The sequence below is a fragment of the Phyllobates terribilis genome, unplaced genomic scaffold, assembly GCF_046119375.1.
Source record: "Phyllobates terribilis strain yellow unplaced genomic scaffold, ASM4611937v1 Scaffold_3__8_contigs__length_932513732, whole genome shotgun sequence".
Classification (NCBI taxonomy): Eukaryota; Metazoa; Chordata; class Amphibia; order Anura; family Dendrobatidae; genus Phyllobates; species Phyllobates terribilis.
The window spans coordinates 671,203,882-671,348,060 of NW_027362763.1; the positions used below are offsets into that span (position 1 = coordinate 671,203,882).

The 144,179-nt window shown below is 49.5% G+C and overlaps 4 protein-coding genes and 5 non-coding genes across 10 annotated transcripts in view; 8 read left to right on the top strand and 1 right to left on the bottom strand.

Annotated features, from left to right (window-relative positions):
- The first annotated feature begins 25,324 nt into the window (after window positions 1–25,324).
- On the top strand, window positions 25,325–58,162 carry SPDYA (speedy/RINGO cell cycle regulator family member A). The gene is made up of 7 exons (XM_073671784.1): window positions 25,325–25,464; window positions 28,021–28,229; window positions 29,044–29,102; window positions 43,779–43,864; window positions 46,198–46,369; window positions 55,174–55,492; window positions 56,917–58,162. Exons 2-7 carry the CDS (start codon window positions 28,022–28,024, stop codon window positions 56,997–56,999), a joined length of 927 nt encoding a protein of 308 aa, XP_073527885.1. The 5' UTR covers window positions 25,325–25,464; window position 28,021; the 3' UTR covers window positions 57,000–58,162.
- Window positions 57,035–74,050, bottom strand: TRMT61B (tRNA methyltransferase 61B). The gene is made up of 7 exons (XM_073671783.1): window positions 72,656–74,050; window positions 64,348–64,450; window positions 63,875–64,065; window positions 63,704–63,795; window positions 61,941–62,155; window positions 58,676–58,756; window positions 57,035–57,235 (listed from the first exon to the last, which is right to left on the bottom strand). Exons 1-7 carry the CDS (start codon window positions 73,958–73,960, stop codon window positions 57,165–57,167), a joined length of 2,058 nt encoding a protein of 685 aa, XP_073527884.1. The 5' UTR covers window positions 73,961–74,050; the 3' UTR covers window positions 57,035–57,164.
- A 7,914-nt stretch (window positions 74,051–81,964) lies between these two features.
- Window positions 81,965–98,653, top strand: WDR43 (WD repeat domain 43). The gene is made up of 18 exons (XM_073671785.1): window positions 81,965–82,250; window positions 84,489–84,623; window positions 85,184–85,305; window positions 85,771–85,891; window positions 86,456–86,595; window positions 86,910–87,012; window positions 87,671–87,735; window positions 88,107–88,278; window positions 88,639–88,725; window positions 89,229–89,363; window positions 90,352–90,489; window positions 90,573–90,659; window positions 92,052–92,083; window positions 93,584–93,647; window positions 93,726–93,839; window positions 96,800–96,866; window positions 97,415–97,464; window positions 97,970–98,653. The coding sequence occupies exons 1-18, from the start codon at window positions 82,041–82,043 to the stop codon at window positions 98,108–98,110; spliced, it is 1,983 nt and encodes a 660-aa protein (XP_073527886.1). The 5' UTR covers window positions 81,965–82,040; the 3' UTR covers window positions 98,111–98,653.
- On the top strand, window positions 85,601–85,678 carry LOC141260653 (small nucleolar RNA SNORD53/SNORD92). Its single transcript, XR_012319380.1, has one exon. It is a non-coding gene; the product is annotated as a small nucleolar RNA SNORD53/SNORD92 (small nucleolar RNA).
- Window positions 87,930–88,012, top strand: LOC141260656 (small nucleolar RNA SNORD53/SNORD92). The gene has a single exon (XR_012319383.1). It is a non-coding gene; the product is annotated as a small nucleolar RNA SNORD53/SNORD92 (small nucleolar RNA).
- Window positions 88,960–89,039, top strand: LOC141260654 (small nucleolar RNA SNORD53/SNORD92). Its single transcript, XR_012319381.1, has one exon. It is a non-coding gene; the product is annotated as a small nucleolar RNA SNORD53/SNORD92 (small nucleolar RNA).
- Window positions 90,183–90,253, top strand: LOC141260655 (small nucleolar RNA SNORD53/SNORD92). The gene has a single exon (XR_012319382.1). It is a non-coding gene; the product is annotated as a small nucleolar RNA SNORD53/SNORD92 (small nucleolar RNA).
- On the top strand, window positions 94,554–94,631 carry LOC141260658 (small nucleolar RNA SNORD53/SNORD92). Its single transcript, XR_012319384.1, has one exon. It is a non-coding gene; the product is annotated as a small nucleolar RNA SNORD53/SNORD92 (small nucleolar RNA).
- Window positions 98,654–130,386: 31,733 nt separating the features above from the next.
- Window positions 130,387–144,179, top strand: part of TOGARAM2 (TOG array regulator of axonemal microtubules 2) — a 232,916-nt gene continuing 219,123 nt past the window's right edge. Inside the window, exon 1 of one of the 2 annotated variants that reach the window (XM_073671789.1) lies at window positions 130,387–131,184. The gene's annotated coding sequence lies outside the window, so the exon portion shown is untranslated. Of the gene's footprint in view, window positions 131,185–136,515; window positions 136,720–144,179 lie in introns of those variants that run through there. The other variant, XM_073671787.1, reaches the window with a different exon arrangement.

The following is a 144,179-nucleotide window of genomic DNA, read 5'->3' on the forward strand; positions in this document are numbered from 1 at the left end:
TGTATATATGAGGGTCTAGGGGAACAAAAACCCCAAGTACGTCACTTAGCAACTGCTCTACTTTTTCCCAATAGTCCAATATCCCGGGACATGACCAGAATATGTGGGAAAGGGAAGCCCCATTGGCACCACATCTCCAGCAACCATCTGGGATGGTATGATTCATTTTGTGAAGTAGTTCTGGGGTATGATACCAGTGCATCAGGATCTTTATCTGGTTTTCTTTATAAAGGGTGTTAACAGAGGACTTGTAGGCTCAGGACCAAATCATCTGCCATTGTTGGGTAGATGGCGTATGGCCTAGCCAGCTTTCCCATCTGGACATGTAGGAGTGTTGCACATTAGGGAATGGGATCGGAGTTTGCAAGATAATATATACTATCTGAAATTAGTCCTTTGGTTGAAGGGACGCCGGTGCACAGCTGCTCAAATCTAGATGGAGTGTGGGATTCAGGAGGGCCCAAATTTGATCTGAAATAATGAATTATCTGTTGGTATGAGTAAAATAAGGTATGTGGTAGATTATATTTATCAGTCAGATCAGTAAAAAGTTAAAATTTCTTGGTCAAAGGGTCCACCAGGTCTCTAAAGCAGAAAAAAACTGCATTTGCCCAAATGGTAACTATTCCTGCTGAGAAAAGATGTGATAGATGCGGATTATACAGGAATGGGGTCAGGAAGGATGTATAGGGCGCTAACTGGAATTTCATCTTCGAGGATCTCTAAATCTCCCTGGTGAATGCCATAGGACCTAAGAGTGCTTTTCGAGGTATGTCATTAGGAGGACCCCATATCAGGGATGCCGGGTGGTAAGGGGCTAACCACAGTTTCTCAATTTCCGTCCATTTATTGTACGCGAGAAGTTTTGACCAGGAGGGAATATGGCGCAAGTGGGCTGCGTAGTAGTATCTAACAATATCAGGGCAATTTAGTCCTCCTTGTGTTTTAGGGGCACATAATACCGATCTAGGAAACGGTGGCGGCCAGAGTGCCAAATGAATTTTAATAGCATAGATTGGATTGATTTAAGCGTATTCATCGGTATTTTAACTGGGATAGTTTCAAATAGGTATAGGAATCTGGGCAATATAGACATTTTAATTGAGTTTATCTTTCCCAAGAATGAAATCGGTAAAGAGGACCATTGTTTCAGGCGTCTCTCGGTATCTCTAATTAATGGGGGGAAGTTTGCCCTGAACATTTCTCCGTATTTAGGGGTAATGTGTATACCCAAGTATTTAATGGAGGACAAATTCCATGTAAATCTATACGATTGTTGTAGGTAAGTAAGTTTCTGTCCCGTGATGTTAAGCGGTAGAGCTTCAGTCTTTACCGAATTTACTTTATATCCCGGCAGTTTAGAGTAGACATCAAGTGTCTTTTGCAGGTTAGGGAGAGATATTAAGGGGTTCATCAAAAACAGCATAACGTCATCGGCGAAGAGAGTAACTTTAAAATCTTTACTCTCCACTCGGATCCCGGTGATGTCTGGGTTAGTACGGATCCGGGCAGCCAGGGGTTCAATGCTGAGCACATAGAGTAAAGGGGAGAGAGGACACCCCTGGCGAGTCCCGTTACGTATGGGAAGACGCCGGGAGTGGGCATGGGGCAAACGGATAGTTGCTTCAGGACAAGAGTAAAGAGCGTAAGAGCGGTAACAAAGGGCCCCGACAGGCCGAAATGGCGTAGAGTAAAAAACATAAACGTCCAATCCTGCCCATTAAAGGTCTTCTCCGCGTCAAGGCCTAGAAGAAGCACTTCATCACCTCTCCTATTCACAACTTCTATCAAATCCAGAATGCGTCTCGTGTTATCTCCTGCCTGACGAAAACGCACGAAACCCACCTGGTCTTTATGAATTAATTGCGGGAGCCAGGTATTCAACCTCTCCGCTAGGATTTTCGTAAAAATCTTAAGGTCAGAATTCAAAAGACTGATAGGTCGATAGCTTGAACACTCCACAGGGTCTTTACCTTCTTTGGGAATTACCGCGATATAAGAGTGGATCATGGTAGCGGGGATTGGACCTCCTTTTAAAAAACTATTAAATAAAGGAGTCATATGTTGTGAGAGTAGGGGCATGTAGGTTTTATAATACAAGTACGGGAGACCATCCGGCCCGGGAGTTTTAGAGGAAGGTAAATTTTTAATCGTTTCTTCGATCTCCTCAGTTGAAACTAATCTATTTAAGTCAGACAGTGCGTCAGGGGGAAGTTTAGGGAGACTGCATGAGATCAGAAAGTCTTCCAAGAAAGCGTCTGTAGAAGTGGAAGAAGAGGTTATAGTAGGAGGCAAGGAATAAAGGGTAGAGTAATAATCGTAGAAGGCACGGGCCATCCCGTCAGGGTTATAGTCTGAGTCCCTGAGAATTTCTGATGCCATATGGGGCATTTGTGTACGCTTTTTCCTTCAGTTGTCTCGCCAAAACAGTATGAATTTTGTTCCCATACTCATAGTATTTTTGACAGGAGAAGCGAAGGAGCTTTTCCACCTTTGTCAGGGACAGGTCTTTCCATTTAGTTCTGATGTCTATCACTTCCTTCAGATCTCTGAGGTTGGGTCGCGCAATGAGTTTAGCTTCAGCGGATTTGAGCTTTGCTTCATAGAGGGAGTGTTGCAGTTTAGCATCTTTTTTTCAGACGGGAGGATAACACTAAGCACTCCCCCCTGAAAACTGCTTTATGCGCTTCCCACAGAGAAGTGAGTGAAGGGGCCATAGGCGCATTTTCAGCAAAATAATGTAAAAGGGAAGTCTTCAGGATGTCACTCGTCGTGTTATTTGTCAGAAGGGATTCGTTAAGCCGCCAGTGTGTAAGTTTCGTCTGGGTGGGTGAGATCTCAAGATCCATCGTCAGGGGAGCGTGATCAGACCAAGAGATAGTCCCTATAGTCGCCTGATTCAGGAATCGTAGTGTCCTCACATTACCAAAAAAATAGTCTATTCGACCATGAGATTGATGAGGGTGAGAGTAAAATGTAAATTGCTTAGCAGTTGGGTTATCTATCCTCCACAGGTCATAGAGTCCGTGTTTACGTAATAATCTCCGGAATTGCAACGAGTCGTGTATTCCTTTCCGATGTGAGTCAGGGGTGGGACGTATGTGGAGTCTGTCAGAGTTGTCAGAAAAAGCAAGATTAAAATCCCCCCCCCCCCCCAATAATGTGCAGGTAATTCCGTTCAGGATTAAATTTGTTCAGGACAGAAGTGAGGAAGGGTATCTGACCGGTATTAGGGGGCGTATATATTGCATAAGAGAATCCGAACACCGTCAATATCTCTCATAAGTATTATGTATCGCCCTAATGGGTCTAGACAGGTAGAGTGGATCTGGAGTCTACAGTGTTGGGAAATCAGTACAGCTACCCCTGCCTTTTTCGATTGTGAGGACGCCGAGTAAGCTCGGGGAAACCAGTTTTGTGCAAATTGAAATGTACCTGTGTTAGTCAGATGGGTCTCTTGTAGAAATACAATCTCAGCGTTAGATTCTCTCATTTCTTTCAGGGCCAATCTCCGCTTAATAGGGGAGTTAAGACCCTTAACATTCAAAGTGAGTAATCTAACCATATTCAAAGTTAATATGGATTTGCGATAGAGGCCTACGCTTCAATCGGGGAGTTTCTTGAATTTTTACTAACGTATTTAGAGGAACTCTTGGTACAAAAATATATTGAACTCAGTTAAGACCTAGAGAAAAAAATAACATGTATAAAAATAACCAAATGTAGAAACATTGCAAATATAATTATTAAACAGGTCCAGACAACTTTGGACCGAGTACAAGAGCAGGACTGTTGAATAGGAGAATCTTAATTTATACAGATTACAAATAGTCTGCCAACCTCTATAAGGGGGTGTAAATGATTAGGGTCCGTACTCTTGTCGGGGGGTGGACAAGTCGCCACAGGGAGTGACAAGGGGGGAAGTATGTTCTAATAAATTCTACCGCCCCAGGAATGTTAACAAATGTGTGTCCACCATCATGGGGAGGTAAGGCGTAGCTCAGTAATAAAGACCCTTCTAAAAAGGAGGGGAAGAGAGGGATAGTGGGGTTAGAGGACGGGGGTAGAGAGGCGGGGGGGGGGAAGTAGGGGGGGTGGGGAGGGAAAACAGGGTAAGGGAGGGAGGGAGGAGGGGAAAGGGAAGGGGGGGGGAGAAAATAAAAGGAGGGGAGGAAATATAGGGGGAAATCTATGCAGCAAAGGTGACACCCTGAAAGACAATAAGTTAGGTGAATAAGACCATTACTGAAGTTCCAGGCGTTCCTGTTCACGTTTCCCGCTCGTCTTTTCCTCGAAGAGACTGACTGCCAAGTCGGTTGGAGGGGCGCGAAGATCGCTGGTGTGATCCAATCCGGTAGATCCGGTGGGTTAAGATTGAAGGTTTTACAGAAAGCAGACAGGTCTTCCGGATGTCTTAATATCGCACCCGTGGAACCTTGTCGTGCCGATAAGCTAAATGGAAAGCCCCATTTATAAGGTATGTCTTTGTCCCGTAATAGGTTAAGGAGGGGTTTCAATGCACGGCGACATTGAAGCGTGATCCAGGATAAGTCCTGAAAGAGATCAACCCTGGTCTCCTTGAAGGTAGGCTGTTTGGAGGCATATTCTTTGGCCATTATTTCCTCCTTCAGGCGAAAATCAGTAATATGACAAATAACATCTCTAGGGGGTCCTCTGGGATTTTTTGTTTTCAGTGCTCTATGGGCTCTGTCCATAGGTATAGGTTGATCCGTAGGGCGGCGGAGAATGGAGTTGAAAATTGTTTGGAGGGTACCCACTATATCCTCGTTTTCACGGACGTCAGGAATCCCTCTAAGCCTGATGCTATGTCTCCGGCCTCTATTATCAAGGTCATAAGCGGATTATAATGAGGGCAATCCGGGCGACCGCCCGGGGCCCCGATCCTGCAGGGGGCCCGCGGCTCCGGGCGGGGTGTCTAATGCCGGATTGCCCTCATTATATGCGCAGGCCGCCGCGGCACATACCGGTAGCAGTGGCGGGAGGGGGGGCCCCCGTACCGCTCCCCCAGCAGCGGCCGCCGCTACTTCTTCATCGGCCGGGCCAGCACTGCAGCAGTTAACTTCCCTGTGCTGGCCCGGCCGCGTCCCTGCTAGGAGACACGGCCCTGTGCGCGGCCGTGTCTCCTAGCTGTGACGTCAAGCAGTGCGTGCCCGGCCTGTACTGCTACTTACCACCGGAGAGGAGAGAGAGCAGGCAGGAGGAATGGAGCCGGGGGATGGTGAGTGTGTGTGTGTGTGTGTGTGGGCAAATGTCTGTGTGGGCAGGTGTGTGTGTGGGCAGGTGTGTGTGTGTGTCTGTGTGGGCAGGTGTGTGTGTGTGTGTGTCTGTGTGGGCAGGTGTGTGTGTGTGTGTCTGTGTGGGCAGGTGTGTGTGTGTCTGTGTGGGCAGGTGTGTGTGTGTCTGTGTGGGCAGGTGTGTGTGTGTGTGTGGGCAGGTGTGTGTGGGCAGGTGTGTGTGTGGGCAGATGTGTGTGTGTGTGGGCAGATGTGTGTGTGTGTGGGCAGGTGTGTGTGTGTGTGGGCAGGTGTGTGTGTGTGTGGGCAGGTGTGTCTGTGTGGGCAGGTGTGTGTGGGCAGGTGTGTGTGGGCAGGTGTGTGTGTGTGGGCAGGTGTGTGTGTGTGTGTGTGTCTGTGTGGGCAGGTGTGTGTGGGCAGGTGTGTGTGGGCAGGAGTGTGTGTGTGTGTGGGCAGGTGTGTGTGTGGGCAGATGTGTGTGTGTGTGTGGGCAGATGTGTGTGTGTGGGGGGGGGCAGATGTGTGTGTGTGTGTGGGGGCAGGTTAGAAAGTCTTGCCCTGTTGAACACTACACCTGACTTGAGGCCACCACCTCTTGGTTGTCCAATGTTCTTGCTTCTCTAGGGCTCTTCTCAGATATTCATTATACCAGCTCCCCAGAATACCAAAGCTAGGGTGGGTGACCGCGAGCCCTGGTGGTGGTCATAACTGCGGCCACCCAGGGGCAATACTCCATAACAACAATCCCCTGAGGTGGTGTAGGATGTAAGGACCTATTCATACTACATTCAGCGCTGCATTCAGGTCTTTACACAAGGCTTACAACTGAATCCCTGAAATTCAGGATTGTGCTGTCTGAAATTAGACATCTGAAAGCAGAGCAAATGGAGCCTAAAGATTCAGACTTTAGCCTCGGTTTGCCTTTGTTCAAATCAATGGCTATGTCAAGGCCCATCTGAATGCCATTTTTCAGGGATTTAGATAGAAGCCTGGAAAGAGGAGATGAATGCATTGCAAAATTCAGTGTGAATAGGCTCTTATATCTGGAGTCTTGATATTGATGCCACATGCATTTTACTTGTTTTTAACTTAAAAAAAAAATACACACACACACACACACACACACTATACATACACACATACATACACACACACCAAACACTATACATACACACACACAGATGTGTGTGGGCAGGTGTGTGTGTGTGTGTGTGTGTGATGTCTGTCTGTGTATGTGTGTGTGTTTGTGTGTGTGTGCAGGCAGATATCATTGTGTGATGTCTGTTTGTATGTATTTTTGTGTTTCAAATGTGTCTATGCATGTCTGTATATGTTTGTGTGTGTGTATGATTGCATGCGGCCTCCTGCTGAGTATAGTTGGCGCCGTGCGGCCTCCTGATGTCTCTGGGGGGGGCGCCGTGTTGCCCCCCGCTGTGTATAGATGGCTACGTGCGGCCCCCGCTGTGTATAGATGGCTACGTGCGGCCCCCCGCTGAGTATAGATGTCTCCGTGCGGCCTCATGCTGTGTATAGATGGCTACGTGCGGCCTCCCGCTGAGTATAGATGGTGCTGTGCGGCCTCCTGCTGTCTCTGGGGGGGGTGCCGTGCGGCCTCCCGCTGTGTATAGATGGCTACGTGCGGCCTCCCGCTGAGTATAGATGGCGCTGTGCGGCCTCCTGCTGTCTCTGGGGGGGGCGCTGTGCGGCATCTATAGTCAGCAGGAGGCCGCACGTAGCCATCTATACACGTATACTCAGCAGGAGACCGCACGTAGCCATCTATACGGTGCCATCTATACACAGCGGGAGGCCGCACGTAGCCATCTATACACAGCGGGAGGCCGCACGGCACCATCTATACACAGCGGGAGGCCGCACGGCGCCATCTATACACAGCGGGAGTCTCAGTGCTTTGCAACAGCAGTCAATAAATTCTGCTTGACTAATTCTGAGCACCATAAAGTCTGGTTCGCTTCTAACCTGCTGTCTTCATTTTCAGCTTGCTGAATTCTAACTCATTTACTGTCATTCGAGACGATGCCTTTGCTGGTCTCTTTCACCTTGAATACCTGTAAGTGCTCCACTTAATGTCATATTTTTGATTCTGTTCTTCTTCATCTTATGGCATGTGCAATTGTATGAGCAAGTATTCATATGAATTTATGACCTACTTAAACCTTGGAGGACCTTAAATTTTATTCAATCAAATTTTTTTCCAGTTTAAAACTATGGGACATATATGTGCCTTGGTCCTCAAAGGGTTTTTAAAGGGTCTGCAAACATAAATACGAAAAAAATAATTCAATTAGTGCTTTTTGTGTTCATTTAATTTTTATTTGAAGTCCATTTTTTTTATATACCTTGAAATTAAGCCCTACCCCATGGAATGAAGCCCTACCTACATGACATCTGAGAGCTACATGGATCCCGCTTGTGAGGTGCCTGTCCGTCACTACTATTCAGTTTTAGGGTCCACTCACTAAGCCATATATTCTCTCATGCAAGAGAATAGGGCCAATTATGCTAATGATACTGGGCTCAAACTCTGTCAGAGCTTCAACTGAGTGTGATCCGATTCTCTCGCAGCACAGATATGGAGAAGATGGAGAACTTAATTTCTCCATCTTCTCCATAGTCTCTGTGAATGTTCATCGGACTGCACTTGGATGACATCCGAGTGCAGTCCAATGTTTTACGTCCACCCATAGACTTGTATGGGTGCACATGGTCCGAATATCGAAAGAGATTATTTTCTCATGCCGATAATCGCAGATCTGCACTGTCCCATAGTATAACATAAGGCCGAGTCCTATCCGATAAAACATCACATAGCATTCGGCCGTGTTATACGACAGTGTGAGCGAGCCCTTAGAGTCAAGGAATATTTACATGCAGATGATGATATTACTCTCCAAGTGTATATTTTTTTAGGCAAGTTCATAGTAAATGCTTTGCCTTTTTGACATGTGATCAACTAAAGAACAAGAAAGATTTAGGACCTCCCCTATAGAGAAACGGAAAATAGTTTGGAGGACTTGCATGTCCTTTTTTATTTATTATGAGAAAATCATAAAAGATCCCATTTTTTAACCATGCTGTGACTTTCTGCTGAGGGAGAGGGAGAGAGCTGCCCTATTCAGAGTCTGTAATAAGACCTGCTGACAAAAGTGTTGAAGATACAGTCTAATGTGAATTAACAATGAAAAAAAGTTAATTTCACAAATGGCTTGTATTTTTTTAATACAAACTTTTTTGTGTTTACAGCTCCTTTAAAGGGAATCTGTCTTCAGGTTTTTGCCACCTAATCTGAGAGCAGCATAATGTAGGGTTAGAGGCACTGATTCCAGTAATGTGTCACTTACTGGGCTGCTTAGTGTTGTTTTGATAAAATCATTGATTTGTCAGAAGGTAATTATCACTAGATGACTAGTAAGTTCTGTAGGACCCCACCCCCATCACTGATCAGTAGATTTCTGTGTACACTGAGCATGGGCAGAAAGCTGCCAATCAGTGGTGTGGGTGGGGCTAAACAGAGCGCAGCATTCAGAGAGCTGCTAGATCTGCAGCAGATAAAACGGTGATTTTCTCAAAATGACAACAAGCAGCTGAAAAAGTGACACATCGCTGGAATCAGGGTATCTGCCCCAATATTGTGCTGCTCTCAGATAAGGCAGCACAATTAATATTATGCCAAATTAATTTCCCGTGAACTATCACATGATCTATCACAGGGGATCATGTGACATGTCACATGATAAATCAGGTGTGGGGGGGGGGGCCCGCGCCTTCTAAACTGCCCGGGGCCCTTGCTACTCTTAATCCACCCCTGATCAAGGTCTTCAACATGTCGCTGTAAGTCCTCAATAACTTTTACCTGTGAAGTCACCATAGATTTCAATTGGCCAATGACCTGTCTTGCAGCTGTATGATCTTCCTCTAATTAATTAAATCGATGCGACAATTCAGCTACCTCTTTGCGTACTGTTGCTACTTCAGTGCGACAGGCGTCTTTTACTTCCTGAACAAGATTTTGAAAGTCTTGTTTTGTGGGGAGATGCTGAACAAATGCCCACCAATCCCGAGGAGGTCCCATTGGGGTGGAGGGATTAGTGGCTTGAAGAGGGGGTGTAAAATCACAGATATGGATAGTGTCTAAAAGAGACTCATGCAGTGGGGTGGTAGCCTCTGCGCCAATCTCTCAGTCTCTGGAGGTATGCCAGCGTTGGGGGGTCAGTTTAGGGGCTTTAGGTCCTCTCTGTGGCCTGGGGGGTCCAGGGGAGCCTTCTCACGTTGATTTAGGGGATGGGGTTCCCCCAACAGACTGAGAGCAGGAGAGGAGGGCAATAACGGTCTGGGTACAGATGGTGAGGGATGGATAACAGCCGCATCATGGCCAGGGGGAGAGGGCACTTCTATCCTGGGGCTACTATTTGAAGTGTCTGATCCATAGACCCAGCAGGAGTCTCCCTCAGAGCCCTTGTCAGCTTCCCCAATAGATTTTGTGTCCGGGTGGAGATCAATTAGGCAGCAAGGGAGAGAAGGGGGTGGGGGGTCCTCTCTCACCTCCGATGTCTCCATCCGGTCGGTATGGAAGGAAGCAGTATCCGGATCTAATCCTCCGGAGCGCTGCAGCGGGCTCCATGTTTGCCAGTCTCCCTGCTCCTCCCCCGCCAGCTCAGTGCCACAGGCGGGAAATCCGAGGAAGGAGGAGGGCAGAGCTATGGCGTCCCGCGCCATCTTGGTGGACGATCGCGGCGGGAATTTACCCCGTTGTTCCCCGGACTCTGGATGACGACTTTCCTCCAGGCTGGTCCACAGGGCGCTCCTCTGGCTGCAATGAGGCTCACCGGTCCCCTGGTGAGTAACGGGCAGGTTGTGCTCAGGAACCGAGTGGTACGACGGCATGCCAGCGCTGCTGCGTAGCGGGGACGACGGAGAGGTGTCCCGGGTCCCTCGGCTAAAGAAGCCGTCCAAGGTCAACGATCCCGGTGCCTCTGGGCCTTTGGGGGTCTTGAGGGGTCGTTTTTTCCCCATGATGGGTGGAATGCTAGTGATAAAGGTGCGATTTTAAGTCCTGGGGGTAGAGAGCTCTCCTCACCCACGTCCTCTCATGTGGACTTCCGGACACGCCCCCCCCTGCACCAATTTTTACAATTTTGACCACTGTCACTTTATGAGGTAATTACTCTGGAACGCTTCAACAGATCCCACTGATTCTGAGATTATTTTTTCGTGACATATTGTACTTCATGGTATTCGTAAAATTTCTTCGATATCACTTGCGTTTATTTGTGAAAAAAATGGAAATTTGGCCAAAATGTTGAAAATTTCATAATTTTCAAAATTTGAATTGTTATGCCCTTAAATCAGAAAGATATGTTACACAAAACAGTTAATAAATAACATTTCCCGCATGTCTGCTTCAGCACAATTTTGGAACCAAATATTTTTTTTATGGAGCTATAAGGGTTAAATATTGACCAGTGCTTTCTCATTTTTACAATAAAATTTACAAAACCATTTTTTTAGGGACCACATCTTATTTGAAGTGACTTTGAGGGGCTTTTTTGACAGAAAATACCCAAAAGTGACACCATTCTAAAAACTGCACCCCTCAAGGTGCTCAAAACCACATTCAAGAAGTTTATTAACCCTTCAGGTGCTTCACAGGAATTTTTGGAATGGGGAAGAAAACAATGAACATTTAACTTTTTTCACAAAAATGTTACTTTAGACACAATTTTTTTAATTTTTGCACGGGTAACAGGAAAAAATGGATCCCAAAATTTGTTGTGCAATTTCCCCTGAGCACGCAGATACCCCATACGTGGGGAAAAAACACTGTTTTGGTGCACAGCAGGGCTCAGAAGGGAAGGAGCGCCATTAGACTTTTTGAATGTAAAATTTGCTTGAATAATTAGCAAACGCCATGTTGCGTTTGGGGAGCCCCTGATGTGCCCAAACAGTGGAAAACCCCACAAGTGACACCATTTTGGAAATGACACCCCTCAGGGAACTTATCTAGATGTGTGGTGAGCACCTTGCACCCCCAGGTGCTTCACAGAAGTTTATAACATGGAACATGAAAATAAAATTTTCACATTTTCCCACAAAAATGTTTTTCAGCCCCCAGTTTAGCATTTTTATAAGGGTAACAGGAGAAATTGCACCATGCAACTTGTTGTAAAGTTTCTCCTGAGTACGCCTATACCCCATATGTGGGAGAAAACCACTGCTTGGGCGCACGGCAGGGTTCAGAAGGGAAGGAGTGCCATTTGACTTTTTGAATGTAAAATTTGCTTGAATAATTAGCGGATGCGATGTTGCCTTTGGGGAGCCCCTGATGTGCCTAAACAGTGGAAACCACCCACAAGTGACACCATTTTGGAAACTAGACCTCCTCAGGGAACTTATCTAGATGTGTGGTGAGCACCCTGAACCCCCAGGTGCTTCACAAAAGTTTATAACACGGAGCCGTGAAAATAAAAAAAATCAAACTTTTTCCACAAAAATGATCTTTTAGCCCCAAATTTTTTATTTTCACAAGGGTAAGAGGAGAAATTGAAACCTAAAAACTGTTGTGCAATTTCTCCTGAGTACGCCAATACCCCATATGTGGGGAAAATACACTGTTTTGGGTGCACGTCAGGGTTCAGACGGGAAGGAGCACTGTGTGACTTTTGAACGCAAAATTGTCTGGAATCAAGAGCGGACGCCATGTTGCATTTTGGGAGTCCCTGATGCGCCTAAACAGTGGAAACCCCCAACAATTGACTCCATTTTGGAAACTAGACCCCTCAAGGATTTTATCAAGGGGTACAGTGTACATTTTGAACCAAGTGATAACACAGAATTTTATAACATTAGGTCATCATATTGAATAAGTTGTCATTAGTCTTGAGCGCAAGTGCTCTCTACTTGAGTTTGCATCGGGTACTCAGGTATGCACCAAGTATCGCGGGTGCTCGAGTGACATGCTCTAGTCCCCGCCCCGCATGTTTCACAGTCGTTAGACACCAAAAAAAAAACATGTGGGGATCGCTCGTGCATGGCAGGCAACCCCAGCAATGTTTTTTTTGTCCGCGAACCATATGGGGCGGAGACTCGAGCATGTCACTCGAACACCCGCGATACTCGGTGCATACCCGAGCACCCGGTGCAAACACAAGTAGTGAGCACTTGCGCTTAACACTAGTCGCCATATCGTCATCATTTTTTTTTCTTTAATCTTGAAAAAATCCCAACCCTAGCACAACCCCAACCCTAACCCTAGCCACACCCTAACTCAACCCTAACCCCAACTCTAACCCTAGCCCAACCCTAACCCCAGCACAACCTTAACCCTAGCCCAACCCTAATCCTAGCCCAACCCTAATCCTAGCCCAACCCTAACCCTAGCCCACCCCTAACCCTAGCCCAACCCTAACCCTATAGTTTATGTATTTACGCCGTTCTTCGTGTGGTATAAGTGATTAGACGCCTTTATTCTTTGGGTTGGTGCAATTACAGCGATACCAGATTCATATCGGGTTTTTATGATTGACAGTTGTCACACACTAAAAGACGCTTTTTTTGCAAAGACTAGTTTTTGCATCGCCATATTTTGAGAGCTATAATTTTTCCATATTTTGCCCGAGTCATGTGATGGCTTGTTTTTTTGCGGAACAAGTTGACATTTTTATTGGTACCATTTTCGGGCACGTGATATGTTTTGATCGTTTACCATTCTGATTTTTGGGAGGCAGAATAAACAAAAAACAGCAATTCCGGAATTGTTTTTTTTTTTTTTTTTATGCCATTCCGCTTGTGGTAAAATTGATAAGGCAGCTTTATTCTTCGGGTCAGTACATATACAGCGGTACCGCATTTATATAGTTTTGTTATGTTTTGGCGCTTTTTACACAATTAAACTATTTTTCTACAAAAAATATTTTTTTTGTATCGCTGAGAGCTATAGCTTTTTTATTTTTCGGCCGTTGGAGCTGTATGGTGGCTTGTTTTTTGCAGGACAAGATTACTTTTTCAGCGGTACCATTTTTATTTACATTTGTCTTTTTGATCGTGTGTTATTCCATTTTTTGATTAGCGATATTATGATAAAGCATTTTTTTGTTTCGTTTTTTTTTTTTTTTTTACCGTGTTCACTAAACTGGTTAACTAGTGGGACTGTTTGATAGGTCAGGTCATTCCAGAAGCGGCGATACCAAATATGTGTACTTTTATTGGTTTATTTTTATTTTTTTCATAATAAATAAATAAATATTATGGGTACAATATATTTTTTTCATTTTTTGGGGATTATTTTTTTCATTTTTTTTTATTTTATTTATTTATTTTTTTCAATTATTTTTTTTTTTATTTCACTTTCCTACACTTTTTTTTTTACTTTTACACTTTGTCCCACTATGGGACTTTCACTTTCTGCAGCCTTATCGGCTGTATAGCATAGAGAGCAGCAGCTCTCTACGCCATGCAGCCTGTCAGCGCTGCACACAGGGAGAAGTTACTTTGGTCACATGACCAAAGTAACTTCATGCCTACTGGTGACCCAGATGTTGTCATGACTTGTGTGCGGGCGCGATCGTCAGCGGTCAGGTGATGGTCGTGTGACCATTAGCTGATTAAATGACTGCCAGTACACCGTGGGATGCCAAGGAGAGAGGATCGTTGCCAGGAGGAGAACGGGGGCCGCCGGAAAGGTGAGTATGAATAATTTTTACATTTTTTTACTTTATAATTCTTTTTTAACTTGCGGGTACGATGGTACCCGGGTCGGATGAGAGTCTCCTCTTCTCCCGATCCGTGCATTGAACCGCATAACACCAGCATGTATGCATATATACATACGGATGTTATGCGGTTCAATGCAAGTCAATGGGCGCGATTTCCCTGCAAAATCGCATCCAAAATGGTTGTGCTGCGGATTTTTGCGCAATGATAATCTGCAGCGGAAATTTCCGCAGCATGCGCACAGCACATGCGGATTATCATTGGGGAACATGGCAGACATCTTAGCAAGCGATTTTAATGCGTTTCTGCTGCGGAAATGCCATAGCAGAAACGCAATAAATACGCATCGTGGGCGCTCAGCCTAAATCCGCATCGTGGGCGTTCGGCCTAAATCCGCATCGTGGGCGCTCGGCCTAAATCCGCATCGTGGGCGCTCGGCCTAAATCCGCATCGTGGGCGCTCAGCCTAAATCCGCATCGTGGGCGCTCAGGCTAAATCCGCATCGTGGGCGCTCAGGCTAAATCCGCATCGTGGGCGCTCAGGCTAAATCCGCATCGTGGGCGCTCAGGCTAAATCCGCATCGTGGGCGCTCAGGCTAAATCCGCATCGTGGGCGCTCAGCCTAAATCCGCATCGTGGGCGCTCAGCCTAAATCCGCGTCGTGGGCGCTCAGCCTAAATCCGCATCGTGGGCGCTCAGCCTAAGTCCGCATCGTGGGCGCTCAGCCTAAATCCGCATCGTGGGCGCTCAGCCTAAATCCGCATCGTGGGCGCTCAGCCTAAATCCGCATCGTGGGCGCTCAGCCTAAATCCGCATCGTGGGCGCTCAGGCTAAATCCGCATCGTGGGCGCTCAGGCTAAATCCGCATCGTGGGCGCTCAGGCTAAATCCGCATCGTGGGCGCTCAGCCTAAATCCGCATCGTGGGCGCTCAGCCTAAATCCGCATCGTGGGCGCTCAGCCTAAATCCGCATCGTGGGCGCTCAGCCTAAATCCGCATCGTGGGCGCTCAGGCTAAATCCGCATCGTGGGCGCTCAGGCTAAATCCGCATCGTGGGCGCTCAGGCTAAATCCGCATCGTGGGCGCTCAGGCTAAATCCGCATCGTGGGCGCTCAGGCTAAATCCGCATCGTGGGCGCTCAGCCTAAATCCGCATTGTGGGTGCTCAGCCTATCTGTTTCATGATTCTCCAACCCTGAAGAAGTTAAAAGAAGTAACTAAAGACTCAACATGTTATGCGAATGTGAATTGTGATGAAAAAAAAACATGCAAAAAAAAGGCCTAAGAGTCTTCTGGGCATTTTTTTTAAGTCTTCACATTGACCAGTGGAAAATGCCTGAAGAATGTACGTCACTTCTTTTAAACTCTTCGCGTTCTTTGAAATCATAAAGTTTACATAAAAGAAGCTCAAAAGCCTGAACATGTGAAGAGTAAAAAAAAAAAAATGGCGGAAAAAGACTAAGTGAAAAACATTCCATAGGCGCTATGCGGCTGCATGCAGTCCATATGCAGAACGAGAACCATACGGACAGCACCACGACCAGTGCAAGTCAATGTGGTAGATCACGTGAATCTTTTTACAAAGAGACTGATGGCCGGCGTGTAAAAAAAAAAAAAAAAATCCATATCTCAGATCAGACTTGGACATAAAAACTGGACACACTGATGGCAATAAGTATGTAAAAGAGGGTTTTTTTTTTTTCCAGGATGAAAATCTGACAATTTTGCAAATCCTCGTCTCAAGACTGGCCTCATTTGGAGAGTTTTTACTCCAAAAACAAAAAAATCCCAGTGAGCATTCCAGGCAGTTTTCAATGTGGATTTGGGAACAGAATCTGTTTCAAAATCTGTTCAAAATCCACATAAAAAAAAAGGATTTCACAGAAATTCTTCTAATTGGATTTTTTCTGGGTGAAACAAAAATCAATATATAAACTCCATATTGTGTTTTTTTGTGTGTGTGTTTTTCTGTGTTTTTTTTTTGTTGCTGTCTATTTTTTTCAGTAGACAAATTTGGAGAATTTTAGATGCCGAACTCCTATCATGGCTGTTAACCACTTAGATGCTGCTGTCGTTCTCGAACAGCGGTGTGTAAGTGGTGCGGTTGACCATGCTCGCACGCAATGGCTTCCATCACCCCCCCCTAGATGCTATCGCAAGGCCGCCGGGAACCCGCGGAAGGCTCTTATTGCTGCCATCTTGGTCCTCTATATGCTGAGCTTCATAGGAGTACTAAAAAATTTATGTAAATAAAATAAAATAAAAATAAATAAAATTAGAATCCCGCTCATTAATAATAATAATAATAAAAAAATATATATGGTATTGGCACATCCGTAAAAGACCAATCAATAAAACATTAACCCCTGCAGTAAGCGATGTAAAGAGAAAAATTATCAAAACAAAAGAATTGCGGGTTTTTTTTGTCACCACTCCTCCTTAACCCCTTCACGACCGATGGCGCATATTTACGCCATCGGCCGTATCCCTGCGCTTCATCCGGGCTCCAGAGCCGAGTCTGCATCTTTCCCCACACTTGATGGCTGATTTAATCAGCCATCAAATGCCTCTAAGAGCCACGGGAGGATCTCCGATCCACCCGCTGCTGTTAACCAGTTAATGCTGATCCACCCGCTGCTGTTAACCAGTTAATGCTGATCCACCCGCTGCTGTTAACCAGTTAATGCTGATCAACCCGCTGCTGTTAACCAGTTAATGCTGTCAGTCACTGACACGCGCCGGCCAGAAGCGCGTCATAAATCGAGGTCACATGATCGAGGTGCGCCAATGGGTTGTCATGGCAGCTGGGAAGTCTGTAGAAGACCCTTGTGCCTATCATTATGAGCCTCCTGTGAACGCTGGCCCCGTGGATCAGATGATCACAGTTTCAGGTCTCCTAAGAGGACTATTAAACACAGTAAAAAGTGTAAAAAAAAAAAAAAATTTAAAAAAATATTTACAATTTTTTAAAAAACACAAAAGTTCAAATCACTCCCCCCTTTTTGCCCCCATACAGAATTTTTTTTCACCACTTAAATAAAAAAAATAACCTATACATGTTTGGTATCTGCGAACTTGATCTGACCTAGAGAATGATATGGGCGGGTCAGTTTGACAATATTGTGAATATGGTAAATAAAAAACCCAAAAAAACAATAGTAGAATTGCACTTTTTTTTTTGCAATTTCACCGCACTTGGGATTTTTTTCCCCCCATTTTCCAGTACACTATATTGTGAAATCAATGGAGTCATTCAAAAGTACAACTCGTCTCGCAAAATACAAGCCCTCATATGGCTATATTGACGGGGGAAAAAAAAAAGTTATGGCTCTGGGAAGACAGGGAAATAAAAAATGAAAACGTAAAATCTCCCGGGGGTGAAGGGTGCGCGGCCTCACGGATGTGGCGGGCGCTGACGTGGGACCTTATGAGGTGTTTTCCTACGGACTTAGCCTATATTTCCCAAACTGAGGTAAATTTTTCATGATAGACTGAAATTAAATATTTTTTTCTTTGCGTCTCCACACGTAGTGTGTTTTATACCCAATATATGCACAGGACATTGATTTACTGCAGATATTCCTGTCAAAATCCCTTCTGAGGGACTAAACTAAGTAATTTTCTAAAATATCTACTTAAAATCTAGAAATAGATGTATAATCTCTGTAAAGTATAAGTAATGGCTGCCATGTTTATTTAGTGTTGTTAAACCCGTATTAAATGACAAAAATAACTGCGTCAATTCATTAAAACAATATGGCGGCTACAAAAAAAGACATTTGCGCCATCACTTTCCCGCCTCTTTTGCCCGGATCGTCACACAGCAACAGGATTTGAGAAGAAGGTGGGCGGGCAGTGAAGCCGCGCCTCTGATTGGCCAGCGTTTGTAGCTTGCCGTAGCTGGATTGGTTGCTTTGCCGCATCTGATTTCTGATTGGTGCATTCCGTTTCTAGGTCTTCCCGCCCGGCTCGTCGGCGCCGTTTTGTAGTCGGAATAGTCGGGAGTCTTCGAGTCCAGCGGCGACTTGTGTTGTCAGAGGTTGTATCGCTATAAGCAGTGATATAAGCTAATGGTAGAGGTCCTGTAGAGGTTCATTTACGTGTCCACACGGTGTAGGAGTTGTCTTATGCTTTGCTAGTTCTTCTGGAAAAGCTGTGTGAAAGCAAGATGGCCGCCCTCACAGGAGGTGTCACCTATCACCCAGCTTTCCCGACCCCCTGAGTACTGCAGGGAGGCTTCTCTGTGCCAATCAGGGGCCTGACTGACCACCCCTGAGGCTGCGCCTTGTCTGGGCTGCGGGTTGTCTGACGCCTTCCCCAGAATGGCCGCAATGGACTCGCAATATTCCAGAGAATGAGCAGAACAGATAATGGACCGGTCATTTATTTTGGAAGTTTGTGTGTAGTGTATGTGAGGCCTGTGGAGACCCATGGGCGCAATGTGAGGGGGTCCGCCATGCTTTATAACGGTTAATCCTGCAATTATGAGCCCACATAGTGCTACCCTAGTAATACCACCAACAGCGGCCTCAAAATACTGCCCAAATAGTACATCCATATAGTGCTACCCAGCTATTACCACCGTACCGCACCCATATAATAATGCCCAAATAGTACATCCATATAGTGCCCATGTATTACCACCGTACTGCACCCATATAATAATGCCCCAAATAGTACATCCATATAGTGCTACCTAACTATTACCACCGTACCGCACCCATATAATACTGCCCAAATAGTACATCCATATAGTGTCCGTGTATTACCACCGTACTGCACCCATATAATAATGCCCCAAATAGTACATCCATATAGTGTCCGTGTATTACCACCGTACTGCACCCATATAATAATGCCCCAAATAGTACATCCATATAGTGCCCATGTATTACCACCGTACTGCACCCATATAATAATGCCCCAAATAGTACATCCATATAGTGCCCATGTATTACCACCGTACTGCACCCATATAATAATGCCCCAAATAGTACATCCATATAGTGCCCATGTATTACCACCGTACTGCACCCATATAATAATGCCCCAAATAGTACATCCATATAGTGCCCATGTATTACCACCGTACCACACCCATATAATGCCCAAATAGTACATCCATATAGTGCCCATGTATTACCACCGTACCGCACCCATATAATGCCCAAATACTTCCATATAGTGCCAATGTATTACCGTACCACACCCATATAATGCCCAAATAATACTTCCATATAGTGCCCATGTATTACCACCGTACCACACCCATATAATGCCCAAATAATACTTCCATATAGTGCCCATGTATTACCACCGTACCACACCCATATAATGCCCAAATAATACTTCCATATAGTGCCCATGTATTACCGTACCACACCCATATAATGCCCAAATAATACTTCCATATAGTGCCCATGTATTACCACCGTACCACATCCATATAATGCCCAAATAATACTTCCATATAGTGCCCATGTATTACCACCGTACCACACCCATATAATGCCCAAATACTACATCCATATAGTGCCCATGTATTACCACTATACCACACCCATATAATGCCCAAATAATACTTCCGTATATTGCTCATGTATTACCGTACCACACCCATATAATGCCCAAATAATACTTCTGTATATTGCCCATGTATTACCAACGTACCACACCCATATAATGCCCAAATAATAGTTCCGTATAGTACCCATGCAATACCACCATACCGCACCCATATAATGCCCAAATAATACTGACATACATTCACAAATAATACCACCATACAGCAGCCTCAAACTATTACCCAAATAGTACATCCAGGTAGTGCCCATGTATTACCACTGTACCACACCCATATAATGCCCCAATAATACTCCCATATAGTACCCATGTATTAACACCGTACCACACCCACATAATGCCCAAATAATACTTCCGTATAGTGCCCATGTATCACCACTGTACCGCACACATACAATACCCAAATAATACTTCCGTATAGTGCCCATGTATTAACACCGTACCGCACCCATATAATGCCCAAATAATACTAACATAGTGCTCATGTAATACCACCATACCGCACCCATATAATGCCCAAATAATACTCCCATAAAGTGCCCATATAATACCATCATACCGCACCCATATAATAATGTCCAAATAGTACTCCCATATAGTGCCCATCTCATACCACGTACCGCACCCACATAATGCCCAAATAATACTTCCATATGGTGCTTATGTCTTATGTCCAAATACTGATATACATGCACAAATAATACCACCGTACAGCACCCATAAAATAATGCAAAAATAGTACTCCCATATAGCTCCCATGTAATATTACCGAAATAATGCCTCCATACAGTGACATCAAACAATTGCCCAATTGTACATCCATGCAGTGCCCATGTATCCAAATAATACTAATATGCATGCTCAAATAATATCTAAACAATACCACTGTACAGTGACCACAAACTCCTTCCCAAATAGTAGCCCAAATAGTGCACATGTAATATTACCCAAATAATACTGGTACACACGCACAATTAATACCACCATACCGCACCCAAAGAACAATGCCCAAGTAATACTGATATACAATGCACAAATAATGCCTAAATAATACCATAAAGTAATTTAAAACGAATGCCTAAATAATACACCCATATGGTGTTAATGTAATATTATACAAATAATACTGAAATATAATGCACAATTAATAGTACTGTACAGCATCCATGTAATAATAACCAAATACCACCACATAGTGCCCATGTAAAATTACCCAAATAACACTGACATAGTATGGACTCATTGGTTAGCAGTGTCCAGTGGCTCAGTGGTTAGCATTGCAGCGCTGGGGTCCTGGATTCAAATCCCACCAACGACAACATCTGCAAGGAGTTTGTATGTTCTCCCCATGTTTGCGTGGGTTTCCCCTGTGTTCTCCGGTTTCTTCCCACACTCCAAAGACTGATCGGGAAATTAGATGGTGAGCCCGAATGGGGGCAGCGATGATAATGTCTGTAAAATGCTGCGGAATATGATGGCGCCATATAAGTGAGTAAAAAAATGCACACAAATAGCGTAAATGCTATCATAAATGTACACTATAAATTGAATTATTTCACAATGTTCCTGAAAAGTGGTTGGAGCTTTGCTGTAGGAACAGGACACCACATGTCCACATGTAGCATCATTTTCTGCAGGAAGTCGCATACATTTTACAGCAGATATACACCAGCCACATCAGACTTTTTAGTGCATGCACATCAAATGCTGATCCATATTTATTAAAGGGGATCTATCACTCCTGGCACTTATCTGACCTCTAATATGAGCATACAGGTGATAGAAATGTGAATCTATACCTACCTGTATGCCTCATATTAGAGGTCTGGTTGCTGTGAAATGATTTTTTATTCCTACAAGTTTCTGATGCTGTGGAGCCGGGGCCTGGAAGAAATCCTGACTCCTGTGTGAATTACCATGTTTCTCCCCTCCCCTGCATGTCACAGTGCCCTGTGATAGGCAGTTGCAGCAGCCAAATCCAGGCACTATGACTTGCAGGGGAGGGGGAAGCATTGACACAGGAGGCAGGGATTTCTTCCAGTCCCCGGGACTGGAACACATCAGAATCTTGTAGGAATAAAAAGACATTTCACAGCAACAAGACCTCTAATATGAGGCATACAGGTAGGTATAGATTTACATTTCTATCACCTGCCCATATTAGAGGTCAGATAAGTCCCAGGGGGTGACCGATTCCCTTTAACTAGGCCACTCCAAAACATTCACACGTTTCCTCTTAAACCACTGGAGTGATGCTTTAGCAGTATACTTTGGGTCATTGTCTTGTTGTAAGGTGAACCTCAGCCCCAGTCTCAAATCACTGACAAATGGAAACAGGTTTTGCTCAAGAATATCCCTATATTTTGCACCATCCATCTTCCCCTTGACTTGGACCATTTTCCCTGTCCCTGCTGCCAAAAAACATACCCACAGCATAATGCTGCCACCACTATGTTTCACTGTGGGGATGGTGTTCTTGGGGTGATGAGCTGTATTGGTTTGGCGCCAGACATAGCGTTTACCTTGGTGGCCAAAAAGTCTAATTTTGGTTTCATCTGACCACAGCACCATCCTCCATACATTTGGGGAGTCTCCCACATGTCTTTTGGCAAACTCAAAACGAGCCTTACAATTTTTTTGTGTAAATAAAGGCTTTTTTTCTGCTCACTCTTCCATAAAGGCCACTTCTATGGAGTGTACGGCTTATTGTGGTCTTATGGACAAATACTCCAGTCTCTGCTTATGAAGTCTGCAGCTACTTCAGGGTTACCTTTGTCCTATGTGCTTTCTCTCTGATTAATGCCCCCCTTGCCCGGGCTGAGGGTTTTGGTGAGCGCCCTCTCTTGGCAGGTTTGTTGTGCCATGTTCTTTCCATTTGATGATAATGGATTTGATGGTGCTCCGGGAAATCATCAGAGATTGGGAGATTTTTTTTTATAACCCGACTCTGACTTGTACTTCTCTACAACTTTGTCCCCGACTTGTTTGGAGATCTCCTTGGTCTTCATGGTGGTGTTTGGAGATCTCCTTGGTCTTCATGGTGGTGGTTGGAGATCTCCTTGGCCTTCATGGTGTTGTTTGGTCAGTGATGCTTCTTGCTTAATGGTTTTCCAGCCTCTGTGGCCTTTCAGAAAAGGTAAAGTGTATATACTGACAGACATGTGCAGTGTCGGACTGGAGTACCTTGGGCCCACCAGAGAAAAAACATTTTTGAGGCCCACCATGCTGTTATGTAAAAATACCGCACACAGGATAGATCCTATATAATGACAGATCCTCTATATACTACACCACACGGGAGAGCTGACAGATCCTCTATATACTACACCACACAGGAGAGCTGACAGATCCTCTATATACTACACCACACAGGAGAACTGACAGATCCTCTATATACTACACCACACAGGAGAGCCGACAGATCCTCGATATACTACACCACACAGGAGAGCCGACACATCCTCTATATACTACACCACAAAGGAGAGCTGACAGATCCTCTATATACTACACCACACAGGAGAGCCGACACATCCTCTATATACTACACCACACAGGAGAGCTGACAGATCCTCGATATACTACACCACACAGGAGAGCCGACACATCCTCTATATACTACACCACACAGGAGAGCTGACAGATCCTCTATATACTACACCACACAGGAGAGCTGACAGATCCTCTATATACTACACCACACAGGAGAGCCGACAGATCCTCGATATACTACACCACACAGGAGAGCCGACACATCCTCTATATACTACACCACACAGGAGAGCCGACAGATCCTCGATATACTACACCACACAGGAGAGCCGACAGATCCTCGATATACTACACCACACAGGAGAGCCGACAGATCCTCGATATACTACACCACACAGGAGAGCCGACACATCCTCTATATACTACACCACACAGGAGCGCTGACAGATCCTCGATATACTACACCACACAGGAGAGCCGACAAATCCTCTATATACTACACCACACAGGAGAGCCGACAGATCCTCGATATACTACACCACACAGGAGAGCCGACAGATCCTCTATATACTACACCACACAGGAGAGCCGACAGATCCTCTATATACTACACCACACAGGAGAGCCGACAGATCCTCGATATACTACACCACACAGGAGATCCGACAGATCCTCGATATACTACACCACACAGGAGAGCCGACACATCCTCTATATACTACACCACACAGGAGCGCTGACAGATCCTCTACACTACACTGCATTTAACTGTATCCTCCCTGGTGCTAACGACGCCGTGCACCAGGGAGGAACCGAGCAGAGGGACCAGGTGCTACTCCAGGCCAGACCCCGGACACGGCTGTTGACCCACACCGGGGAATACAGGAACAGGCAGGCTAGGCTGGCACACAGATAGGTGGGTATTGGCAGGCACGGCTGGCATGCAGACAGGTGGGCACTGGCAGGCACGGCTGGAGTGCAGACAGGAGGATACTGGCAGGCATGGTTGGTATGCAGACAGGAGGGTACTGACAAGTACGGCTGGCGTGCAGACGGGGAGGTACTAGCAGGTTGGAGCACAGGCTGGATAGGGTCCAGTACAGACTGGGTTCAGGAACAGTACCGCAGATGTGGTAGACAAGCAGAGCAGAGAGGAACCGCTGGAGCGGTGGGCAAGGCGGAGCAGAGAGGTACCGCCGGAGCGGTGAGCAAGCAGAGCAGGGAGAAACCGTGGGAGCGGTGAGCAAGGCGCAGCAGGCAGGAACCGCCGGAGCGGTGAGCAAGGCAGACCAGAGAGGAACCGCCGGAGCTGTGAGCAAGGCAGAGCAGGAAGGAACCGCCGGAGCGGTGAGCAAGGCAGAGCAGGAAGGAACTGCCGGAGCGGTAAGCAAGGCAGAGCAGGAAGGAACCGCCGGAGCGGTGAGCAAGGCAGAGCAGGAAGGAACCGCCGGAGCGGTGAGCAAGGCAGAGCAGGAAGGAACCGCCGGAGCGGCGAGCAAGGCAGAGCAGGCAGGAACCGCCGGAGCGGCGAGCAAGGCAGAGCAGGCAGGAACCGCCGGAGCGGTGAGCAAGGCAGAGCGGGAAGGAACCGCCGGAGCGGTGAGCAAGGCAGAGCGGGCAGGAACCGCCGGAGCGGGGAGCAAGACAGAGCGGGCAGGAACCGCCGCAGCGGCGAGCAAGGCAGAGCGGGCAGGAACGCCGGAGCGGCGAGCAAGGCAGAGCGGGCAGGAACCACCAGAGAGGTGAGCAAGGCAGAGAGGACAGGGCTCTGTTCACACTGAACAGACTGGAAGAGAAAAGCAGAACCAGATACACACAAGGTACTTGCAATGAAGTAGCGAGTGGATTCTAAACTCACAAACGGAAGTACAGCTATAACGAGTAGGAGTTAGGTGCAGGTTCAGACTCTGCAGAAAAAGGGAAGGTACCGACATAGAGAAAAACAGGTAACAGGCTAGGAGAATGTTCAGACAGGAACTGACACTGCAGCGAGATACAGGAGCGAGTCTGGGTATGCGGCCCCCAGAAGGCGGGACGAACAGGCTAGGAGCGTGTTCAGACAGGCCTGGGATTACAGCCTCCAGGAAGGCGGACAGGCAGGAAAAACAGAACAGGACCTGGCACATCAGAGGCAAGAAGCCCTCTGAGGATAAGCGTTGCTCAGGCATCAGCTTCCAGGTGGAGCTGGTTTAAATATCCAGTGACAGACAGCAATAGGCTGAGGACGCATTAGGGGTGTGCCCACAACAGCTACAAAAAACAGGAAGTAACCGGGCCGCCGCCCTAAGCAGTCAGAGCAGAGACAAACAGACAGCATGAATAGAAGCCAGGTTAGCAGACTGGACTGAAGATCAAGTTTGCGATCTTGCATAGTGAGAGATGGTGCACCATGCAAGCCCGCCACCAGGTATGTTACAATAGGCGCGCCGATGAGCGAGAGAATAATGCACACTCATGTCGGCGTGTGTTAAATGCCACTGTACGAGATTGACATTGGCATTTAACATGCGCCATAGATGAAAGACGGATGTTGTAAAGGTGTTAAAACCTGAGGGTCCCCTTCCCCACTGTGTCACCTCTAATTTCCTGTTGGCCCCCTCACCCACTGCGTCACCTAATGTCTTGTGGGCTTGCTCAGAGGGGGTAAGGGGAACCACAGTAAAATAGAGGTGACTGACACAGTGGGGGAGTGGGCCCACAGGAAATTAGAGGTCAATGAGTGGGGGAGGGGGCCCACAGGAAATTAGAGGTGAATCAGTGGGGGAGGGGGTCCATAGGAAATTAGAGGTGAATCAGTGGGGGAGGGGGCCCACAGGAAATTAGAGGTGAATCAGTGGGGGAGGGGGCCCACAGGGCAGTCACGCACCATGCTGTTGGCCGGTGCTGGCTATTAGGGTCTTCATCACAAAAAGGGGTGAATACATATGCACATGCCAATTTTTACTTATTTGAGCCCATAAATTTAATTTATGGCGATATTTCTCTCTCTTCACTTCGCCAGCTTAGACTATTTAGTTCTGATGCATCACACACAAGTCGGATTAGAAGAACAGGTTGTATTGTAACATATCATACACATTAGATGGTCGGCTGATGCAAGTCTGTATTGCCACCATTAGGGCATTTGTAAACGTTGAGTATTTGCCGCAGGTTTTTTAGCAGAGGAAAAATGCTGTGTAAAATGTGCGCATTTTGTTTTTGCGTGCGTTTTTATGCTTTTTTACTTCCGTTTTTTTCCCATTCATTTGTATGGATAGAAAACGCTGCAAAACCGTTGAAAGAATTGATGCGCTGCAGATTTGAAAAAATACATTGATGGTTCAAATCTGCAAGGAAAAAAATAAGCACCGTGTGCATGAAATTTCATTCACTTTACTGGTACTGTAAAACACGGGGGAAAACTCAGCAAATATGCAACATGTGAACAATCCATGAGAAAGTCTATCACATTAGGCAACTGTCTGCTTGTCTAAATCACTTCACATCCTATTTGCAGCCATTTATTTGCTGCACTAAATTTTGCATCATTTTCCTTTCTGTGTCCTGGACGACCATTTAATTTAGTGAAATAGAAGAAAAGTCTCATAAAAAATAGTTCAATTGCGGCGCAGGGTCTTTGCTCCTATAACGTGTTCCCGAGATGGCCAATTTCCGTTTTTTCCTCCTCTTCTTCCCAGAGCCATAACTTTTTTATTTTTCTGTCCACATAGACATGCGAGGGCTTGTTTTTTTGCAGTACGATCTGTACTTTTGAATGACACCGTTCATTTTACCACACAGTGTACTGGAAAACGGGAACAAAATTTCAGTCGATGGATCTAGGCAAGGGCTTTTTTTTTGCAGGGCGATACGTCGTTTTCATTGATACCATTTTGGGATCGATATGACGTTTTGATCGCTTTGTACATCATTTTTGTGGTATTGCAGCAACCAAAAACTTAATTTTGGAGTTTTTAAAATTTTTCCCGTTTACGGTGTTTATGAATCATGTTAATTATGTTTATATTTTGATTGAACTGACTTTGTTGAACGCAGCGATACCACATGTGTATTTTTAATTTTTTTTTTTAATTATTTTTCTTTTCACTGGAGGAAAAAATGGGGTGATCTGGACTTTTATGTTATTTTTATTATTTTCATATTTTTTTAAAACATGTTTTTACTTTTCCCTGTATTTATTATTCCCCTTAGGAAACTTAAACCTCATCTGATAGCTTGTACTATATACAGCAATACATCAGTATTGCTGCATATAATAAAAATCACGGCCTCCTTTGATGCCTGGCCACAAGCCAGGCTTCATGGGAGCCCCATAGTGACCAGCACGGAGATCTTCAACCCTCCGCTGTCGTAGCAATCAATCGGCGATCCGTGATCATGTCACAGGTGCTCTGATGGGTGCATAGAATGATGCGCCCCCATGCAAGTGTGCTATAAATACCGCTGGAGACTATAGCGGGAGCTGGGGACTATAGCGGGAGCTGGGGACTATAGCGGGAGCTGGGGACTATAGCGGGAGCTGGAGACTATAGCAGGAGCTGGGGACTATAGCAGGAGATCAGACTAGTCCGGCGCTACTAATCACTCAAGACACAACCTCTCCCACTCAGCCACTCCACTCTTCCCAGCTGTACATGTGGTAATTGGAGCGGGAGAGGTTATATTTTGATTGGTGGCGCTGGACTAGTCTGATCTGCTATGGTCCCCAGATCTTCAAAGTATATTTTCTCTCAAACACCGGAGCGTATCAGAAAATAATATTGTGCAGCCAGGCCGCGATTTATGCTGCTGAGGTTTGGGCAGCATGAATCTCCTAACAGGTTCCCTTTAGGTCTTCTTTACAAAATGTTGCAGTATGCACTAAAATGCGATTGTAAATATGTTAAATGTTGGTCAGGCATTGCTTTTCTGAGTAAGATGATATTAATACCTGGTGATCTTTGCTCATTCATGATTTTTACAGTATGAGACACAATCAGGCTTATTGCCACACAACCAAGACCGTCTCTGCTCACATGAAGCCTGGTTCCAAATCTCTCCAACAAAACAAATTATGGCTAAAGCGTCCAGTTAATAAGGAAAATGAGTGTGACCACCGTGCATCAAAGCGGCTGAAGGGACCTTGTCTGATCATCAGACGACAAGAGATGACAGCTTTCTTCAAGTTATTTGGTAGGTCTCAGTGATCTGTCACCAGAATGTTACTATTGTTTGCTTGAGTTTATGTTCCCACGTTGTGAATACATTGTGGACTTTCCACTGTGGATTATAGCTGGTGATTCTGCAACACACTCTTGCTGCTGTATTATGGACGAGATTTTATCAAAATAGAAAAAACACGTAATATGGTTTTGCTGCCATGGATTTTGCCTTGGGGTTTCCATTAAGTTAATTAAGTAAGCTACTTGGTGTTTTTATACCGCTCTGGGATATATAATATATATTTATATATATTAGATCAATGGGGGTTTGACAGTGACACTACAAAACGACTCCTATGGAAAAGAATAATAGCTGTTCTGCAGCACTCAGCAGTGGCTGCTACACATTGAATGGAGCTGTGCTGTGCAGCTACGGTCCATTTTGTTATGTAGGATAGATCATCAGTATCAGAAGATGGTGTCCGATACTTGGAACCCCCACAAGTCACCTGTAAAAAGCTTTGGCGGAGACGAGATGTAAACACTGCAGATCACCGCTCCATTCGATGTGTAGCAGCTGCTGCTGAGTGCCGACAGAGTTTGAGCCAAGTGTCATTTGAATAATCGGCGCCGATTTTCTCGGCCTAATAGAGTGGATATAGGTAGGGAACGGTGCAAAATTTTTAACGAAACCCAATTGCAAAAATTAATTTTAGCCTTAATTTCATGCATTTAAGTAAGAAAAAAATAAACAACCTCTTTAAAACAGGAGATGACTATTTTCAATGAAGATACTGTATGCACATTTATCGTTCACCTTTCATTTAAAATTATTTTTATTCCAGATGACGACTTAATTCAAGACTTCCTGTGGATGGACTGTTGTTGTAAAATAGCAGATAAGGTAAAGTGTCTCCTGTATTACAGTTTGTTGTGTGAAAATAAAGATAGAAAGAGGTTTTCATGCAAGTAAATTAACATTTTAGAAGTACAAATATCAAACTGCCATGTGTAGTACTTAGTTTTGCAATTCTTTACGTCCGTGTACAAATCCCCCCCCACTTGTCTTTTGTTTCTATGGGAAAGTGTCAAATAAACGCTCACTGGTGATAATGTGTCATCTGTGATGTCGGGAAACAAACAATTGTGGTGACATACATTGCAGTATGATGTCACACACACCGCCACAAGAAATAAAAGGTGTCCTGCAGAAGAAAGCATGGCACTCAGAATGGCTCCATACCAACAATTTCTAAGTTGCAGAAATTTCTGTGACAAATCTGATGTGCGAAGTTCAGAAACATCAAATACGCTGCAGAGTTTCCATACGAATTTGTATACAGAAAATCTGCAGTGTATTACAGTGCCAGCACAGTGGATGAGATTTTACGAAATGTCATCCAGACGTAGTTGAAATTAACCCACCGTGCGGATAAAATCCACAGAATGTCAATTTCTGGTACAGACTTTGAGTGAATTTCACATTTTAATTGCAAAATTATAGTGCAGAACTTATACGTGTGAACACACCCTCGGGGCATGCGCACGAGATGTCTTTTACAGGCGGGTCCGTTCCGAAACCCACCTCAAAAAGCGCCCAGAAAACGCTCAGTAGAATGAACATGTGTATGTACGGGCAACAATGACTTGCTGTTCATATGTTCAGTCCTTTGTAACCTCTTCAGGTTTCCAAAGACACCAAGCGGTTAAAAAAAGCGAGCGGAACATTCTTCTGGTGTTTTCTGCTCTAAAGACTCCCCATACTTTACAATAGAAGTCATCGGTAAGGCTCAAAAAGACACCTTGGTGTGTTTTCTGAGTATTTTGTCTGCGTTCTTTCTTGCAAAACCGCTAGCAGTTTCTGCATTAAGAATGGAATTAAATACTAGTACAAAAAATGCAACAAAAACATAAAAAAGTGCTCAGGAAAGTAAACAAGAAATACTTAAAAATACATTTCAAGAAAAAAACTGCTACGTTTACTGAAGCATCTTCCTTCTTGAAAAACTTGGCGGGTTTGCCCGCCTGAAAAAGACATTGTGTGCACACACCCTTACGGCTCCTGCACAATTTGTTTCACAGCTCTGTTACATAGATCCATTATGAGGCAGTGATGTGCTCAAACCCTCCTCTGTACCTTCACGTACCTCTGGGTTTTTTAGGCTTTTGGTACATAAAGGTCCGGATTCATTAAAGTGTAAGGTTCGTTTTAATTTTTATTTCATAAATCAATAGTACAATTTTGTAATGTATCCTATCAGAGATATCTGCTTCTTTCCCCTCCTGGGATGATTTTTCATTCTCAATTCATGAGTAAAATCTGTCTTTAGTGAACATAGATTTTCAAATTACGGAGATAAGAGATGGCAGCTGGTGCTTTTAAAATTCTATGGAGGAGGGGGAGGAGCCAAAGACAGACAGTTACAGTTCTCCACAGAACTTTATGAGCACCAACTGTTAGCTCCTGTCTCAGTAATGGTAAATTCTGTATTTATTCAATACACATTTTACCTGTGAATTGAGAATTTTAAAAATGAATGATCAATCCAGGAGGAGAAAGAGGCGGATTTCTCTGATAAGATAATATCACAAAATGTCTTATTTTCATGTGTACTACTGATTTCTGAATTATTTTTTTTTAAATGACAGTTAATTTTTAAGACGACTATTTTGCACCCCAGTCTTCATGAAGGGACGCTGGAGTAATATTTGCCAAATTCATTTGCCAAACACATTGGACCTGATTTTCTCCCGGCTTTGCTCAGTACATGACTTTACTAACTCTCCCCTTCCACTCTCTGACCATAATCTTCTTTCATTCTCTGTCAAGAACTGTGACTCTACTCAAGACACTCCCACCGTCCACACTTATAGAAATTTACGCGCCATTAACACCCAGAAATTTATAAAAAGGTTGCAATCATCATTGGCCCCAATCTCCTCCCTCTCATGTCCCGAATCTGCATTGAAGCATTATAACAAAATAATGCTATGCGCCCTGGATGAAGCCGCACCTCCTACACAAAGAACAATTCGGCATAGACGGCGACAACCCTGGCACACGCCTCAAACACGTCTTCTCCAGAGGTACTCCAGGTGCGCTGAACGGCTGTGGAGAAAATCAAATCTGCCCGAAGATTTCCTCCACTATAAATTTATGCTCAAAACATATAACTCTGCCCTTCACCTCTCCAAACAAACCTACTTTAACAACCTCATCATCTCACTTTCCAATAATCCTAAACGACTCTTTGACACGTTTCATTCTCTCCTGAATCAAACAGCACAGGCCCCGACCACCGACCTCAGCGCTGACGATCTGGCTAACTATTTCAAAGAAAAAATTGACCATATCCGACAGGAAATTTTCTCCCAATCCCCAAATGTTATGCATGCTCCCCCCCGCCACATTGTATCTTGCTCATTTTCTGACTTCGAACCAGTCACGGAAGATGAAGTGATCAGGCTCCTTGCATCTTCTCGCCCTACCACCTGCACCAGCGACCCTATTCCCTCACATCTCCTTCAGTCCCTTGCTCCAGCTGTCACCTCTCACCTAACTAAAATTTTCAACCTTTCCCTCTCATCTGGTATCTTTCCCTCTTCTTTTAAACACGCCAGCATACAACCATTACTTAAAAAACCATCCCTCGACCAGAACTGCACGGCCAACTACAGACCTGTTTCCAATCTTCCCTTTATCTCTAAACTCCTGGAACGCCTGGTCCACTCCCGTCTAATCCGCTATCTCTCAGACAACTCTCTTCTTGACCCTTTACAATCTGGTTTCCGCTCTTTACATTCTACTGAAACTGCCCTCACTAAAGTCTCTAATGATCTACTAACAGCTAAATCTAATGGTCACTACTCCCTGCTGATTCTCCTGGATCTCTCTGCAGCATTTGACACTGTGGATCACCAGCTCCTCCTCACTATGCTCCGCACTATTGGCCTCAAGGACACGGTTCTCTCCTGGTTCTCCTCTTATCTCTCTGACCGCTCCTTCTCTGTGTCTTTCGCCGGCTCCTCCTCCTCCCTACTTCCTCTTACTGTCGGGGTTCCTCAAGGATCAGTCCTAGGCCCCCTTCTTTTCTCCTTATACACCGCTCCTATTGGACAAACAATCAGTAGATTCGGTTTTCAGTACCATCTCTATGCTGATGACACCCAATTATACACCTCTGCTCCGGACATCACCCCTGCATTACTACAAAAGACCAGTGATTGTCTTTCTGCTGTGTCTAACATTATGTCCTCCCTCTACCTAAAACTGAATCTGTCAAAAACTGAACTACTCGTCTTTCCTCCCTCCATTAATCTACCTGTGCCCGATATTGCCATCTCCGTTTGTGGCTCAACCATTACTCCCCAGCTACAAGCCCGCTGTCTTGGGGTCATTTTTGATTCAGATCTTTCTTTCACTCCTCACATCAAATCACTCGCTCGTTCATGTCATCTACACCTCAAAAACATCTCAAGAATCAGGACTTTTCTCACCTTTGACTCGGCAAAAACTCTTACTGTCGCTCTTATTCATTCTCGTCTTGACTATTGCAACGCTCTACTAATCGGTCTCCCTCTTACTAAACTCTCCCCTCTCCAATCCATCCTGAACGCAGCAGCCAGGATCATATTCCTCGCCAACCGCTACTCAGATGCCTCTTCCCTGTGCCAGTCATGGCATTGGTTGCCCATCCAATATAGAGTTCGTTTTAAACTTATCACGCTTACCCACAAAGCGCTCCATGCTTCAGTACCCCCCTACATCTCCTCCCTTGTCTCAGTCTACCACCCTACACGTGCCCTCCGTTCTGCAAATGACTTGAAACTAAAATCCTCCATAATCCGAACTTCCCACTCCCGTCTCCAAGATTTCTCGCGTGCTGCGCCAATTCTCTGGAATGCACTGCCCAGGACAGTTCGATTAATTCCCAATACCCACAGTTTCAAGCGAACCCTAAAAACACATTTCTTTAGACTGGCGTATCACCTAAACACACTCTGTCCATCCCAGCTTTCCCCCATATTAAAATCTTCTTCAACTTCGGGTTCAAACCAACCATGCACATAAAAGCCTCTGTCAGGACTGCACACATACTGGCAGGCGACCAGTCCATGTATTATTATTTATCCTATTCAGTATATCAAGGCTGCATTATACAATATATGTACTTTTTACCTTTTGTGTCTCCCCCACTTCCTCATAGACTGTAAGCTCGCGAGCAGGGCCCTCACTCCGTTCGATATGAGATATGCTTATTCTGTATTGTCTGTATAAGTCCCCCCTAAAATTTGTAAAGTGCTGCGGAATATGTTGGCGCTATAAAAATAAACTATTATTATTATATTATTAATTCATTAAGAGCCCTGCGCCTCCGCTAGACATGTTGCTGCAGGGAGAGTCTTGCGTACATTTCTAGTATAATTTATGACACATTGGAGGTGCAGATTAGGATGAATGTGTTGGGCCCTGTTCCACCTACCGTATTTTTCGGACTATAAGACGCACGTAGGTTTTAGAGGAGGAAAATAGAAAAAAAATGTACACAAAAAATGTGGTTATGATGCACTGTTCTGGGGGATGGGGTCTGCTGCTGACACTGATATAGGTGTAATGTCCCACAATTCTGTACTAATATCCCCCGTCCTGATATACATGGCTGAGATGAGCTGCTGGAAAAGTCACGGCTCTCCACGCCGGGACTATGGACGTAGAGAGTAGTGTCTATTCATTCTCCTTAATAGCGCGCACAGTGTCAGCCACGGGCTGGGCGATCACGTGTTCCCGCTATTAAAGAGCATGAATATTCACTACTCCCCCTACCCATGGGAGTGGGGAGTAGTGAATATTCATGCTCTTTAATAGCGGTCGCACATGATAGCTGAGCCGCAGCAGAAAGCCGGCGGCTCCTATTAAGGAGACAAGCTCATGGGCGTGGGGAGCACTGAATATTAATTTTCTTGAGCAGCGGGCACAGTGTTGGCTGCGGCTCCTGCCTCCAATGCCCGCTTCTTTGCTGCTCCCCCTCCATCCACAGCAACACCATTCGGACTGCACACATTCGGACTATAAGACGCACCCCTCCCCCCCACACTTTCCTCCAAAATTTTGGAGGAAAAAAGTGTGTCTTATAGTCCGAGAAATACGGTAAGTTCAACCCATTTTTTCAAAAAGTTGTCGGGGCCTGGTGAAAAAGCGCCAAAAGTTGCTAAATTGTGCGTCACTCCGAGGAGTTTTACACCCGAATTCTGGTAAAAACTTCTTGATGAAACGGGCCACAGAAAATTCTAATTTCCCTGGAAACATTACAAAAAAATCTAACACAGCTCCATGCACCTGGGTCTGAGTGACTGTGTGTCAGGGCAGATCTGTGGTCTATTCCTGCTAGACAGAGGGGTCCAGCATATGGGCACATCCTAATGACAGGAGTGAGGAAATGCTGAAATACAATTATCATGATACCGCTTGAATCAGGGGACACTTTTATGGTGATTGTAGGGGTATAATTTGACAAATGATGATGACTCTAATAACCTAAAGACTAGTGTTGAGCGAGCATGCTCGACACTGTTCAGTACTCGCCCGAGCATCACGCTACTCGGGATGTTCGGCGAGCACCGAGCATTTCCGGGTTACTCGGGCGGGAGCTCGGGTCTCCGCCCTGCATGTTTGGTGCTCTTTACAGAGCCAATGAACATGCAGGGATTGCCAGCCAGTCACTGTAATGCCGCAGCCATGTTGTTTGTGGGCATTACAGTGATTGGCTGGCCGCACAGCGTCACCTCGAGTATTTAAAACCGGGCGCCTCCGCCTTGGACACAGACGGCTGGGATCAGACAGTGTAGGGACAGCGCTGCTGAGTTAGGGAGAGATTTATACTGCGAAATAGTTAGTGTAGGGTCTGTAAAGGCTGCCAGATCAAACAAACAGTCCTTCTCAGGACTAATATCCATCCCAGATACCAGGCAGGCAGGCTGTATAAGAGATGCAGTGGTTATACCAGCAAACGCTGCATTACAGTCCTGTGTGCTCCTGTTGCCGAAATTGCTGGACTTAGCTCCAGGTCTCGGGGGCCAGGAAAAATCCTTTTTTTTTCATCTAAATCCTCTTTTTTTTTTTCTCCTTCACACTGTACAAATAACCGTCTTATTAACCTTTTGGTGCCCACCCCCCCAAAAAAAAAAAAAAAAAGTGTGTCTGTGACAGTTCAGACACAAATATACCTGTTGAAAATAGTCTGGTGTAGGCCAGAGAAATAGAAGTGTGGTTTTGCAGCTCCACGGTTCAAACCTCTGTATTATCCATTTTGGCCCATTTGTATCTAAAAAAACCCAGTTTGAGTGTGTCGCTCAATGTTCAGCTGCAAATATATATATTTTAAAAAGTCTGGTATACCCCAGTAAATTATAACTGTGGTTTTGCTGTTCCACGGTAAAAAATCTCTATTATCCTGCTTTGGGTATTTTTTGCCGTAAAGAAAAACTAATAGTGTCTCCCTGATTTTTCAGACACAAATATATCTGTTGAAAATAGTCTGGTGTAGGCCCGAGAAATAGAAGTGTGGTTTTCCTCTTCCAAGGTTCTAATCTACTTTTTATTACCCTTTTTCCATTGATAGTGCGAGTGTAAGCTATTTTACTTCATTTACAATGGGCAAGGCGCGTGGCAAGGGACTTGGAACTGGACGTTCTGGTGATGGTGCGTGCAGAGGACGGGGCCGTGGCCAAGGTGAAAATGTGCCACAACCAACAGCCACATCTTCTCGCTCCCACTTCTTGACCGAATTACTAGGGAAGCACAGAACAACACCAGTATTGAGAACTGATCAGTGTGAACAGGTTATTAATTGGATAGCAGATAATACTTCCAGTTACCTGGGCACCACCACCTCCGGTCTGTCTTCCACACGGTCAACTCTTAGTAGCCGTGAGTCTCGACCGCATACTCCTCCTCACCCTGATGCTCCTTCCTCCCACCATGCTGAGTGTCGTCAGACAGCAAGTGATCCCACACTTGGACACTCTGAATAGCTGTTCACTGGTCCATTTCCAGATTTGTGCCCCTCGCCTGCTCCGCTTGAAGTGGTGGAAGAGGAGATCCCATGTAGCGATGCCCAAATATTTGAACAGCCACGGCCACAGGAAGCCGACGCTGGCAATTTGTCACAAGAGGTGGACGATGACGAGACACAATTGCCAGGAAGTGAGGAGGAGGATCGTGGTGCGCAAGTGGAAGAGGAGAAGGTGGTGGATGATCTAGTAACTGACCCAACATGGAAGGAGGACATGCAGAGTGAGGCCAGCAGCACACAGGGGGAGGGAGGCAGAGCACCCCAACAGGCAGGAAGAAACAGTGTGGTGGCCGCACACAGAAGGCAGGCAACAGTTCCCCATAACACCAACACGAAGGACGTTGCCAGTACAACGTGTAGGTCTTCCAGAGTCTGGAATTTTTTTAAAGACTCTGCTGATAACCCCAAAAAGGCCATTTGTACCACCTGCCATGCCAGCATCAGCAGGGGTGGCAAAACGACCAGCCTGACCACCACCAGCATGATCAGGCACATGGCAGCAAAGCACCCGACTTTGTGGGGTGAACCCCAGGGTCCATGACCAGTGTCATCGGGTGTCACCACTGCTTCTTCCGCTGTTGTGCGTGCAATAGAACCCCCTGTTGTGTGTGCAAGGCAATCCCCTGTCCATACTGCATGTAAAGATGCCCCCTCCTCTCAGTCTTCACTTGTTCTGGCAGTTTCTCAAGAAACAGCATCAACGTCCACGTCCCACCGCAGCGTTCAATTGTCCATATCCCAGACCTTTGAACGAAAGCGGAAATTCACAGCCAACGCCCCACAGGCCACAGTCCTAAATTCGCACATTTCACGACTGCTTGCATTGGAAATGCTGCCTTTTAGGCTGGTGGAGACGGAATCCTTCCTCAATCTTGTGGCGGTGGCCGTCCCTCGGTACTCGGTCCCCAGCCAACACTATTTTGCCCGGTGTGCCATCCCCGCACTACACAAGCACGTGTCCCTAAACATCTGCCATGCCCTCAACAACGCAGTTATCGGGAGAGTCCACCTGACAACGGACACGTGGACAAGTGCTTGTGGCCAGGGACAGTACATCTCCCTGACGGCACACTGGGTAAACATAGTGGAAGCCGGGACCCAGTTGGACCTTGGGACGGAACACATCCTCCCCACACCGAGGATTGCGGGCCCTATGTCAGTCAGAGTTGCCCCCACATTGTACAGCTCCTGCGCATCATCCTCCTCCTCCTCATGTTCAGCCTCCATCTCAGATATCACCACATCAGTTACAAGCTGGAAGCACTGCAGTACTGCCTCCGCCAAGCGGCAACAGGCTGTGCTGAAACTCATAAGCTTTGGTGAGAAACCTCACACTGCTTGTGAGTTGTGGACAGCTGTGAAAGAGCAGGCAGATCTGTGGCTGAGACCGCTGAGCCTGCATCCAGGCATGGTCGTGTGTGACAATGTCCGTAACATGGTGGCAGCTCTGAGGCGAGATCACACACGTACCATGCCTGGCTCATGTGCTTAACCTCGTGGTTCAGCGGTTTCTTAAATCGTACCCTGAGTTGCCAGATTTGCTCGTCATAGTACGCCGCCTGTCAGCTCATTTTCGCAAGTCGGCTACAGCTTCCGCCGCCCTTGCTGTGTTGCAGCAGCGTTTGCAGCCTCCGTCACACCGACTGGTGTGTGATGTCCCCACACGTTGGAACTCTACCCTCCACATGTTGCAAAGGATTTGTGAGCAGAAGAGAGCAGTTGTGGAGTACCAGCTGCAACAAAGCCGTCGATATTCAGGTCAGACTCCACACATAAGACCTCAGGAGTGGACCTGGATGTCTGACATATGTACCATCTTGACAAACTTTGAGGAGGCCACCAAGATGGTGAGTGGCAATGACGCCATCATTAGCGTCAGCATTCCACTTGTCTGTCTTTTTCAACGCTCTCTGCAGAGAATTAAAGAGGAGGCATTGCAGCCAGAGTATGATGAGATGGATCAAGAAGCCATAGCGGTCGATTACACACAGCCCAGCCTCATCTCATCCCAACGTGCATTGGGGGACAATGAGGGAGAGGAGGAGGAGGAGAAGGAAGAACATGAGCTTGTATCATGCGCTGTAGACGGTAGTACCTGTACAACTGTCATACCGTCGGTTCAGCGTGGGTGGCCTGAGGACAGGGGGGAGGAGGAGGAGGAGGGGGAGGAGAAGGAGAGCATGGTCAGTCGTCATCTTGGTGAGGACACGGAAGTCTTGCCCGTTACCGGTCTGGCACGCATGGCTGACTTTGTGTTACGCTGCCTTAACCGTGACCCTTGCGTTGTCAAAATGTTGGGTGACAGTCATTACTGGTTGGTGACACTTCTAGACCCATACTACAAGGAGAACTTTATATATCCTATTCCTGAGGTGGACAGGTCTACAAAAATGGGCAGTACCAGAAGGCCCTTGCTGCAGAACTGTTAAAAAAAATTCCCATCTGAACACGCTAGCGGCAGAGGTCACAGTTTGTTGCCCAACCAAGGCGTACATGCGAGAGAGACACAACTGCAATCCAGCAGAGGCAGGTGAACACTGTCAACGTTCTGGGACAGTTTTCTCAGACCCTCCCTTCGGACAGACCCTGAGGCGCGGGGTACTCTCACAAGGAGTGGAAAGTTTCAAAAGATGGTGAGGGAGTACCTTGCCGACCGTACAAGCGTCCTCCATGATTCCTTTGTGCCTTTTAATTATTGGGTATCCAAGCTGGACACTTGGAATGAACTCGCTCTGTACGCCTTGGAGGTCCTGGCCTGCCCTGCCGCTAGTGTGTTATCGGAGCGTGTTTTTAGTGCCGCTGGGGGAATTATAACTGATAAGCGCACTCGCCTGTCAACTGACAATGCTGACAAGCTGACCCTTATCAAAATGAACAAGGGCTGGATTGGGCCAGACTTCTCATCACCACCAAATGACAGCACGGTAACATAAAGTCAAATCCACTGTGTTATTTCGGGAGGTGTATTCCCATGCACCGCTTCACACCCACACATGGGTATACGCTTCCTCATTTCGGCTGTTTTATGTTCTTCTCCTTATCCTCAGCCTCCACCACCACTATACCACCAGGGTGACCATGGTCCGTGTTGCCATTATTGAAAGTTCCTCCGTCCTTATTTTTGTCAGCTTTTGCTTGGAAGGCATAAGCAAAGACTGTGGGAGATCCACTCCCCAATAATGGGAATAATATTTTTAAGATGCTGTACTGTATGGCTCTTGTAAGGGGCATTAAAACCGACTTGTTAAGCTACTGTGACCTCCACCACTTTTCCAAGGGGCATTAAAACCATCTTGTTAAGCTACTGGGACCTCCACATCTCTTCCAAGGGGCATTCAAACCGTCTTGTTAAGCTACTGGGACCTCCACGTGTCTTCCAAGGGGCATTAAAACCGTCTTGTTAAGCTACTGCGACCTCCACCACTTTTCCAAGGGGCATTCAAACCGTCTTGTTAAGCTACTGGGACCTCCACGTCTCTTCCAAGGGGCATTCAAACCGTCTTGTTAAGCTACTGCGACCTCCACCACTTTTCCAAGGGACATTCAAACCGTCTTGTTAAGCTACTGGGACCTCCACGTCTCTTCCAAGGGGCATTCAAACCATCTTGTTAAGCTACTGGGACCTCCACGTCTCTTCCAAGGGGCATTCAAACGTCTTGTTAAACCACTCTGAACTCCACAGCTCTTCCAAGGGGCATTGAAATGTTGTTTTTAATTACCTTTAACCTCCACGACTCTTCCAACGGGCATTGCATTTCCTCCTAATTTTTGGCAGCTTTTTCTTGGAAGGCATAAGCAAAGACTATGGGAGACCCACTCTCCAATAATGGGAATAATGTTTGTAATATGCTGTACTGCATGGCTCTTGTAAGGGGCATTGCTACTTCCTCCGTCCTAATTTTTGGCAGCTTTTGCTTGGAAGGCATAAGCAAAGACTATGGGAGACCCACTCTCCAATAATGGGAATAATGTTTGTAATATGCTGTACTGCATGGCTCTTGTAAGGGGCATTGCTACTTCCTCCGTCCTAATTTTTGGCAGCTTTTGCTTGGAAGGCATAAGCAAAGACTGTGGGAGACCCACTCCCCAATAATGGGAATAATATTTTTAAGATGCTGTACTGTATGGCTCTTGTAAGGGGCATTAAAACCGTCTTGTTAAGCTACTGTGACCTCCACCACTTTTCCAAGGGGCATTAAAACCGTCTTGTTAAGCTACTGTGACCTCCACCACTTTTCCAAGGGGCATTAAAACCGTCTTGTTAAGCTACTGGGACCTCCACGTCTCTTCCGAGGGGCATTAAAAGCATCTTGTTAAACCATTCTGAACTCCACAGCTCTTCCAAGGGGCATTGAAATGTTATTTTTAATTACCTCTAACCTCCATGACTCTTCCAGCGGGCATTGCATTTCCTCCTAATTTTACACAGCTTTTGCTTTTCAATGCAAAGGCGAAAACTAAGGGAGACCCACTCCCCAATAATGGGTAGAAGGTTTTTAGTACGCTGTAATCCACGTCTGTTTCAAGGGGCATTGCAGTTCCTCATAATTTTTGGAAAGCCTTTCATTCACTGCTTAGGCCAACAGTGTACAGGAGACCCAGTTGCTATAAAAGGAAAAAACGGTTTAGTTAAGGCCCTCTGACCTCCATGTCATTTCCAAGGGGCATTGGAGTGCCTTGAAATTTTTGGTAGGCATTGCACTCACTGTATGCCCTATAACTGTGTAACCGAACCGCTCCTTTTGTTGCAGAAACATTTCCTACAAGACATATGTGGTTGACTGGCCTGATATTGATGTGAATGGTCCCTGTTACTCCTGCTCTTTCTCCTTTGCCACCACCTCATCCATCATTTATCACCTGAAGCTTTGTTTTAACGGGAGTCATAGAACTGGGATAGTAGCAGGAAAACATCCAGCAATCCTCGGAGGAGGTAGGATATGCGCCAAAACGCTGACCACCTCAGGCCTAGCCGCTACTACATACATGCGCTTGCATTCAAAGAAAACAAAGCAGATGCTAACTTCTATCATCATCATCATGCTCCTCACCTTGGCACTCTCAACTCCCCTGATGGAGAAGCCAGGGCCCACGGGAGGAGTCTGGTTCTCTGGTGGGCTCGTCCAATGCTGCCCTAAAGCAGGCCGGGCTAAGAAAAGTGTGTGGGGGGAAGTTGACAGGAGAAATAGGGGCGGCTGGGGACCGTGTGTGGACACCCAGCCGCGGGGCGGCTGGGGACCGAGTATGGACACCCGGCCGCCCCTTGGCAGCTGGAGACCGTGTGTGGACACCCGGCTGCGGGGCGGCTGGGGACTGAGTATGGATACCAGGCCGCCAACGCAGCCATGACATGGTGGCCAGATTCCGCCTCCACGTGCCTAAAAGGCCCAATTTCAAGTGCAAGCAAGCAGTATGGTATTGCAGCCTGGGGGTGGGTGGGTGGCAGGCTGCATACTTGCGCTTGCATTGCAAGGAATGGGAGAGGTACAATTGAACACTGCCCTGGGACAAGGACTTGAACGGGGATAGTTGTAAGTCTGCAACGACAGGTGCAGGGTGGGAGGCATCTTCGCATGTACCATGAACAGGGTGTTTGGCATGCACACACTACTGCTCAATAGGCTCTCCTTCCCACTAAATGCACTGGGGAGGGCACAGGTAATGTTTTGGTATGCGCTTAATCTTATGTATAAGGCACACCGGGACAAATAGGGGCGGCTGGGGACCGAGCGTGGACACCCGGCCGCCGGGCCGCTGGGGACTGAGTATGGATACCTCGCTGCCGAAGCAGCCATGAGGTAGTGGCCAGCTTCGGCCTCCTCCAAACTAAATGGCCCCATTTCAAGTGCAAGCTAGCAGTATGGTATTGCAGCCTGGGGGTGGGTGGGTGGCAGGCTGAACACTTACGCTTGCATTCCAAGAAAACAAAGCAGATGCTAACTTCTATCATCATCATCATGTTCCTCACCTTGGCACTCTCAACTCCCCTGATGGAGAAGCCAGGGCCCACCGGAGGAGTCTGGTTCTCTGGCGGGCTCGTCCAATGCTGCCCTAAAGCAGGCCGGGCTAAGATAAGTGTGTGGGGGGAAGTTGACAGGAGAAATAGGGGCGGCTGGGGACCGTGTGTGGACACCCGGCCGCAGGGCGGCTGGGGACCGAGTTCTGACACCCGGCCGCCCCCTGGCAGCTGGGGACCGAGTGTGGACACCCGGCCGCCGGGCAGCTGGGGACTGAGTATGCATACCAGGCCGCCAACGCAGCCATGACGTGGTGGCCAGATTCCGCCTCCACATGCCTAAAAGGCCCAATTTCAAGTGCAAGCAAGCAGTATGGTATTGCAGCCTGGGGGTGGGTGGGTGGTTGGCTGCACACTTGCGCTTGCATTGCAAGGAATGGGGGAGGCACAATTGAACACTGCTCTGGGACAAGGACTTGCACGGGGATAGTTGCAAGTCTGCATCTTCTGATGGGGCAAGGATGACTTCTGATGGGCACACTTTTAGGCAGTGACCTGGGTGTCAGAGATGCTTCCAGGGGTCTTCCCCATGCTGTTCCCATGTCTTTTCAGCACTGTATGAATGTTTCACACAGCACATGGCCAGATAAGGTTGTAAAATGTTAAAATGACATTTCCCCGTGAATGCATTTGTCACAGTTGAAAGCAATACAAAAGTGCAAAAACGCATAAAAAATGCTACTTGTGAACATAGCCCAAGGTGTGGAGGAGTATTTTTTTGGGGGGTTATTTATTTTACCTTATACACAAGTCTTTACCCTTGAAAGGAACTTCCTTAACAAATTTCACAGGAAAGCAGTTTCACTTTCGTTTTTGAACGTTTTATTGTGAGCCCTTAAAAGTGGCTTTAAACCTCTGACCACGTTGTTGACAGCAGTGACCTGGGGGTCAGAAATGCTTCCAGGTGCGATCCCCATGCTGTCCCCATGTCATTTGAGCACTGTCACTATCGTTTTGGGCACTTGTTAGGCTTTTAAAAGACTGCCGGGGTGCCGCCGCAAAAATGCTCGGGTCTCCCATAGACTAACATTGGGCTCTTTGCTCGGGTCGAGCACCTGAGTATCACGGCGAGCTCGGCCCGAGCTTCGAGCACCCGAGCATTTTAGTTCTTGCTCAACACTACTAAAGACCCATCACTAGATTCTGTGATAGTGCGCTGATCCAGGGAACTCGTCTGATTGCTGTATGTGGAGTCGGGAAGTGATTTTTCCCCTAATATTGGACAATTAGCATCTGTTCCATGGGGGTTTTTGCATTTCTCTGGACCAATATGTTAGGCTATAGGTTGAATATATTTTCGTTTTCAGGTAATGATTATTATGTATATTAATCTGAACATTCATAATAAGTGAACATGAAATGATATATACAGATTTTTAGAGTTTTGTAATTGATTTTCTCACAATAGGTATTAATGCCAGTAGTGATAAGTGTTGCATTGTACTGTGTCTTTGATTTGTAATCAGAGATGATTTGTCTTTTATTTGCACAGTATCTTTTAGCGATGACCTTTGTTTATTTCAAGAGAGCTGGATTCGGCATGGATGAGTACAACCGAGACAATTTCTTTGTTGCTTTGTGAGTAAATCTGATAAATCCTGTTCATATTAGATGTGGAATAAAGAGAAAAGTCAGTTTTCATATATGAGATCTTGTCTATTCTTTTTTCTGTGTAAAGCCTTAGTATGTATATTCTCCATATACTATACACCGCGTGCAGAATTATTAGGTAAATGCGTATTTTGATCACTTTGATACTTTTATATAAGGTGTGCTTAATTATTAGGCAACTTCCTTTCCTTTGGTAAAATGGGTCAGAAGAGAGATTTCACGGGCTCTGAAAAGTCCAAAATTGTGAGATGTCTTGCAGAGGGATGCAGCAGTCTTGAAATTTCCAAACTTTTGAAGCGTGATCACCGAACAATCAAGCGTTTCATGGCAAATAGCCAACAGGGTCGCAAGAAGCGTGTTGGCCAAAAAAGGCCCAAAATAACTGCCCATGAATTGAGGAAAATCAAGCGTGAAGCTGCCAAGATGCCATTCACCACCAGTTTTGCCATATTTCAGAGCTGCAACGTTACTGGAGTATCAAAAAGCACAAGGTGTGCGATACTCAGGGACATGGCCAAGGTAAGGAAGGCTGAAAAACGACCACCTCTGAACAAGAAACATAAGATAAAACGTCAAGAATGGGCCAAGAAATATCTTAAGACTGATTTTTCAAAGGTTTTATGGACTGATGAAATGAGAGTGACTCTTGATGGGCCTGATGGATGGGCCAGAGGCTGGATCAGTAAAGGGCAGAGAGCTCCACTCCGACTCAGACGCCAGCAAGGTGGAGGTGGGCTACTGGTATGGGCTGGTATCATCAAAGATGGACTTGTGGAACCTTTTCGGGTTGAGGATGGAGTGAAGCTCAACTCCCAGACCTACTGCCAGTTTCTGGAAGACAACTTCTTCAAGCAGTGGTACAGGAAGAAGTCGGTATCGTTCAAGAAAAACATGATTTTCATGCAGGACAATGCTCCATCACATGCATCCAACTACTCCACAGCGTGACTGGCCAGTAAAGGTCTAAAAGAAGAAAAAATAATGACATGGCCGCCTTGTTCACCTGATCTGAACCCCATAGAGAACCTGTGGTCCATCATAAAATGTGAGATCTACAGGGAGGGAAAACAGTACACCTCTGGGAACAGTGTCTGGGAGGCTGTGGTGAGATCTACAGGGAGGGAAAACAGTACACCTCTGAGAACAGTGTCTGGGAGGCTGTGGTGGCTGCTGCACGCAATGTTGATCGAAAACAGATCAAGCAACTGACAGAATCTATGGATGGAGGCTGCTGAGTGTCATCATAAAGAAAGGTGGCTTTATTGATCACTAATTTTTTTTGTTTTTGTTTTTGCATGTCAGAAATGTTTATTTCTAAATTTTGTGCACTAATATTGGTTTACCTGGTGAAAATAAACAAGTGAGATGGGATTATATTTGGTTTTTATTAAGTTGCCTAATAGTTCTGCACAGTAATAGTTACCTGCACAAACAGATATCCTCCTAAGATAGCCAAATCTAAAAAAAAACACTCCAACTTCCAAAAATATTAAGCTTGGATATATATGAGTCTTTTGGGTTGATTGAGAACATAGTTGTTGATCAATAATAAAAATAATCCTCTAAAATACAACTTGCCTAATAATTCTGCACACAGTGTATTGTGCTTCTATCATGGTAAGGGAATTTTTTTGTGATCATGGCATTGTGTATTTCATAATTAGGTGGCTCCTTAATTAGAGGTTGCCTCAATTTATTGACAGGTGGTTTGGGGTGTTATAGCTCTATTGTAAGCTATATGATGAGTTTGTATCACCTTTGGGTTTTTAAATGTTTTTAATTGCTGTTTTGCCCTGTCATGCATTAATAAAGTTATATGTATATTTTTTCATAAGGGATCCCCTTTGTGTTGCATATTCTTTCTCGTATATTAGTGACCTGACGCATAAAATGTGGTCGTCTCTTTTACTTTACAGATATAACAAAGCTGATTTTGCAGTGTGACATAAAATATCATATTAACTTTAATTCACACTTTGAAAAGGGAACAGTTCAGTTCAGAGCTTCTACTAAATCACTAGCGCCTTTATTGGGTCACGTTCACACATTCAGTATTTGGTCAGTATTTTACATCAGTATTTGTAAGCCAAAACCAGGAGTGGGTGAAACATGCGGAAGTTGTGGCGTGTTTCTATTATACTTTTCCTCTGATTGTTCTTCACCTAATTTTGGCTTACAAATACTGATGTAAAATACTGAACGTGTGAACGTAGCCTTACAGTTCAGCATCTTTATGTAGCTCGAAATGTGTGATTGAGTTTCTTATTGCCAGTATAGTTTACAGACTGTGTTCTTTACAGATATCTAGCAAACACAATGGAGGAGGATTACGAAGAAGCCAAATATGAAATATTCCCATGGGCTTTAGGAAAGAATTGGCGCACGCTCTTCAGAGACTTTCTGGCATCAAAAGATCATTTGTGGTCTAGAATAAACTACAGGGCTGCTGTGAGCAAACGCTGTTGTGATGAGGCCAGTGACTAATCTACTAAACTTTCCATAGGGCTATGACCACAGCACAAATGTGCACTATGTGTGACAAATCATGAAAATAAATATAATCTGTGTACACCGTGACTGCACCAGCAGAATAGTGAGTGCAGCTCTGGGGTATAATACAGGATGTAACTCAGGATCAGTAATGTAATGTATGTACACAGTGACTGCACCAGCAGAATAGTGAGTGCAGCTCTGGAGTATTGTATAGGATGTAACTCAGGATCAGAACAGGATCAGTAATGTTATGTATGTACTGTAAAAATGCTACTCATTTGGGAGCGATGTGAAGTATCACAGGAACCGTTTCTATTTAAAGTGCACCTGTCAGCAGGATTGTGCTCAGTAAACTACATACACTGTCAGGTGGGCGCCATTACACTGATTAAAATGATACTTGGGTTGATGAAATCCATCCTATGGTTCTTGTTTAATCTTACTTTCAGTTTGTAGATGATGATTTAGCCAGCCACCAATTGTGCAAGTTCTCCCACTTAAAAAGATGAGGTCGGCCTGTAATTGACATCATAGGTCGACCTCAACTATGAGAGACAAAATGAGAAAACAAATCCTGAGAATCACATTGTCTGATTTGGAAAGAAATTTTTTTCAATTTTGGTGGAAAATAAGTATTTGGTCAATTACAAACAAGAAAGATTTCTGGCTCTCCCAGACCTGTAACTTCTTCTTTAAGAGGCTCCTCTGTCCTCCACTCATTTACCTGTAGTACTGGCTCCTCTGTCCTCCACTCATTACCTGTAGTACTGGTTCCTCTGTCCTCCACTCATTACCTGTAGTACTGGCTCCTCTGTCCTCCACTCATTACCTGTAGTACTGGCTCCTCTGTCCTCCACTCATTACCTGTAGTACTGGCTCCTCTGTCCTCCACTCATTACCTGTAGTACTGGCTCCTCTGTCCTCCACTCATTACCTGTAGTACTGGCACCTGTTTGAACTTATCAGTATAAAAGACACCTTTCCGCATCCTCATACAGTCACACTTCAAACTCCACTATGGTGAAGACGAAATTGCTGTCGAAGGACACCAGAAACAAAATTGTAGCCCTGCACCAGGCTGGGAAGACTGAATCTGCAATAGGCAAGCAGCTTGGTGCGAAGAAATCAACTGTGGGAGCAATAATTAGAAAATGGAAGATATACAAGACCACTGATAATCTCCCTCAATCTGGGGCTCCACACAAGATCTCACCCCATGGGGTCAAAATGATCTCAAGAACGTTGAGCAAAAATCCCAGAACCACACGGGGGGACCTAGTGAATGACCTGTAGAGAGCTGGGACCAACGTTACACAGGCTACCATCAGTAACACACTACGCCGCCAGTGACTCAGATCCTGCAGTGCTAGACGTGTCCCCCTGCTTAAGCCATTACATGTCCGGGCCCATCTGAAGTTTGCTAGAGAGAATTTGGATGATCCAGAAGAGTATTGGGAGAATGTCATATGGTCAGATGAAACCAAAGTAGAACTGTTTGGTAGAAACACAACTTGGCGTGTTTGGAGGAGAAAGAATGCTGAGTTGCATCCAAAGAACATCATACCTACTGTGAAGCATGGGGGTGGCAACATCATGCTTTGGGGCTGTTTCTCTGCCAAGGGACCAGGACGACTGATCCGTGTACATGACAGAATGAATGGGGCCATGTATCATGAGATTTTGAGTGCAAATCTCCTTCCATCCTCAAGGGCATTGAAGATGAAACGTGGCTGGATCTTTCAACATGACAATGATCCCAAGCACACCGCCAGGGCAATGAAGGAGTGGCTTCGTAAGAAGCATTTCAAGGTCCTGGAGTGACCTAGCCAGTCTCCAGATCTAACCCCTATAGAAAACCTTTGGAGGGAGTTGAAAATCCATGTTGCCCAGCGACAGCCCCAAAGTATCACTGCTCTAGAGGAGATCTGCATGGAGGAATGGGCTAACAATACCAGCAACAGTGTGTGCCAACCTTGTGAAGACTTACAGATAATGTTTCACCTCTGTCATTGCCAACAAAGGATATATAACAAAGTATTGAGAAGAACTTTTGTAATTGACCAAATACTTATTTTCCACCAAAATTTGAAAAAAAAGTTCTTTCCAAATCAGACAATGTGATTTTCAGGATTTGTTTTCTCATTTTGTCTCTCATAGCTGAGGTCGACCTATGATGTCAATTACAGGCCTCGCTCATCTTTTTAAGTGGGAGAACTTGCACAATTGGTGGCTGACTAAATACTTTTTTTCCCCACTGTATATGCTCTTATGACAGGTCACTGTGCCTTCACTGACCTGCCTCCTATTTTACGTAATGCATGATGCATAGATGTATTATGTAAAATAGGAGGCAGGTCATTGAACGATCAGTGACCTGTCATAAGACCATATAGCTGAATATATAAGCAGAGCATCAGATAGAGCCCACCCCACAGGCCGCTCCAGAGCATGAACAACTGAAAGTAAAGATTACACAAGAACCACAGGACAGATTTCATCAACCAAGGTATCATTTTTATCAGTGTAATGGTGCCCACCAGACAGTGTATGTAGTTTACTGAGCACAATCTTGCTGACAGGTGCTCTTTAACCCCTTAAGGATCGGAGCATTTTCCGTTTTTGCGTTTTCGTTTTTTGCTCCCCTTGTTCCCAGAGCCATAGCATTTTTATTTTTTGGTCAATATGGCCATGTGAGGGCTTATTTTTTGCGGGACGAGTTGTACTTTTGAACGACATTACTAGTTTTACCATATCGTGTATGGGAAAACGGGAAAAAAATTCCAAGCGCCGTGAAATTGCAAAAAAAGTGCAATACCACAGATGTTTTCTTTAAAAAATTTTTTACCACGTTCACTGAATGCTAAAACTGACCTGCCATTATTATTCTCCAGGTCATTACGAGTTTGTAGACACCAAACATGTATAGGTTCTTTTTATTTAAGTGGTGAAAAATTCTAAAGTTTGGTAGAAAAAAAAAAAAAAAAAATGGTGCCATTTTCCGAGACCCGTAGCGTCTCCATTTTTTGGGATCTCGGGCCAGGTGAGGGCTTATTTTTTGCGCACCGAGCTGAAGTTTTTGGGGTAGATCTGATGTTTTGATCGCCCGTTATTGCATTTTATTGCAATTTTGTGGCGACCAAAAAACGTAATTCTGGCGTTTAGAGTTTTTTTCTCGCTACACCGTTTACCGATCGGATTAATTCTTTTTTTATATTGATAGATCGGGCAATTCTGAACACGGCGATACCAAATATATATATGTGGGGTTTTTTTTTAATTATTTTATTTTGAATGGGGCGAAAGGGGGGGTGATTTAAACTTTTATTTTTTTTTATATTTTTTAAAACATTTTTTTTTCACTTTTTGCTTGCTTCTATAGTCTCCATAGGAGACAAGAAGCAGCACTCATTTGATCGGCTCTGCTGTATACAGGGGACGAGCAGATCCCCTGCATGCAGCAGAAATGGTCCTGTGCTATGAGCGCCGACCACTAGGTGGCGCTCATAGCGACCAGATCATGACAACCACTGGTGTCTGCTGCAGACCCAGGGTTGTCAAGACCACCCATCGGCGACCCGCGATCATGTGACGGGGTCGCCGATGGGCGGGGTAAGTGACGCGCTTCCTGGAAGCGCGAGTTAAGTGCCGCTGTCGGAGATTGACAGCGGCATTTAACATGTTAACAGCCGCGGGTGGATCGCGATTCCACCCGCGGCTGTTGCGGGCACATGTCAGCTGTAATAATCAGCTGACGTGTGCTCGGTTCAGTGCGGGATCAGCACCGGAGCCCTCACTGAACTAGGGGTGATGACACAGGGCGACTTAGTACACCCTATGTCGTAAAGGGGTTAAATGCCCGGCTGGTTTATTTCATTCCTCATAAACGACATTACAGGAAAACGTAAATACAGCCCTTGTCCGGCCCAAAGTGAAACATAAAGTAAAAAGTCCATATAAAAGTCCATATAATAGTGTGGGTTCATCTGCTTGGGTTAGAGTCCAGCTTCTTAGTCCCTTAGCAAAGACACACAATCCTGGAGATCTGCACACCTCCACACACAGACCATGTGTGAGACAAACAGGTCCCATTTTACAATATAGACCACACCCACGGTTTGAGATATGGTGAGCAGCTGTCCTGCCTAATTTTTCACCTGCTCACAATAAACCGACTCTATCATAGCCAATTAACCCCTCTTAGTACAATGTGTTTTAGAGCATTACTGCAGATTTATATCACAGAGGACAACCACCACTGTGATACATATCTCCCATCCACTTTGTGTCTGGAAGCCAACTTACATACCTCCCCCCTCTGCCTAAAGCCATGGCGCTTGGCACCTTCTACCACAAGACACAGGACTCCTGAGAGGGTATCGGCATTACCATGAAACTTCCTTGGTCTATGATCCACATGGAAGCGGAAATCCTGCAGGGCTAGACACCAGCGGGTAACAAAAGCATTTTCCTCCCTCATCCACGTGAGTGGGGCATGGTCTGACACTAACTTAAATTTTCGCTCTAACAGATAGTATTGCAATGCGTCCACCGCCCACTTTATGGCTAAGCACTCCTTTTCTAATAATTTTTCTCACATGCCGACAGTTTCCTACTCGGGTAGAGAACAGAGTGCTCCTCTCCATGTATCTCCTGAGAAAAGACAGATCCTAATCCAACTTCTGAGCCGTCCATCTGGAGTACAAATTCTTTCTTAAAGTCGGGGGGCCACTAGAACCGGCTGCTTACACAGAGCCATTTTCAGTTCTTGGAAGGCCATCCCCGCCACCGAAGTCCATCTGGCCTTAATCGATTTTGTCCACTTAAGGAGGTCGGTCAGCGGTGTGGGCATCATGGCAACGTTTGGGGGAAACCTCCTTTAGTACCCTATGATTCCCAGAAAGGCCATAACTTGCTTCTTTGAGAGTGGTCTCGGGCAGTTCTGGATTGCGTCCACTTATCTGAGGTTTGATCTCGCCTCTACCGACCACATATCCTAGGTATTTGGACTCTTTTCCCATGGCACATTTATACAAAATCTCGCCTTTCTGAGAGCATCAAACACCGCCTGGAACTTTCCCAAATGACTTTGCCAATCCGGGCTGAAGATTACAATATCGTCCAGATATGCAGCTGTGTAATTCTTATGGGGTGCGAGGATCAGGTCCATTGCCCTCTGCAGTCCGAATGGCATCCGGACATATTGGAAGCATCAGTCGGGCGTAGAGAAAGCCGACTTCTCCTTGACTTTGTTAGATCCAAGGTGGTTATGTACTTTGCTGGACAAAGTCTCTCAATCAGCTCATTGACACGCGGCATCGGATATACATCAAACTTGGAGACTTAGTTCAGCTTCCGATAATCATTACAGAATCTCCATTCGCCATCTGGCTTTGGACAAGGACAATATGGCTAGACCACCCGCTCTTAGATTCCTCAATGACTCCCGAGATTCAGCATATGGTTCACTTCTTTGGAGATTAGTTCTTGCCGGGCTTCGGGATTCAAGTTCACCCGCACATGGGGTTTCGTCAGAACCTCGTGTTCAGTGTCATTTGTACACCCCGGCAAATCTGACCACAGGTCACGGTTCTGCTGCAGCGATTCACTACTTCTGTTTTGTGTCTTCGACAGTGTCTCGGCTACTGTGACACCTTCAATCACCCCTTCTGGCTTAACCAGCAAACATGGAGTTGCAACCTGTCTTGCCATGCCTTGATAAGATTGACGTGGTACGGCTTTCGTCTTACTGGTTGATGAACCTTGTAGATCACTTCACTCAGCTTCTCTACCACCTCATAAAGGCCTTGCTATTTGGCCAAAAATGTACTCTCTACCGTGGGAATAAGCGCGAGGACTCGGTCCCCGGGGCTGAACTGCCTCACCCTAGCTGACTGGTTGTAGACCCAGAATTGAGCCTCTTGTGCCTGGAGGAGGCATTACCTTCGCAACTCTCTCCTGCATCTGGGTGACGTGCTCAATGATGCTCCGATGGAGCGTGACTTCGGCTTCCCGGGTTTCCTTCGCTATATCAAAGAGGCCCCACGATGTTGGCCATACAGTAGTTTAAACAGAGAGAATCTGGTAGAAGCTTGTGGAACCTCCCTGATAGAGAATGATAGATATGATCATCCTTTTCTATGACCTTCTTAAGCATACTCTTTAAGGTTTTATTAAACCTTTCCACAAGTCCGTCTCTCTGTGGATGGTAAACTGATGTCTTCAGTTGTGTAATATGCAAAGCCTACACAGTTCCCTCATCACCAGATTCATAAAGGATGTTCCTTGGTCGGTTAGGATTTCCCTCGGCAGTCCTGTCCGGTCAAAGATGTGGACTAACTCACGGGCTATACTTTTTGCGGTGGAGTTTCTCGGGAACAGCTTCTGGGTACCGCGTAGCAGTCGAGAACAACCAATATATATTGATGTCCACGAGCAGGTGGGGCTGACCAGGTCCATGGCAATTCGCTCAAATGGCACCTCTATGATGAGTATCTGCACGAGAGGATTTCGGAAGTGAGCGGTGGGAGCGGTTAACTAACAGGTTGGTCAGGACTTGCAATACCTTAGGATTTTGCGGTAACTCCCGGGCCAATATTACCTCCGAGTGACCCGTGGGTTTTGTCCACACCGAGATGGCCACCTAGAACATGAGAATAGGCCATGTCCAATACCCTTTGCCTATAGGGTCCTGGTACCAATAATTGCACCACTATTTCCTCTCTAATCTTAGTAACCCGGTACAATAAGTCCGTACTCATAAAATATGGAAATCTGGTGTCAGCCGCTGACTCCTGCGCTATGCCGTTTAGAACAGTTACATTACTGAACGCGGCTATATGACCTGCGCCGTGACATTTCCAGGAAATTACATCCCCCGATGAGACCTTCGTCATGACCTCCGCAGTCCCCTTGGACTTTGGACACCCCCTCCCCTTTGAGCAGCTGCCCCCTGATGGAATCCCCAGTATGGAGTGGGTTGCCTTCCCAAGGAACCGTCAACCCCCTGATACCTTTCAACCAGGCCAAGTCATCAGCATTCCGGGAATTATCCTGGGCTGCAGGTTATTTGTCTCATGTTGTGCCAGGTGGTGTTGCTGCTGCTGGGCTTGCACCAGGTATTTAATCAGGTCCTTCATGCTGTCTGACGTTGCAGTACTTCTGTAGCACTCACATGTGTTGCCTGGGAACGATGCCTGCACTTCTAACACCAAATATAACAATGCTACTCACTTAGGAGCGATCTGAGGTATCATAGGAACAGTTTCTATTTTAAAGTCCGGCTGGTTTATTTCACTCTTCATAAACCACATCACAGGAAAGCTTAAATACAGCCCTTGTCCGGCATAAAGTGAAACATAATGTAAAAAGTCCATATAATAATGTGGGGGGTCGTCCACTAGAGTCCAGCTTCTTAGTCCCTTACAAAACATGATCACGGGTCACCGATGGGTGGGTATGACAACCCGGGATCTGCAACAGACCCCTGTGGTTGTCATGTTCTGATTGCTATGAGCGCCGCCCAGTGGTCGGCGCCCATAGCAAGTGAGCATTTCTGCTGCATACAGGTGATCTGCTCGTCGCCTATATGCAGCAGAGGCGATCAGGTAATTGCTGCTTCTAGTCTCCTATGGAGACTATTGAAGAAAGCATAAAAAAAGTTTTTAAAAATATAAAAAAAATATGAAAGTTTTAATCACCCCCCTTTCGCCCCATTCAAAGTAAAAAAAACAAACAAACACATACACATATTTGGTATCGCCGCGTTCAGAATCGCCCGATCTATCAATATAAAAAAATAATCAATACGATCGGTAAACGGCGTAACGAGAAAAAAATTCGAAACGCCAGAATTACGTTTTTTTGGTCGTCGCAACATTGCAGTAAAATGCAATAACGGGTGATCAAAACATCGTATCAGCACCAAAATGGTATCAATAAAACGTCAGCTTCACACGCAAAAAGTAAACCATCACCCGACCCCAGATCCCAAAAAATCGAGACGCTACGGAAAATGGCGTCATTTTTTTTTTTAGCAAACTTTGGATTTTTTTTTCACCACTTAAATAAAAAAGAACCTATACAAGTTTGGTGTCTACAAGCTCATAATGACCTGGAGAATCATAATGGCTGGTCAGTTTTAGCATTCAGTGAACATGGTAAAACAAAACCCCAAAAAACAACTGTGGAATTGCATTTTTTTTTTTTTTGCTATTTCAGCGCACTTGGAATTTTTTTCCAGTACACGATTTGGTAAAAACAGTGATGGCGTTTAAAAGTACAACTCGACCCTCAAAAAATAAGCCCTCACACGGCTATATTGACTGAAAAATAAAAAGGCTATGGCTCTGGGAAGAAGGGGAGCAAAAAACGAAAACTCAAAAAAGGAAAATGGCCCAGGGGTAAAGGGGTTAAAGCATAGGGTAAATTCTGTAATTAATCCACAGAACAATCCATAGCGCATGTAGCAAGTAAATTGCTTGGGCTTTATACTTTGCTGTGGAATTATTGCAGAACATATGTGGACTTAGACCTTATACCGAGGGCCATAATTCTGCTGTATTTCATCATCTGTATTAAGGCCTCAAATCCCAGCCTGATGGCAGGTGTAATGGTCTGCAGGTAACAGCAGCATATATCCTTATATATAACTATATATCCTTATGACGCTGTGAATTCAGATCATTACACTGGATCTGGTCCTGTAGAAATGATTCAGATGTTATCGTACGATTCACATTTCCAAACCATGTTGTATTGTAGCATAAACAGCGTTTTATGTGCAGGTGATGGCGATCGCACCGACACACAACATTTGGCAGCGTGAACGATCTGAAGATCACAGCGGGGCGCTGAGAAGTTACAGCAGTGACCAATTCAGAATCCCCCGTGGCCCCTGTGCCACACCCCATGAGTGTTCCTTCTGTGGTAAAAGAGGACAGCTCGTCGGTGTGGGACTGTATGACTCTTCATCGTCATCCTCTTCATCGTCTTTATCGGACACCACATTGTTAGTGGGCGAGCGCAGAGCACCACACGATATTCTGGACTCTCCAGGGGATAAAATGCTGATCGATCCTCCACAGGTTTATCATTACCACCAAGGTATGATTCTTTTTAACTTCTATATTTTATGATAGTGAATAGAAACGAGCGCAGTACCCAGTTCCAAGTTCTGGACTTGTCGTCTGTGGCAGCTGGACATCACTTCTGTGGCCCGTGTCCTCTGCCCGGCTGCTTTGTGCTTTTTTAGGCCACGAGCAACGTTATAACGTCATGACATCAAAGCGCCTAGGAAGCGACAAAAGAGCTCAGGTATATTGCGGGGAATAAAAAGCGACAGATGCCCAGGACATCGCACGGCTTAGACGACAGAGGAGCCCGTGGTGTTGCCCATGAGATGTCGGGCTCAAAAGTGAAGCCAGACAACTGGAGCACAGATTGGACCTGGGTACACAAATCTTTTTTTCTCATCTTTATTAGTGAGCCAACAAACAAGAAAACATCCTTTGCAGCTCCATACTTGTTGGACAGATTAGTTAACTAAATTAAACATGTTATCCAACCTCATGGAAGGTTCTAAACCTGCCGCTCCCGTGTGATCTCTTTCCTGGTCCCCCGGTGGGGTCTCATTACATGGCCCCAGCATTGTTGCTTTGCTATGACATGTGACCATTGGTGCTAATCACTAGAAGCAGCGATGACTGCAGACAGCGATTGGCAGCAGTGGTCACTTGTCAACACGCCATATGATACCTTATGACAGGTAAAGATCAGCAGGTACCAGGGAAGTGTCTGCACAGAAGCAGCAGCAAATTCATTGCTTTATACACTTGGAAGCGGCTTACAGAAAAAAAACGTATATGATCGGGCAAAGGGACGTTATGGCGTCAGCATTTGTAGCTCATTTGTTGTTTAGTTTTCCAATATACTTTACCAATTCCTGTCTGTTTTCACAATCTCTGCTGATTCATCAAGTCTGGTGTGTAGTATGTTAATCTTGATCCAGAGTAAAATGCGGCAAATTAATTGAGACGTGAACCTCATAATAAATTTGGCGTCAGCTTTAGAAGATTAGTACAGTGACGGACTGGTGTACATACATGCCTGAAGTTAATGGCACTTTTGTGGTGTAAATATAGTTGAGCCATGCTTGGTCGCTGCATCCTGCCAAGCTTTGCTTCTTTTCAAAAAAGTTGCCGAAACTTGCGTAAAATCATCATAAGTCACAAAATAGCATCTAGGAGTTTTGCAAAACTTTTCTGCCCTCTCAAAACAGTTTCATCCCAGATTTCTGGTGCAAACTGGTGAATGGACTTCTTCTCTTGGTTTCACGTAAGGCTCCACAACCGGTCATGATTTATTTTACATCTACAACTTTTTGAAATTTTCATGTCTGAATCTAATTGATTTAAAGCTGTAATCTGAGCGTCTGTATCTATGTAGTGAAAAATAAACCGATGTATGATTTTCACTCTAAATCTACATGTGAAACAATAAAATACTGTTTCTCCTCCTGCCTCCTTTAGAGAACCAAGCAAATGGCAAGACAAGACGAAGCCTCAATTTCCATGAGAGATTCACAGAGTTTTTTGAGAGCAGGAAGAATTAAATGTCACTCCATCTGAATGAAGAAGCAGGTGCATCAAACATTCACAAGAGGTTTATTCCAGAAAATCAAACATTGTAAAAAAAAAAAGAAAATGTTTTGCATAATTTACATCAATATGTGTAATGTTACATAAACATATAGATATTATCTGTTCGGTTGTTGGCATCAGGTGGTGCCCCCTGGTTCTGTCTGTTCTGCTACTGCTGCTTTAAATTTTCTCAGTTTCACAAGAAAGGCTAAAAAAAAAAAAAAAGCAAAATAAAAATATGATAAATTAGAATTTTACAGCAAGCCAGCACTGGAAAACATTGTATTCCTATTGATAAAAAAAGGTTGGAAAATAATTGCAGACTAATATTATCAAACTTTATTAGGAAATTGTATAAATGAGCACTGACCCTGAAGGTAGCCCCCCGTACCTGACATGACAGTCAGTGCTCCCGAGAAGGAGACAGTGATTTATATTATATACTATGGTATTGCTGTGTATAGTACAATAGATACTACTCCGTTAGGCGACTTGATAGTTAAAAAAATAAAAAAAATAAAATGTTTTAAAAAATATATAAAAATTAAAAAATAAACACGTGGCATATCCATGTCCGTAAAAATCTGTTTTATCAAAATGTTAAATTAATTAACCTGATCGGTAAAGGCTGATAGAAGGAAAAAAAAATAATAAAAAACTCCAGCATGTGTTTTTTGGGCAGCAGATATCAACTGACAGGTTCCCTGAAAATTGCCGAGATGACTTCAGACAACGGTCCTGCTACAAAAGGGAACGTGCAGCGATGAGTCTGATGCTCCATCCATCTGAGAGCAAAGTCGACCAAATCTGACAGCTGTGGGGGAATGACAAACTTTTCTTTGTTTATGGGGGGGTGACCCAACTGTCCACCAAAAGATATTGCCATCTCATCCCCATCTCTAATCCTCTTGCTTTCAGGGGAATAGCAGCTGCTGACAGAGATGTCCGGCAGCAGCTTTCTGTCCTCTGCCCACTGTAAACAAGCGCCAACTCGGCCAAAGCAAGAACTTGTGGGCACGGTGGCAAGAGAGGAGAACGTACTGGCCAAACAAGTGCTGAGCAGAAAGGGAAGTCAAGAGCAGATTCATGCTGCCTGAAGCATGGACACCGGCTGAGTCATTGTACCCGTGGGTGTATTACTCTGCGTGCTACTGCTCGGATGAGGAGTCCAGGAAGGTCCCCGGTGGCTTCTTCTCTCCCAGCTTGTCTAGATGGACAGGTCTGTACCTATATACATAGGATTAGGGTAACCTGCTGCTTGCACTCGTCATCAGTGACAGACATCATAAATCTGGTTCCCATACAGAAGGCCTGAGAAAAATATGGATCTTACTGCTAAAAAAAATAATTAGCGTGGAATAAGTAAGCATCCTAAATAAATATACATTGTCTGTCTGTGGCCTGAAACCTCTATTTATAACACCAAAACATGAGAACCCCCCTGGCAGCCCTCAAAACACAATTATCATCATTATTATTATTCTACAGGGATGCTTCTTTCTTTATCCCCCCCCATCCCTGTAGATTCCTGCCACTTCACTGGGGGTTTACCCACAACTTATAATGTTATGAATTGTGGATAAATTAGGGGTCGGTTCAGTAAACGGGATCCCTTGTAGGTGCAGGACACAGGAGGAAATCATGTTACCTGTATGTCCTATCTGCCAGGGCATCGGCCGTGCAATGTAAGGCACCTGTCCAAAAGGATGAGATCTGTTGACAAAATCATCTTAAAAAAAAAAAAAAAAAGAAATAGTCAGTGATCTGTTTACAATCAGGGGACGTGCACACGACGCCTTACTTCTGACAGTGGAGCCGCTGAGGTTTTTCAATGCGACGCCGCTTCAGGAGGAAACTACAGCTCTTTATCCTGAAGGGGCTTCGCTGGCAGTTTTGTGTGGTGGCTCCACTGCCGGCGTCTTTTCCCTATGCTTTAACTATAATGAGCGAGCAGCTTACAAAATAAGCCACCCGAAGAATGGGCACGTTACTTCCCTGAAGAGGTTACAAGAAGTGACTAAACACAAAGTGCACAGCAACGTCGGTTTTACATTACTGTGTAGTTTGTTCATCTTTTGCGGTGCTTTTTCTGGTGGATTCCATAGAGTCTGTTTACTTCTGTTATCAGGGGGCGGCCTGTGCCCAGTGCACAAGCTCCATACAGACATGGAGGGGGGAGAACATGAGCAGAACCTGTGACCTCTGTATATCTTGTACTTTATCTTTAGTAGTTGTCGTGTAGTTGTCGCGTGTCCCATCTCCGATTGTTTCAGAGTTTTAGCTACAAACATGAACTTGTCTGCACTTGTCTGCACTTATCAGTGGTGTCAGCATTGTCGTGATAGTGAAAGTGTTGAATGTTGGAAAATAGATATAAACACTGCTGAAAAAAATTAAGGGAACACAATGTAACTCCAAGTCAATAACACTTCTGTGAAATCTACCTGTCCAGTTATGAAGCGACACTGATTGTAAATCCATTTCTCCTGCTGTTGTGCAAATGGAACAGAAAACTGGTAGAAATGATCGGCAATTAGCAAGACCACAGACCATTTCTCTGTTCTCATCCTTTTTGGCTGTTGTTTTGGTCACTTTTCCATTGCTCTCACCCCTAGAGGTACCGTAGCATGAGGCGGTGTCTACAGTACAACCCACAGAAGTTGCTCAGGTAGTGCAGTTCATCCAGGATGGCGCATCAGTGCGAGCTGTGGCAGCACAGTGTTCAGAGCAAGGAGCAGATACCAGGAGATGTGGAGGGAGCCATAGGAGGTCAACAACCCAGCAGCAGGACCGCTACCTCCGCCTTTGTGCAAGGAGGAACAGGAGGAGCATTGCCAGAGCCCTGCAAAATGACCTCCAGCAGGCCACAAATGTGCATGTATCTGCACAAACGGTTAGAAACCGCCTCCATGAGGGTGGTATGAGGGCCCGACGTCCACAGATGGGGGTTGTGCTCACAGCCCAACACTGTGCAGGACGCTTGGCATTTGCTACAGAACACCAGGATTGGCAAAGTCGCCACTGGCGCCCTGTGCTCTTCACAGATGAAAGCAGGTTCACACTGAGCACATGTGACAGACGTGACAGAGTCTGGAGACGCCGTGGAGAGCGATCTGCTGCCTGCAACATCCTTCAGCATGACCGGTTTGGCAGTGGGTCAGTAATGGTGTGGGGTGGCATTTCTTTGGAGGGCCACACAGTCCTCCATGTGCTCTCCAGAGGTAGCCTGACTGCCATTAGGTACCGAGATGAGATCCTCAGACCCCTTGTGAGACCATATGTTGGTGCGGTTGGCCCTGGGTTCCTCCTAATGCAGGACAATGCCAGACCTCATGTGGCTGGAGTGTGTCAGCAGTTCCTGCAAGATGAAGGCATTGAAGCTATGGACTGGCCCGCCCGTTCCCCAGACCTGAATCCGATTGAGCACATCTGGGACATCATGTCTCGCTCCATCCACCAACATCACGTTGCACCACAGGCTGTCCAGGAGTTGGCGGATGCTTTAGTCCAGGTCTGGGAGGAGATCCCTCAGGAGACCATCCGCAACCTCATCAGGAGCATGCCCAGGCATTGTAGGGAGGTCATACAGGCACGTGGAGGCCACACACAATACTCAGCCTCATCAGGAGCATGCCCAGGCGTTGTAGGGAGGTCATACAGGCACGTGGAGGCCACACACAATACTCAGCCTCATCAGGAGCATGCCCAGGCGTTGTAGGGAGGTCATACAGGCACATGGAGGCCACACACAATACTCAGCCTCATCAGGAGCATACCCAGGCGTTGTAGGGAGGTCATACAGGCACGTGGAGGCCACACACAATACTCAGCCTCATCAGGAGCATGCCCAGGCGTTGTAGGGAGGTCATACAGGCACGTGGAGGCCACACACAATACTCAGCCTCATCAGGAGCATGCCCAGGCGTTGTAGGGAGGTCATACAGGCACGTGGAGGCCACACACAATACTGAGCCTCATCAGGAGCATGCCCAGGCGTTGTAGAGAGGTCATGCAGGCACGTGGAGGCCACACACAATACTCAGCCTCATCAGGAGCATGCCCAGGCGTTGTAGGGAGGTCATACAGGCATGTGGAGGCCACACACAATACTCAGCCTCATCAGGAGCATGACCAGGCGTTGTAGGGAGGTCATACAGGCACGTGGAGGCCACACACAATACTCATCCTCATCAGGAGCATGCCCAGGCGTTGTAGAGAGGTCATGCAGGCACGTGGAGGCCACACACAATACTCAGCCTCATCAGGAGCATGCCCAGGCGTTGTAGGGAGGTCATACAGACACGTGGAGGCCACACACAATACTCAGCCTCATCAGGAGCATGCCCAGGCGTTGTAGGGAGGTCATACAGGCACGTGGAGGCCACACACAATACTGAGACTCATTTTGACTTGTTTTAAGGACATTACATCAAAGTTGGATCAGCCTGTAGTGTGTTTTTCCACTTTAATTTTGGGGGTGACTCCAAATCCAGGCCTCCATTGGTTAATAAATGTGATTTCCATTGATGATTTTTGTGTGATTTTGTTGTCAGCACATTCAACTTTCTACAGAACAAAGTATTCAATGAGAAGATTTCATTCATTCAGATCTAGGATGGGGGATTTCACTGTTCCCTTTATTTTTTTGAGCAGTGTATTTATACTAGATACCGAGCCACATAATGCAATAAAACTACAAATCACAGATCTGTGGCTGTGTGACCTGATTGATAGGATGCAGATCGCTCGTTTGACAGAAGTTTTTAACCATAGCATTCTAGAATGATGAAAAAAAAAAATCTAATTTTCTACCGCCATCCGCCATCTGTCAAGCTGGTTCACGTCACGAATCGCCTGTCCAAAATTCTGGTACTAGTGTACGGCCTCCTACATGCAAACGTGAATCATCTTACCGTCTGTCTGACTGTCGTCTTCATCTCCTCGTTCTGGAGTTTGGGTTTCAGAAGTCCAGTTCCCCTGTGGATCCACTCTCTTGGAGACGCTGCCATCTTTACGTAGGGAGGGGGATACCAGCCAGTCGGTAATGCTGACCTCCATTACCTTTTCACACAATAGTGGAAGTTCACAAGACCGAATGCCCTCAAGAAGATCAATCACCTGCGTGATGCTACAGAAGGTAAAGAAGGGGCTTGTATTATCTACAGTCGGCAGAAGACAAGACACGATACATCAAGGCTCGGGGGTACCGGACCACGGTACAAACACGCTACACATGGTCTAGGATCAGGAATGATCTACAGACATCGTAATAGTATTCACATGCCGAAGGATCGCTCCCGTGTTATATCCGTCACCCTACTGGAGGTGGAAAAATACAACGTGGTTTTCAAGAGAAACCCATGTCAGAATCCATGGAATGGGACCCGAGTCATAGAGAGTTGTGATTACACATGGTCACGTCCCCCATGGTCCCCTACAAAATGCATTTTTAGGAAGAAAAAAACAAAAAAAACTACGGTACATATAATTGGTAGCGCCATATCGGTACAATCCAAACTATAAGATGTTATTCATCCTGGGGGAAAAAAAAACATAAAACACACTGGCAAGAATTGCTGCTGTTTTGGTCTTCCCACGCCTCAAAAATATATTTGGTTAAAAAGCCGTCTATAAAAAAAAAAACAATACTAATTAAAAAATACACATTTTTCTCACAGCTCTGTTGACGTAAAAATGCAAATCTTTTAGGTCCGCAAAAGCAGTAATGCAAAATAATAAAAAGAAACGACAAAGAGAATAAAAACACAACCCAAAAGAAGAAAAAGCGATATTACTGTTTTCTTTTTTCCATCTCCACAGCAAAAATTTAATAAAACTTAGATTCTATCATATGCAGCCCAGAATATAACCATCAACAAATACAACTCGTCCGGCAGGAAACAAGACCAAATACAGCCACACAGACAGAAAAATAAAAACGTTATGGCTGTGATGTCGCCGGTGTGCCGGGAGGATAGACTGCGCCGGGGAGGTTTGGGGTGGTCGACGAAAACTGCGCGCCGGGGAGGATGACTGTGCGTGGGAGTGGGGGGGGGGGACTGTGGAGGGATTCGACTGTGCGCCAGTGGGGGGGGGGGGGGGGAGACTGTGCACCGGGGGGAAGAGGAATGTGTGCCAGTGGGGGGAGGGAGGACTGTGCGCCAGGAGGGAGAGGAAGACTGTGCGCCAGGAGGACTGTGCGCCAGGAGGAGGACTGTGCGCCAGAAGGAGGACTGTGCGCCGGGAGGGGGAGGAGGACTGTGCGCCGGGAGGGGGAGGAGGACTGTGCGCCGGGAGGGGGAGGAGGGCTGTGCGTCGGGAGGGGGAGGAGGGCTGTGCGTCGGGAGGGGGAGGAGGGCTGTGCGCCGGGAGGGAGAGGAGGGCTGTGCGCCAGGAGAGGGAGGAGGGCTGTGCGCCGGGAGGGGGGGCAAGGCTGTGCGCCAGGAGGGGGGCAGGGCTGTGCACCAGGAGGGGGGGGCGACTGTGCACCGCATGGAAAGACTGTGTGCACGCGGCTCTACAATTTCATACCAGCAGCTATAACATGATGCCCCGGGAGACTTTTACTAAGTATTATATATGGCACATAACGATATATTCCTCAGCAAAACAAGTAGTATATCATGTGTTTTGGTGCGGTTTCCGGCATTCATTGCGGCAGCAGCAGCCGACTTACTTGGTGATGTACACGGCACATACGCCCCCCTGCTTCAGATTCCCGATTATCGCTGGCAACGCAACTTGTGGGCTCAACATGTCTAAGGCCACCTGGAAATGAGAGAGGCGATGAGTGAGTGTGACCGGACGATGGCCGCTTCTGCAGGAGACCTGTCCACCTGTTACTCACTGCATCGAATCCTACAGACCGGAGGTCAGACATGGCGTCCCGGATATCCTTGTTGATAAAATTCACGTTATCCGGCCAACTTCGTCCGCTCCGAATTTCCCACGCCATCTTCCACTTTGAGAAGTTTCTCTTGGATACTTGGTGATGGTCAGAACGTAATTCAATGCTATGGACACAACCCGCTGGTCCCACTGGAATGGAGAGAAGAAGTGTGACAACCTGTACAACGGATGTCATAAAGCATCTGTTCTCCTGCAGTCCGAGAGCCGAATTGTGAGTGCAGTTCTGGATGTTGTAACAGGGGTAGACACCCGAAGGAGTTTGTTCAGCAGTGGAGGACGTGATTTATGACCCCGCAATCATCTCCGAAATCTACAATATTTTCTGCAAATTCGTATGTGATTTTTTTTCTCCATCACAGCGGCTTATGCTCCGATCTCCTTCACATCTGAACAAACAAATGACAAACTCACCAGCACGAGACAAGAAGAGACTCAGAGCGCCAGAGCCTGACCCGGCTTCTAGTATCACATCTCCAGGATTAACGTCCATCATCATCAGTAAGGAGGCAACGTCCTGGAAGTGACAGGACAGTCAGTGTTCAAGAAAAAAAAAAAAATATATATATATATATTTCTGTAAATCACAGACCATTCATTGGGGTCCAGGACATGGAGCATCGTTCACATTGGTGTCACGTTTCTGTCACTATGCAAATTGTCTCTTCAGAGAGGAAGAGAATTCGAACTCTAGCGCCACCTATTGGAAGTAGCAATCCTACAAGTCATTATCGACTCTTTAACGAGCCTTGAAATATGACTTGGGATAAAAGCCAAATCAGAATCTCAATTTGTAGACAGTGTTTCAGGGTAATGCCCCTCATCAGTGCAGAGTATGAGATCTGATTTGGCTGGGTGAGAGGCTAGGGCTATGTTCACACATCTTGGTTTTTTTCAACGTTTTTTTATGCAAATTTGCAGCTTTGTTTTACAGTACCAGCAAAGTCTATGAGATTCCAGAAATCTCATGCACACAGCTTTGTTTTTGTGTCATCAGGATTTTGTGCTTTGCATGGTTTTTTTTGCAAAATAAAGCATGTCACTTCTTTCAGTGTTTTTCACCCATTGGAAGTAATGGGTAATGAAAAAATGCTGAAAAACGCCTAGTGTGAACATAGCTATCAGGTTTTGCTGCATTTTTTGTGAAAATAAGTACAACAGTATGTGAAGCACATTTATTTTTGTGATTTTACCATCTTGTCTTGGTCACTGAGATGGTAGTTTGTTTAAAGGAAAAGTGTAATTAAATTAGTGATGTGTACTGTGTAAACATTGGCTCAGCTAGTTTTGAGATTGAACAATACCACGGAGGTGTGAAATGTAACTGCCTGAGCAACTGAATGGCAGACAATAGTGTGAAAGTAAATAGTGTCCTACAAACTCAATGCACTGCCAGTGTCTTAGGTAAACTATTCCTGAACAATTCACCTTCCCCTTTGTTACATTTGTAATTCTGGTTAATATGGTTTCACATATGTCTTGCATTGGTGACCTGTGTTCATGCTTCTGTGGTCGAAGCAAAGCTGAACTTTGGGATCATGAAAAATGCACCAAAAACACACAAAAACCTGCATTTTTGATGCACCTTCTTTCCTGCCAAGAGATCAGGTTTTGCGGCAGAAAAAAAAAAAGGCTGAAAAAACACAATGTGTGAACATAGCCTAAGACTGGGATCTAAGTGGTAAGGATTTTACTTGTGGAGAGTGACATGTCAGGTCTGACCAGAGGAGCATACAAGGCTGACTTGTCACTATCCACAAGGAGAAACCTTACCCCTTAGATCCCAGTGTTCGCCTCTCACCTAGCCAAATCAGATCTCATACTTTGCACTGATGAGGGGCAATACCCCGAAACACTGTGTCTACAAATTGAGATGCTTTTATCCCAAGTCATATTACAAGGCTCGTTAAAAGGGTCGATAATGACTTATAGGATCGCTGCTTCCAATAGGTGGCACTAGAGCTCAAGTCCTCTTCCTCTCACAATTTGCATATTTTTCATTTCCCAGAGGAGCTTGCAAGATGTTTAAGTCTCCTCATACTGGCATGCCAGACCTGGCTTGTCACTCTCCACAAGGAGAAACCTTATCCCTTAGGTTTCTGTCACTGTGACAGGTACAATAAAAATAGAGCCAAGACCTATTAGAGGCCATTGGCTTCCTAGGACATCATCACATACCAGGACACTAACTAACAGCAGGAAAAGCCCCTGACCCACAGAATGAAAGGACTACAGTGTAACAGTGCCCAACCAAAAAAGTCCCCAATGGTGGACAACCCAGTCCATCCAAGCCCAGCCCAAATCTGTACGTGCAGCTATGCCCAACCCTAATCATTTCAATTGCTCTTCATTCTGCTTATTGATTGGGGTAAGACTCTCTGATCACTCACTTATTGCCTATCCCAGGGCTCCATCTTGTGCTGCCTGGTATGGTGAGGTGTCGGCCCATATCAGTCTCTCTCCATTTAACCCATTAGGAGTCCCAAACTGGCTTGCTCGGCAATTTTTGGACCTAGCATAGAAATAAACAGAGACTGCTGCACATCACTGGAGTTGCTGCGGGTCCGGCTTCTATATACACTACTCATAAAAAAGTTAGGGATTTTTAGCTTTCAGGTGAAAGTTCAGGATGATCCTACAATGCCCTCTAACCTTTTCAGGTGAACTTAATGTGACGTCTCTAAACTTTTGGCTACACACGTCCAACTATTCAAAGTCTCAGGACTTTTTGCACAACTTGCTGTTCTCTAACAAGGAGCTTAATGGCAAAATTCACAACAGGTGTTGGATCCATGAATCGCCCAATACAGGTCGGGGTTCAATTAGAATTGATATTAATCAGCCGTCCACATCACGCTGTTCACATTCTGACGTCATGAGACCAAGATGACACCTGACACTTGATGAACAGTGTCTTACCATTGCAAGGCTTCGAGCAGGACGTTCTCAGATGGAAGTGGCCACTGAGCTTGGGAGTGTCACAGAGTCATCAGCAGAGATACAGAGAGACTGGAAGAGTCACAGAAAGGCAGAAAAGTGGACGTCCTCTGCCACATCCCACATTGATGACCTCTTCATTGTGAACAATGCCCTTGGGAACCGGATGATGAATGCCACACAACTCCAGGCACGTGAGAGGCACCAAGTGTACCTGCCCGCACCACCAGGCACTGGCGTCATCTGCAAGGTACCCGCCCGCACCACCAGGCACCGGCGTCATCTGCAGGGTACCCGTCCGCTCCACCAGGCACCGGCGTCATCTGCAAGGTACCCGCCCGCACCACCAGGCACCGGCGCCTTCTGCAAGGTACCCGCCCGCACCACCAGGCACCGGCATCTTCTGCAAGGTACCCGCCCGCACCACCAGGCACCGGCGTCTTCTGCAAGGTACCCGCCCGCACCACCAGGCACCGGCGTCTTCTGCGAGGTACCCGCCCGCACCACCAGGCACCGGCGTCTTCTGCGAGGTACCCGCCCGCACCACCAGGCACCGGCGTCTTCTGCGAGGTACCCGCCCGCACCACCAGGCACCGGCGTTATCTGCAGGGTACCCGCCCGCACCACCAGGCACCGGCGTCATCTGCAAGGTACCCGCCTGCACCACCAGGCACCGGCGTCTTCTGCAAGGTACCCGCCCGCACCACCAGGCACCGGCATCATCTGCAAGGTACCCGCCCGCACCACCAGGCACCGGCATCATCTGCAAGGTACCCGCCCACACCACCAGGCATCGGCGTCTTCTGCAAGGTACCCGCCCGCACCACCAGGCACCGGCGTCATCTGCAAGGTACCCGCCCGCACCACCAGGCACCGGCATCTTCTGCAAGGTACCCGCCCGCACCACCAGGCACCGGCATCTTCTGCAAGGTACCTGCCCGCACCACCAGGCACCGGCATCATCTGCAAGGTACCCGCCCGCACCACCAGGCACCGGCATCTTCTGCAAGGTACCCGCCCGCACCACCAGGCACCGGCATCTTCTGCAAGGTACCTGCCCGCACCACCAGGCACCGGCATCATCTGCAAGGTACCCGCCCGCACCACCAGGCACCGGCATCATCTGCAAGGTACCTGCCCACACCACCAGGCACCGGCGTCTTCTGCAGGGTACCCGCCCGCACCACCAGGCACCGGCGTCATCTGCAAGGTACCCGCCCGCACCACCAGGCACCGGCGTCTTCTGCAAGGTACCCGCCCGCACCACCAGGCACCGGCATCTTCTGCAAGGTACCCGCCCGCACCACCAGGCACCGGCGTCATCTGCAAGGTACCCGCCCGCACCACCAGGCACCGGCGTCTTCTGCAAGGTACCCGCCCGCACCACCAGGCACCGGCGTCTTCTGCAAGGTACCCGCCCGCACCACCAGGCACCGGCATCTTCTGCAAGGTACCTGCCCGCACCACCAGGCACCGGCGTCATCTGCAAGGTACCCGCCCGCACCACCAGGCACCGGCGTCTTCTGCAAGGTACCCGCCCGCACCACCAGGCACCGGCATCTTCTGCAAGGTACCTGCCCGCACCACCAGGCAAATGTGTCATCATCTTCCATGGGAGCAGCTACGCTGGACGAGGGACCAGTGGGCCTCAGTGCTGTTCACTGATGAAAGTCCATTCACGCTGAGCAGAAATGATGGCTGCCAACGATATTGGAGACGTGATGGAGAGCACTATGCATCAACCACTGTTGTCACCAGACTAGCATTTGGTGGTGGCGGTGTTACAGTGTGGGCAGAGGTGTCTAGTCAATACAGAACTGCCCTACACTTTGAGACAAGCCCCTACTACTAGAATAACATCAGTAATCCAGTCATTGTGCCTCTGCATGAACAACACAGGCCTAATTTCATCTTCAGGATGACAATGCTCCAGCTCATCGAGGTCACATCATTAGGGAATGGCAGCTGGAGACTGGGAGACCTCACATGGAGTGACCTGCACTTTCTCCAGACCTGAGTCCCATAGAAAACCTATGGGATCAGCTGAGTCGCCGTGTAGATGTCACGCAAGGTGTGGGAAAGACTAAGTGCAACACAAAGGGAAGAGGGGAAGGGAGCCCAGACTCTAGGGAAAGGGGGAGTGGAGACCTCCTAGGCTGATCTGATATCACCCTGTCTCCCCTACCATCCCTATATTGGTTCTTCAATCGCCGCACATGAACCTACCCCTGTATTTCCCTAGCGCTTGGTCCTGGATAGGGAAGGGGGGCATGAGCACTAGTCAATCCTCACTAACAACTAAAGACAACAAGGTAGACAGACACCAGGGAAAAATAACTTAGCTTGAGCCGACTTCAGAGAGATAATACACATGTCCTCTTAGTACCAGAGAGGAAGTAAGAAGACTGCACTTGCTCCAAGCCTTCACATGCAAACATGTGTATATCACCGGCACCACCCTGCAGCAAAGTGAAACTATTTAAATACCCAGGCAAGGGTTTTAATTAGAGCAGGAGGGAGGCAACCGCTGGGTCCTAGAGTGAAACAGCTAAGAAGGTGTCTGTAATGCCAAACGAAGAGATCTTCTGCAACCAACTGCAGGGCCACTGTCTGTCACATCTGACACACCCGTGACAGTAGAGGCTTGTAACTATGTAGCCAAGAACCTCAATGACCTGAGGGCCGCCCTTGAAGGAGAGTGGGACGCCATGCCTCACCAGACAAGAAGAGTGGGACGCCATGCCTCAGCAGACAAGAGTGGGACGCCATGCTTCAGCAGACGAAGAGTGGGAGCCATGCTTCAGCAGACAAGAAGAGTGGGACGCCATGCCTCAGCAGACGAAGAGTGGGAGCCATGCCTCAGCAGACGAAGAGTGGGACGCCATGCCTCAGCAGATGAAGAGTGGGACGCCATGCCTCAGCAGATGAAGAGTGGGACGCCATGCCTCAGCAGACAAGAAGAGTGGGACGCCATGCCTCAGCAGACAAGAAGAGTGGGACGCCATGCCTCAGCAGACAAGAAGAGTGGGACGCCATGCCTCAGCAGACAAGAAGAGTGGGACGCCATGCCTCAGCAGACAAGAAGAGTGGGACGCCATGCCTCAGCAGATGAAGAGTGGGAGCCATGCCTCAGCAGACGAAGAGTGGGAGCCATGCCTCAGCAGACAAGAAGAGTGGGAGCCATGCCTCAGCAGACGAAGAGTAGGAGCCATGCCTCAGCAGACGAAGAGTGGGAGCCATGCCTCAGCAGACAAGAAGAGTGGGACGCCATGCCTCAGCAGACAAGAAGAGTGGGACGCCATGCCTCAGCAGACAAGAAGAGTGGGACGCCATGCCTCAGCAGATGAAGAGTGGGAGCCATGCCTCAGCAGACGAAGAGTGGGAGCCATGCCTCAGCAGACAAGAAGAGTGGATGCCATGCCTCAGCACAAGAAGAGTGGGACGCCATGCCTCAGCAGACTAGAAGAGTGGGACGCCATGCCTCAGCACAAGAAGAGTGGATGCCATGCCTCAGCAGACAAGAAGAGTGGATGCCATGCCTCAGCACAAGACTCTCAGCCCGCAGGCACCATAGACCCCGATCGTGGCCCGGTCCAGGAGCTGCTGACATCAGTGCTTTATTTCAGTGTATTGCCGCACAGAGACCGGCTCTCTGCACAGCAGTACCAATACCAGCCGTCGGCCTATCAGAGGCCAGCAGCTGACACCAGCGTGCCGCCACAGCGGCGTATGACGTCACTGCCATGTGCAGATGTCTCTGCCATGTGCAGATGTCTGCTGCTGGCCTCTGATAGGCCGACGGCTGGTATTGGTACTGCTGCGCAGAGAGCCGGTCTCTGCGCGGCAATACACAGAAGTAAAGCGCTGATGTCGGCAGCTCCTAGACCGGGCCGCGATTGTCAGGGGGTCTATGGTGCCTGCGGCCCACATGTGCAGAAAGGACGCCGAGGGAACGGAGGACAGGTGAGAAGAATTTTTTTTTTCTCTTATATATGTATGTGAAGAAACGGCACAGGGGACATTCCTCCAACATGGGGACCAGGATGGGGACATACCAACAATATGGGGACATTCCTCCAACATGGGGACCAGGATGGGGACATACCTACAATATAGGGACATTCCTCCAATATGGGGACCTGGATGGAGACATTCCTCCAATATGGGGACATTCCTCCAACATGAGGACCAGGCTGGGGACATACCTACAATATGGGGACATTCCTCCAACATGGGGACCAGGATAGAGACATACCTACAATATGGGGACATTCCTCCACCATGGGGACCTGGATGGGGACATACCTACAATATGGGGACATTCCTCCACCATGGGGACCTGGATGGGGACATACCTACAATATGGGGACATTCCTCCAATATGGGGACATTCCTACAATATGGGGACATTCCTCCACCATGGGGACCTGGATGGGGACCTACCTACAATATGGGGACATTCCTCCAACATGGGGACCAGGATAGAGACATACCTACAATATGGGGACATTCCTCCACCATGGGGACCTGGATGGGGACATACCTACAATATGGGGACATTCCTCCACCATGGGGACCTGGATGGGAACATACCTACAATATGGGGACATTCCTCCACCATGGGGATCTGGATGGGGACATACCTAAAATATGGGGACATTCCTCCACCATGGGGACCTGGATGGGGACATTCCTACAATATGGGGATATTCCTCCACCAAGGGGACCTGGATGGGGACATTTCTACAATATGGGGACATTCTTCCACCATGGGGACCTGGATGGGGACATTCCTCCAACATGGGGTCCTGGATGGGGACATTCCTCCAACAATGGGACATTCCTCCAATATGGGGACCTGGATGGGGCATTACTACAATATGGGGACATTCCTCCAACATGGGGACCTGGATGGGGCATTACTACAATATGGGGACATTCCACCAACATGGGGACATGGATGGGGCATTACTATAAGATGAGGACCTGGATAAGGACATATCTACAATATGGGGACCTGGATTGGGGACATTACTACAAGATAGGGACCAGTATGGAACATTACAACAAGATGAGGACCAGGATCGGTGACATTGAGACAGATGCGGACCAGGATGGGGGACTTAACTACATCATGTTGGCCAGAATTACTATCTGGTGCTGATTGTAAGACAAAATTACTGTGTGTGGCCAATTGAGGAAAGCAAAATTGTAAAAATTAAAAATAAAGCATGAAAAAATATTTTGCCACTAAAAATGCTGCTTTATATATAAACAAAAAAAGTGCACGTTTGTTAGCTATAAAAAAATAAAAGACAGCAAAAATGTTCAAAAGGTGTATAGAAAAAAAAATTGTGTCACTAAAAATGTCACTTTGTCCTGCAAAGAATGCGGCCCCCCAAATTAATTTTTTTTCCGTGTGCGGCCCATATACCCAGCCGAGTTTGAGACCCCTGGTCTGGACCCTCATCAGGAATAGGACAGACATCTATAGGACATTTCATAACTTTCCCAAATTCTTATAAAAAAAATATTCCCCACAAATTGCATTGAATTACTGTACCCAATTTATTATATATTTTAGGAGTCGGTGCCCATTTAGGTGGAGTTGGTATACAATGGACCGACTCCGACTCCACAGCCCTGCCAGCTCCTACACGATATTCTTGCTCGACCCAAACGGGGCATTATAAAAGGTGGCGGATATTGAAGCCATAAAGGGACAAGGTGATAATCACCAATCATAGTACAAGTGGTCGAGCGAACATCGAAGGGGGACACGGACCTTTGGATAGGAGATGGTGGGCCCCCTCTTCATAGACAAGACGTACTCATCCAGCGAGGGTCTTCTCAGGAAGAACTGGTGCCCGGTGGAAGTCCTGACTTTCTCCCCGGACAGTTTGCCCAGTAAGTCCTTGTAGTTGATGGCCCCCCAGTTACTGACTAGTTTTCCAGAGTCTTTCAGCACAAACATCTTCCTGAACATGGAGTAGCGTCCCCTCGTGTACTCCGCTAGGAGCAGATCTCCAGACTGGAAGGGGACACCCTGGAAAGGTGCAAGGTCTTGGGGTGATTTTGGGGGGCAGCACAGTTCCTCTTGGTGGGATGTTAAAGGTTGTAGGGGAAGAAGATGCTCAGAAATACCATAAGGTCCACTCTCTTGGCAGGATGATGGGGGTCTGAGCTGCTCTGGGTGGTCTTGGGAGGATGATGGGGGTCTGAGCTGCTCTGGGTGGTCTTGTGAGGATGATCGGGGTCTGAGCTGCTCTGGGTGGTCTTGGGAGGATGATGGGGGTCTGAGCTGCTCTGGGTGGTCTTGGGAGGATGATGGGGGTCTGAGCTGCTCTGGGTGGTCTTGGGAGGATGATGGGGGTCTGAGCTGCTTTGGGTAGTCTTGGGAGGATGATGGGGGTCTGAGCTGCTCTGCGTGGTCTTGGGAGGATGATGGGGGTCTGAGCTGCTCTGGGTGGTCTTGGGAGGATGATGGGGGTCTGAGCTGCTCTGGGTGGTCTTGGGAGGATGATGGGGGTCTGAGCTGCTCTGGGTGGTCTTGGGAGGATGATGGGGGTCTGAGCTGCTCTGGGTGATCTTGGGATGATGATGGGGGTCTGAGCTGCTCTGGGTAGTCTTGGGAGGATAATGGGGGTCTGAGCTGCTCTGGGTAGTCTTGGGAGGATGATGGGGGTCTGAGCTGCTCTGCGTGGTCTTGGGAGGATGATGGGGGTCTGAACTGCTTTGGGTGGTCTTGGGAGGATGATGGGGGTCCTGCTGTGCTCAGCTGCTCTGGACTTTGCAGATCTCTGATCTCCTGGGAGATAAATTCTGGAGGGATGATGCTGATCAGTCTGTCCAGGGGAGACAAGGACCCCCTCCTCCTCCACGTCCTTACACCTAGGGGACTGGTAGGTTGGGGGGATTCAGGTTGCCCCTCAGCTCCATGACCTTCCTGTGAAGCTGAGCACAACGTGATACAATGTTGCAGCTGCCCCCTGAGTCTCCGCGTCTGCAGATTCCTCGCACTGCCAGCAGGGGGCGGTCGACACCAGAGCGCAGCAGAGCACAGCCTTCTGCACGCACACAGCGCCGACATCCCGGGAGCAGCGGAGGAGAATCTCCCCGGATCAGCGCGTCATCACCCGGCGACAAGCAGGAAGCGGCGGCGGCACACGGGGGGATGTGCAGCAGAGCTTCCGGCTGTGCGCGGATCTACACGTGTGCGGGGAGAAGAGGCTGCTGCGGGGAGGGGAGGCTGCTGCGCGGAGGGGAGGGGAGGCTGCTGCGGGGAGAGGAGGCTGCTGCGGGGAGGGGAGGCTGCTGCGGGGAGGGGAGGCTGCTGCGGGGAGGGGAGGCTGCTGCGGGGAGAGGAGGCTGCTGCGGGGAGGGGAGGCTGCTGCGGGGAGAGGAGGCTGCTGCGGGGAGGGGAGGCTGCTGCGGGGAGAGGAGGCTGCTACGGGGAGAGGAGGCTGCTGCGCGGAGGGAAGGCTGCTGCGCGGAGGGGAGGCTGCTGCGGGGAGAGGAGGCTGCTGCGGGGAGGGGAGGCTGCTGCGGGGAGGGGAGGCTGCTGCGGGGAGGGGAGGCTGCTGCGCGGAGGGGAGGCTGCTGCGGGGAGAGGAGGCTGCTGCGCGGAGGGGAGGCTGCTGCGGGGAGAGGAGGCTGCTGCGGGGAGGGGAGGCTGCTGCGGGGAGAGGAGGCTGCTGCGGGGAGGGGAGGCTGCTGCGGGGAGGGGAGGCTGCTGCGGGGAGAGGAGGCTGCTGCGGGGAGAGGAGGCTGCTGCGGGGAGTGGAGGCTGCTGCGGGGAGGGGGCCTCTGCGGGGAGAAGAGGCTACTACAGGGAGTGGAGGCTGCTGCGGGGAGAAGAGGCTGCTACGGGGAGAGGAGGCTGCTGCAGAGAGGTGCTGCTGCGGGGGGACAGGAGGCACAGCTACTTTGGTGAGAGGAGGCTGTTGCGGGGAGAGGAGGTGCAGCTGCTGCAGGGAGAGGAGGCTGCTGTATTTTATCCAATAGAACAGGACCAAAAATGATGAAGTCCTGCGGGGACGTTATTAATAAAGGAGCCCTCACCGTTCACCACTAACGTATTGATTAGTCGTTGTCATGGCGTCTGCAGAGCAGAAACATTAATATGCAAAAAAATGAACGCAAAATGGTTTTGTGGTCTCCTACAATAAATGCTGATCCCCTCGAAATATCTGAAAATGGGAAAATGTCATGTACATAGGGCACCATGCTATAGGGCAGCACATTGGCTCAGTGGTTAGCACTGTATCCTGACAGCGCTGGGGTCCTAGATTCAAATCCCATCGAGGACAACGTCTGCAAGGAGTTTATGTTCTCCCACACTCCAAACACTGAGGCTTCGTGCCCACTATGCATTTTTCAAGCGTTTTTGCCGTAGAATTTCCGCAGCAAAAACGCTTGATAATACGTGCCCCATGGTCCCCAATGATAATCTGCTAATGCTGCGGAAATTTCCGCTGCGGATTATCATTGCGGAAAAATCCGCAGCATGTCCATTAATTTTGCGGACACGCAGCGTAATTGCCGCCATTGACTTGCATTGAATCGCATAATATCCGTATGACTACATGTGCACATGTGGATATTAAGCGATTCAATGTGCGGATGGTACCCGGGTCTGGAGAAGAGGAGACTCCCCTTCGGACCTGGGTACCATAGTATCTGTTAAAAAAAGAATTTAAAATAAAAAAAGATTATACTCACCTTCCGATGGCCCCCGGTCTTTTCTCCGCTGCGTCTGGTCTCTTGCACTACTCGCGATGGTCTAAAAGGACCTTTCATGACGTCATTTAGTAGGTGGTCGCGTGACCTGTCACATGACGTCATGAAAGGTCCTTTCACACCACTGCAAGCAGGGCAAGAGACCAGACGCAGCGGAGAAAAGACCGGGGGCCATCGGAAGGTGAGTATAATCTTTATTTTTTTACCATTCTTATTCTTTTTTTTTTTTTTTTTTTTTTAACTATTACTTGGTCACACTATATATGCCGGTTGCATGGATTTATATAGTGTGACCAAGTCGTCAAGCACTTTTCCAGGTGATGCTAAAATCGCTTGATAACCCGCATGCGGAAATGCATGTGAAGAACGCTTGACAAACGCTTCTACCTGGCGGGAAAAACGCATGTAAAATCCGCATGCGTTTTTCATGCCTGGGAGAAGCAGAAAAAATATGCAGCATTTCTGCATCGTGGGCACATAGCCTAAGACATACTGATAGGGAATCTAGATTGTGAGCCAGTGACAGTAAGTGATGACAATGTCTGTAAAGCTCTGTGGAATTAGTGGCACTATATATACGGCCTCTTTCAGACGTCTGGATATTTCTGATGCTGGAAAAAAACAGTATTGGGGATATCCGTGTGCACCTGTGTGACACGTACCGGCGCCTGGGAATCAGCAGTACAGTTAGTGCTTTTCCTAAGCGCCGGGTGCTGAACGCTGCCCTCATCATTGTCCCCTGATTGCACTGTGATCGGAAACGGACACCACACATACCGGATACACTGACATGTGAAAGAGCCCTAACTGAGTAAACTAAATTAAAAAATGTATATTCTGCACCTCTTCCTCTGCTGGATTTCTCTGGGATTGGAACCCAGTGATTGGCTGCAGTGGTCACTTCTGCAATAGTTATGACATCAACAAAGACCTGGGCATTGGTGGAGAGGCATCGCTGGAGAAAAGGCGGTGGGGGAGTAACAGCTGTTTGTAATTGGACAAACCTGTGTGCATATGAAAGTTAGTTCTGGAGACCCCTATAAAGGATCGGGGATAAATACATCAGGGGGCAGTACAGAGATCTCTCCCATGACCTGTTTATACGAAGGATGGTGACAAAGACGAGGGGGCACACTATGCGTCTGGAGGAAAGGAGGTTCCTGCACCAGCATAGAAGGGGATTCTTTACGGTCAGAGCCGTGAGACTCTGGAACTCTCTGGGAGAGGAAGTGGTGATGTCCAACTCACTTAACGAGTTCAAGAGAGGCCTGGATGCCTTTCTTGAGAACAATAAAATTACATCTTATGCTTAGTGATAGTTAATTAATCCAGGGATTTAATCTGACTGCCAGATTGGAGTCGGGAAGTGAATTTTTCCTCAGTGATGTAAATTGGCCTATACCGCATGGGTTTTTTTGCCTTCCCCTGGATCAACGCTGCGGAATAGCTGCAGTGCACAAGAAATAGGCCGAACTGGATGGACGCTTGTCTTTTTTCGGCCTTATAAACTATGTAACTATATACCAACTGCTGGGATCTGGAGATGCGTCTTGAGAGGAGGATCATGTGCTCGACCTCCGCTCCATTTATTGTCTATGTGATTGCTTGTGACTATTTTAGGGGAACCACAATGCAATTTCTCACAGAGTAACCCCATATACATAATACAGTGCTTCTCACCATTATTGGCACCCCTTCATTTTTTTCATAGACTGTACAATATCTTCAGAAATAAATGGAAATGTACCAAAGTTATATCCTCAGGATTTTTTAATGAGTGATCCAAAGTAATACAACAATAAAACATTGTATTTCAACTTCCATGTTGCAATTTCAAAGAAACAACAGAATAACCATTCTGCCATTCTCAATGGCAGAATTCAGCTCACCCCAAAGATTTTCAATGGGATAGAGGTCAGGACTTATTGCTGGCCATGTTAAAGCAAACAGTCCATTTTTTCTTTTTCTTCTACTGCCTGAAACCATTTATATCATTGTGGAGCCTGGTAAAAGATCAGCAAGTCCATTCCTTCATGACCCCAAAGTGCTGCGTCATGAGCAGGAAATCGTGTCCTGAAGTCCATTGGGACGTGGCGGTGCTAACCCCTCCTCAGTCTCACGCTGTCTTCCCAGCACCATCCTCCCGGGGTGACTGACAGATCCATCTCTGCTTTGGGTTAATAAATAGGTCCGATTTCCTTAAAGCTACTACATCATATAAATGGAGGGGTAGTAGAAGTTTCTCTCAGATTCCCTTTAATGACCAGGCAATTTTCTGTTTTTTGTGCTTTCGTTTTTTCCTCTTGTTCCAATAGCCATACCACTTTTTTTTATTTTTCTATCGGTATAATCTACGTAAGAGGCTTGTTTTTTTTTTTTTGCAAGACGAGTTGTAGTTTTGAATGACCTCATAATGTCTTAGAAAACAGGGCGATTTTCCCAGTGTGGTGAAATTGCAAATAGAATCCCAGAAATTCTCCTATTGTTTTGTTTTTCAGCCACGTTCACACGTTCAGTATTCGATCAGTATTTTACATCAGTATTTGTAGCCAAAACCAGGAGAGGAACAATCCGAGGAAAAGTATAATAGAAACACGTCACCACTTCTGCATTTATCACCCACTCCTGGTTTTGGCTTCCAAATACTGATGTAAAATACTGAACGTGTGAACATGGCCTAATACTGATATACATGCATAAATTATACCACCATACCGCACCCATATAATACTGACCAAATACTGAACGTGGCCTTACAGAGTTTATTCTGCAATAAAATGACCTGGTAATAGAACTCTCTGGGTTGGTCCGATTACAGCGATACCGAACTTGTCCAGTTATATTTTTATTATTTCAGTAGTAAAAAAAAATTGGTAAAAATAAATAATATAAAAATATGTTGCGCCATTTTATGAGACTTGTAACTTTTTTATTTTTTTGTTGAAGCTTGTGGTTTTTGTGCTCTGAGTTGACGTTATTGATATAATTTTGGGGGTACATTTACTTTTTGATCGCTTTTTATTGCATTTCTTGGAAAGGTTCGGCGATGAAAATAAGGCAATTTTTGGTGTTACAATTTTTTTTTTCTTTTTGCCTTTAAAATTACTTAATATTTTGATCAGATTTATTTTTTATTTTTGAAGGTAGAAAAGGGGGAGTTATTTAACCTTTTTATAATTTTTTTTTAAAGCATTTTTTTTAATTTTTACTTTTTAGTTCCCTTAGGCTGTGTGCCGAGTATGCGTTTTTCAAGCGTTTCCGCAGCAGCAATTCCGCTGCAGAAACGCTTAAAAAACGCTTGGTAGAAGGTCTGCCATGTTCCCTAATGATAATCCGCATGTGCTGTGCACATGCTGCGGAAATTTCCGCTGCGGATTATCATTGCTGAAAAATCCACAGCACTACCAATTATTCTGCGGAATCGCGGCGTTTTCGCCACCATTGACTTGCATTGAATCGCTTAATATCCGCATCACTACATGTGCACATGCAGATATCTTGCAGTTCAATGTGAGGATGGTACCCGGGTCTGGAGAAGAGGAGACTCCTCCAGACCCAGGTACAATAGTACCTGTAAAAAAAAAGAATAAAATAAAAAATATACATTATACTTACCTACTGATGGCCCCCGTTCTCCATAGCGATGCATCCTGGCTTGCCTGCAGCTCGTGGTGGACTGAAAGGACCTGCGGTGACGTCATTTAGTCATGTGGCGGGTCACGCGACCGCTGACGTCGGCGGTCGCGTGACCCGTCATATGACTAAATGACGTCATGAAAGGTCCTTTTAGTCCACCGCGAGCTGCTGGCAAGCCAGGATGCATCGCTATGGAGAACGGGGGCCATCAGTAGGTAAGTATAATGTATATTTTTTTACCATTCTTTACGGTCACACTATATAAATGCATGCCGTTTGCATGGATTTATATAGTGTGACCAAGTTGTCAAGCACTTTCCAAGTGATGCTAAAATTGCTTGGAAAGCGCTTGACAACCCGCATGCGGAAATGCATGTGAAGAACGCTTCACATCTACTTGTCCCTGGCAGGAAAAACGCATGTACAATCCGCATGTACAATTCGCATGTACAATCCGCATGCTTTTTCCTGCCAGGATGCAGAAACGCTCAGGAAAAAATCCGGAGCATTTCTGCATCGTGGGCACATAGCCTTAAAGTGGTTTTCCCACGAACACAAAGTTGATTTTAATCAATAGATCTTGGAATAATAATAATTCCCACAATTGGGTGTTTTAAAAAAAATGTTCCTGTGCTGAGATAATCTTATAAATGTGCCCCTGCTGTGTACTGTGTAATGGCTGTGTCTGACCATGTACAGAACATGGTCTGATCATACCACAGCTCCTGGGCAGGGGAGGAAGCAAAAGAGTATACAGACAGGACAGCAGAGGATCACAGACGATTCTTTCTTTGAGATAAAACATTGTTTAAAAACAGGCAGGGAAATGTTTTACCTCAAAAAAAGAATCAGCCGCAATCCCATGCTGTAATGTCTGTATACTCTTTTGCTTCCTCCCCTGCCCAGGAGATGTGGTATGATCAGACCATGTTCCTGCACGGTCAGACACAACCATTACACAGCACACATTAGGGACACATGTATAAGATTATCTCAGCACAGCAACATTTTATTTAAACACATCCAATTGTGGAAGTTATTATTATTCCAAGATCTATTGATTAAAATCAACTTTAAAATTAACTTTGTTTGTGGGAAAACCCCTTTAAGGAAGTTGAACCTGCGATGGTTTTATCTTGTACTATATACTTCAGTACTACAGTATATAGGGACAGCACGGTGCTCCTGCGAAGGTCGGCCTGTAGGGGAGGACAGAATGTCATTGGAGGACTGAGATGGCGGCTATGGGGGTCTTCATCTGACCCTCAGCTGATGTGGTAAACCATCGGTTACCCGTGATCACGTTGGAGGGGGAGGGGAATGACGATGTGAGCCTGTGTGCGAGCACGCACTGGGAGTGACAGCATTTAAATCCCGGGGTCCGATCCTGGCAGCGACGCTTAAAGGGGTTGTCCACTACTTTAGATTACCCCCCGAAGCATCCCCCCGGGGCCCCTAAGACTTTTTGTAAAACCTTCCGTTGCAGTTACTGCCTGTGAGTGGTGCTATCACTGGCTGCTCACAGGCATCACGTGACCCCCGGCTGCAACCGGCTCTGACATCTGCTGATGTCACGACAAGTGCTGGCAGCAGCCGGGGGTCTTTTTCTTCCTGGTTCCAAGGTGGATGCCAAGCTGTGGGCGGGGATACCCCCCACGTCACACCCGGCATCCACCACGCGCTCTGCCTCTCCCCATTCATTGGTAAAGTGTGCGGTGGATGATGGGTGTGACGCGGGGAATAACCCCACCCACGACCCTCAGCGTGTCACACCTCACTTGTGACATCAGCACGGGGTCACGTGATGCCTGTGAGCGGACACCGATAGCGCCGCTCACAGGCATTATCTGCAACGGAAGGTATTTACAAAAAGTCTTAGGGACCCGGGGGGGGATACATTTGGGGGGGGGGGGTAGTCTACAGTAGTGCACAACTTCTTTAAATGGTCAAACGCAGCGAGCGAAGCTCAGTTCTCCAGTTAATGGCGGTTCTGGCGACGTTCACATGTGGTCCTGGCTGCCAATGGCTCGGAGCAAGTGACCGCCGGCTGAAGTCCTTGTAAGAGATTGATTAAAAATGTACAAAACGTTACAAATAGTTAAAAATATCTAATCCCCCCGAAAAAGAGTTTTATTTGCCCCCAACCGTAATGAGACGTACAGAACTAAATCTGGTATTTGGTATGGCCGGGTGCGTAATCGTCCGAACTAAAAATCTCCCATAAAGGAAAAAAGAATAAAACACCAGAATTTGTCGCACAAACAAGAAAAAAAAGCGCTGGAGGCGTCGCATGAACCCAGAATGAGAAACTGCCCGACACCAGCGCCATCCAGGGGGAAAAGGTACAAGTGCCAGAAAATGGAGACAAAAATACATTTTATTTATCTTTTTATCTGTTTGGTCACAGAGAACATCTGCTGAGACTTATAGTTCCCACAGCCATTTCCACCTTGCCCCAGCTGAGCAGAGGTGGAGGCAGCGTGCTGGAGATGCAGTTCCTTACTGCAGGCGGTCATAGGGGGATGTGACGGCGTGCTCTGCGGAGTGCGGCCATTTTCTTGGAGTCCTCACCATAGTAAAGTTAATGGACACGTCTCCGGGAATATGGCCGCCGCCGTAGGGGAGGACAGAATGTCAGGACGCAGTTCGTTCTCTTACGCTACGTGCGTTTCGACGCACTTCTAAATTGGCGTCTTTACGTCACGCCGGGGGCGCGGCCTGCTCGGGAAGTTCCGCCTTCGTTGACTGTGCGCATGCTCCGTCCTTAAACACGTGGCTACGAGCGGAGCGGAGTAATGGCGGCAGCAGGCGGCGTGTACGAGCCGCTCCCCCCTCCCTGCGCCCTCTCCCCCGGGAGCCGGGACCTGCTCGCCCTCTCCGGTGTTGACGGGCGGATACAGGTGTGGGACACCCGGGGAGCAGGGCTGAGGAGAGAGTACGTGCCCTCCGCGCATCTCAGTGCGACCTGTACGTGTCTGGCCTGGGCGCCGAGCCGGGGGATCCAGGTGAGGAGCCGGGGCTGCGGGTGAATCCGGTGCGGGGCGGACACGTGTGGAACACGCGGGGACCGGGACACACGTGGCTGCGGCCAGTGGACGAGTCACGTGGGCGACTTTCTGTCACTTGTGGCAAGTGCCCCGTCCTGTGCGCAGCGAGGGGTGACTGTGTGCGGGGACCCGGGAGGGCCCGAGTACTGGGGGGCAACGGAGGGGACAGCATCCAGCCCCGGGTACTGGGGGGCAACGGAGGGGGCAGCATCCAGCCCCGGGTACTGGGGGGCAACGGAGGGGGCAGCATCCAGCCCCGGGTACTGGGGGGCAACGGAGGGGGCAGCATCCAGCCCCGGGTACTGGGGGGCAACGGAGGGGGCAGCATCCAGCCCCGGGTACTGGGGGGCAACGGAGGGGGCAGCATCCAGCCCCGGGTACTGGGGGGCAACGGAGGGGGCAGCATCCAGCCCCGGGTGCTGGGGGGCAACGGAGGGGGCAGCATCCAGCCCCGGGTGCTGGGGGGCAACGGAGGGGGCAGCATCCAGCCCCGGGTGCTGGGGGGCAACGGAGGGGGCAGCATCCAGCCCCGATTACTAGAGGGGGGCAATGACAGCGATCTCAAATGTATGGCCCTGATCTTGTGTAATATGGGGGGCACGGCAGGGATCTACAGTCCCGATCACGTGTACGGCAGTGATCACCTAAATATCTTGTTCTAGGGGGCGCTGTACTGGTATTGATGATGCGGTGCTCACTTGCTCTCTGTCATGTCTGATGGTTTCTTATGAGAATTAATACGTTTATACATTTTCCATGTAAACTTCAGATAAAACAAAAAAGTTATAAAACTTCTAAGACTTAACAGTAGTGAAATGTGTCGGAAAGATGTCGGTGATCAGCAGTGCGGAGGAAGACGTACAGACTGTAAGGGAGATCAGGGGGTACGGGGGCCGCAGTGCATGCCATAACTAAGGGGTTAACCTTAGACCTGTTCGGCCCTCATTGGGGCTAATTTGATGCAGACAATGAGTCTCCACTGATCTGAGGAAGGGGGTCTCTCCCGAGGACGGATGCGCCCTCCACTGCTATATTCCTCCTTTGTGACTGGCTGTAATAGCGGAGGGTCACATGTCCTGGGATCGTCGGTCAGACCCCATGGATCAGCAGCTCACCTGCTGTTCTGTGGATACGACTAAAAATGAGAATAATCCTTGTAGCACCGGGTAGTGGGGTACTGCTCCTACATGTGTGGGCGATGGGGAGCGCCTGTAGGACTGAGAGGTTGTGCTCTGCCGCTGTCATGGTGGAGCAGCCACAATCTGCTGTGAAGTGACCCAAAATGCGTCAATTCCAGGAAGGTGACGCTGGGTGATCAGTGACGTGGCGACACTGCTTGGTGATGGGTAATGGTTGTAGAGTGAGAGGGTGGACACCGGTAACACTAGGGGGCATAGTGTCTGTGGGGGTGACTGATGCTGTGGAAATGTGGGGGCAGTATCATGGGGGTCAGCACATTCTGGAGGGGCAGTCATGTGCTGAATACATCCCTGCCATTAACGACAGTAACAATGTGACGAGAAGCGGCTGCTCCTTCTCGGCTGCTCCTTCTCGGCGACAATATTCGGTCTCCTCCAGACTCTTGGCTGCTTAAGGGAAACACAACGTCTGCCTAGAAGCTGCTGAACCTTATAAAGTAGAGACTGGAAATCCAGTCGTGCGTGAAGTCCCCCTGTGATGTTTCTAGAGGTCGTCACCGTCCAACGACCAGAGAGTATATTATACAGTTGCTACATGGACTGCTCTTAAAGGGGATGTCCATTTATTTTAAAAAAAAAAACATACAAAATAACAATGCTGTCTGTGCTGCACTAGTGATGTCACGTGTAAGATGTGACCGCTGCAGCCAATCACTGAGCTCCGAGGTAGACTGCTGAGCCCACAACGCTATAACTGAGCACCGATGATTTGTGATGGCAGCTTCCTAACAGTACGCCACAATTCACACTCTGTGCTCATTACCAGATCCACCTGTCGCTCTCGGGGAAAGGATCTGACGGGCGCAGAGAAGGCCGTGTGTTGTGTAGGGTGACGGCGTACAGGGCAGCGCAGGCTATCACTGCCTCGCTGTCCTCAGTGCACGCCTGGTTGTGTTTCCATTCACTGATGGCCGTGGTGCTGCGGGATGGCGTGCGGCTGGCTCTCATCATTGGGTGGTTTACATGGCTGATCTTGGGGGTTCTTGTTTCTTTCCAGGAAGCGCACCAGAAAAAACGAAGGAAATCAGAAGCAGCAGATAAAGATGTACAGTACGACCTCCTCACCATCGGCACAGCCACCGGCACCATATTGTTATACAGCATCGTCAGAGGGGAACTACAGAGCAAACTGGTGAGTGCGGGCTCTGACCAAAGGGGGGGGTTGGTGAATACGGGCTCTGTCCGGAAGATGGGGGGGGGGTTGGTGAATACGGGCTCTGTCCGGAAGATGGGGGGGGGGGGGGTGAATACGGGCTCTGTCCGGAAGATGGGGGGGGGTGGGGGGTGAATACGGGCTCTGTCCGGAAGATGGGGGGGGGTGGGGGGTGAATACGGGCTCTGTCCGGAAGATGGGGGGGGGGGTGAATACGGGCTCTGTCCGGAAGATGGGGGGGGGGGGGTGAATACGGGCTCTGTCCGGAAGATGGGGGGGGGGGGGGGGGGTGAATACGGGCTCTGTCCGGAAGATGGGGGGGGGGGGGTGAATACGGGCTCTGTCCGGAAGATGGGGGAGGGGGGTTGGTGAATACGGGCTCTGACCGGAAGATGGGGGGGGGGGGGGGGGGTTGGTGAATACGGGCTCTGACCGGGGGGGTGCAGTTGTCTTCTATCTGCTGCTGAACGCTCGCCTGGGAAATATGGCTGCCAAAACGCCTTTTAAAATCTGATTAACCCTCTGACTCCTGATTGCAGGTGGGCGGCCATGACAGGAGAGTGAACTGCATCCGGTGGCACCAGGAGAACGGTTGCTTGTACAGTTGTTCAGAAGACAAACACATTGTGGAATGGAGCACACAGAGCTACAAAGTAAACTGGTGAGCGAGACGCAGGGGATGGTGGGGGGCGCTGGCGAATGGCCGCCACCATGATCAACCTTTGCTGCATCCAACAACTCCCATCAGGCGTTTACAGGATTTCTGGGAAGTTTCGGTGGACTCGCACGGTCTTCCATGATCGGCACCGTGGCGCAGGCTGCTGCTGCTCATTCTGTGCGCTCTTTCTTCGGCATTTGGAGCGATGTTTCTTGTGCTCCTCTCCCCTTGGACTCACCAGAATCCTCTACACCGGCCCGGTGAGCAGCACACCGTGATCCAGCGCTGTGCGCAGGGCTTCCCATGATGACACCAACAATGGTTTCGCTCTATTCTGAATAGAAATGAAGCTACGTCCTCTTGGCTGTCTGAGCGAGTCTCCTCCCTCCGCTCGCTGCGTGCCTCCACGTTTCCTCCAGCAGGATTTACTGACCGCTCTCTCGTTTCTTCTTTTCCCACCTTCCAAAGCAAATGGAAAGGCGACAACGGCAGCGTCAGCAGCTTGTGTATCAGCCCAGACGGGAAAATGTTGCTGTCTGCAGGACGGACGATCAAACTGTGGGATCTGGAAACCAAAGAAGTCACCAGGGTACGTGACGGGGGGGGATGAGGCTCGGCAGACGCACGATGATGGGCATTACCGCTACTGGCCATGTATGCCATAAAGCACAATACGGCTGTAGCCAAACAAAAGTTCTTCTGTAATGACACTGGGTGTACGGCCGCCATAATGTCTGTGCTGTCGAAAATCCTACTGCGCCCCAAATATCCTAAAACCTTGTATCTTCTGATCGAGCAGCCATGGGACAAAGGCAATCACCGAGCGTCTGCGGGGGACCTTGTAGTCTTTTAAGCTCTTCACACCCCCCCCTCATCTATAGCCTCAGGTACCACCAGTCTGTACTGTGCCACCAGACTCATAAGCTGACATAACCGGGCTCCTGGGCTTTGTCCGCCTGTCCCATGAACTATTCATGGGCGATACGTGGATAACCACTGCTCCGTGGGGCTTCAATCAATGGGAATATGGCTGATTGTAGCAGTCGCTGCTCCCCTGGGGGGCTGCGCGCCGGGCTGCTCCTCTAGCGGCGGCTCCTCTCGGGGGGCCGCGTGTCCGCTACTCCCTGTCTAATGCGTTTCTTCTTCTTTTCAGCAATTTACGGGCCATTCGGCTGCAGTCACCTCACTCATGTTCATACCAGTCCGAACATCTGCAGACCCTCAGGCTCCCCCCGACACCACCGGCCTCTACTTCTTGTCCGGTTCCGTTCACGACCGGTTAATAAGTGTATGGTAAGTTTTGTGCACAGAAAGTTTTGAGATCTCGTCTTGCTGTCAGGAAATGAAAGCCTGTACTGCACTATTGCTTCCTACAACTTGAGGGTCTATTAGTCGTATCCAATCCTCTGCGCTAACGAGCCCGGACTGCACCGATACATTGCAGCAAACACTGCAGCGCAGAGGACCCCCCTCCTGATATCTCACATATTATTATAGCAAATGAAAAGGAAGAAGGTTCTCATTCCCTTACAGCAAGCAGAGATATGTAACTAGAAATGCTCCATATCTGTTCAGTCCTATTATCACTTTGTCCAATTGTGTTTTAGGCAAGTCAGGACCGAAAAGAGGGAGAAGAGCGCGGTCCTCTCCTTCACACTCTCAGAATCTCCCGTCTCTGTAGACCTAGCACCATCCAACAGCAAAGAAGTGGTAAGATCTCTGCTACATGGCAATAATCCAGTGCTGGAGTCTCTGCTGTCTGCATTCTCAGGACCGTCGCTGTGTGTCTCTTATTGTGATGGCGAAATCACTGTGGGCGCTAGAGTCTGCAAGAATATAACTATAATACTGCCCCCTATATACAAGAATATACCTACTATAATACTGCCCCCTATGTACAAGAATATAACTACTATAATACTGCCCCCTATGTACAAGAATATAACTACTATAATACTGCCCCCTATGTACAAGAATATAACTACTATAATACTGCCCCCTATGTACAAGAATATAACTACTATAATACTGCCCCTATGTACAAGAATATAACCACTATAATACTGCCCCCTATGTACAAGAATATAACCACTATAATACTGCCCCCTATGTACAAGAATATAACCACTATAATACTGCCCCCTATGTACAAGAATATAACCACTATAATACTGCCCCCTATGTACAAGAATATAACTACTATAATACTGCCCCGATGTACAAGAATAGAACTACTATAATACTGCTCCTATGTACAAGAATATAACTACTATAATACTGCCCCCTATGTACAGGAATATAACTGCTATAATACTGCCCCCTGTGTATTTCTCCGGTGTATATCACCTGCCCGCTCTTATTGTTGCAGCCTGTGAAGTTGGCCGTTGTTTCCCGGGATGGACAGTTGCACTTATTTGAACACACATTGAATGGGTGAGTGCAGTGTTCGGTGCGGTTGCAGCTGCTCTTAGCAGTGATGTCGTCGTCCGTCTCCACCTCTCTAAGCAGTAAGGAGGTTGGTGAATGCCACCTGTGAGCTTTGTGCTTCCTCTTGGCATTGGGCATACACATTGCATATGTCCTCTGCACCTCTTCCCCCCCCCCCACCCGGTGGGTTTCCCTGGCAGCTTCGGTGATGATACTCCAATATGTGGTTTCCATTGGCTGAGTCTTATGTGAAGACGACATTTCCTTGGCTGTGTCTGAGCGCTGCCCATCACCCCCTCTGCATAGTGGGGGCTCCCTTTAGATTTTTGCGTTCTTGGTGTAATATATATATATTTTTTTTTATCCCCTTTTTCTAGGACCCACAAGAAGCCCCTCGCTCCCACTTGTACAGTACAGATAGCGACGCCAGGCAGTGACGAGGAATCCACGCCGAAGCCGGTGCCCATCCACGCCGCCGGGTTCTGCCCGGACCGGCAGTCGGTGGTGCTGTATTACGGCAGCACCATGCAGCCGCTGATTGAGAAAGTGGTACGTCACGCGGAGGCTTAAAGGACTTGTCCAGTTCCTCATCGTTGTGTAGCGGAAATTAAGCAGTTTTGTAACAGATGTTTTGTCTTGCTGTCAGTGAATGGAATGACGGAGGTGGTAGGGATTTAAACTGGAGAATGCGCACAAAGTAATAAGTTGTAAAATAAAACCAAGCCTCTAACACCAGACAAACGTGAAGAATAAGAAGTCAAAAATCTCCAATTTTATGGAACTGACACATTGTAACGAGTTGCTCAGTAACGGATTAGAACTCGGACCCTCAATAATTGTGTTCTGTACTGGTTATCGCCTCCTGATCTGTCTGCTGTAACTTTTGCCTTCTTTTTTTTTTTTTTTAAGGTCCTGAAGACGGACGAGCCGCACGTATGTTTAGTCCGAGACATCCAGAAGACACTGACGCTCCGGAAAGAGACGACTGTGACCAAGGTGAGAGGATGATGCCATCCCGTGTCCCTGAGATGCATTATGGCTGCTTTCGCACAGGAGACCACGACCGGTCCTTACATCACGTGGTCTGTACTTTGATGTGTGAATCCGGCCTAACTCTTCGTCTGACCTCCAGTTGAACTTTTTTCTGCTTGAAGTGGCTGATAACAGGGAGCACTAGTTTGAATTTCAGGGCTGTTACACCACCTGCGACGCTGCTCTGTGCAGACTGTTTGGCTGTGATGATCTGCAGAGAACGGTTTCGCATCTTACCTGAATTGCCGTGATGTGTCCTCTCTTGGCTGTCTGAGCTCAGTCTGCACAGGAAACGGGCTTCTGGCACTTGCAGTTCGCCTCATGCACTGCTTGAGGTTGGCAAGGCAGCGACTGGTTGACTTCCGGCCACTTTAATGCTGAAGCTTGCTGGTTGTGCACGTTTCGCATACTAGGAGTCCTCTGGGGCGACCATCCTGCATTACATATTGATCATCCGCTCTTAACAGGTGAAAACTCCAGTTGTCAAACCAGCACAGACCACCGTACTCGTCCCCGGAATCCCAGGTCACAGCGCCACCGCGACCGCCGTGTCTTCCAAATCTGAGAGGCGGGAAGGAAAAAGGAAACCCGGTGACAAGGAGGTGAGCTGCTTCATAAGGACTCGTCAGAAAGGCTTATAATGGTATTGTACTACTACACCCATTGGATCACCAATGACTGCCATGTCCTCACAAGCCCATGGCACTGAAAAGGTGTTCTGTTTGCCAGTGACATACCTTACTGATCCTGAGTTACCTCCTATATTCTACTCCAGAGCTGCACTCACTATTCTGCTGGTGCAGTCACTGTGTACATACATTACTGATCCTGAGTTACCTCCTGTATTATACTCCAGAGCTGCACTCACTATTCTGCTGGTGCAGTCACTGTGTACATACATTACATTACTGATCCTGAGTTACATCCTGTATTATACTCCAGAGCTGCACTCACTATTCTGCTGGTGCAGTCACTGTGTACATACATTACATTACTGATCCTGAGTTACATCCTGTATTATACTCCAGAGATGCACTCACTATTCTGCTGGTGCAGTCACTGTGTACATACATTACATTACTGATCCTGAGTTACATCCTGTATTATACCCCAGAGCTGCACTCACTATTCTGCTGGTGCAGTCACTGTGTACATACATTACTGATCCTGAGTTACATCCTGTGTTATACTCCAGAGCTGCATTCACTATTCTGCTGGTGCAGTCACTCTGTACATACATTACATTACTGATCCTGAGTTACATCCTGTATTATACTCCAGAGCTGCACTCACTATTCTGCTGGTGCAGTCACTGTGTACATACATTACATTACTGATCCTGAGTTACGTCCTGTATTATACTCCAGAGCTGCACTCACTATTCTGCTTGGCTGTCAGTTTTCTCGTGCACTTTCCCGCGCTCGCTGTGATGATCAGTCTGGTTTCGATTGTTTCGGACTCGTGACGACGCTCCTCTTGGCTGTCTGAGCGGAGCTGCGGATCTTTGTAGGGAGCGCTCCCCTGAATTTGGTCCTCACCGATCCCTCATCTTAGAGGAATTCTCCATACCCTTCTCCTTGTTTCTCGCAGATCAGCATTGAGGACAGACTTGGTGCTATGGACATCGACCGTCCTTCAGTCCCCACCAAAAGTGGTCTGCCGCAGACGGACAGCTTCTCTGTGCTCCTCGTCCAGGGTCTGGAGAGCAACGACAGCAACATCTTAAATGTAAGGATGGGGCAGAGCGCGACTGGGTGACGCCTCATCTGCACCGGTGCTTATGTCTCTTATTTATTTTTTTCTGTTCACAGAAAGTTTTTCAGACAAAGATTGACTCGATGATCAAGAAAACTGTGGCCAGGATCCCGGTGTACTCGGTCATCCCACTGGTGCATGAGGTGAGGACGTGAGCCGGGCTGCAGTGCCACCACCATGCTCAGGCTCTGTGGTGCTGCAGTACCAGGCATGGGCTAGAGAGGGCGCTGGTGATGGTAGCAGGGTATAAATCTTCAATTCTCTGGTTGGCGGAAGAGCACCGGCTCCATCCTTGCATCTCCAGCTGATTGACCATTTTATATTTGTGCTTTTGCTCCCCTTTCCTGGTCCATACCCAATTTTTATTTATCTGTCCCCTGAGCTTCACAGGAGGAACCAAAATGGCAGCGACGGGGGTCTTCATCAGATTTCTGGCTGTCATGGTAACCTATTGTCCCCCACGATTGCATAGCGGGTCGTCAATGGGAGCCAGTAACTGCTCTTTAAATGCCGCTCTTAAAGATCGACAGCAGCATTTAAGTAGTTAACTGCAGCAATCGGAGCTCAGCTCCTGAGACCCCGGCAATATGCAGTAGCCCCTACACCGAAGCCTCTTCCCTGTGCCAGTCATTGCATTGGTTGACCATCCAAAATAGAGTTCAATTTAAACTTATCACGCTTACCCACAAAGCGCTCCATGCTTCAGTACCCCCCTACATCTCCTCCCTTGTCTGTCTACCACCCTACACGTGCCCTCCGTTCTGCCAGTGACTTAAAACTAAAATCCTGCATAATCCGAACTTCCCACTATATCTGCATCCTCCTAGATGCCGATACCGGTGAAAGCGATGATGGAGGAAGGAGCGTCAGCTGACTACTGTGGCACTGTACCTCTAGTGGTATGCCCACTGTCTAGTCGTGCTGTGACCTCTATATAGTTTCTGCACTGAATGCTATATACTTCTATGGCAATCTGTGTATCTGAAGAAGGCCTAAACGGAGACTGAATTCTAAATGGATATTATACTGTATGGAGGACTGTGTGTGTTGGGGGTGGGGGCATTTTTTGTTGTGGGGTGGGATTGAGGTAAGAGGGTACAGTGCATACTGTACCTGTGGAGGAATTCACTCTAGGGGTATCCTACTGTTTGGGGGCACTTCCATTGGGCCATCTGCTTTTTACTGCTCTTACAAAACTTATTATATTCCAATGTTTTATTCTAAGATCTATTAATTAAGATACTTTTTGATAAGACGGCCTCTTTTGAACTTTGTTTCCATATGAAAAAGTTTGTTATATTTGATTATAAGGAAAAACGTCCTGAATTGTAGAATTTTTTTTAAATAAATATCACTGTTGGCAGCGACTTTGTCCAAACGTTTAGTTTTTGCCCTCTGTAGGAGTGACATCCCTGTCTAGGACCTGACAAGAGCCGACCTCTCTCTCCTGATGATTTGCTACAATGTATCAGTGCAGGGGAATCAGCACAGTGAGATTTTGTTCTAATGGTGTTTTTTTGTTTTGTTTTTTTTAGCTCACGAAAAGATTACAAGGACACCCCAACAAGTGAGCGGACCCCCATACTTTGTGTTTGGACACTTCACGTGTCTACACGCCATTTTCTGTTTGCTGCTGAGCTCCCTAATCCTTCCACACACACCTCTCCTGAAATGCTCTGTGCTGCTGAGCTCCCTAATCCTTCCACACACACCTCTCCTGAAATGCTCTGTGCTGCTGAGCTCCCTAATCCTTCCACACACACCTCTCCTGAAATGCTCTGTGCTGCTGAGCTCCCTAATCCTTCCACACACACCTCTCCTGAAATGCTCTGTGCTGCTGAGCTCCCTAATCCTTCCACACACACCTCTCCTGAAATGCTCTGTGCTGCTGAGCTTCCCTAATCCTTCCACACACACCTCTCCTGAAATGCTCTGTGCTGCTGAGCTCCCTAATCCTTCCACACACACCTCTCCTGAAATGCTCTGTGCTGCTGAGCTCCCTAATCCTTCCACACACACCTCTCCTGAAATGCTCTGTGCTGCTGAGCTCCCTAATCCTTCCACACACCTCTCCTGAAATGCTCTGTGCTGCTGAGCTCCCTAATCCTTCCACACACACCTCTCCTGAAATGCTCTGTGCTGCTGAGCTCCCTAATCCTTCCACACACACCTCTCCTGAAATGCTCTGTGCTGCTGAGCTCCCTAATCCTTCCACACACACCTCTCCTGAAATGCTCTGTGCTGCTGAGCTCCCTAATCCTTCCACACACCTCTCCTGAAATGCTCTGTGCTGCTGAGCTCCCTAATCCTTCCACACACACCTCTCCTGAAATGCTCTGTGCTGCTGAGCTCCCTAATCCTTCCACACACACCTCTCCTGAAATGCTCTGTGCTGCTGAGCTCCCTAATCCTTCCACACACACCTCTCCTGAAATGCTCTGTGCTGCTGAGCTCCCTAATCCTTCCACACACACCTCTCCTGAAATGCTCTGTGCTGCTGAGCTCCCTAATCCTTCCACACACACCTCTCCTGAAATGCTCTGTGCTGCTGAGCTCCCTAATCCTTCCACACACACCTCTCCTGAAATGCTCTGTGCTGCTGAGCTCCCTAATCCTTCCACACACACCTCTCCTGAAATGCTCTGTGCTGCTGAGCTCCCTAATCCTTCCACACACACCTCTCCTGAAATGCTCTGTGCTGCTGAGCTCCCTAATCCTTCCACACACACCTCTCCTGAAATGCTCTGTGCTGCTGAGCTCCCTAATCCTTCCACACACACCTCTCCTGAAATGCTCTGTGCTGCTGAGCTCCCTAATCCTTCCACACACACCTCTCCTGAAATGCTCTGTGCTGCTGAGCTCCCTAATCCTTCCTCACACACCTCTCCTGAAATGCTCTGTGCTGCTGAGCTCCCTAATCCTTCCACACACACCTCTCCTGAAATGCTCTGTGCTGCTGAGCTCCCTAATCCTTCCTCACACACCTCTCCTGAAATGCTTTGTGCTGCTGAGCTCCCTAATCCTTCCTCCTGTGTGCCCCCCTGATGTCATCCTCTTCTCTCCGCAGTGCCATACTGATGGTGCGCTGGCTGAAGGCCGTCCTGGTGCATCACGCCTCCTACCTGTCCACCGTAAGTTTGGCTCCTCCTGCTGGCCGCTGGGTGTCTTGACTCCTTCCCGCCGCTCCTGACGTCTCTGCTTTCTTGCAGCTGCCGGATTTGGTGCCGCAGTTGGGCGCCCTGTATCAGCTGATGGAGACGCGGGTGAAGACCCTACAGAAGATGTCGCGTCTGAGTGGGAAGCTTTACCTGCTCATCACACAGGTGAGTGCTGCCGGGGCGGCCGCCCACAGAGAAGCATGCTGGAAGAGAAGCCGCCGGGAGAGGGGGGGGGGTGTGGGGTGCCATACAGTCGGCACCTGAGTGTTTAACCCCTTCAGCACTGCTGTCGGTCACTGAGGACGGAGTTTGAGGTCCCGGGTGCTGCGTCTGTCCGTCAGGCGGGCTCATGTTTATGGGAGACTTGATTTGTCTTGTATCCTGCTGTTCAGAATATCGCAGGTCCCGATTCCATGTGGAAACGAGTTCAAAACGCAAAAAATAACAAAATTGGCTTAAAAAAAAAAAATACATTTTCCCCTTCTGTTCCTAAAAATGCAAAAAGGCAGTAATCAGTGTACGGACCTCAAAGCCCGCAGCCCGGAGCACGCCGACTCCTCATCTCTATTCAGGGGAATAAAGTTACAGGGCTCAAAAAAAGTCGCTATTTTTATTTTTTTTCCCTTTAAAACCATTAAACGCTGTCAGTCTGGTGTCACCGTGTTCCTACTGACGACAAGAATTGCCTTTTTTTTTTTTTTTGTTCCCACTTTCCCCTGGTTTTTCAGAACACTTTATGGTAATGTGAATAGTGGCACAAAGAATCTAATACGGTTACAGGGACAGAAGGGTAAAAGGTTACGGCTCTTATAAAAAGAGGAAAAAAATATGAAAGCATGAAAACTGGGGGTCGTCAGGTTGTGGGGGTCCTGTGCAGACTGACTGTGATGACATGAAGAGAAAGGTTTCGCATCTCACCTGATGTGCAGTGATGAGGTCTCTTGGCTGTCTGAGCTCAGTCTGCACCCGGCGGTGGGGGGTTACGGGATCTGTCTGAGCTCTGTCTGCACCCGGTGGGGGGGTTACGGGATCTGTCTGAGCTCAGTCTGCACCCGGTGGGGGGGTTACGGGATCTGTCTGCACCCGGTGGGGGGGTTACAGGATCTGTCTGAGCTCTGTCTGCACCCGGCGGGGCGGGGGGGGGGGGGTTACGGGATCTGTCTGCACCCGGCAGGGGGGTTACGGGATCTATCTGAGCTCAGTCTGCACCCGGTGGGGGGGTTACGGGATCTGTCTGCACCCGGTGGGGGGGTTACGGGATCTGTCTGCACCCGGCGGTGGGGGGTTACGGGATCTGTCTGAGCTCAGTCTGCTCCCGGTGGGGGGGTTACAGGATCTATCTGAGCTCAGTCTGCTCCCGGTGGGGGGGTTACAGGATCTATCTGAGCTCAGTCTGCTCCCGGTGGGGGGGTTACGGGATCTATCTGAGCTCTGTCTGCACCCGGTGGGGGGGGGGTTACGGGATCTGTCTGCACCCGGTGGGGGGGGGGTTACGGGATCTGTCTGCACCCGGTGGGGGGGGGGTTACGGGATCTGTCTGCACCCGGTGGGGGGGGGTTACGGGATCTGTCTGCACCCGGTGGGGGGGGGTTACGGGATCTGTCTGCACCCGGTGGGGGGGGGTTACGGGATCTGTCTGCACCCGGTGGGGGGGGTTACGGGATCTGTCTGCACCCGGTGGGGGGGGGTTACGGGATCTGTCTGCACCCGGTGGGGGGGGTTACGGGATCTGTCTGCACCCGGTGGGGGGGTTACGGGATCTGTCTGCACCCGGCAGTGGGGGGTTACGGGATCTGTATGAGCTCAGTCTGCACCCGGTGGGGGGGTTACGGGATCTATCTGAGCTCAGTCTGCTCCCGGTGGGGGGGTTACGGGATCTATCTGAGCTCAGTCTGCTCCCGGTGGGGGGGTTACGGGATCTGTCTGCACCCGGCGGGGGGGGGTTACGGGATCTGTCTGCACCCGGCGGGGGGGGGGGTTGTTACGGGATCTGTCTGCACCCGGTGGGGGGGTTACGGGATCTATCTGAGCTCAGTCTGCACCCGGTGGGGGGGTTACGGGATCTGTCTGCACCCGGTGGGGGGGTTACGGGATCTGTCTGCACCCGGCGGTGGGGGGTTACGGGATCTGTCTGAGCTCAGTCTGCTCCCGGTGGGGGGGTTACAGGATCTATCTGAGCTCAGTCTGCTCCCGGTGGGGGGGTTACAGGATCTATCTGAGCTCAGTCTGCTCCCGGTGGGGGGGTTACGGGATCTATCTGAGCTCTGTCTGCACCCGGTGGGGGGGGGGTTACGGGATCTGTCTGCACCCGGTGGGGGGGGGGTTACGGGATCTGTCTGCACCCGGTGGGGGGGGGGTTACGGGATCTGTCTGCACCCGGTGGGGGGGGGGTTACGGGATCTGTCTGCACCCGGTGGGGGGGGGTTACGGGATCTGTCTGCACCCGGTGGGGGGGGGTTACGGGATCTGTCTGCACCCGGTGGGGGGGGGTTACGGGATCTGTCTGCACCCGGTGGGGGGGGTTACGGGATCTGTCTGCACCCGGTGGGGGGGGGTTACGGGATCTGTCTGCACCCGGTGGGGGGGGTTACGGGATCTGTCTGCACCCGGCAGTGGGGGGTTACGGGATCTGTATGAGCTCAGTCTGCACCCGGCAGTGGGGGGTTACGGGATCTGTATGAGCTCAGTCTGCACCCGGTGGGGGGGTTACGGGATCTATCTGAGCTCAGTCTGCTCCCGGTGGGGGGGTTACGGGATCTATCTGAGCTCAGTCTGCTCCCGGTGGGGGGGTTACGGGATCTGTCTGCACCCGGCGGGGGGGGGTTACGGGATCTGTCTGCACCCGGCGGGGGGGGGGGGGTTACGGGATCTGTCTGCACCCGGTGGGGGGGTTACGGGATCTATCTGAGCTCAGTCTGCTCCCGGTGGGGGGGGTTACGGGATCTGTCTGCACCCGGCGGGGGGGGGGGGGGGTTACGGGATCTGTCTGAGCTCAGTCTGCTCCCGGTGGGGGGGGGTACAGAATTCGGCTGTGGATTAGGTCCCTAGGGTTGGGCTACGAGGGAGACGCTGGGTCCTATAAGGTGCATTCTCTTCACGTTGCAATACTCTTGTTTTTCCACCAGGTGTCAGCAGCCGAGATCTCTCAGAGGATAAAAGCCAATCAGGAGGCCAAGGTTGTGTACGAAGAAGGTAGGAACGGAGGTGACGCCGTCACTTACCTGCAGATCAGAGGACCCTCTTAAAAATAAGTATCACATGTTCTATGTCAAAGTGTCGAGATAGATTGTATACATCTGTATTCTTCTCACCTGGACTCAGCAGCCTGCTCTCCAGACTGATACGACTGTAACAAACCCTCAGCTGTGAGCAGTGTTGGGTCTGTACAGGTGTGCGGCCTCTGGATGGGCATACAACTTGTGTCACCATCACTGCTTTTGCTGCTTGTGAACAAGTTTTATTAAAGGTTGTAGAAGTTTGTGTCGTCTGATAAAGCTTTAGTCGCAGAGACCCCCTCCTGGGAGCGTTACACCTCTGACTCTGGGGGGCGGCTGTAGATGATTATTGGGTCAGATTTACATTTTTCTGTGTTAAAGGTGCCTTCATGGTGTTGGTAATTATTAAAGGGGTCCTCGGCATTGATCTTACATATATGGGGTCCGGGTTCCCATCTCTAATCTTAATGTTCCTCTTTCTGCTCTGGGGTTAAGGATCACTTTTTTTTTTTTTTTTCCTTTCAGAGTCTTCAGACGATGAGTCCGGTGATGAGGAACACAAGATGGACTCTGATGTAAGTACCAGACATTCATAGCGGAGGCTCTCCAACCTGCTGCAGAACTACAACACCCAGGAAGCCCTGACTACTGCATGTTTAGAGATTTCTCCCAATGTCCTTTATCTGGCAGTGATTGATTGATGGATCCACTGATGGATTGCAGAGGTGGCCGGTAACCTAGGCAGCAATCAATAAACTATAGAACTAAAAATCCCTTAGTTCTTTAAAGGAGAAGATTATTAATAAGCATTATATAGAAGGATAACCCTTTTTAAGGTTCAAAGTGTGTGGCATTAAGGGGTTAAACAACTTTCGTGGGGGCATTTTGATTATTTCTAGGTGAAATTTGTATTGTGGGGGTGCAGTTCTATATTTCAACCACTGGGTGGCAATGTTGTGCCACAGCTCAGTTCGTTGCAGCAGTGACACCTGGTGGTGAAATCTGAATGTGCAGTTTTCTGTTATATTATCTTAGAAGTAAAGTTACAGCCAGATTATTTTTTTTTTTCCCCTCTTTTAGGAGAGCTGGGAAGAGGAAGGTGATGAGGAAGCAGAGACAGGAGAGGAATCTGAAGAGGAGGATTCGGAAGAAGAGATGAATGTGGACAAAGTTAACGGGGATTCAGACGCCGACCTTGGGAATGAAAGTGAAGAGGAATAACTTTTCTCCCATATGGTGGACGATTGCTCAAAGGTGCCCGTCTGTCAATGTACAGACTGTGGACGGAAAATGGCGGCAGCGTCAGGACCGAGCGCGAGCAAACTGAATGTTCCTATAACCGTGTCTGCCTTTCTGAGAATCCCACCCGCCCTACCTGTTCTCCGGGTCTTCTCAACAACTAGTCACACAACGTCCACAGATGCTTTATGTTCTGGACTATATTGCCACCTTCCATATTTTTTTTCTTTTACCCCTTCCTTGCGGGTTTTACAAAATAGACAGGAGAATACTACATTCTGCGGCGGCGGCAGCGTGCGGTTTTATATTTTCCACTGACGATTTTTTGACGCAAAGCACTCAGCGAGTCTGTGAAAGAAAGCGTAAAAAAAAAACATTTCATAAAGCGATCGCTAATATAGAGGGGGAAAAAATGGCGACCACCTCTGCGCCAACCAATTTTATGGTTTAGTTGCCGATCAATATGCAGCAGGCCGAGACCTTCACTATATAATCAGTTTTGACTATTAAAATATTTAATTTTTATTCAGATTTTTTTTTTTTTTCTTTTCTTTTAAATGAAGCAAAAAAAAGTTTTTTGTTTGTTCAAAAAGTTGCGTTGTCTTCAGGCTGCAGTGCGCCCAGTAACCTCCAGGATAATGTACAGTATATTTGTCTATATCTGAAGTTAATGGCAAGACAATATCGCCACCTTTGTAAAGTGAATAAAAAACAAATTCTAGTTCTCCTTTACTCCCCCGCGGTCCTTGTGCTGCTTTTATCGGTCCTGGGAGAGGAGATGGCGACACTCAGGGAGCGGAGAGCAAACTGGAAACCAAGGCTGGGAAGGATAATCCGGGCTGGTGACGTCACAGCTGTCTGGGGGGCACTTCAGGGGGGGTCTCAGCGATCAGCACAGGGCAGGTTATCACCTATGGAAATAATCTCCCCACAGTGACAAGTTCTTCAAATTTTCAACCAACTTTTGTATTTCTGTTCTTCACCATTTGCTGGATCTCTGCTTACAGTCACTGACTTGGATCTTTTACAGTGTAATGATCATGCAATTATTTTTATATATAATGCACTCTGCCAATCGCTGGGGGTCTCAGGACCAGCTGTGACATACACGGTGGGCTTGCAGAGCGGTGGATGGATGCATAGACTCGGCCTGTGAAGCGTCGATCCCTTGAAGGGGACGGTCTCTCCCAATGAAAGCGTCTGAACAAAGGGGCTTATTGGCGAAATTGTGGCGTTAACATGTATGTCATACACCCATAGACTGACCCCAGACATCCCCCTTTAAATGGACACGTGCAGAAGCTTTAATGCAGAGTCCTCGCTCTCCACCTCTGCAGCCTCACCTTCTACAGCATTTTGCATCATGACCACTCGCAGCGAGTCCTGACACCCGGGGTTGTATGGTTCTGTTAAACTGTATCTAACAAATCCTTAAAGGGGTTCTCCTGTGTAAAGAAGTAATCACCCACAGAGGATAGGTGACTACTTGTGGATCGGCAGACTGTGGCACTACTCTCCCCATCCGGATGAAGCGGCGCTGCCCACGACGGACCTCCGCTGCCCAGGCCGGGCCTCCGCTCCATTCATTCCTTTTGGCGCTGACATTCCACAGGGAATGAATGGAGGGGCAGATAATGATATCGTTTAGCCCTAAGGACCTGTGCACACCCGCATGTATTCAGAGACCTCCTTACAATTCTTCTGCCTTTTCTCCTCACCCATGACAGCACCTTTATATTCCTGCTGGGTGTGAGACTCAGCTTATCACAAGTGGAAGTTGGGTCTGCTGCGGGGGTCCTCGTTGTTTCGGATGGGGGTGGGGGGCGCCGCTAAAAACTTTAGACTAGAACAATGTAAGAAACAAAATCTTTCTTCCATGTACAGATCTAGCCCCGCTCTGAGCTGAGAAGGGGATACACTTGTATCTGGACCCCCCCCCCCCCCCCGTCTAATACATTGTAGCAAACCAGCAGCGAGATCTGTGCAGCAGCTGCTGATGGCTTCATCTTGCAGAGCCATGTCTGCACTGATACATTGTAGCAAAGCAGCAGCAGTAGATCTGTGCAACAAAATGCCCTTTATTTACAGTCACAGGTTTCGCAAATTGGCACCAAGCTACACTGCTCAAAAAAATGAAGGGAACACAATGTAACTCCAAGTCAATAACACTTCTGTGACATCGACCTGTCCAGTTATGAAGCGACACTGATTGTAAATCCATTTCTCCTGCTGTTGTGCAAATGGAACAGACAACTGGTAGAAATGATCGGCAATTAGCACGATACCCCCTATAAAGGAGTGGTTCTGCAGGTGGTGACCACAGACCATTTCTCTGTTCTCATCCTTTTTTGGCTGCTGTTTTGGTCACATTTCCATTGCTCTCACCCCTAGAGGTACAGTAGCATGAGGCGGTGTCTACAGTACAACCCACAGAAGTTGCTCAGGTAGTGCAGCTCATCCAGGATGGCACATCAGTGCGAGCTGTGGCAAGAAGGTTTGCTGCGTCTGTCAGCGTAGTGTCCAGAGGCTGGAGGCGCTACCAGGAGACAGGCCAGTACACCAGGAGATGTGGAGGGGGCCGTAGGAGGGCAACAACTCAGCAGCAGGACCGCTACCTCCGCCTTTGTGCAAGGAGGAACAGGAGGAGCACTGCCAGAGCCCTGCAAAATGACCTCCAGCAGGCCACAAAAGTGCATGTGTCTGCACAAACGGTTAGAAACCGACTCCATAAGGGTAGTATGAGGGCCCGACGTCCACAGATGGGGGTTGTGCCCACAGCCCAACACTGTGCAGGACGCTTGACATTTGCCACAGAACACCAGGATTGGCAAAGTCGTCACTGGCACCCTATGCTCTTCACAGATGAAAGCAGGTTCACACTGAGCACATGTGACAGAGTCTGGAGACGCCGTGGAGAGCGATCTGCTGCCTGCAACATCCTTCAGCATGACCGGTTTGGCAGTGGGTCAGTAATGGTGTGGGGTGGCATTTCTTTGGAGGGCCGCACAGCCCTCCATGTGCTCGCCAGAGGTAGCCTGACTGCCATTAGGTACCGAGATGAGATCCTCAGACCCCTTGTGAGACCATATGCTGGTGCGGTTGGCCCTGGGTTCCTCCTAATGCAGGACAATGCCAGACCTCATGTGGCTGGAGTGTGTCAGCAGTTCCTGCAAGATGAAGGCATTGAAGCTATGGACTGGCCGCCCGTTCCCCAGACCTGAATCCGATTGAGCACATCCGGGACATCATGTCTCGCTCCATCCACCAACGTCACATTGCACCACAGACTGTCCAGGAGTTGGCGGATGCTTTAGTCCAGGTCTGGGAGGAGATCCCACAGGAGACCATCTGCAACCTCATCAGAAGCATGCCCAGGCGTTGTAGGGAGGTCATACACAATACTGAGCCTCAGCAGGAGCATGCCCAGGTGTTGTAGGGAGGTCATACACAATACTGAGCCTCAGCAGGAGCATGCCCAGGCGTTGTAGGGAGGTCATACAGGCACATGGAGGCCACACACAATACTCAGCCTCATCAGGAGCATGCCCAGGCGTTGTAGGGAGGTCATACAGGCACGTGGAGGCCACACACAATACTCAGCCTCATCAGGAGCATGCCCAGGCGTTGTAGGCAGGTCGTACAGGCACATGGAGGCCACACACAATACTCAGCCTCATCAGGAGCATGTCCAGGCGTTGTAGGGAGGTCATACAGGCACGTGGAGGCCACACACAATACTGAGCCTCATCAGGAGCATGCCCAGGCGTTGTAGGGAGGTCATACAGGCACGTGGAGGCCACACACAATACTGAGCCTCATCAGGAGCATGCCCAGGCGTTGTAGGGAGGTCATACAGGCACGTGGAGGCCACACACAATACTCAGCCTCATCAGGAGCATGCCCAGGCGTTGTAGGGAGGTCATACAGGCACGTGGAGGCCACACACAATACTCAGCCTCATCAGGAGCATGCCCAGGCGTTGTAGGGAGGTCATACAGGCACGTGGAGGCCACACACAATACTGAGCCTCATCAGGAGCATGCCCAGGCGTTGTAGGGAGGTCATACAGGCACGTGGAGGCCACACACAATACTCAGCCTCATCAGGAGCATGCCCAGGCATTGTAGGGAGGTCATACAGGCACGTGGAGGCCACACACAACACTGAGCCTCATCAGGAGCATGCCCAGGCGTTGTAAGGAGGTCATACAGGCACGTGGAGACCACACACAATACTCAGCCTCATCAGGAGCATGCCCAGGCGTTGTAGGGAGGTCATACAGGCACGTGGAGGCCACACACAATACTCAGCCTCATCAGGAGCATGCCCAGGCGTTGTAGGGAGGTCATACAGGCACGTGGAGGCCACACACAATACTGAGCCTCATCAGTAGCATGCCCAGGCGTTGTAGGGAGGTCATACAGGCACGTGGAGGCCACACACAATACTCAGCCTCATCAGGAGCATGCCCAGGCATTGTAGGGAGGTCATACAGGCACGTGGAGGCCACACACAATACTGAGCCTCATCAGTAGCATGTCCAGGCGTTGTAGGCAGGTCGTACAGGCACGTGGAGGCCACACACAATACTCAACCTCATCAGGAGCATGCCCAGGCGTTGTAGGGAGGTCATACAGGCACGTGGAGGCCACACACAATACTCAGCCTCATCAGGAGCATGCCCAGGCATTGTAGGGAGGTCATACAGGCACGTGGAGGCCACACACAACACTGAGCCTCATCAGGAGCATGCCCAGGCGTTGTAGGGAGGTCATACAGGCACGTGGAGGCCACACACAATACTCAGCCTCATCAGGAGCATGCCGAGGCGTTGTAAGGAGGTCATACAGGCACGTGGAGACCACACACAATACTCAGCCTCATCAGGAGCATGCCCAGGCGTTGTAGGGAGGTCATACAGGCACGTGGAGGCCACACACAATCCTGAGCCTCATCAGTAGCATGCCGAGGCGTTGTAAGGAGGTCATACAGGCACGTGGAGACCACACACAATACTCAGCCTCATCAGGAGCATGCCCAGGCATTGTAGGGAGGTCATACAGACACGTGGAGGCCACACACAATACTCAGCCTCATCAGGAGCATGCCCAGGCATTGTAGGGAGGTCATACAGGCACGTGGAGGCCACACACAATACTCAGCCTCATCAGGAGCATGCCCAGGCGTTGTAGGGAGGTCATACAGGCACGTGGAGGCCACACACAATACTCAGCCTCATCAGGAGCATGCCCAGGCATTGTAGGGAGGTCATACAGGCACGTGGAGGCCACACACAATACTGAGCCTCATCAGTAGCATGCCCAGGCGTTGTAGGCAGGTCGTACAGGCACGTGGAGGCCACACACAATACTCAACCTCATCAGGAGCATGCCCAGGCGTTGTAGGGAGGTCATACAGGCACGTGGAGGCCACACACAATACTCAGCCTCATCAGGAGCATGCCCAGGCGTTGTAGGGAGGTCATACAGGCACGTGGAGGCCACACACAATACTCAGCCTCATCAGGAGCATGCCCAGGCGTTGTAGGGAGGTCATACAGGCACGTGGAGGCCACACACAATACTGAGCCTCATCAGGAGCATGCCCAGGCGTTGTAGGGAGGTCATACAGGCACGTGGAGGCCACACACAATACTCAGCCTCATCAGGAGCATGCCCAGGCGCTGTAGGGAGGTCATACAGGCACGTGGAGGCCACACACAATACTCAGCCTCATCAGGAGCATGCCCAGGCGTTGTAGGGAGGTCATACAGGCACGTGGAGGCCACACACAATACTCAGCCTCATCAGGAGCATGCCCCGGCGTTGTAGGGAGGTCATACAGGCACGTGGAGGCCACACACAATACTGAGCCTCGTCAGGAGCATGCCCAGGCGTTGTAGGGAGGTCATACATGCACGTGGAGGCCACACACAATACTAAGCCTCACCAGTAGCATGCCCAGGCGTTGTAGGGAGGTCATACAGGCACGTGGAGGCCACACACAATACTCAGCCTCATCAGGAGCATGCCCCGGCGTTGTAGGGAGGTCATACAGGCACGTGGAGGCCACACAAAATACTGAGCCTCGTCAGGAGCATGCCCCGGCGTTGTAGGGAGGTCATACATGCACGTGGAGGCCACACACAATACTAAGCCTCACCAGTAGCATGCCCAGGCGTTGTAGGGAGGTCATACAGGCACGTGGAGGCCACACACAATACTCAGCCTCATCAGGAGCATGCCCAGGCGTTGTATGAAGGTCATACCGGCACGTGGAGGCCACACACAATACTCAGCCTCATCAGGAGCATGCCCAGGCGTTGTAGGGAGGTCATACAGGCACGTGGAGGCCACACACAATGCTCAGCCTCATCAGGAGCATGCCCAGGCGTTGTAGGGAGGTCATACAGACACGTGGAGGCCACACACAATACTCAGCCTCATCAGGAGCATGCCCAGGCGTTGTAGGGAGGCCATACAGGCACGTGGAGGCCACACACAACACTCAGCCTCATCAGCAGCATGCCCAGGCGTTGTAGGGAGGTCATACAGGCACGTGGAGGCCACACACAATACTGAGCCTCGTCAGGAGCATGCCCAGGCATTGTAGTGAGGTCATACAGGCACGTGGAGGCCACACACAATACTCAGCCTCATCAGGAGCATGCCCATGCGTTGTAGGGAGGTCATACAGGCACGTGGAGGCCACACACAATACTGAGCCTCATCAGGAGCATGCCCAGGCGTTGTAGGGAGGTCATACAGGCACGTGGAGGCCACACACAATACTCAGCCTCATCAGGAGCATGCCCAGGCGTTGTAGGCAGGTCGTACAGGCACATGGAGGCCACACACAATACTCAGCCTCATCAGGAGCATGCCCAGGCGTTGTAGGGAGGTCATACAGGCACGTGGAGGCCACACACAATACTGAGCCTCATCAGGAGCATGCCCAGGCGTTGTAGGGAGGTCATACAGGCACGTGGAGGCCACACACAATACTCAGCCTCATCAGGAGCATGCCCAGGCGTTGTAGGGAGGTCATACAGGCACATGGAGGCCACACACAATACTGAGCCTCATCAGGAGCATGCCCAGGCGTTTTAGGGAGGTCATACAGGCACGTGGATGCCACACAATACTGAGCCTCATCAGGAGCATGCCCAGGCGTTGTAGGGAGGTCATACAGGCACGTGGAGGCCACACACAATACTCAGCCTCATCAGGAGCATGCCCAGGCGTTGTAGGGGGGTCATACAGGCACGTGGAGGCCACACACAATACTCAGCCTCATCAGGAGCATGCCGAGGCATTGTAGGCAGGTCGTACAGGCACGTGGAGGCCACACACAATACTGAGCCTCATCAGTAGCATGCCCAGGCGTTGTAGGCAAGTCGTACAGGCACGTGGAGGCCACACACAATACTGAGCCTCATCAGTAGCATGCCCAGGCGTTGTAGGGAGGTCGTACAGGCACGTGGAGGCCACACACAATACTCAGCCTCATCAGGAGCATGCCCAGGCATTGTAGGGAGGTCATACAGGCACGTGGAGGCCACACACAACACTCAGCCTCATCAGGAGCATGCCCTGGCGTTGTAGGGAGGTCATACAGGCACGTGGAGGCCACACACAACACTGAGCCTCATCAGGAGCATGCCCAGGCGTTGTAGGGAGGTCATACAGGCACGTGGAGGCCACACACAATACTGAGCCTCATCAGGAGCATGCCCAGGCGTTGTAGGGAGGTCATACAGGCACGTGGAGGCCACACACAATACTCAGCCTCATCAGAATCATGCCCAGGCGTTGTAGGGAGGTCATACAGGCACGTGGAGGCCACACACAATACTCAGCCTCATCAGGAGCATGCCCAGGCGTTGTAGGGAGGTCATACAGGCACGTGGAGGCCACACACAATACTCAGCCTCATCAGGAGCATGCCCAGGCGTTGTAGGGAGGTCACAGGCACATGGAGGCCACACACAATACTGAGCCTCATCAGGGGCATGCCCAGGAGTTGTAGGGAGGTCATACAGGCACGTGGAGGCCACACACAATACTCAGCCTCATCAGGAGCATGCCCAGGCGTTGTAGGGAGGTCATACAGGCACGTGGAGGCCACACACAATACGCAGCCTCATCAGGAGCATGCCCAGGCGTTGTAGGGAGGTCATACAGGCACGTGGAGGCCACACACAATACTGAGCCTCATCAGGAGCATGCCCAGGCGTTGTAGGGAGGTCATACAGGCACGTGGAGGCCACACACAATACTCAGCCTCATCAGGAGCATGCCCAGGCGTTGTAGGGAGGTCATACCGGCACGTGGAGGCCACACACAATACTCAGCCTCATCAGGAGCATGCCCAGGCGTTGTAGGGAGGTCATACAGGCACGTGGAGGCCACACACAATACTCAGCCTCATCAGGAGCATGCCCAGGCGTTGTAGGGAGGTCATACAGGCACGTGGAAGCCACACACAATACTCAGCCTCATCAGGAGCATGCCCAGGCGTTGTAGGGAGGTCATACAGGCACGTGGAGGCCACACACAATACTGAGCCTCATCAGGAGCATGCCCAGGCGTTGTAGGGAGGTCATACAGGCACGTGGAGGCCACACACAATACTGAGCCTCATCAGGAGCATGCCCAGGCGTTGTAGGGAGGTCATACAGGCACGTGGAGGCCACACACAATACTCAGCCTCATCAGGAGCATGCCCAGGCGTTGTAGGGAGGTCATACAGGCACGTGGAGGCCACACACAATACTCAGCCTCATCAGGAGCATGCCCAGGCGTTTTAGGGAGGTCATACAGGCACGTGGAGGCCACACACAATACTGAGCCTCATCAGGAGCATGCCCAGGCGTTGTAGGGAGGTCATACAGGCACGTGGAGGCCACACACAATACTCATCCTCATCAGGAGCATGCCCAGGCGTTGTAGGGGGGTCATACAGGCACGTGGAGAACACACACAATACTCAGCCTCATCAGGAGCATGCCGAGGCGTTGTAGGCAGGTCGTACAGGCACGTGGAGGCCACACACAATACTCAGCCTCATCAGGAGCATGCCGAGGCGTTGTAGGCAGGTCGTACAGGCACGTGGAGGCCACACACAATACTGAGCCTCATCAGTAGCATGCCCAGGCGTTGTAGGGAGGTCGTACAGGCACGTGGAGGCCACACACAATACTCAGCCTCATCAGGAGCATGCCCAGGCGTTGTAGGGAGGTCATACAGGCACGTGGAGGCCACACACAATACTCAGCCTCATCAGGAGCATGCCGAGGCGTTGTAGGCAGGTCGTACAGGCACGTGGAGGCCACACACAATACTCAGCCTCATCAGGAGCATGCCGAGGCGTTGTAGGCAGGTCGTACAGGCACGTGGAGGCCACACACAATACTGAGCCTCATCAGTAGCATGCCCAGGCGTTGTAGGCAAGTCGTTCAGGCACGTGGAGGCCACACACAATACTGAGCATCATCAGTAGCATGCCCAGGCGTTGTAGGGAGGTCGTACAGGCACGTGGAGGCCACACACAATACTCAGCCTCATCAGGAGCATGCCCAGGCGTTGTAGGGAGGTCATACAGGCACGTGGAGGCCACACACAACACTCAGCCTCATCAGGAGCATGCCCAGGCGTTGTAGGGAGGTCATACAGGTACGTGGAGGCCACACACAATACTCAGCCTCATCAGGAGCATGCCCAGGCGCTGTAGGGAGGTCATACAGGCACGGGGAGGCCACACACAATACTCAGCCTCATCAGGAGCATGCCCAGGCGTTGTAGGGAGGTCATACAGGCACGTGGAGGCCACACACAATACTGAGCCTCATCAGGAGCATGCCCAGGCGTTGTAGGGAGGTCATACAGGCACATGGAGGCCACACACAATACTCAGCCTCATCAGGAGCATGCCCAGGCGTTGTAGGGGGGTCATACAGGCACGTGGAGGCCACACACAATACTCAGCCTCATCAGGAGCATGCCGAGGCGTTGTAAGGAGGTCATACAAGCACGTGGAGACCACACACAATACTCAGCCTCATCAGGAGCATGCCCAGGCGTTGTAGGGAGGTCATACAGGCACGTGGAGGCCACACACAATACTCAGCCTCATCAGGAGCATGCCCAGGCGTTGTAGGCAGGTCGTACAGGCACGTGGAGGCCACACACAATACTGAGCCTCATCAGTAGCATGCCCAGGCGTTGTAGGCAGGTCGTACAGGCACGTGGAGGCCACACACAATACTCAACCTCATCAGGAGCATGCCCAGGCGTTGTAGGGAGGTCATACAGGCACGTGGAGGCCACACACAATACTCAGCCTCATCAGGAGCATGCCCAGGCATTGTAGGGAGGTCATACAGGCACGTGGAGGCCACACACAACACTGAGCCTCATCAGGAGCATGCCCAGGCGTTGTAGGGAGGTCATACAGGCACGTGGATGCCACACACAATACTCAGCCTCATCAGGAGCATGCCCAGGCCTTGTAGGGAGGTCATACAGGTACGTGGAGGCCACACACAATACTGAGGCTCATCAGGAGCATGCCCAGGCGTTGTAGGGAGGTCATACAGGCACGTGGAGGCCACACACAATACTCAGCCTCATCAGGAGCATGCCCAGGCGTTGTAGGGAGGTCATACAGGCGCGTGGAGGCCACACACAATACTCAGCCTCATCAGGAGCATGCCGAGGCGTTGTAAGGAGGTCATACAGGCACGTGGAGACCACACACAATACTCAGTCTCATCAGGAGCATGCCCAGGCGTTGTAGGGAGGTCATACAGGCACGTGGAGGCCACACACAATACTCAGCCTCATCAGGAGCATGCCCAGGTGTTGTAGGCAGGTCGTACAGGCACGTGGAGGCCACACACAATACTGAGCCTCATCAGTAGCATGCCCAGGCGTTGTAGGGAGGTCATACAGGCACGTGGAGGCCACACACAATACTCAGCCTCATCAGGAGCATGCCCAGGCATTGTAGGGAGGTCATACAGGCACGTGGAGGCCACACACAATACTGAGCCTCATCAGTAGCATGCCCAGGCGTTGTAGGGAGGTCATACAGGCACGTGGAGGCCACACACAATACTCAGCCTCATCAGGAGCATGCCCAGGCGTTGTATGAAGGTCATACCGGCACGTGGAGGCCACACACAATACTCAGCCTCATCAGGAGCATGCCCAGGCGTTGTAGGGAGGTCATACAGGCACGTGGAGGCCACACACAATGCTCAGCCTCATCAGGAGCATGCCCAGGCGTTGTAGGGAGGTCATACAGACACATGGAGGCCACACACAATACTCAGCCTCATCAGGAGCATGCCCAGGCGTTGTTGGGAGGCCATACAGGCACGTGGAGGCCACACACAACACTCAGCCTCATCAGCAGCATGCCCAGGCGTTGTAGGGAGGTCATACAGGCACGTGGAGGCCACACACAATACTGAGCCTCATCAGGAGCATGCCCAGGCGTTATAGGGAGGTCATACAGGCACGTGGAGGCCACACACAATACTCAGCCTCATCAGGAGCATGCCCATGCGTTGTAGGGAGGTCATACAGGCACGTGGAGGCCACACACAATACTGAGCCTCATCAGGAGCATGCCCAGGCGTTGTAGGGAGGTCATACAGGCACGTGGAGGCCACACACAATACTCAGCCTCATCAGGAGCATGCCCAGGCGTTGTAGGCAGGTCGTACAGGCACGTGGAGGCCACACACAATACTGAGCCTCATCAGTAGCATGCCCAGGCGTTGTAGGGAGGTCGTACAGGCACATGGAGGCCACACACAATACTCAGCCTCATCAGGAGCATGCCCAGGCGTTGTAGGGAGGTCATACAGGCACGTGGAGGCCACACACAATACTGAGCCTCATCAGGAGCATGCCCAGGCGTTGTAGGGAGGTCATACAGGCACGTGGAGGCCACACACAATACTGAGCCTCATCAGGAGCATGCCCAGGCGTTGTAGGGAGGTCATACAGGCACGTGGAGGCCACACACGATACTCAGCCTCATCAGGAGCATGCCCAGGCGTTGCAGGGAGGTCATACAGGCACGTGGAGGCCACACACAATACTCAGCCTCATCAGGAGCATGCCCAGGCGTTTTAGGGAGGTCATACAGGCACGTGGATGCCACACACAATACTGAGCCTCATCAGGAGCATGCCCAGGCGTTGTAGGGAGGTCATACAGGCACGTGGAGGCCACACACAATACTCAGCCTCATCAGGAGCATGCCCAGGCGTTGTAGGGGGGTCATACAGGCACGTGGAGGCCACACACAATACTCAGCCTCATCAGGAGCATGCCGAGGCGTTGTAGGCAGGTCGTACAGGCACGTGGAGGCCACACACAATACTGAGCCTCATCAGTAGCATGCCCAGGCGTTGTAGGCAAGTCGTACAGGCACGTGGAGGCCACACACAATACTGAGCCTCATCAGTAGCATGCCCAGGCGTTGTAGGGAGGTCGTACAGGCACGTGGAGGCCACACACAATACTCAGCCTCATCAGGAGCATGCCCAGGCGTTGTAGGGAGGTCATACAGGCACGTGGAGGCCACACACAACACTCAGCCTCATCAGGAGCATGCCCAGGCGTTGTAGGGAGGTCATACAGGCACGTGGAGGCCACACACAACACTGAGCCTCATCAGGAGCATGCCCAGGCGTTGTAGGGAGGTCATACAGGCACGTGGAGGCCACACACAATACTGAGCCTCATCAGGAGCATGCCCAGGCGTTGTAAGGAGGTCATACAGGCACGTGGAGGCCACACACAATACTCAGCCTCATCAGGAGCATGCCCAGGCGTTGTAGGGAGGTCATACAGGCACGTGGAGGCCACACACAATACTCAGCCTCATCAGAGCATGCCCAGGCGTTGTAGGGAGGTCACAGGCACGTGGAGGCCACACACAATACTGAGCCTCATCAGGAGCATGCCCAGGAGTTGTAGGGAGGTCATACAGGCACGTGGAGGCCACACACAATACTCAGCCTCATCAGGAGCATGCCCAGGCGTTGTAGGGAGGTCATACAGGCACGTGGATGCCACACACAATACTCAGCCTCATCAGGAGCATGCCCAGGCGTTGTAGGGAGGTCATACAGGCACGTGGAGGCCACACACAATACTGAGCCTCATCAGGAGCATGCCCAGGCGTTGTAGGGAGGTCATACCGGCACGTGGAGGCCACACACAATACTCAGCCTCATCAGGAGCATGCCCAGGCGTTGTAGGGAGGTCATACAGGCACGTGGAGGCCACACACAATACTCAGCCTCATCAGGAGCATGCCCAGGCGTTGTAGGGAGGTCATACAGGCACGTGGAGGCCACACACAACACTGAGCCTCATCAGGAGCATGCCCAGGCGTTGTAGGGAGGTCATACAGGCACGTGGAGGCCACACACAATACTGAGCCTCATCAGGAGCATGCCCAGGCGTTGTAAGGAGGTCATACAGGCACGTGGAGGCCACACACAATACTCAGCCTCATCAGGAGCATGCCCAGGCGTTGTAGGGAGGTCATACAGGCACGTGGAGGCCACACACAATACTCAGCCTCATCAGAGCATGCCCAGGCGTTGTAGGGAGGTCACAGGCACGTGGAGGCCACACACAATACTGAGCCTCATCAGGAGCATGCCCAGGAGTTGTAGGGAGGTCATACAGGCACGTGGAGGCCACACACAATACTCAGCCTCATCAGGAGCATGCCCAGGCGTTGTAGGGAGGTCATACAGGCACGTGGATGCCACACACAATACTCAGCCTCATCAGGAGCATGCCCAGGCGTTGTAGGGAGGTCATACAGGCACGTGGAGGCCACACACAATACTGAGCCTCATCAGGAGCATGCCCAGGCGTTGTAGGGAGGTCATACCGGCACGTGGAGGCCACACACAATACTCAGCCTCATCAGGAGCATGCCCAGGCGTTGTAGGGAGGTCATACAGGCACGTGGAGGCCACACACAATACTCAGCCTCATCAGGAGCATGCCCAGGCGTTGTAGGGAGGTCATACAGGCACGTGGAAGCCACACACAATACTCAGCCTCATCAGGAGCATGCCCAGGCGTTGTAGGGAGGTCATACAGGCACGTGGAGGCCACACACAATACTGAGCCTCATCAGGAGCATGCCCAGGCGTTGTAGGGAGGTCATACAGGCACGTGGAGGCCACACACAATACTCAGCCTCATCAGAAGCATGCCCAGGCGTTGTAGGGAGGTCATACAGGCACGTGGAGGCCACACACAATACTGAGCCTCATCAGGAGCATGCCCAGGCGTTGTAGGGAGGTCATACAGGCACGTGGAGGCCACACACAATACTGAGCCTCATCAGGAGCATGCCCAGGCGTTGTAGGGAGGTCATACAGGCACGTGGAGGCCACACACAATACTCAGCCTCATCAGGAGCATGCCCAGGCGTTGTAGGGAGGTCATACAGGCACGTGGAGGCCACACACAATACTCAGCCTCATCAGGAGCATGCCCAGGCGTTTTAGGGAGGTCATACAGGCACGTGGAGGCCACACACAATACTGAGCCTCATCAGGAGCATGCCCAGGCGTTGTAGGGAGGTCATACAGGCACGTGGAGGCCACACACAATACTCAGCCTCATCAGGAGCATGCCCAGGCGTTGTAGGGGGGTCATACAGGCACGTGAAGGCCACACACAATACTCAGCCTCATCAGGAGCATGCCGAGGCGTTGTAGGCAGGTCGTACAGGCACGTGGAGGCCACACACAATACTGAGCCTCATCAGTAGCATGCCCAGGCGTTGTAGGCAAGTCGTACAGGCACGTGGAGGCCACACACAATACTGAGCCTCATCAGTAGCATGCCCAGGCGTTGTAGGGAGGTCGTACAGGCACGTGGAGGCCACACACAATACTCAGCCTCATCAGGAGCATGCCCAGGCGTTGTAGGGAGGTCATACAGGCACGTGGAGGCCACACACAACACTGAGCCTCATCAGGAGCATGCCCAGGCGTTGTAGGGAGGTCATACAGGCACGTGGAGGCCACACACAATACTGAGCCTCATCAGGAGCATGCCCAGGCGTTGTAGGGAGGTCATACAGGCACGTGGAGGCCACACACAATACTCAGCCTCATCAGGAGCATGCCCAGGCGTTGTAGGGAGGTCATACAGGCACGTGGAGGCCACACACAATACTCAGCCTCATCAGGAGCATGCCCAGGCGTTGTAGGGAGGTCACAGGCACGTGGAGGCCACACACAATACTGAGCCTCATCAGGAGCATGCCCAGGAGTTGTAGGGAGGTCATACAGGCACGTGGAGGCCACACACAATACTCAGCCTCATCAGGAGCATGCCCAGGCGTTGTAGGGAGGTCATACAGGCACGTGGAGGCCACACACAATACTCAGCCTCATCAGGAGCATGCCCAGGCGTTGTAGGGAGGTCATACAGGCACGTGGAGGCCACACACAATACTGAGCCTCATCAGGAGCATGCCCAGGCGTTGTAGGGAGGTCATACAGGCACGTGGAGGCCACACACAATACTCAGCCTCATCAGGAGCATGCCCAGGCGTTGTAGGGAGGTCATACCGGCACTTGGAGGCCACACATAATACTCAGCCTCATCAGGAGCATGCCCAGGCGTTGTAGGGAGGTCATACAGGCACGTGGAGGCCACACACAATACTCAGCCTCATCAGGAGCATGCCCAGGCGTTGTAGGGAGGTCATACAGGCACGTGGAGGCCACACACAATACTGAGCCTCATCAGGAGCATGCCCAGGAGTTGTAGGGAGGTCATACAGGCACGTGGAGGCCACACACAATACTGAGCCTCATCAGGAGCATGCCCAGGCGTTGTAGGGAGGTCATACAGGCACGTGGAGGCCACACACAATACTCAGCCTCATCAGGAGCATGCCCAGGCGTTTTAGGGGGGTCATACAGGCACGTGGAGGCCACACACAATACTGAGCCTCATCAGGAGCATGCCCAGGCGTTGTAGGGAGGTCATACAGGCACGTGGAGGCCACACACAATACTCAGCCTCATCAGGAGCATGCCCAGGCGTTGTAGGGGGGTCATACAGGCACGTGGAGGCCACACACAATACTCAGCCTCATCAGGAGCATGCCGAGGCGTTGTAGGCAGGTCGTACAGGCACGTGGAGGCCACACACAATACTGAGCCTCATCAGTAGCATGCCCAGGCGTTGTAGGCAAGTCGTACAGGCACGTGGAGGCCACACACAATACTGAGCCTCATCAGTAGCATGCCCAGGCATTGTAGGGAGGTCGTACAGGCACGTGGAGGCCACACACAATACTCAGCCTCATCAGGAGCATGCCCAGGCGTTGTAGGGAGGTCATACAGGCACGTGGAGGCCACACACAACACTGAGCCTCATCAGGAGCATGCCCAGGCGTTGTAGGGAGGTCATACAGGCACGTGGAGGCCACACACAATACTGAGCCTCATCAGGAGCATGCCCAGGCGTTGTAGGGAGGTCATACAGGCACGTGGAGGCCACACACAATACTCAGCCTCATCAGGAGCATGCCCAGGCGTTGTAGGGAGGTCATACAGGCACGTGGAGGCCACACACAATACTCAGCCTCATCAGGAGCATGCCCAGGCGTTGTAGGGAGGTCACAGGCACGTGGAGGCCACACACAATACTGAGCCTCATCAGGAGCATGCCCAGGAGTTGTAGGGAGGTCATACAGGCACGTGGAGGCCACACACAATACTGAGCCTCATCAGGAGCATGCCCAGGCGTTGTAGGGAGGTCATACAGGCACGTGGAGGCCACACACAATACTCAGCCTCATCAGGAGCATGCCCAGGCGTTGTAGGGAGGTCATACAGGCACGTGGAGGCCACACACAATACTGAGCCTCATCAGGAGCATGCCCAGGCGTTGTAGGGAGGTCATACAGGCACGTGGAGGCCACACACAATACTCAGCCTCATCAGGAGCATGTCCAGGCGTTGTAGGGAGGTCATACCGGCACTTGGAGGCCACACATAATACTCAGCCTCATCAGGAGCATGCCCAGGCGTTGTAGGGAGGTCATACAGGCACGTGGAGGCCACACACAATACTCAGCCTCATCAGGAGCATGCCCAGGCGTTTTAGGGAGGTCATACAGGCACGTGGAGGCCACACACAATACTGAGCCTCATCAGGAGCATGCCCAGGCGTTGTAGGGAGGTCATACAGGCACGTGGAGGCCACACACAATACTCAGCCTCATCAGGAGCATGCCCAGGCGTTGTAGGGGGGTCATACAGGCACGTGGAGGCCACACACAATACTCAGCCTCATCAGGAGCATGCCGAGGCGTTGTAGGCAGGTCGTACAGGCACGTGGAGGCCACACACAATACTGAGCCTCATCAGTAGCATGCCCAGGCGTTGTAGGCAAGTCGTACAGGCACGTGGAGGCCACACACAATACTGAGCCTCATCAGTAGCATGCCCAGGCGTTGTAGGGAGGTCGTACAGGCACGTGGAGGCCACACACAATACTCAGCCTCATCAGGAGCATGCCCAGGCGTTGTAGGGAGGTCATACAGGCACGTGGAGGCCACACACAACACTGAGCCTCATCAGGAGCATGCCCAGGCGTTGTAGGGAGGTCATACAGGCACGTGGAGGCCACACACAATACTGAGCCTCATCAGGAGCATGCCCAGGCGTTGTAGGGAGGTCATACAGGCACGTGGAGGCCACACACAATACTCAGCCTCATCAGGAGCATGCCCAGGCGTTGTAGGGAGGTCATACAGGCACGTGGAGGCCACACACAATACTCAGCCTCATCAGGAGCATGCCCAGGCGTTGTAGGGAGGTCACAGGCACGTGGAGGCCACACACAATACTGAGCCTCATCAGGAGCATGCCCAGGAGTTGTAGGGAGGTCATACAGGCACGTGCACGTGGAGGCCACACACAATACTCAGCCTCATCAGGAGCATGCCCAGGCGTTGTAGGGAGGTCATACAGGCACGTGGAGGCCACACACAATACTCAGCCTCATCAGGAGCATGCCCAGGCGTTGTAGGGAGGTCATACAGGCACGTGGAGGCCACACACAATACTGAGCCTCATCAGGAGCATGCCCAGGCGTTGTAGGGAGGTCATACAGGCACGTGGAGGCCACACACAATACTCAGCCTCATCAGGAGCATGTCCAGGCGTTGTAGGGAGGTCATACCGGCACTTGGAGGCCACACATAATACTCAGCCTCATCAGGAGCATGCCCAGGCGTTGTAGGGAGGTCATACAGGCACGTGGAGGCCACACACAATACTCAGCCTCATCAGGAGCATGCCCAGGCGTTGTAGGGAGGTCATACAGGCACGTAGAGGCCACACACAATACTGAGCCTCATCAGGAGCATGCCCAGGAGTTGTAGGGAGGTCATACAGGCACGTGGAGGCCACACACAATACTGAGCCTCATCAGGAGCATGCCCAGGCGTTGTAGGGAGGTCATACAGGTGTGTCACCCTGGCCTGGATGCCACAAGTGTAATTAAAGCTGTGTCTGAGAGCAAGGGGGAGGTTCTCTGGCCAGGGGAACATTAGCATGCAATGCCTTCTGTCTCAGGCCAGTAGGGGGAGCAGGCTGCCCCTATAAAAGCTGGTACTGGGGACAGGGTTAGGGAGAACTGGATTTCCTGTCTCAGCTTTGAGACGTGTCCCAGAGTGGAGCAAGGACAGACAGTTGTATTGCACCTAAGAGGAAGTGTGGCAGGAGGAGAGCCACAAGCCAGAGACAAGAGGCGAAGAGAGCCTGTCTTGGCAGATAAGAGACTGACTTTACCAGACTTTGGTGTCTGAGGCTGGGAGGATTCCACATCCCCCAGCAGATAACCAGTCCGCAAGGGACTGTACATTCCTTGGCCTAAGAAGCCTGGAGGCCCTGCCACAACAGAAGGGACCAGTAAAGCCGTACAAGGCTGGGAGCAGAAAGGAACCCACGTCGCAGGCCATACAGGCGAGAATACACGGAAAGCTTGGAAACGTGGGCTGTTATCCTATCAGGAGGAGATAGCCAGAAGGAGCACAGAAAGCACGGTAGGCCTACACCCTCACCCTGACCAGGGCCAATTTCCCCGTTGCTCTCAGACATCCAGGTCCCCTCCTAGCCGGGACTGTTTATGGGTCAGTTTGCCTGTTTCAGTAAAGACCCTGGACTGCAACCTGTTGTCTGTGTGCTCCTTGCTCCTCCAGCACTATCATCACTGGGACTCTCACTACCATCACTCCCACCATCCACTATACTGCCCTGGGGCCGCACTCTTCCCGTGGGGAGTCACACTACCCTAGCTGCACACCTCATCAGCCCCAGCGGTCTGCAAGCAGCGGCGGTTCCTAATAACCGCAATCCACGGGTGGCGTAGTCGGACATAATCAATATAACTTACTACCACTGGCCTGACCACCCTGAGCCACGGAACCGGGTTGCCACTACTACTCCCATCGTTCCCTAATTGCCCAGATCCGAGTGCCCCACGGCCCAGGGGGTGAGTCAGCTTTGGCGTAGTCGGCAGGATTTCGTGCCCGCAACCACCGGGTACTGCGTGCCTGAAAAAGACTGTTGTAAACTTACCTGTGGAGAAGTTTCCCGCCATCCGGAGCCGATTCCCGCCATCAGAGGCCATCTTGGACCTTTTCCCGCCGTCTTCTGCCGTCTTCCCGCCATCTACAGCTGTTTCCCGCCATCGGACGCCATCTCCAGGACGCCGCGCGGGAAGAAGAGGGGCGTGGACGCCGAAAGCGCGCGAGACCCGAAGCTCCGCCCCACGCACCGACGCTGCGCAAGGTCCTGGAAGGGAGAGAGAGCGACGCTGACGTCATCAGGACGCGACGCCAGGTCCTCGTCCATAGCAGCAGCAGCAGCGGAGCCGCGGCCTACAGAAGAGGATCGTCGGAAGGTAGGCCACGCTTAACTAGGGGGGAGGAAGATGTCGGACACAGAGGCGCCCACTACCACCAACGCAGCTGCAGCAGCGGTGATGCCCTTTTCCTTGCCCTACATCCCTGGAGCGGCCTGGCTGCCCAAGTACTCAGGGGAGCCCCATGCCCTAACTGACTTCAAGGAAAGACTGTATAGTTTGTTCCAAGTTTACCCCCTGACAGAGGAACAGAAGGTCAGCATATTGACAGGGCAGTTAACTGGCGCAGCCCAAAGGGAGGTAAAATCATGGCCCATTGAGGAGAAAGGGACTGTGAAGGGTATTCTGGCCCGGCTGCGGGGTACCTTTGATACACGTACCTCCGCTGAAATTAAAATGAGGTTCTATGGATGTAGGCAGCGGGCACAGGACAGCATCAGAGACTATGCCCTAAATCTGCAGGAAGCCTTGAGGGCTATTCAACAAACTGACCCTGGCAGTGTGCAGGAAACCGATAAGCTGCTAACAGAACAATTCATAGAGGGTCTGCTGTCCAGCGCCCACAGGGCCCAGCTGCGCCTCATGTTCTTCCAGAACCCCGACCTGACCTTTGCCCAATTTAAGGACAGGGCCATAAGGGTGCTCCGTGAATCTGCAACCAGTGGCGCTATAAACCCCCGGCGCCCTGCTATCACCTACCACCAGGAGGCGGCGCCCTCCTCTATGGACTCCGTGGAGGCTGATGCACAGGCCCTGAACCAAGCCCCGTCGAAAGGCCTGCACCACCAAGTCCAGGAGCTGACCAGGAGCGTCGCGGCGTTGACCAGGACCGTCCAGGCGTTGCAAGTGGACCCGTCAAGACCCATCGAGCTGGCTTCAAGTCCGGAGGATGTCCCGTGGCGTCGACAGAGGAGGATCCCGTCGTTCCGAGGGAGGCCCACAGACCGCTACGCAGAGGATGGACAGCCCATTTGCCGTCGATGCAACCAGCCCGGACACATTTCCAGGTACTGTAATTTAAACGGGTCCAACCTGGGGCAGAGGGCCGACCCCCAGGCATAAGATCACCAGGCCCTTATAATTGGCGTGATAAGTACGTTGGGGGGCGCCCGGTTTTACCCGTGGTGCTGGACGGTATCCCCATGAGCGCCTTGCTGGATACTGGGTCGCAAGTAACCACAATCCCTTATGTACTTTTTAAGCAGTATTGGACTGATGCTGATATCACACGGTATCCAGACAGTAGCTTGAGCATCATCGCCAGTAATGGCTTACCCGTGCCGCAGATGGGGTTCAAGGAGATGACCATTAAAATTGGTAAAGTTGAACTGCCGGCACAGGGAGTGATTATTGTGGACATTGACCGTCATGAAAGTCACCCTAAAATAACTGTGGGTACTAACATAATTGAAAATTGTCTTTCAGAGGTAATTGTAATTCTACAACAGGTGGCGGTGAATGCTAGTTCCAGCCAAAAGAGAGTCCTCAACAAGGAGATAAAAGCCCTGATGAGACGGCAGCAGGTAGAACTGTCTGGTGGTGAGATCGGTAGCGTAAGACTCAGTGATCCATTCCCCATTTCCATGCCTCCCAAAAGTGAAATGATGATCTGGTGTCGGACTGCAATCGGGTTGAGAGGTAGAGACTACCAAGCCATGGTAGAACCCGTGTACTCAGACAGCAGGCCCACCATTTTGACAGCCCGGGGGGTGGTTGATGTCCGTCATGGGAGGGTGCCCGTCCGCATCCTCAACATTGGGGAGAGGGAAGTACACTTACCCAGGTACGCTACACTCGCCAAACTGTTTGTCGTCGAACACCAAGCTATCAGGGCCGTGGAACCCTTGCCTCCATCTCCTCAGGCGGAGGGTAATGGCTCCCAGAAACAAAAGGAGGACTGGTGCCAGAAACTCCACGTGGGTGCTGACTCCACTCCCCTGCACCAAAAACAAGGAGTCTATCGGGTGGTACAGGAGTACGAGAGAGTCTTTAGTAAGCACCCGCTAGACTTCGGCAGAGTAAAGGGGATAGAACACCACATCCCCACAGGGAGCCACCCACCAATAAAAGAGAGGCACAGACCTGTACCCCCTGCACATTATCAGAACGCAAAGGGCATGCTAAGAGAGATGAAAGAAGCTGGGGTTATTAGAGACAGCTGCAGCCCCTGGGCAGCCCCCTTGGTTTTGGTCAAAAAGAAAGACGGCACCATGAGAATGTGCGTGGACTATAGACAAATCAACCGTATCACCCACAAAGACGCATATCCGCTGCCTAGAATAGAAGAGTCTTTAGCCGCACTAAAATCTGCTAACTTCTTTTCTACTTTGGACCTTACTAGCGGGTACTGGCAGGTTCCTGTGGCAGAGGCTGACAAGGAGAAGACCGCCTTCACCACCCCGATGGGACTGAGTGAGTTCAACTGTATGCCCTTCGGGCTCTGCAACGCACCAGGGACCTTCCAGCGGCTGATGGAATGCTGTCTAGGGCACCGAAACTTCGAGACGGTCCTCCTTTACCTGGACGACGTGATCGTCTATTCGAAGACCTACGAGGACCATCTCAAGCACCTGGCTGAGGTGTTCGAAGCCCTGGCAGGCTATGGCCTGAAGGTGAAACCATCGAAGTGCCGACTGCTGAAACCAAAGGTCCAGTACCTAGGGCACGTGGTAAGCGCGGAAGGAGTGGCCCCCGACCCTGACAAGGTCACGGCAATCAAGAGCTGGCCAAGCCCCTCGAACATCAAAGAGGTGAGACAGTTTCTCGGGTTGGTAGGCTACTACCGAAGGTTCATCCCCGGGTTCACTAAGATGGCAGCTCCTATGCAGGACCTCCTGATCGGACAGTCCAAGTCCAGAAGTCAAAAGCCACCCTTCAAGTGGGATAAACCGGAAGAGGAGTCCTTCCGCCAGCTAAAGTTGGCCCTCACTGGGGATGAGATCCTGGCCTACCCTGATTACGGCCAGCCTTTCATTCTCCACACAGATGCCAGTAATGTGGGCCTGGGAGCCGTACTGTCCCAAAACCAACAGGGCAGAGAACGGGTGATCGCATACGCCAGCCGGAAGCTGAGGCCCACCGAGAGGAACCCGGAGAATTACAGCTCCTTCAAGCTAGAATTCTTGGCGGTGGTGTGGGCCGTGACGGAACGCTTCAAGCATTACCTGGCCTCCGCAAAGTTCACCGTGTACATGGACAACAACCCGTTGACACACCTGGACAATGCAAGACTGGGTGCCCTGGAACAGCGGTGGATGGCCCGTCTCTCCAACTATGACTTCGTGATCAAGTACCGGGCAGGCAAAACCAACGCCAACGCGGACGCCCTATCAAGAATGCCTCACTTACCTGAAGGTGACGAAGACCCCGAAGAGCTGGAAGAGGTAGAACTCCCCGCGTTTCACCGGTATGGAGCTGCTCAACACTCTCACCGCGTGAAGGAGGAGGATCTAACAACTGTGATGATGAATCCCCTACCTCACCACAGCTGGGCCGAAACCCAAGATAGTGACCCTGCTGTCCGCCTGGTGAAAGATCTGCTGACCCGGGAAGACGCCCGCCTAGATCCAGATGCCCCAGAGGAAGCCAAGCAGCTATGGAAGGAGAAGAGCAAGCTGTTCCTCTACGAAGGCAAGTTGTGCAGAAGGATTGTCAACCACCGGACGCACGAGCTGACCTGGCAAGTCGTGGTCCCAAGGCGAGATGCAGCTATGGTCCTAGGATCTTACCATGACAGAGCGGGGCACTTCGGTTGGAAGAAACTGGAGTTCCTGCTAAGAGGAAGGTTCTTTTGGGTCGGCATGAGAGGAGCTGTAGAAAAGTGGTGCAGAGACTGTGGCCCTTGTCACCTGAGGAGGAAGGACCGCACCAGCCAGAAGACACCCTTGAGGCCCATCGTCACCACACAGCCTCTTGAGCTGGTAGCTCTGGACCACGTCAAATTGGCTCCCAGCCGGTCAGGATACATCTATGCCCTGACAATCGTGGACCACTATTCCCGTTTTCTAGTGGTGGTCCCGGTAAAGGACTTGACAGCCCAAACAGCGGCCAGAGCCTTCCAGCAATACTTCTGCCGTCCACACGGGTATCCGGAACAGGTCCTGACAGACCAGGGTCCAGCGTTCGAGGCTGAAATCTTCCAGGAGTTCTGCAACCTCTATGGCTGTAAGAAAATACGGACAACGCCTTACCACCCCCAAACCAACGGGATGTGTGAGAAGATGAACAATATAGTCATTGATCTCCTGAAGACGTTGCCCCTGGAGGAACGCAGCCTGTGGCCAGAAAAATTGCCGGACCTGGTAGACATGTACAACAACATCCCAGTGAACGCTACAAACTGCACCCCGGCTTACCTGATGCGAGCGAGACCAGGAAAGCTGCCCGTAGACCTGGAGATGGGAGTCCTAATACCTGAGGACACCTCCCCGGATGCGGACTGGGATACGGAAAGGCAACTGCAGTACAAGAAGGTACAGGAGAGTGTGGAGAAGAGCCTGGCCCAGGTGAGAGAGAAGCAAGAAAGACTCTTCAATCAACACGCCCCTGCTAGTCCCCTAGAACCTGGTGAGCAAGTCCTAAAGCGAAAAAGAAGGCTACATAAGTTGGACGACCAGTGGGAAAGGGAACCCTACACCGTACTGCAGTCTGACCACGACAACCCAAAGGTGTGCGTAATCACCAAGGACGGAGGAGAAACCACTAGTGTCGTCTCCAGAGACCATCTCAAAAGGTGCCCCGAGCAACTCCGTAGTGCAGAAGAGGATCAGAGTGACCTTGAACCCGCAGAGGACAAGGAAGAAATGATCAGCACCGTCCTCGGAGAGTTCCCTCAGTCCTGGACTCGCATAAATGATGCCATAGTGGTACCTGTCCTGCATTTCCTGCAACCGGCACAGCAACAACCAACATCAGAGCCGGAAGGTGAAGAGGAGTAAGCGGTTCCAGAGGCAGAAGAGCCTGTTCAAGCAGCCCAGGAGAGTCAACCCTCTGCTGACAGTGAGCCTGCCATGCCTGCGGTAAGCCAAAGGACCCGCAGACAGCTGCCTGCCCTACCTGTACACCCAGCTGGTAGCTGTACCCCTAACGCTAGTGGGGAAAGCCAGGTTGGTCCACCACCAGACAGTGGGTTAAGGAGGTCAACCAGGAGCACAAAGGGACAGATACCCGCTCGCTGGAGAATATAGGGTGCACTAAATTGTAAATAACCCTGTTGCCAAATGTTGAATTGTTTGCCAAAGTTACCTGCATGTTTATTAATAGAGTGTTTCAGTCTCTTGCAGCAACCGTAAGGACTCACAGATTATGGACTTTTTATAACCGGGACCTTGTATGGACTGCATTCTGAGCCTAACCCAGGAATGAACTAAGACTGTAAAGGACTTGGGGTAGGACAGACCCCCACCTGGTTAAGGCTCCCGTTGTGCTGGTGATATGGACACCCGGTCACAGACCACACTGTGACCTAAAGAACGCAATTTGTGCGTCGTCTGTCTATTAATGTGTTATTGTTATGCATATTGTCTTTGTTTATTGTTTAGTCCCGGAGTACTAAATTTCACTAGGGGGGAATGTGTCACCCAGGCCTGGATGCCACGAGTGTAATTAAAGCTGTGTCTGAGAGCAAGGGGGAGGTTCTCTGGCCAGGGGAACATTAGCATGCAATGCCTCCTGTCTCAGGCCAGTAGGGGGAGCAGGCTGCCCCTATAAAAGCTGGTACTGGGGACAGGGTTAGGGAGAACTGGATTTCCTGTCTCAGCTTTGAGACGTGTCCCAGAGTGGAGCAGGGACAGAAAGTTGCACTGCACCTAAGAGGAAGTGTGGCAGTAGGAGAGCCACAAGCCAGAGACAAGAGGCGAGGAGAGCCTGTCTTGGCAGAGAAAAGACTTAACTTTACCAGACTTTGGTGTCTGAGGCTGGAAGGATTCCACATCCCCCAGCAGAGAACCAGCCCGCAAGGGACTGTACATTCCTTGGCCTAAGAAGCCTGGAGGCCCTGCCACAACAGAAGGGACCAGTAAAGCCGTACAAGGCTGGGAGCAGAAAGGAACCCACGTCGCAGGCCATACAGGCGAGAAAGCACGGAAAGCTCGGAAACGTGGGCTGTTATCCTATCAGGAGGAGATAGCCAGAAGGAGCGCAGAAAGCACGGTAGGCTTACACCCTCACCCTGACCAGGGCCAATTTCCCCGTTGCTCTCAGACATCCAGGTCCCCTCCTAGCTGGGACTGTTTATGGGTCAGTTTGCCTGTTTCAGTAAAGACCCTGGACTGCAACCTGTTGTCTGTGTGCTCCTTGCTCCTCCAGCACTATCATCACTGGGACTCTCACTACCATCACTCCCACCATCCACTATACTGCCCTGGGGCCGCACTCTTCCCGTGGGGAGTCACACTACCCTAGCTGCACACCTCATCAGCCCCAGCGGTCTGCAAGCAGCGGCGGTTCCTAATAACCGCAATCCACGGGTGGCGTAGTCGGACATAATCAATATAACTTGCTACCACTGGCCTGACCACCCTGAGCCACGGAACCGGGTTGCCACTACTACTCCCATCGTTCCCTAATTGCCCGGATCCGAGTGCCCCACGGCCCAGGGGGCGAGTCAGCTTTGGCGTAGTCGGCAGGATTTCGTGCCCGCAACCACCGGGTACTGCGTGCCTGAAAAAGACTGTTGTAAACTTACCTGTGGAGAAGTTTCCCGCCATCCGGAGCCGATTCCCGCCATCAGACGCCATCTTGGACCTTTTCCCGCCGTCTTCCCGCCATCTGCAGCTGTTTCCCGCCATCGGACGCCATCTCCAGGACGCCGCGCGGGAAGAAGAGGGGCGTGGACGCCGAAAGCGCGCGAGACCCGAAGCTCCGCCCCACGCACCGACGCTGCGCAAGGTCCTGGAAGGGAGAGAGAGCGACGCTGACGTCATCAGGACGCGACGCCAGGTCCTCGTCCATAGCAGCAGCAGCGGAGCCGCGGCCTACAGAAGAGGATCGTCGGAAGGTAGGCCACGCTTAACTAGGGGGGAGGAAGATGTCGGACACAGAGGCGCCCACTACCACCAACGCAGCTGCAGCAGCGGTGATGCCCTTTTCCTTGCCCTACATCCCTGGAGCGGCCTGGCTGCCCAAATACTCAGGGGAGCCCCATGCCCTAACTGACTTCAAGGAAAGACTGTATAGTTTGTTCCAAGTTTACCCCCTGACAGAGGAACAGAAGGTCAGCATATTGACAGGGCAGTTAACTGGCGCAGCCCAAAGGGAGGTAAAATCATGGCCCATTGAGGAGAAAGGGACTGTGAAGGGTATTCTGGCCCGGCTGCGGGGTACCTTTGATACACGTACCTCCGCTGAAATTAAAATGAGGTTCTATGGATGTAAGCAGCGGGCACAGGACAGCAGCATCAGAGACTATGCCCTAAATCTGCAGGAAGCCTTGAGGGCTATTCAACAAACTGACCCTGGCAGTGTGCAGGAAACCGATAAGCTGCTAACAGAACAATTCATAGAGGGTCTGCTGTCCAGCGCCCACAGGGCCCAACTGCGCCTCATGTTCTTCCAGAACCCCGACCTGACCTTTGCCCAATTTAAGGACAGGGCCATAAGGGTGCTCCGTGAATCTGCAACCAGTGGCGCTATAAACCCCCGGCGCCCTGCTATCATCTACCACCAGGAGGCGGCGCCCTCCTCTATGGACTCCGTGGAGGCTGATGCACAGGCCCTGAACCAAGCCCCGTCGAAAGACCTGCACCACCAAGTCCAGGAGCTGACCAGGAGCGTCGCGGCGTTGACCAGGACCGTCCAGGCGTTGCAAGTGGACCCGTCAAGACCCATCGAGCTGGCTTCAAGTCCGGAGGATGTCCCGTGGCGTCGACAGAGGAGGATCCCGTCGTTCCGAGGGAGGCCCACAGACCGCTACGCAGAGGATGGACAGCCCATTTGCCGTCGATGCAACCAGCCCGGACACATTTCCAGGTACTGTAATTTAAACGGGTCCAACCTGGGGCAGAGGGCCGACCCCCAGGCATAAGATCACCAGGCCCTTATAATTGGCGTGATAAGTACGTTGGGGGGCGCCCGGTTTTACCCGTGGTGCTGGACGGTATCCCCATGAGCGCCTTGCTGGATACTGGGTCGCAAGTAACCACAATCCCTTATGTACTTTTTAAGCAGTATTGGACTGATGCTGATATCACACGGTATCCAGACAGTAGCTTGAGCATCATCGCCAGTAATGGCTTACCCGTGCCGCAGATGGGGTTCAAGGAGATGACCATTAAAATTGGTAAAGTTGAACTGCCGGCACAGGGAGTGATTATTGTGGACATTGACCGTCATGAAAGTCACCCTAAAATAACTGTGGGTACTAACATAATTGAAAATTGTCTTTCAGAGGTAATTGTAATTCTACAACAGGTGGCGGTGAATGCTAGTTCCAGCCAAAAGAGAGTCCTCAACAAGGAGATAAAAGCCCTGATGAGACGGCAGCAGGTAGAACTGTCTGGTGGTGAGATCGGTAGCGTAAGACTCAGTGATCCATTCCCCATTTCCATGCCTCCCAAAAGTGAAATGATGATCTGGTGTCGGACTGCAATCGGGTTGAGAGGTAGAGACTACCAAGCCATGGTAGAACCCGTGTACTCAGACAGCAGGCCCACCATTTTGACAGCCCGGGGGGTGGTTGATGTCTGTCATGGGAGGGTGCCCGTCCGCATCCTCAACATTGGGGAGAGGGAAGTACACTTACCCAGGTACGCTACACTCGCCAAACTGTTTGTCGTCGAACACCAAGCTATCAGGGCCGTGGAACCCTTGCCTCCATCTCCTCAGGCGGAGGGTAATGGCTCCCAGAAACAAAAGGAGGACTGGTGCCAGAAACTCCACGTGGGTGCTGACTCCACTCCCCTGCACCAAAAACAAGGAGTCTATCGGGTGGTACAGGAGTACGAGAGAGTCTTTAGTAAGCACCCGCTAGACTTCGGCAGAGTAAAGGGGATAGAACACCACATCCCCACAGGGAGCCACCCACCAATAAAAGAGAGGCACAGACCTCTACCCCCTGCACATTATCAGAACGCAAAGGGCATGCTAAGAGAGATGAAAGAAGCTGGGGTTATTAGAGACAGCTGCAGCCCCTGGGCAGCACCCTTGGTTCTGGTCAAAAAGAAAGACGGCACCATGAGAATGTGCGTGGACTATAGACAAATCAACCGTATCACCCACAAAGACGCATATCCGCTGCCTAGAATAGAAGAGTCTTTAGCCGCACTAAAATCTGCTAACTTCTTTTCTACTTTGGACCTTACTAGCGGGTACTGGCAGGTTCCTGTGGCAGAGGCTGACAAGGAGAAGACTGCCTTCACCACCCCGATGGGACTGAGTGAGTTCAACTGTATGCCCTTCGGGCTCTGCAACGCACCAGGGACCTTCCAGCGGCTGATGGAATGCTGTCTAGGGCACCGAAACTTCGAGACGGTCCTCCTTTACCTGGACGACGTGATCGTCTATTCGAAGACCTACGAGGACCATCTCAAGCACCTGGCTGAGGTGTTCGAAGCCCTGGCAGGCTATGGCCTGAAGGTGAAACCATCGAAGTGCCACCTGCTGAAACCAAAGGTCCAGTACCTAGGGCACGTGGTAAGCGCGGAAGGAGTGGCCCCCGACCCTGACAAGGTCACGGCAATCAAGAGCTGGCCAAGCCCCTCGAACATCAAAGAGGTGAGACAGTTTCTCGGGTTGGTAGGCTACTACCGAAGGTTCATCCCCGGGTTCACTAAGATGGCAGCTCCTATGCAGGACCTCCTGATCGGACAGTCCAAGTCCAGAAGTCAAAAGCCACCCTTCAAGTGGGATAAACCGGAAGAGGAGTCCTTCCGCCAGCTAAAGTTGGCCCTCACTGGGGATGAGATCCTGGCCTACCCTGATTACGGCCAGCCTTTCATTCTCCACACAGATGCCAGTAATGTGGGCCTGGGAGCCGTACTGTCCCAAAACCAACAGGGCAGAGAACGGGTGATCGCATACGCCAGCCAGAAGCTGAGGCCCACCGAGAGGAACCCGGAGAATTACAGCTCCTTCAAGCTAGAATTCTTGGCGGTGGTGTGGGCCGTGACGGAACGCTTCAAGCATTACCTGGCCTCCGCAAAGTTCACCGTGTACACGGACAACAACCCGTTGACACACCTGGACAATGCAAGACTGGGTGCCCTGGAACAGCGGTGGATGGCCCGTCTCTCCAACTATGACTTCGTGATCAAGTACCGGGCAGGCAAAACCAACGCCAACGCGGACGCCCTATCAAGAATGCCTCACTTACCTGAAGGTGACGAAGACCCCGAAGAGTTGGAAGAGGTAGAACTCCCCGCGTTTCACCGGTATGGAGCCGCTCAACACTCTCACCGCGTGAAGGAGGAGGATCTAACAACTGTGATGATGAATCCCCTACCTCACCACAGCTGGGCCGAAACCCAAGATAGTGACCCTGCTGTCCGCCTGGTGAAAGATCTGCTGACCCGGGAAGACGCCCGCCTAGATCCAGATGCCCCAGAGGAAGCCAAGCAGCTATGGAAGGAGAAGAGCAAGCTGGTCCTCTACGAAGGCAAGTTGTGCAGAAGGATTGTCAACCACCGGACGCACGAGCTGACCTGGCAAGTCGTGGTCCCAAGGCGAGATGCAGCTATGGTCCTGGGATCTTACCATGACAGAGCGGGGCACTTCGGTTGGAAGAAACTGGAGTTCCTGCTAAGAGGAAGGTTCTTTTGGGTCGGCATGAGAGGAGCTGTAGAAAAGTGGTGCAGAGACTGTGGCCCTTGTCACCTGAGGAGGAAGGACCGCACCAGCCAGAAGACACCCTTGAGGCCCATCGTCACCACACAGCCTCTTGAGCTGGTAGCTCTGGACCACGTCAAATTGGCTCCCAGCCGGTCAGGATACATCTATGCCCTGACAATCGTGGACCACTATTCCCGTTTTCTAGTGGTGGTCCCGGTAAAGGACTTGACAGCCCAAACAGCGGCCAGAGCCTTCCAGCAATACTTCTGCCGTCCACACGGGTATCCGGAACAGGTCCTGACAGACCAGGGTCCAGCGTTCGAGGCTGAAATCTTCCAGGAGTTCTGCAACCTCTATGGCTGTAAGAAAATACGGACAACGCCTTACCACCCCCAAACCAACGGGATGTGTGAGAAGATGAACAATATAGTCATTGATCTCCTGAAGACGTTGCCCCTGGAGGAACGCAGCCTGTGGCCAGAAAAATTGCCGGACCTGGTAGACATGTACAACAACATCCCAGTGAACGCTACAAACTGCACCCCGGCTTACCTGATGCGAGCGAGACCAGGAAAGCTGCCCGTAGACCTGGAGATGGGAGTCCTAATACCTGAGGACACCTCCCCGGATGCGGACTGGGATACGGAAAGGCAACTGCAGTACAAGAAGGTACAGGAGAGTGTGGAGAAGAGCCTGGCCCAGGTGAGAGAGAAGCAAGAAAGACTCTTCAATCAACACGCCCCTGCTAGTCCCCTAGAACCTGGTGAGCAAGTCCTAAAGCGAAAAAGAAGGCTACATAAGTTGGACGACCAGTGGGAAAGGGAACCCTACACCGTACTGCAGTCTGACCACGACAACCCAAAGGTGTGCGTAATCACCAAGGACGGAGGAGAAACCACTAGTGTCGTCTCCAGAGACCATCTCAAAAGGTGCCCCGAGCAACTCCGTAGTGCAGAAGAGGATCAGAGTGACCTTGAACCCGCAGAGGACAAGGAAGAAATGATCAGCACCGTCCTCGGAGAGTTCCCTCAGTCCTGGACTCGCATAAATGATGCCATAGTGGTACCTGTCCTGCATTTCCTGCAACCGGCACAGCAACAACCAACATCAGAGCCGGAAGGTGAAGAGGAGTAAGCGGTTCCAGAGGCAGAAGAGCCTGTTCAAGCAGCCCAGGAGAGTCAACCCTCTGCTGACAGTGAGCCTGCCATGCCTGCGGTAAGCCAAAGGACCCGCAGACAGCTGCCTGCCCTACCTGTACACCCAGCTGGTAGCTGTACCCCTAACGCTAGTGGGGAAAGCCAGGTTGGTCCACCACCAGACAGTGGGTTAAGGAGGTCAACCAGGAGCACAAAGGGACAGATACCCGCTCGCTGGAGAATATAGGGTGCACTAAATTGTAAATAACCCTGTTGCCAAATGTTGAATTGTTTGCCAAAGTTACCTGCATGTTTATTAATAGAGTGTTTCAGTCTCTTGCAGCAACCGTAAGGACTCACAGGTTATGGACTTTTTATAACCGGGACCTTGTATGGACTGCATTCTGAGCCTAACCCAGGAATGAACTAAGACTGTAAAGGACTTGGGGTAGGACAGACCCCCACCTGGTTAAGGCTCCCGTTGTGCTGGTGATATGGACACCCGGTCACAGACCACACTGTGACCTAAAGAACGCAATTTGTGCGTCGTCTGTCTATTAATGTGTTATTGTTATGCATATTGTCTTTGTTTATTGTTTAGTCCCGGAGTACTAAATTTCACTAGGGGGGAATGTGTCACCCAGGCCTGGATGCCACGAGTGTAATTAAAGCTGTGTCTGAGAGCAAGGGGGAGGTTCTCTGGCCAGGGGAACATTAGCATGCAATGCCTCCTGTCTCAGGCCAGTAGGGGGAGCAGGCTGCCCCTATAAAAGCTGGTACTGGGGACAGGGTTAGGGAGAACTGGATTTCCTGTCTCAGCTTTGAGACGTGTCCCAGAGTGGAGCAGGGACAGAAAGTTGCACTGCACCTAAGAGGAAGTGTGGCAGTAGGAGAGAGCCACCAGCCAGAGACAAGAGGCGAAGAGAGCCTGTCTTGGCAGAGAAAAGACTTAACTTTACCAGACTTTGGTGTCTGAGGCTGGAAGGATTCCACATCCCCCAGCAGAGAACCAGCCCGCAAGGGACTGTACATTCCTTGGCCTAAGAAGCCTGGAGGCCCTGCCACAACAGAAGGGACCAGTAAAGCCGTACAAGGCTGGGAGCAGAAAGGAACCCACGTCGCAGGCCATACAGGCGAGAAAGCACGGAAAGCTCGGAAACGTGGGCTGTTATCCTATCAGGAGGAGATAGCCAGAAGGAGCGCAGAAAGCACGGTAGGCTTACACCCTCACCCTGACCAGGGCCAATTTCCCCGTTGCTCTCAGACATCCAGGTCCCCTCCTAGCTGGGACTGTTTATGGGTCAGTTTGCCTGTTTCAGTAAAGACCCTGAACTGCAACCTGTTGTCTGTGTGCTCCTTGCTCCTCCAGCACTATCATCACTGGGACTCTCACTACCATCACTCCCACCATCCACTATACTGCCCTGGGGCCGCACTCTTCCCGTGGGGAGTCACACTACCCTAGCTGCACACCTCATCAGCCCCAGCGGTCTGCAAGCAGCGGCGGTTCCTAATAACCGCAATCCACGGGTGGCGTAGTCGGACATAATCAATATAACTTACTACCACTGGCCTGACCACCCTGAGCCACGGAACCGGGTTGCAACTACTACTCCCATCGTTCCCTAATTGCCCGGATCCGAGTGCCCCACGGCCCAGGGGGCGAGTCAGAGGCCACACACAATACTCCGCCTCATCAGGAGCATGCCCAGGCATTGTAGGGAGGTCATACAGGCACGTGGAGGCCACACACAATACTCAGCCTCATCAGGAGCATGCCCAGGCGTTGTAGGGAGATCATACCGGCACGTGGAGGCCACACACAATATTCAGCCTCATCAGGAGCATGCCCAGGCGTTGTAGGGAGGTCATACAGGCACATGGAGGCCACACACAATACTCAGCCTCATCAGGAGCATGCCCAGGCGTTGTAGGGAGGTCATACAGGCACGTGGAGGCCACACACAATACTCAGCCTCATCAGGAGCATGCCCAGGCATTGTAGGGAGGTCATACAGGCACGTGGAGGCCACACACAATACTCAGACTCATCAGGAGCATGCCCAGGCGTTGTAGGGAGATCATACCGGCACGTGGAGGCCACACACAATACTCAGCCTCATCAGGAGCATGCCCAGGCATTGTAGGGAGGTCATACAGGCACGTGGAGGCCACACACAATACTCAGCCTCATCAGGAGCATGCCCAGGCGTTGTAGGGAGATCATACCGGCACGTGGAGGCCACACACAATACTCAGCCTCATCAGGAGCATGCCCAGGCGTTGTAGGGAGGTCATACCGGCACGTGGAGGCCACACACAATACTCAGCCTCATCAGGAGCATGCCCAGGCGTTGTAGGGAGGTCATACAGGCACGTGGAGGCCACACACAATACTCAGCCTCATCAGGAGCATGCCCAGGCATTGTAGGGAGGTCATACAGGCACGTGGAGGCCACACACAATACTCAGCCTCATCAGGAGCATGCCTAGGCGTTGTAGGGAGGTCATACCGGCACGTGGAGGCCACACAAAATACTCAGCCTCATCAGGAGCATGCCCAGGCATTGTAGGTAGGTCATACAGGCACGTGGAGGCCACACACAATACTCAGCCTCATCAGGAGCATGCCCAGGCGTTGTAGGGAGGTCATACAGGCACGTGGAGGCCACACACAATACTCAGCCTCATCAGGAGCATGCCCAGGCGTTGTAGGGAGGTCATACAGGCACGTGGAGGCCACACACAATACTGAGCCTCATCAGGAGCATGCCCAGGCGTTGTAGGGAGGTCATACAGGCACATGGAGGCCACACACAATACTGAGCCTCATCAGGAGCATGCCCAGGTGTTGTAGGGAGGTCATACAGGCACGTGGAGGCCACACACAATACTGAGCCTCATCAGGAGCATGCCCAGGTGTTGTAGGGAGGTCATACAGGCACGTGGAGGCCACACACAATACTGAGCCTCATCAGGAGCATGCCCAGGCGTTGTAGGGAGGTCATACAGGCACGTGGAGGCCACACACAATACTCAGCCTCATCAGGAGCATGCCCAGGCGTTGTAGGGAGGTCATACAGGCACGTGGAGGCCACACACAATACTCAGCCTCATCAGGAGCATGCCCAGGCGTTGAAGGGAGGTCATACAGGCACGTGGAGGCCACACACAATACTCAGCCTCATCAGGAGCATGCCCAGGCGTTGTAGGGAGGTCATACAGGCACGTGGAGGCCACACACAATACTCAGCCTCATCAGGAGCATGCCCAGGCGTTGTAGGGGGGTCATACAGGCACGTGGAGGCCACACACAATACTGAGCCTCATCAGGAGCATGCCCAGGCGTTGTAGGGAGGTCATACAGGCATGTGGAGGCCACACACAATACTCAGCCTCATCAGGAGCATGCCCAGGCGTTGTAGGGAGGTCATACAGGCACGTGGAGGCCACACACAATACTCAGCCTCATCAGGAGCATGCCCAGGCGTTGAAGGGAGGTCATACAGGCACGTGGAGGCCACACAAAATACTGAGCCTCGTCAGGAGCATGCCCAGGCCTTGTAGGGAGGTCATACAGGCACGTGGAGGCCACACACAATACTCAGCCTCATCAGGAGCATGCCCAGGTGTTGTAGGGAGGTCATACAGGCATGTGGAGGCCACACACAATACTCAGCCTCATCAGGAGCATGCCCAGGCGTTGTATGGAGGTCATACAGGCACGTGGAGGCCACACACAATACTCAGCCTCATCAGGAGCATGCCCAGGCGTTGTAGGGAGGTCATACAGGCACGTGGAGGCCACACACAATACTCAGCCTCATCAGGAGCATGCCCAGGTGTTGTAGGGAGGTCATACAGGCATGTGGAGGCCACACACAATACTCAGCCTCATCAGGAGCATGCCCAGGCGTTGTATGGAGGTCATACAGGCACGTGGAGGCCACACACAATACTCAGCCTCATCAGGAGCATGCCCAGGCGTTGTAGGGAGGTCATACAGGCACGTGGAGGCCACACACAATACTCAGCCTCATCAGGAGCATGCCCAGGCGTTGTAGGGAGGTCATACAGGCACGTGGAGGCCACACACAATACTCAGCCTCATCGGGAGCATGCCCAGGCGTTGAACGGAGGTCATACAGGCACGTGGAGGCCACACACAATACTCAGCCTCATCAGGAGCATGCCCAGGCGTTGTAGGGAGGTCATACAGACACGTGGAGGCCACACACAATACTCAGCCTCATCAGGAGCATGCCCAGGCGTTGTAGGGGGGTCATACAGGCACGTGGAGGCCACACACAATACTCAGCCTCATCGGGAGCATGCCCAGGCGTTGAAGGGAGGTCATACAGGCACGTGGAGGCCACACACAATACTCAGCCTCATCAGGAGCATGCCCAGGCGTTGTAGGGAGGTCATACAGGCACGTGGAGGCCACACACAATACTGAGCCTCATCAGGAGCATGCCCAGGCATTGTAGGGAGGTCATACAGGCACGTGGAGGCCACAGACAATACTCAGCCTCATCGGGAGCATGCCCAGGCGTTGAAGGGAGGTCATACAGGCACGTGGAGGCCACACACAATACTCAGCCTCATCAGGAGCATGCCCAGGCGTTGTAGGGAGGTCATACAGGCACGTGGAGGCCACACACAATACTGAGCCTCATCAGGAGCATGCCCAGGCATTGTAGGGAGGTCATACAGGCATGTGGAGGCCACACACAATACTCAGCCTCATCAGGAGCATGCCCAGGCGTTGTAGGGAGGTCATACCGGCACGTGGAGGCCACACACAATACTCAGCCTCATCAGGAGCATGCCCAGGCGTTGAAGGGAGGTCATACAGGCATGTGGAGGCCACACACAATACTCAGCCTCATCAGGAGCATGCCCAGGCGTTGTAGGGAGGTCATACCGGCACGTGGAGGCCACACACAATACTCAGCCTCATCAGGAGCATGCCCAGGCATTGTAGGGAGGTCATACAGGCATGTGGAGGCCACACACAATACTCAGCCTCATCAGGAGCATGCCCATGCGTTGCAGGGAGGTCATACCGGCACGTGGAGGCCACACACAATACTCAGCCTCATCAGGAGCATGCCCAGGCGTTGAAGGGAGGTCATACAGGCACGTGGAGGCCACACACAATACTCAGCCTCATCAGGAGCATGCCCAGGCGTTGTAGGGAGGTCATACAGGCACGTGGAGGCCACACACAATACTCAGCCTCATCAGGAGCATGCCCAGGCGTTGTAGGGAGGTCATACAGGCATGTGGAGGCCACACACAATACTCAGCCTCATCAGGAGCATGCCCAGGCGTTGTAGGGAGGTCATACAGGCACGTGGAGGCCACACACAATGCTCAGCCTCATCAGGAGCATGCCCAGGCGTTGTAGGGAGGTCATACAGGCACGTGGAGGCCACACACAATACTCAGCCTCATCAGGAGCATGCCCAGGCGTTGAAGGGAGGTCATACAGGCACGTGGAGGCCACACACAATACTCAGCCTCATCAGGAGCATGCCCAGGCGTTGTAGGGAGGTCATACAGGCACGTGGAGGCCACACACAATACTCAGCCTCATCAGGAGCATGCCCAGGCGTTGTAGGGAGGTCATACAGGCACGTGGAGGCCACACACAATACTGAGACTCATTTTGACTTGTTTTAAGGAGATTACATCAAAGTTGGATCAGCCTGTAGTGAGTTTTTCCACTTTAATTTTGGGGGTGACTCCAAATCCAGGCCTCCATTGGTTAATAAATGTGATTTCCATTGATGATTTTTGTGTGATTTTGTTGTCAGCACATTCAGCTTTCTACAGAACAAAGTATTCAATGAGAAGATTTCATTCATTCAGATCTAGGATGGGGTATTTCACTGTTCCCTTTATTTTTTTGAGCAGTGTATTTTGCCCCCATCCAATCGCTCCGGGGACGGGGGGGCGACTTTGATCACATTTGCACCAAATTTTTCAACTTTCTTTAAAAAAGTCACAATTGACGAATCTGCCAAAAACATCTAGAAAGGAAAAAAAAGTAAATGAAATAATGAATCGACCCAAAGAGTTTTAGAAAGTTGTAGAACTTTTTATTTCTAAGAAGATTAACTTTTATATTACACCAGATCCTCACAAAAAGTGACTTCCATCTTTCCTACCCACTGACTGTTTCCCAATAGTAATTAAAGTGGTAAAGTCTGAATATTTCAGAATTTTTATAGCGTGGTTCCACAATGACGACGTCCTAGTTTTGTTTTCTGTGGATTCCTGTCGGCCCTCGCTCTGTTACCTGACTGGAATGTGAACAATATTAACTATTCACAGACTGAACTAGATAATTACTAATCCCATCCACCCCCCCCCCCGCTTTCCAACAAAGCCCCCATCAGCAGAGCCCCATGGGTATACATGGCAGCCATTCATGTGCTGGAGTCTGGTGTGCAACTGGTTAATACTCAACTCATTCTCCCCCTTGTGCTTCTGTTGGCCGAGGGGGGTCGTGAGATGACTTAAGATGATTTACAGCCATGGGAACAGTTGTCAGGGCCAACACCGAAATAACAGACCCCCGGACTGCTGATGGGAATATTAATGCCCTGTTTATAACATATAAAGAATAGATGGGCACTTGGGCCGACGCGTGGTCAAGTGGGGAGCAGTGATCAGATCCAGGGGCGACGCGAGACCCCATAACTGCTTCAAGTGGATGCCGTACAATGCTGGGAATCAGGTCAGTGCTCTCTGCAGATGTGACATAGGGGGTATATACTGCTCATATATACAGAAACATGTCACATCTCCAGAGGATTGAGATACTTTATAGAGTGACTGTATTTCAATAAAATGATGTAATGTCACTAACAGAAGACTATAATACTGCCCCTATGTACAAGATTATAACTACTATAATACTGCACCTATGTACAAGAATATAACTACTATAATACTGCCCCTATGTACAAGATTATAACTACTATAATACTGCACCTATGTACAAGAATACAACTACTATAATACTGCCCCTATATACAGGAATATAACTACTATAATACTGCCCCTATGTACAAGAATATAACTACTATAATACTGCCCCCTATGTACAAGAATATAACTACTATAATACTGCCCCTATGTACAAGAATATAACTACTATAATACTGCCCCCTATGTACAAGAATATAACTACTATAATACTGCCCCTATGTACAAGAATATAACTACTATAATACTGCCCCCTATGTACAGGAATATAACTACTATAATACTGCTCCTTATGTACAAGAATATAACTACTATAATACTGCCCCTATGTACGAGAATATAACTACTATAATACTGCCTCCTATGTACAGGAATATAACTACTATAATACTGCCCCCTATGTACAAGAATATAGCTACTATAATACTGCTCCTATGTACAAGAATATAACTACTATAATACTGCCCCCTACGTACAAGAATATAGCTACTATAATACTGCTCCTATGTACAAGAATATAACTACTATAATACTGCCCCTATGTACAAGATTATAACTACTATAATACTGCCCCCTATGTACAAGAATATAACTACTATAATACTGCTCCTATGTACAAGAATATAACTACTATAATACTGCCCCCTACGTACAAGAATATAACTACTATAATACTGCCCCCTATGTACAAGAATATAGCTACTATAATACTGCTCCTATGTACAAGAATATAACTACTATAATACTGCCCCTATGTACAAGATTATAACTACTATAATACTGCCCCCTATGTACAAGAATATAACTACTATAATACTGCTCCTACGTACAAGAATATAACTACTATAATACTGCCCCCTACGTACAAGAATATAACTACTATAATACTGCCCCCTACGTACAAGAATATAACTACTATAATACTGCCCCCTATGTACAGGAATATAACTACTATAATACTGCCCCCTATGTACAAGAATATAGCTACTATAATACTGCTCCTATGTACAAGAATATAACTACTATAATACTGTCCCCTATGTACAAGAATATAACTACTATAATACTGCCCCCTATGCACAAGAATATAACTACTATAATACTGCCCCCTATGTACAAGAATATAACTACTATAATACTGCCCCCTATGTACAAGAATATAACTACTATAATATAGCCTCCTATGTACAAGAATATAACTACTATAATACTGCCCCTATGTACAAGAATATAACTACTATAATACTGCTCCTATGTACAAGAATATAACTACTATAATACTGCCCCCTATGTACAAGAATATAACTACTATAACACTGCTCCTATGTACAAGAATATAACTACTATAATACTGCTCCTATGTACAAGAATATAACTACTATTATACTGCCCCCTATGTACAAGAATATAACTACTATAATACTGCTCCTATGTATAAGAATATAACTACTATAATATTGCCCCTATGTACAAGAATATAACTACTATAATACTGCTCCTATGTACAAGAATATAACTACTATTATACTGCCCCCTATGTACAAGAATATAACTACTATAATACTGCCCCTATGTACAAGAATATAACTACTATAATACTACTCCCTATGTACAAGAATATAACTAATATAACACTGCTCCTATGTACAAGAATATAACTACTATAATACTGCTCCTATGTACAAGAATATAACTACTATTATACTGCCCCCTATGTACAAGAATATAACTACTATAATACTGCCCCTATGTACAAGAATATAACTACTATAATACTACTCCCTATGTACAAGAATATAACTACTATAACACTGCTCCTATGTACAAGAATATAACTACTATAATACTGCTCCTATGTACAAGAATATAACTACTATAATACTGCTCCTATGTACAAGAATATAACTACTATAATACTGCTCCTATGTACAAGAATATAACTACTATAATACTGCTCCCTATGTACAAGAATATAACTACTATAATACTGTCCCTATGTACAAGAATATAACTACTATAATACTGCCTCCTATGTACAGGAATATAACTACTATAATACTGCTCCTATGTACAAGAATATAACTACTATAATACTGCTCCTATGTATAAGAATATAACTACTATAATACTGCCTCTATGTATAAGAATATAACTACTATAATACTGCCCCTATGTATAAGAATATAACTACTATAATACTGCCCCCTATGTACAAGAATATAACTACTATAATACTGCCCCCTATGTACAAGAATATAACTACTATAATACTGCTCCTATGTACAAGAATATAACTGCTATAATACTGTCACCTATGTACAAGAATATAACTACTATAATACTGCCCCCTATGTACAAGAATATAACTACTATAATACTGCTCCTATGTACAAGAATATAACTACTATAATACTGCTCCTATGTACAAGAATATAACTACTATAATACTGCCCCCTATGTACAAGAATATAACTAGTACTAGATGGTGGCCAGATTCTAACACATCGCGTATTCTAGCATATGTCTCCCGACCCTCCTTTATAATGCCCCATGCAGGAAGTCACATCCCCCGTATATAATACCCCATGCAGGATGTCACATCCCCCGTATATAATACCCCATGCAGGATGTCACATCCCCCCTATATAATGCCCCATGCAGGATGTCACCGGCTCTCCCCCATATAAAGACCCATGCAGGATGTCACCTCTCCCCCATATAATGCCCCATGTAGGATGTCACCTCTCCCCTATATAATACCCCATGTAGGATGTCACCCCCTCCCCATATAATGCTCCATGCAGGATGTCACATCCCCCCTATATAATACCCCATGCAGTATGTCACCTCTCCCCCCATATAATGCCCCATGCAGGATGTCACCTCTCCCCCATATAGAGCCCCATGTAGGATGTCACCTCTCCCCCATATAATGCCCCATGTAGGATGTCACCTCTCCCCTATATAATACCCCATGTAGGATGTCACCTCCCCCCCCCCATATAATGCCCCATGCAGGATGTCACATTCCCCCTATATAATACCCCATGCAGTATGTCACCTCTCCCCCATATAATGCCCCATGCAGGATGTCACCTCTACCCCATATAATGCCCCATGCAGGATGTCACCTCTCCCCCCATATAATGCCCCATGCAGGATGTCACCTCTCCCCCCATATAATGCCCCATGCAGGATGTCACCTCTCCCCCCATATAAAGCCCCATGTAGGATGTCACCTCTCCCCCATATAATGGCCCATGCAGGATGTCACCTCTCCCCCCATATAATGCCCCATGCAGGATGTCACCTCTCCCCCCATACAATGTCCCATGCAGGCTGTCACATCCTCCCTATATAATACCCCATGCAGGATGTCCCATCTCCCCATAGTGCCCCATGCAGGTCCCCTATGGCCTCATACAAAAAAAAAAAAATCCAATACTCACCTCACTGCTTCTCTGGACTCCAGCGTAGCCGGCATCTTCTCGCTGCGCGTTGTGACCGCTCAGAAGAGAACGCGGTGTAAAGACGTCACCGCGCCCTCTGACCTGAGACGTGACAGAGCAGCAGCAGAAGACACAGGAGCTGCTGCGCAGGCACGGGGTGGGGTGAGTATGACGCTAGGTGTCGGGATCCTGATCGAGCGGGGGGAGGGACGGGAGGAGGGGAGAGGGGATGGGAGAGGAGAGGAGGGGAAAGGAGGGGAGGGGCGTAACACTAGTCCTCGGGAGACAAGCGGCCGTAGCCGCTGATCTTCAGACGATAGCCGCATGTAGGTCAGCGGCGCCTGCGGTCGGGGGACTTATGCTGCGAGCAGCCGGCTGCATCTCCCGGCTGCATCGCTGCTGACCTCCGTGCCGCACATGAGCCGCTAATGGCCGCCATGTTTTTCTGAAATGCCTAGTCGCTGATTGGCCGCGGCCGGACCAATCAGCGACCCGGGATTTCCAGGACAGACAGACAGACAGACAGACAGATAGACAGACAGACAGACGGGATAGCACAATTATATAGATAGATAATACTGCTCCTATGTACAAGAATATAGCTACTATAATACTGCTCCTATGTACAAGAATATAACTACTATAATACTGCTCCTATGTACAAGAATATAACTACTATAATGCTGCTCCTATGTACAAGAATATAACTACTATAATACTGCTCCTATGTACAAGAATATAACTACTATAATACTGCCCCCTATGTACAAGAATATAACTACTATAATACTGCTCCTATGTACAAGAATACAACTACTATAATACTGCTCCTATGTACAAGAATATAACTACTATAATACTGCTCCCTATGTACAAGAATATAGCTACTATAATACTGCTCCTATGTACAAGAATATAGCTACTATAATACTGCTCCTATGTACAAGAATATAACTACTATAATACTGCTCCTATGTACAAGAATATAGCTACTATAATACTGCTCCTATGTACAAGAATATAGCTACTATAATACTGCTCCTATGTACAAGAATATAGCTACTATAATACTGCTCCTATGTACAAGAATATAACTGCTATAATACTGCTCCTATGTACAAGAATATAACTACTATAATACTGCCCCTATGTACAAGAATATAACTACTATAATACTGCCCCATGTACAAGAATATAACTACTATAATACTGCCCCTATGTATAAGAATATAATTACTATAATACTGCTCCTATGTACAAGAATATAACTACTATAATACTGCCCCCTATGTACAAGAATATAACTACTATAATACTGCCCCTATGTACAAGAATATAACTACTATAATACTGCCCCTATGTATAAGAATATAATTACTATAATACTGCTCCTATGTACAAGAATATAACTACTATAATACTGCTCCTATGTACAAGAATATAACTACTATAGTACTGCCCCCTATGTACAAGAATATAACTACTATAATACTGCCCCTATGTGCAAGAATATAACTACTATAATACTGCTCCTATGTACAAGAATATAACTACTATAATACTGCCCCTATGTACAAGAATATAACTACTATAATACTGATCCTATGTACAAGAATATAACTACTATAATACTGCCCCTTATGTACAAGAATATAACTACTATAATACTGCTCCTATGTACAAGAATATAACTACTATAATACTGCTCCTATGTACAAGAATATAACTACTATAATACTGCCCCCTATGTACAAGAATATAACTACTATAATACTGCTCCTATGTACAAGAATATAACTACTACTAGATGGTGGCCCGATTCTAATGCATCGGGTATTCTAGAATAGGTATGCGGCCGACCGGGTGCAATCAGCAGAACTGTGTTTAAATTTGGCGCCAAAATCGCTGATTGGTCGCGTTCGGCAACCGCGACCAATCAGCAAAGCGGTGTTTAAATTTGGCGGCAATATCGATGATTGGTCGCGGGCGGCGGCCGCGACCAATCAGCTAACCGTGTTAGTAAGGACTGGAGAGCGTGTTTAAATTTGGCACCAAAATCGCTGATTAGTCGCGACCAATCAGCAGAGCGTTGTTTAAATTTGGCGCCAATACTGCTGACTGGTCGTGGCTGCCGACCGTGACCAATCAGCAGCGCGGGGTTTAAATTTGGCGCCAAAATCGCTGATTGGTCGCCGGCCGCGACCAAACAGCAGAGCGTTGTTTAAATTTGGCGCCAAAATCGCTGATTGGTCGAGGCCGGCGACCGCGACCAATCAGCAGAGCGTTGTTTAAATTTGGCGCCAATCTCGCTGATTGGTCGCGGATGGCGGCCGCGACCAATCAGCAGTGCGGTGTTTAAATTTGGCACCAAAATCGCTGATTAGTCGCGACCGCGACCAATCAGCAAAGAGGTGTTTAAATTTGGCGACAATAGTGCTGATTGGTCGCGGCCGGCGACCGCGACCAATCAGCAGAGCGATGCAGAGCGGGGTTTAAATTTGGCGCCAAAATCGCTGATTGGTCGCCGGCCGCGACCAATCAGCAGAGCGGTGTTTAAATTTGGCACAAAAAAGCGCAGATTGGTCGCGGCCGGTGGTTGCGACCAATCAGCAGAGTGAGGTTTAAATTTGGCGCCAATACTGCTGATTGGTCACGGCCGACAACCGCGACCAATCAGCAGAGCGGTGTTTAAATTTGTCGCCAATCTCGCTGATTGTTCGTGGCTGGCGGCCGCGACCAATCAGCAGAGCAGGGTTTAAATTTGGCACCAATAATGCTGATGGGTCGCGGCCGGCGACCGTGACCAATCAGCAGAGAGTTGTTTAAATTTGGCACAAAAAACGCAGATTGGTCGCGGCCGGTGGTTGCGACCAATCAGCAGAGTGAGGTTTAAATTTGGCGCCAATACTGCTGACTGGTCACGGCCGACAACCGCGACCAATCAGCAGAGCGGTGTTTAAATTTTGCGCCAATACTGCTGATTGATCTCGACCAGCGACCGCGATCAATCAGCAGAGCGTTGCTTAAATTTGGCGCCAATCTCGTTGATTGGTCGCGGCTGGAGTCCGCAACCAATCAGCAGAGCGTTGCTTAAATTTGGCGCCAATCTCGCTGATTGGACGCGTCCAATCAGCACAGCAGTGTTTAAATGTGGCGGCAAGATCGGTGATTGGTCGCGGACGCTATTTAAATGTGGCGCCCAAATCGGTGATTGGTTGCGGGCAGCGGCCGCGACCAATCAGCAGAGCGGTGTTTAACTTTAGCGCCAAGATCACTGATTGCTCGGGTGTGGAGAGCGCGACCAATCAGCGAATCGTATTGGTGAGGAGCAGGGAGCGGAATCGTATTAGTGAGGACCGGGGAGCGCCGCTGCCTGTGCGGCTACTTCCGCTGCGAGAACCCGGGACATGAGCGGGCGCTCGGAGCAGAAGTATCCCGACCCGCAGCGCCGCTCCCCGTCCTCCCTTCACACCCTAGCCGCTGATGTCCCCACAGTATCCGCATGGTGTTACAAAGGTCCGGACATTTGTGTTAAAAATCGCTGATTGGTCGCTGGCGCTGGCCGCGACCAATCAACAATTTGGGCGCCAAATTTAAATATCGGACGCGACCAATCACCGATCTTGGCTCCAGATTTAAACACCGCTGTGCTGATTGGTGGCGGCCGATATTTAAAATTGGCGCCCAAATCGGTGATTGGTCGCGGGCACCGCCAGCGACCAATCAGCGATTTTTAACACAAATGTCTGGACCTTTGTAA

Bases quoted from the DNA above. Each gene is read 5' to 3' on its own strand.
- SPDYA (XM_073671784.1), top strand. From the start codon at position 28,022: ATGAGACACAATCAGGCTTATTGCCACACAACCAAGACCGTCTCTGCT. The intron at 28,230-29,043 runs GTAGGTCTCAGT...TTTTTATTCCAG, and splicing joins AGCTTTCTTCAAGTTATTTG to ATGACGACTTAATTCAAGAC. The intron at 46,370-55,173 runs GCCAGTGACTAA...TTTTATGTGCAG, and splicing joins GCAAACGCTGTTGTGATGAG to GTGATGGCGATCGCACCGAC.
- WDR43 (XM_073671785.1), top strand. From the start codon at position 82,041: ATGGCGGCAGCAGGCGGCGTGTACGAGCCGCTCCCCCCTCCCTGCGCC. The intron at 88,279-88,638 runs GTACGTCACGCG...TTTTTTTTTAAG, and splicing joins AGCCGCTGATTGAGAAAGTG to GTCCTGAAGACGGACGAGCC. The intron at 89,364-90,351 runs GTGAGCTGCTTC...TGTTTCTCGCAG, and splicing joins GGAAACCCGGTGACAAGGAG to ATCAGCATTGAGGACAGACT.
- TRMT61B (XM_073671783.1), bottom strand. From the start codon at position 73,960: ATGTCGGCGCTGTGTGCGTGCAGAAGGCTGTGCTCTGCTGCGCTCTGG. The intron at 58,757-61,940 runs GTAAGATGATTC...TTTTTTTTTAAG, and splicing joins AGACGACAGTCAGACAGACG to ATGATTTTGTCAACAGATCT. The intron at 57,236-58,675 runs GTAACATGATTT...TTTTTTTTTTAG, and splicing joins CTGGCAGATAGGACATACAG to CCTTTCTTGTGAAACTGAGA.